Source organism: Panicum hallii, chromosome 5, assembly GCF_002211085.1.
Source record: "Panicum hallii strain FIL2 chromosome 5, PHallii_v3.1, whole genome shotgun sequence".
Classification (NCBI taxonomy): Eukaryota; Viridiplantae; Streptophyta; class Magnoliopsida; order Poales; family Poaceae; genus Panicum; species Panicum hallii.
Window position 1 is genome coordinate 64,306 of NC_038046.1, and position 135,684 is coordinate 199,989.

The window sequence follows — 135,684 nt, forward strand, 5'->3', positions numbered from 1 at the left end:
GTGACTTGGCAATGTTGGCAATATGAGCCAACTTCCTTGATGAAGCTTGTCTTGATCTCCGGAGAAGGAGTTGTAGCCATGTTTGGCTCCGGAAATGAACCAAGACCTCTCTTACCATAGTCACGGGCATTGTTAAAGAGAATCTCCTTGTAGATGTATTCTCCCCTTGAGAGTTTCTCCACACTACTCTTGAGGCTTGCCACTTGATCCATCAATTCCTTTTCCCTAGAAGAGGCAAGCTTGGGCACAACATTAGTGGCATATGCTTCAATGAGTAGGTCATCACATGAAGTAGAAGCATTGACCTTTTTATTAACAACTTTCTCAAGACTTGGGTCAATTACTTCATAAGCAAATTCAAGTTCTTGATACTTGTGAGCCAACTCCCTATGCTTTTGTTTGAGCTTTTTGTGGCTCTTTTCAACTTGCTTAGCAAGTACAAGTGACTCATTGTGCTTTTTGAGCAAGTCATTGTACTTACTAAGTAAGTCGGAGTGGGCAAGCTCTAACTTAGCATGAGTGCTCTCAAGAACTTTAACTTTGCCCTTTTCCCTCTTGATGACGGATGTATACTCATTGATGAGGTTAGTAAATTCATTTGGATCAAGCTCTTCATCACTATCATCTTCACTATCTACCTCACATACCTTGGTGTTACCTTTTGCCATGAGACACATAGGAGGCGGAGGTAGAGATGGTTCTTCATTGGTGAGGGCGATGGTGACAATGTCTTCTTCATCACTTGAGTCTTCGCTTGATGAGACATCGGTCACCCATTCTTGTTTCTCCACCAAGAAACTTTTCTTGGTATGCCCTTTCTTCTTCGGGAAGAGCTTGGTCTTCTTGTCATGGGTCTTCTTCTTCCCAAATCTCTTGTTTTTGTTCTTCCTCTCCTCTTCTTCATCATCGCTTGAATTATGGCGATGCTTACTCTTGTTGTCCTTGCTTCTTTTGTCCGGCTTGGGGCAATTTGGATGGATGTGTCCTTTTTCGCCACAATTGTAGCAAATCTTGTTCTTGATATCCATTGGCCGGAACATTCCCTTCTTGGAGTCAAAGTTGAAGCCCTTCTTATTGATCTTCTCATTCAAGCGTGTGAACTTTCTCATCATGAGAGCAAGCTCTCCATCATCTTCAACATCGGATGAGCTCTCATGATGATCATCTTCTTCATTGCTTGAGCTTGAGTCTTGTTTGACCATCTTGAGCTTGCGGGATTTGTTTGTCTTGGTCTTTAGAACAATTGACTTGCTTGAAGTTGGCTCTTCGGTCATACCAAGAATGCTCATTTCATGAGCGCGAATTTCGCCCACAAGTTCTCCAACTTCCATTGCGGCGAGATCCTCCTTTTGAAGCATAGCATTGATAATGTTATACTTGGGCTTTGGGAGTAGCATGAGGATCTTGCGGTTGATGGATGCACTGTCAATTTTGGATATTTCAAGTGCATTAATGTCCTTGACAATGACATTCAAGCGAGAATACATATCATTGCAATTTTCATGAGCTAGCATTTTGAAGGAATCATACTTAGCTCTAAACAAGTGATATTTTTGTTCACGAACTTTGGTGGAACCTTCATGTATTTCAATGAGTTCCTTCCAAATATCACTTGCTAGGTCCATGCCATTAACTCTAGCAAAGACCTCCTCACTAATAGCTTCAAAAATTGCATTTCTAGCTCTAGCATTCCATTTTAATTGGTCGGGGGTGGGATCTCCGGTGAACCCGACTTTAGTTGCCAACCATACTTCGGGGGCAATCGCATCAAGGTATGCGGCCATGCGAACTTTCCAATAGGCAAAGTTCTTGCCCTCGAAGTGAGGCGGCGAACCACCCATCTTGGCCATAGCTCTAGGCGGTGAAGCCTAATGATCCAAATGAGCAACGAGGCTCTGATATCAATTGAAAGGATCGATGGACCAAGAGGGGGGGTGAATTGGGCCTTATTCAATTTCTAAAACAAGATAAAACAACCTTAACCTATGCAAGAACTAGAAAGGCACCAATTCACCAACCGGATAACTAAACAACCTACACAAGCTAGTTAAGATAAAAGGAGATAAAGCCTAGCAAGGTAGAGCTAACTAGTGATTCCTAAATCAAGCACATGAATGAATTGCATGAAAGATAATGCTTGAAAAAGTAAAGTGGACAAGGGACAACCGGATTTTTCCCGTGGTATCGATGTGTTGGCACACACCCCTAATCCACGTTGTGACACTCACAAAGAGTATTGTCACCTCCCAAGTCACCAAGACGAGGGCGCTCACTAAGAGTCTCCGTTCACCATCCCGGTGTGGTGGAGATCAAGCCACGTACAAATCTCTTCTCCGGGCTTCCACAATCCTTGGCAAGCTCCGCGAGAATCATCTCGATCACCAAGATCGCCTAGGTGATGCCAATCACCAAGAGTAACAAGCTAAGGCCTTCACTTGAGCAAGAACCAATCACAAAGAATGGATGCACACAAGCTTCTCTCTACTCAAGTCCTTAATCTTGCTTCTTGAATGATTGAATCAACAAGTGTATGAAATGTTGAAGCTCAAGGTGGCTCTTGACTATAGTATGTGTGTTTGGATGTTGCCTGGTGTCAAGAGTAGTAGAATGACCCATTGGAGGGGTATATATGGGCAGCTCACACGAATAGAGCCGTTGGAGAAAAAGCTGCCAGAAAACTGCGTAGCGCCGGTTAATCCGACGTCCCTCCAATAGTCATCGTCGGTTTAACCGGTGAATGTAAACTGCCACTTCTGAAAACTAGCCGTTACAACTTGGGCAGATTAACCGTCGTTGCATCGGTTTAACCGGTGAGTGTAATCATCCATTGATCAACAGAAATACCAAGTCACTGGACAACTGCACCGACGTCTAATTTCAAATAGCGTCGGTTTAACCGGTGAGTGTAGTTGTCCACTGATCAACTGAAAACCGAGTCTCTGGACAACTGCACCGACGTCCCTTTTCAAATATCATCGGTTGAACCGGTGAATTGACTTGTCAAACTCTGCTGACCTTGTTTAACCGACGTATAGTAAACTTGAGGCGTCGGTTAATCCGGTGATAAGGATTTTTCTGATTTTGCCTTTTCTGACTTGAGTCTTGAATGAAATCCAAATATTCTTGAGATATAAGTTGAGAACCACTTATTTGAGCTTCTAGAAACCTGAGTGACCATTGTGTGCATCCGTTTTCAAATGACCATGTCCATGCTCAAGTTACTAAGCCTAAACCCCTCTTAATAGTGCGATCACTACAAAACTATAAAACCTATACTAACCTAAGTGTCCTTCTCAACCTTATGACACTTAGGACTAGAAAGATCCTTAGTCTTGACACATTATAGAGTTGAATGCCGAGATCGCCTTTTTGAATAATGAAAATTAGGGGCCTCTTTTGACATATAACCAAATGAGCAATAATGATCTATAAAGCTGCACAAACTCATTAGTCACAATAATGGTTGTCATTAATCACCGAAACATACCTTAAGGGCCTAGATGCTTACAATCTCCCCCTTTTTGGTGATTGATGACAACACAGACATAAATAACGAGAGAGCGAGAAAGATATGGCAAGAATAAACACAGGCAAACTCGAAAGAAAGGAACCAAAGAGCTCAAAGGCTCAAACGAAATCCATAGATATGTCTCAAAAGCTCAGCAAGCTCAAATGACAAATGTACATATCCATGAACTAAAACCAAATATAAGACAATATATAATACAATAAGAAACAACAAAGTCCTGATCGAGCTCTCTCTAGTGCTACCCTCCCCCTGTCTCTCACTCCCTCTCCCCCTTTGGCATCCAAGCCCAAAAAGGGTAGCTACTGATCCGGGTGACGAGGGACGGCGAGGAAGCGATCCGGGTCATCGTCGTCGTCGTCGTCGTCAGACGGTGGATCCTCAGTGACTGACGGTAGCTGCTGATCTGAAGGGCCTGCTGGTGCTGAGCTGACCGGAGGTGTAGCTGTCGTCGAGGCTGTCGTCGAGGCCCTGGTGCTAGCACTGCCTGGGAGAGGGTCCGTGGAAGTAGTAGCCGGCTCAGCAGAAGATGTGTCAACATCTGAAGTAGTGAGTGCTGATGCTGCCGGCTGTGACGACTGCTGAAGTAAGGACACCTCTCCGCCTCCCCCTGAAGGTAATGGCTGTGGAACGACGGGGAGGCCAACGGACTGCACTGCTGAAGGTGACTCCTGGAAGAGTGAGGTCGCAGGCAGTGGAGAGAAGAGAGGACGACTCGCAGACCCAAGTAATGCTGACAGTGAGAACATGATCTCTGGGGTCGCGGAAGAAGCTGGAGCAGTAGTGGCCGGAGCTGGTGTGACTGCAAGTGGAGGTGCTCCGGTGCCCTGAAGGCCTGACTGTCCTGGCTGCTGAGGGGCGAGTCCGGTGTGAGAATATAGCTGTGAAATCATCCCGAACATCGCCATCATGCCCTGCTGCATCTGCTGAAACTGAGCGTCCGTCCTCTGAGAGACTCTGTCAATGAGGCCGACGAAACGCTCCTCTGTAGCAGCTCGCTCTCGGGCGGCCTCCCTCTGAATCTGTGCAAGCTGGGCCTCATGGGCTCTCCTGGCCTCCTCCTGTGCCCGGCGGTCCTCCCTCTGCTGAGTGACCAGCTGCTGCAAAAGTGCGGTGAGCTCAGACGGCTGAGACACCTGAGACTCGGAAACTGTGGTAGCTGCAGCAGCTGACACTGGAACTGGCTCTCCGGAACCTCCTGCCTCGTGATCATGACTAGCTGGAGCAGGTGCAGGGAAGTATTCCTCGTCCTCGGAGGAGTCTGACTCTAGGTCTGACTCTAGGTCTGACCAATGAATCTCATCTCCCCCCGGATATATAAGGGCGGGCAGTGACCCCCTCAAAACCAAGATCACCAGATCAACATTAAGGCAATACAAACCATCATACAGGACGTAGGGCATTACGCATATTGCGGCCTGAACCTGTCTAAATCTTGTGTTGTCTGCACCTTCGAGTTCCTGATCTCGGCGCATCCCAACCCAAAAACTACAACCTTGGGTATACCACTCGGTGGGCAGCCGGATAAAACCTGACATACTACCATACGTATGTTCACATACTCATTTATCACTTTGAATACGTTCGTATACTGATTCTAATATACTAATTATACTTCAAAGGGACTTCAAATGGACATGTACGAAAATTTCAAAAGTATCCCTATCTTTTAAATATATCATGATTATAAATTAGTACTAGTATATAAAAATAAGTATATCCATATACTACATATATGGTCATACATACTTAAAGTACATATTATCACATATGGTCTAGTATAATCACATGCACCTTGTGCATATTTTTTTATTGGATCAGATACGTCCTACATCGCAAGATACACATTTAGGGAGCGTGTGTAGAATAAAATTTTCATATATATATATATATATAACTTGGTGGATATTTTGTCTTTGTGCTTTGTGTGGAATCGGCAGCTGAGTTGCGGTGGATTGCCGGGATAGCACGGGGCCAGCTAATTTACTGGTGACCGTAAATTTGCGGAGTTTTTTTTTTCAATTCCCTTCCTTCCGGACTCTATTTCCTTTTCTGGCTTCTACGTACCGCCGCACCCCGTGCCAGCTAATGCATGTGTGATCCCCCACCTCCATTCAACAGGTTTCCATCACGGTTCCATGCACAAAACTTATCCCCTCATTCCCGCTACCAGTAAAAAAATTAATGAAATAAATTATATACCGAGAAATTATAGAAATAAATTTAAATAAAAAAGCAAAAAAAATAAAAGAAAAATTAGAACACAAAAAAAAATCCAAAGAATAGTTGCAAAATGTAACAAAATTTGCCAAAAAAATTTGAAAACAAAAAATTGTGGCCAATTTTAAAACGAAGTTCTTGGAATGGTTCCAACCATTAAGAAATGAAAAATGAAGAGGTGAAGGAAGGAGAGTGAGACAGAGGAGAGAATGGAGACGGGAAAAATGAAAAGAGAGGATCCAGCAGAATATCTCCCGAGGCCCACCATGTACAGGGAGCAGGCTGGGGAGGCGGTGACAGCTGGACGCGTGCGTGTGGCCGTTCGAGCGTGAGATGGAGAACATCCGGTCGACTGTAGAGTTGGCAGCACAGCACTCTGTGTGGGATTCTGAAGAAAGGTATGCGGTTACTCCGGTCATTTTTATTCTGCAAATTTGACTGGTGTAAGGCTGTCTCAAACCGTTTGTCGGTGTTTAACCGGCTGCCCACCGAGTGATATACCCAAGGTGGTAAGTTTTGGGTGAGGAGACGCCGAGATTAGGAACTCGTAGGTGCAAGGAACACAAGACTTTTAGGCAGGTTCGGGCCGCACGGAGCGTAACACCCTACGTCCTGTATGGTGATTTGTATTTCTTTTGGTGTAGAATGACCTAATGATCTTCTCTTTTTAGGGGGGTCCCTGACCTCCCTTATATATCCGAAAGGTCAGAGTTACAAAGATGCTAACCAACCTCCCTCGAGGGATCATACCAGAACATATCTCGATTAGATCCTCTCCGTGTTGGTTAGCTCTATCTCCTATTTAAACAGGATAAACAAGAGATAAACAAAATAAATAAGAGATAAGACGGGCTTAATCTCTTAGACTACGTAACGTGCCCAGCCCGGTGGCCCCGGTTCTGACAAGCCCCCGAGCTCTTCGTAGCTGAGTACTACAGGCTTATCGAGTACTTTCGAAGCAGTCTTTGACTTCTTCTGAAGCTTCGTCTTGAAGTCCTTCTTCGAGTACTTGCTGGGCTGCATCAAAACTATGAAGTGCTCATGCCCCGAATTTTTGTTATGGTGTGCGATTTAAAAGTCGCACTCCATATGGAGTAGCCCCCGAGCCTTAGGTTGAATCGGAGAATCAGGCTGAGGGCCCTATTTGTATGTAATCCTCCTTATTCGTCAAAGAGATTTGAAAAATAAGTAGTCGATGCCACGTATCCCGCAGCCCCCGAGTCTTGAATCCAAATCCCACAAAATTTGGAAATAAGGATCCAAGAGTCGTGGCATGCAGTGTTACTTTGGAATCCCGAGAAAAACTCTTTGCCTTCTGCATAGTGAAATTGAGCCTCCCGCTGGTTTATTTAACCACGCGGTGACTTAGGGTTTCTTCTGCACTCTCAGTCTTCATATGAGTCATCTTCGAGTAGTTTTGCGGCGTCCAGCCCCCGAGCTTACGAGCCAGGAGAGCTGAAGGAGCCATGTTGAGTAGTGTGCATCGCCCAGCCCCCGAGCCTAGGAACTAGGAACTAGCGGAACTGTGATGACACGCCGTCCTGCCTGGAGGGTTGTTGCCGAAGCTTGATCTGAAAAAAGACAAGGCATACATTATGTAGCATAATGCAAAGATACCGAGTAGTACTCAGTAATAATGTGAAGACACCAAAATTTATTCGGTGTAAAAATTTCGCGTCTTGCTCTTGTTAGGCCATGTAATTTCCCTGGGCAGTTAGAGCCTGTTACGTTTAAGCACCTGATCCCTGATGGCCGTAGACCATAGCGTAGGGAGCTTAGCCGCATGCACGCGTAGGAGCATAGGCTTACAGAAGAGTTGAGGTTTCACGGATTAAGGCGTATGCTACCCGAGTACTTTAGCAACCGTTAAGAGAAGACAAAGAAGTCGTCATGTGACAAAGAGGATGCGCGGTGCGCATAAAGTAGTCGGCGATGTGTAGCTCTGGAGGGTTTCGTGCCCATCGAGAGTCATACACGGATAAGTAGTCGGCGAAGTGTAGCTCTGGAGGGTTTCATGCCCACCGAGAGGCGTACCCAAAAAGGTAGCCGATCTTGTGAAGAACAAGTCGGAAAAGGTATAAATCACTTAGCTTGATTCGTGGACGAATATCGACGAAGCCGTGGAGCTCGTTGATGAAGCTGCGATGATTTATTGATGAAGCTCGACTAGTCGGAACCGATTCCGACTAGTTTTCAAGTCGAGACGAGTAGTTGATGTAGTCGTCGGCAAGCTGCCGATCGTCCTCGCGAAGTCAAAGTAGTCGAACTTGTTGCTGCCACGCGCGGATATCGCGGCACAAGCCGAAGTTGAGCCGGGTCATCGAGGTCGACGGTCGTGGTGCATCGACGTTGCGGCGCGAGGTGAAGTCGAGCCGAGTAGTCGAGATCGATGTAGCCGTTCGCTGAAGGATCCGATCTTGAACTCGATGAATGGATCCGTCGATGCACATGCGTGAAGGTAGCAATCCGCCACCTGGCGAACTAGAAAGATGCCATCGAGTTCGCCGGTGGATCTTCAACGCGCTCCCCTACCTGGCGCGCTAGCTGTCGGTGTTTAACCGGCTGCCCACCGAGTGATATACCCAAGGTGGTAAGTTTTGGGTGAGGAGACGCCGAGATTAGGAACTCGTAGGTGCAAGGAACACAAGACTTTTAGACAGGTTCGGGCCGCACGGAGCGTAACACCCTACGTCCTGTATGGTGGTTTGTATTCTCTTTGGTGTAGAATGACCTAATGATCTTCTCTTTTTAGGGGGTCCCTGACCTCCCTTATATATCCGAGAGGTCAGAGTTACAAAGATGCTAACCAACCTCCCTCGAGGGATCATACCAGAACATATCTCGAGTAGATCCTCTCCGTGTTGGTTAGCTCTATCTCCTATTTAAACGGGATAAACAAGAGATAAATAAAATGAATAAGAGATAAGACGGGCTTAATCTCTTAGACTACATAACGTGCCCAGTCCGGTGATCCCGGGTCTGACACCGTTCTCTACCCTATATAGAGAAGATTCCGTTCTCTGTATGCTCCAGCAGCGTTCTCTAAATGGTCCTCTAAAATAGAGAACGCTACAGGTTTTCTGTATATATAGAGATTCTCTCTCCTCTTCTCTATTTTTCTTTATATTTTAAACACTGGATTAAATAAAAATAAAATATGTCCATAGCATTTGAGGTATGATAAATACGTACGTACAAAAATTTGGAACAAAATATGTTTCTAATATAGGGTTTAATGTTGTTGGAGAGAAATGAGATATAGAGGAGAGAATCTTGTAGAGAAGTTTGTAAATGATGGATATAGAGAACGATACAGAGAACTACAGTTGGAGATAGCCTAAAAGATTCGGTGAATGCCGCGCCTGTTGTGTTTTATGCTCCTATGCTTCACCTTTTTATATGGGCGACCGGATTCCACTCGAACCCTTTTTATCTTTTCTATTTTTCACATCAAGCGTCGTCCACTGAGATGAGATGGTCTGGATGGAGTATAAAATGCACTCGGCGTGTGTAGCGCAAAGTGATTTGCTGGTGGTGACTTTGTTTCGCTGTATGCATGGCTATCTACCTTTACCGCTTTACGTGATGTAGCTTTATTCGCTGCTGAATCTTAGCTTTTATTTGCATTGCAGGCTTGCTTTATTACCTTACACACATACAATCTCTTGCGGTCTGCGAATTGCTGGCGAATGTAGGCGTCAAGATCTGAACCAACTTTGCTCTTGCTTAATGTTCAAGACGCAACTAAAAATTAGCTTTCTGCAGTGGGCGGTCTGATGGTGACGGGAGCGAGAATTAGCATCGAATTCATCCAGTTTATTTTGCATTTCATCCAGCAGGCAGCAGCAGCCCATGATGGGAAACGGTTCCTCTCTGCAGAGGTGCCTGTTGGACTGGAGGGAGCCCACCCCCCACAGCTAGCTTCAGCTTTACAGTGAGAGGGTCGGTCGGTCCTCCCCTGGCTCTGGCTGGCTGGCCCGATCTGGGCGCCTTTTCCCCTTCTTTCTCTCTCTCTCTCTCTCTCTCTCTCTCTCTCTCTCTCTCTGCGTTCTCACTCTACTACCGCACTGGCGGGTGGCGGCACACTCTCTCACTGTCCAGCGGCAACTCCTGCCAGTGCCTCTCACTGTCTGTCTCTTCTAGTCTTTCTACCTCCCCGCCTCCCCTTTCCTCCTCGCTCCTAGTAGTTCGTTCTCGATCAGCCGCTAAGAAATTACTTAGCCGCTAAGAATTGCAATTTCAGTTCCATCCATGGACGACGGTTTTTAATTTAGCAGCAGCCAACCTATAGGTGGAGCCTAAGCTGGCAGCTGCAGCTCCTCCGGCATGGCCACATCTCTTCTCTTGGTCGCCCTCCTCGTCTTCTTCTTCGCCGCCGCCGCTGCGCAGATGCCAGGTGAGTTCTCTTCATCTATTCATCCATCCATGTGCCAATATGTCATGTGGTTGCGTCGCATTGGTGATTTGATGAATGGGATATCTATCATCTATCATCGACGGTAAGTATTAAGCCGGCCGGCCGCTGCAGGTTTCGTCAGCATCGACTGCGGCGGCTCCGCAAACTACACGGACGAGCTGGGCCTGCTGTGGACGGGCGACGCCGGGTGGTTCCCCTTCGGCGAGACGGCCACCATCGCCGTGCCGTCGGAGAAGCGCACGCAGTACTCCACGGTGCGCTACTTCCCCACCGCCTCGTCCTCGCCGGCGACCGCCAGCAGCACCACCAAGCACTGCTACACGCTCCCCGTCCGCACCCGCACCCGCTACCTCGTCCGCGCCACCTTCCTCTACGGCAACTTCGACAGCAGCAACGTCTTCCCGGAGTTCGACCTCTACCTGGGGGCCTCCCGCTGGTCCACCATCGTCATCTACGATGACGCCAAGGTGGTCACCCGCGAGGCCGTCGTGCTCGCCGCCGCGCCCGCCCTCAGCGTCTGCCTCTCCAACGCCACCACGGGCCAGCCCTTCATCTCCACGCTCGAGCTCCGCCAGCTCAACGGCTCCCTCTACTACACCGACTACGAGGCCGACGCCTTCCTCGGCCTGTCCGCCAGGATCAACTTCGGGGCGCCCACCGCCGAGCCGATCAGGTACCCCGACGACCCGTACGACAGGATCTGGGAGTCCGACATGGTCAGGAGGGCCAACTACCTGGTCGACGTCGCGCCCGGCACCGTCAACGTTTCCACCGACAGGCCCGTGCTCGCGGCCTCCAGCGAGAGGCCGCCGCAGAAGGTGATGCAGACGGCGGTGGTGGGCTCGCTCGGGGAGCTCACCTACCGGCTCAACCTCAACGGCTTCCCCGGCAACGGCTGGGCCTTCTCCTACTTGGCCGAGATCGAGGAGTTCGTGGTCCCTGAGACGCGCAAGTTCAAGCTCTTCATCCCCGGCCTGCCGGACGTGAGCAAGCCCACGGTGGACATCGGCGAGAACGCGCCGGGGAAGTACCGGCTGTACGAGCCGGGCTTCTTCAACATCACGCTGCCGTTCGTGCTGTCCTTCGCGTTCCGCAAGACCAACGACTCGTCCAAGGGCCCCATCCTGAACGCCTTCGAGATATACAAGTACATCCACATCGAGCTCGGCTCCCCGGATGCTCCGGTGATGGCAGGCCTGGCGTCGCGTTACCCTTTGGCCGAGTGGGCAATGGAAGGCGGCGATCCCTGCCTCCCTTCGCCGTGGTCGTGGGTGAGATGCACTTCAGAAGCACAACCCAGAGTCATTTCCATGTATGTACTGTAGCTGCTTAATTTCATGCATTTAATTCAGCTCGATTGATGGATCCATATATACTACTAACCTTGTTGCTTACTTGATTTATTATTTGCTCTGCCTGTGATCCATCCATCCGTCGATCGAGCAGAAATCTTTCAGGAAAGAACTTGACGGGCAACGTGCCGCCGGAAGTAGGGGCCTTGCCATGCTTAGCAGAGATGTAAGCTATCTACTCCTAGCTAGTAGCTCTTGCTAGCTAGCATTCAACAGTACAGTTCATCATTGACCCTTGATAGATAAGATTAATCCATCATTAATTTCCTTTCCTTGCAGCGGACTTGCTAATAACATGCTGACGGGCCCAATCCCTGACCTCAGTGGCTCGCCCAACCTATCCATCATGTGAGATGAGTTTCAGTTCGCTTCGCTCGCTTATTAGTGTACACATTACATGCATGATAGATGCATCATGACTGATGGCCTTTTCTCGCTAAAATGCAGTCATCTGGAGAACAATCAACTGACCGGAAATGTTCCTTCATACTTTGGCAGCTTGCCAAAACTGAGCGAGCTGTAAGTCCTACATACTCCTACCTGCAGTTCCGTCCGCTAGCTAAGCTGAATGAAACACTTTACTACTTACTAGTGTATATACTGTATACAATACATTCCAAAATTGCTATTCCATTTCCTTCAATTCTCACTCACCTAAAATATATACAATGCAGGTACCTTCAAAACAACAAGCTGTCTGGATCCGTACCCAGGGCTCTGCTAAGTCGAAGCATTTTTTTCAAGTGCATGTCCTTTCCTTTACTCATTTATTTATTTACCTATTTATTTATCTATCTATCTATTTATAATAGAACAGAATATGTAGTTGCTCTCCCTCCATCTGATCTAGCTAAGAGAGAAATTAAAAAAGGACTGCACATTTTCAGCTACTCCGGGAACATGCATCTTGGAATAGGGACCCAAGAGAAGACGAAGCATGTAACCATCATTGTATCTGCTCTGCTTGGAGCATCCTTGCTGCTTGCAGCCGCTCTATGTTGCTACATGCTGACGCGCAGGACGACCACTAAGAAACAACACTCCGAAGGTCAGAATTTGTAATTGCATCGTCTTTCGATCTTCGGTGTTGTTCTTTCTGAATTCTGATAGATAGACCATTACTATATATGTAATTCCTCTGCGGAGCAGGAGCAGATGACGGCCATGATTTTACAAAGAAAAACAAGAGGAACAAGTTGCAGAACAACAACCCAATAAGCTCGCAGCCCCGCGAAATCGCCACCGAGACTGCTCATCCCTACGGGTTATCTGAGCTGGAGGTGGCGACCAACAACTTCGCCAGCAGGATCGGCTCCGGGGGGTTCGGGATCGTGTACTACGGGAAGCTGAGTGATGGAAAGGAGATTGCAGTGAAGGTGCCTACCAACGACTCGTACCAGGGGAAGAAGCAGTTCAGAAACGAGGTGTCTTTGCTCTCAAGGATCCACCACAGGAACCTCGTGGCGTTCCTGGGCTATTGCCATGAGGATGGGAGAAACATTCTGGTCTACGAGTTCATGCACAACGGAACCCTCAAAGAGCACCTGCATGGACGCGACAAGCACATTAGCTGGATCAAGCGGCTTGAGATTGCAGAGGATGCGGCCAAAGGTCAGTCGGTCGATCAGTAGCCATGCATCATTATATTCAGCTTTATTTATGATTATGATTGATATATATATATATATATATATATATATATATATATATATATACGCGGCATAGATCAAACAATGCAAACTATATATGCCCCTATATACATGCAGGGATCGAGTACCTCCACACTGGATGCACGCCATCCATCATCCACAGAGACATCAAGACGAGCAACATCCTTCTTGACAAGCACATGCGAGCCAAGGTGTCCGACTTCGGGCTGTCCAAGTTCGCCGCCGAGGAGTCTCACGCGTCCACCAACGTGAGAGGGACACTAGGCTACCTGGACCCGCAGTGAGTGAACGAAGCCGACTTCTTGTATATGTATATACGTATATGTATACGATATCTGTATATACTACGCGCATCGATCATCCCCCATGCATGCAGGTACTACACCTCCCAGCAGCTGACCGAGAAGAGCGACATGTACAGCTTCGGCATCATCCTTTTGGAGCTCATCTCTGGCCGGCCTCCCATCTCCACCATCTCCTTCGGGGAGCACTTCCGCAACATCGGGCCCTGGGCCAAGTTCTACTACGAAAGCGGCGACATCGAGGCCATCATCGACCCCTCCGTCTCCGTACCCGGCGGGTACCAGGACGTGCAGTCCATCTGGAAGATCGCGGAGGCCGCGGTGCGGTGCATCGACACGGAGCCCCGGAAGCGGCCGTGCATGCCGGAGGTGGTGAAGGAGATCCAGGACGCCATGGCGCTCGAGACGTCGTCGGAGACCATGATGAGGGGAGGCGGCGGGTGCCCCTTCTCCCCTGCGGCGGCGAGCGTCAGGTCCGGCGGGACCATGAGGTCGCACGACATGGTCATGGACAACCTGCTGCTCATGGACGACGACGACGACTCCACCTCCTTCTCCGGCTCCGTCAGCAAGCTCAAGTATCCGGAGCTGCGCTAGCTAGCCTAGCTGCGTTTGCCAATTATTTCTTCTTCTTCTTCTTTTGAGCGGCACAATTTTAGTTCATTTTTTGCCTGATTGCCAGCCAGCGGTTGCTGTAATACACGACCCGACCCGACCCGACCAATGAAGCCATACATTCCTTTTTTAAAAAAAAAAACCTCGAAATCCTCTGGAGGCCCAGGCCCAGGCCCAAAACCAGCAGCAGCGAAAGCAAGGCAAGAACTGGGCCGGGGCGATTCCGAGCCCAAGTCGCCAGCCAGGGGCATTCCGGTCAATTCACACATGAGCGGACGCGGGCGTTAGGGTTCCATCCTGGCCTGCCGCCACCCCCCCGACTAAGAAGACATAGACATTATCCTGACCCGACCATCACCGCTAACTCGCGAGCTGCCTAAAACCCTTGCTCTCCCCGCCCCGCCCCGCCCAGCTTCTGCTTCTCCCGCGGAGCTCAAGCACCACGCCTCCTCCTCCTCATCCTCACGCGGCGGCGGCGGATCGTCTCGTTGGAGGATCGGATCAGCGATCGCATCGCGCCTGCTGCTTTCCATGGGGATGGGGATGGAGATGGAGACCGATCCCAATACTTCTTCCCCCTCGGCCGACGACGCCACCGCCACCGCCTCCGGCGAGACCAAGGCCTGCGCCGACTGCCACACCACCAAGACTCCGCTCTGGCGCGGAGGGCCCGAGGGACCCAAGGTCTGGCCTGGATCCATCATCAATATTGCATTCCTTGCTGTTTATTTGTAGGGGTTTAATTAGGCAAAGGCTTGATCCGATCTGTTGAATCGCAGTCCCTCTGCAACGCCTGCGGCATCCGCTACCGCAAGAGGAGGAGACAGGCCCTCGGCCTCGACGCCGCCGCCGACACGCAGCAAGATCAACAGCAGCCGAAAAGGAAGGCCGCCGATCCGCCGGAGGATCACCAGCAGCACAAGGCCGCCGATCCGCAGGAGGACCAGCAGCAGCCGAAGAAGAAGGCCGCCGCCGCCAGCAGCAGCACCACCACCACCATCACCACCAAGAAAGAGAAAGAGAGAGAGAAAGACAAGGACAAGAAGAGAAAGGATCGGCAAGTCACCGTGGAGCTCCGCGTGGTGGGTTTCGGCAAGGAGGTGATGCTCAAGCAGCGCCGCCAGATGCGCCGCAAGAAGTGCATGAGCGAGGAGGAGAGGGCGGCCGTCCTCCTCATGGCGCTGTCGTCGGGCGTCATCTACGCCTCATGATTCCATCCATCCAAATTCCAAGGGGAGAGGCGGGAGGTGGTGCCGTGCCTTTGAGTTGCAGCAGATCGTCCACCTGCTGCGTGCTATCCTTTGTGTTTTCCTGCCTCGCTCTCCTCTCTCCCCCCTCCGCAGTCACTAGTTAGTGGGAGCCGAAGCTGAACAACATCCCAATAATCCTTCCTGTACTAGCTTAGCCCATGGATCTGTAATGCTCTAGTAGCAAGCAAGTATCCCATTCATGTAACAATTGTGTTTTAGGGGAGCATGACCTGACCCAGCAGTAACAATGGTCATTGGTGTTTGTGCAGTGGACGGACACATGGCTGTTTTTGCTCACCCCTGCTGATGTTGACCTTGCATCAACTTGGCAAGTTTTGACTGAAATTGTTGCCCTGCTGGGTCAGTCAGCATCATCAAATTACATATCAGTTTCCCCTCTTCTGGAAATTGGATGGTGCCCTTCCTTTGCGATGATTCTGCTCGTGCGGTTTCCTGACAAGTGCAATCCCCCTCCTCTGCACTCGAATCGTAGCCGTAGCAAGTACTAGACTAGCTAGTTCTAGGAAGGAACTGTCTGTCACCTCCCCAGGCAAGTTATATAATGCTTGCCCAAACGGGAAGCCCTGCCTGGTTGCTGCCTTCTTTTTTCCAGCTATCATAGATGTATGCTCGTTTTCTGTGATTCTGACAGCCCAAATCAGGTAATGTTTTCTTTGATGATGAATGACATAAGAAAATCACAGAATATATAATCTGTGCTGCTAAATTTATATTTTTGCTTTATTTATTCCAGGTAAGTAGATTCCACACACGACAGCCAGCACAGCATGCACATGACTGAATCCATTGACCTCGAACGTAGAGGAAATATAATTACATTTGCTTAGCAACTGAACTGGGCGCCAAATTAGACGATGTAGAATAGCTGCTAGCTAGCTACCTTGGCAACTTGACAAGAAACTTCATCTCCGCCTGCTGCTTCTGGAGCACCGGCGTGACGCGGGCGAGCAGAGACGTCTTCTTGTTCTTGGTCGGGAAGAGGAACGACTGCAGCGGCACCGCCTTGGACTTGTTGGACGGCGGGCGCCCCATGTTGCCGCCATGGGCGGAGGAGCTCGAGTCCTCGTAGTCGTCGGCGCCGTGCGTCGGCTGCGCCGGCAAGCTGACGCTCCGGTGCAGCTTGGCCAGCGCCTGCTCCACCTCCGCCTGGAGCCCCTTGACGTGGTCCAGCCCCGCCTGCAGCTCGTCCGACACCCTGTTGTTCTCCTGCTGCATGTTGAGGACCTCCCCCTGGAACTTGCCGGCCTGGTACCACGTGAAATGGGCCGCCGCCGCGTCCGCCTCCGTCTCCAGCGCCGCCGTGATCTCCTCCTGGATGTCGCATAGCGAGGTGAACCTGCACTGGAGCTCCCCGCGCAGCATCGCGTTCTGCTCCGACCACACCTGCAGCTCCGTCTTGAAGGCCCTCAGCTGCTTCTCCGTCGAGCCGTCCTGCTTGGCTGCATCCTCGTTGTTGATCAGCTGCAGCTTCCTCTGCAGGCCCTCGTGCTTGCTCTGGAACTCCTGCACCCGCTGCAGGGACGAGCTGAACTTCATCCAGAACTCGAGGTTCTCATCCAGGAGCGTGTCAATGTCCCTCCTGAACTTCTCTTCCAGAGGCGACGCGTTCTCCGCCGCAGCAACAGCCGGCAGCCTCAGGTCCTCCAGGTTGAAGGGCGCCCCGCCGCCTTGCTGATGATCAGCTGCTGCTGGGTCGCCACCGGCCCCTTCATGCGGCTGGATGGTGGAGCTCATCCTTATCAGCCTCGAGAGGGAGGAGACGCTGGGTCGCCTCTGGTGGAGAGACGAGTAGCTCGGGGTCCTCCTGTGACCCCGGCGGGAGTAGATCCCCCTGCATGAACCCTCACTGCCTGCTCCTCCTTCCCCTGCGGAGCTCGCCATCTCCTCGCGGAGTGAGCGGATCTCCTTGAGGCACTCCTGGTTCGTCTTTTCCATTTCCGCAAGCCTTCTCTTGGCGTCCTTGTAGTCCTCCAGGAGTGAAGTGTACTCGCCTAGGAGCACCTTCTCCTTGTCTTCCAGGCTATCTGCGAGCCTCTCCTGCAGCTTCATCATGTCAGTAGCTGATGAAGACGAATCTACGACGACCTTGCTGCCCATCTCTTCCTGCGGCTGCCCATCGTAGCCGCCTCCAAGGTTGTCCGACGAAATGTGACGAAGGCGTGCCAACAATGAACCCCTCTCACGTGAGCTCTTGTCCTGTCCGACGTCTACTTGTTGCTGCTCGCTGCTGCTGTTGGTGCTACCGGATGACTCATCAGTAGTGCCCGCCACAACAAGTGCATCACCATCAGGTTCCTCCGGCTTGACATCTGGCCCGGCATTATTGTCAGCGGCGTGGGGTTCTTCGGCAATCTGCTGAGGCTTCACGTCGTCCTCACAGTGCTCACTTGATGATACTGGCTCTGTCGACTCAACTGCTGGTGGTGCTTCATGGGTCGTTTCTGCAGATGCCGAACCAGTGTGTTGCTCTTGCTCACAAACCGGCGATAGCAGCAAGTCTGATAGATCGCTGAATCTGCTTATTGCTTCTACGAAATTGGAACGGATTGTGCTTTCGTCCTTGTGGAAGGAGCTTTCAAGAGCCTGAACTCTGAAAAGGTCCTCTTCTACTTGTCTGAGCTTCTCATTCAGTTCACTTGATCCACTGTCCGCCGCTGTATTCTCGTCGTCCAGGCTCTTCAGGGAATTCTCCAGCTCAGTGTTTTCCCGACAGAGTCGATCTATCTGGGAGGTTTGTGATGAAACCATGAGCTCCAAGTCAACCACGTTGTTGACAAGCTCATCAATTCTCTCTGTGACTTCTGCCATGGAGATGTTGCAGTCCTTCTCAAAGTGTTCCTTGATCTTGTCAATAACGGCCTGCGTTTCTATAGCACCTTGTTTCAGATGGTATACATCCTCCATCTCTTCGCCGTGGCTCTTCCGTGTGTTTTTGTCAGACAGATCCAGAGGATCCGGTAGAGATTTGCCATGTTTCTTCATTATAGCCTCGAGCTTCTCTCTGAAAACCTTGACTCTTTCCGACTCTCCCACTGCTTGCTCCGCAGAGGCCATCCGCTGTTCTTGCAGTTTGATAATAGTGTCTTCACAGGACTTGAGTGCGGTTGCTGTCATCAAGGCTCTGGCTTCATCGTCTTCGATCACCGCGCTCTCGTCAAACTTATCTTGGAAGTGGCAAACCTGTTCCTGCATTTCGTTGATTTCCTTCTCAAGGTCCCAGTACTTTGCGATGCCGCTCTCGTAGGAGCTTTTGATAAATTCTTTCTCAGTCTGCATGACGAGTATAGATTTCTGTAGCCTGCTGATCTCTTCCCCTGCGTTCTCCTTGTTGATTGGAGGCGCCGAGGTACTATTCTTTGCTTCCCCACCCATTGATCCACCATGTTCTCCCTTTTTCTTCTTCATCAATCCATCAACAGTTGACTTGTGGATTTTGCGTGGATCAACTGGGGTGAATGCCTTTGGGATGTTATCATCCTCCTCTTCCAGCATTGCGTACTGGACCTGGTCAGGAAAGGCAGTGGCGATGGTGTGGTTTGCTTTGTGCAGCTCCCCTGACATGATATCATACCGGTCTGCCAGAGCCCTGTATGCCCGATATACTTCTTCCACCTGAGTGATCACCTCAGGTCGCCTCTTGTAGTACATCTCTGCTCTCTTTGAAAAGGAATCAGCCTCCTCCCCAAGGAGCAAGAGCATGCACTTAACCCTGTGTTCCATATCTGCAAATTTTTAAAGTATTTAAAGTACTGTTGTTAGGCTCATACCTGAATATACATACATATATAACTGTACAGACATTAGAAGTTGGAAACAAATGCTGGTAAATTTCATATCTGGCTCTGTGGGGGTAGGGCAGGAAAATTGCAGGAACTAGAAGTCAGCTGCATCGCATCGGGCTCATCATCTTCAAACAAGCCCTCCAGCCCTCAAATTTGCTAATATACTTATAACTCAACCACAGGCAAGGAATGGATGGCATGGATAGGAGAGTAAGTTGGCACCACCGGACGCAGATTTGCCCAGAAAGGTAAAAATGAATGCATACTAATTTGGAGATGTTCTCCATTCATTCTATTCTGAAATGACAATGTTGGCAATGCAAAAGCAACAATCACATAGATGGGAAGCTGCGTATAATTCACGGATCATGGTTGAAGAATCCACTATTCGATCTCATTTTCCTCAACATGAAAACTTAACTTGTGTAAAAAGATTGGATGGAACAACATTGAGCGCATAGGAAAGTGTCCAATACAAAAGATGAAAACAATAGATGATTACCTTGGAGGTGGTTGTCGAGCCATTTTGACTGTTTGGTGCGGATGTGGCTTGCCCACCACCATGAATACGCATTGCTCGCCGCCCGCTGCAGCATCCTGTCTCTTCCTCCTTCACCCTGTCTGAAATCCAATCTAGCAGCATTAATCTTTTCTTGACGTGATAATTACCATGCAAGAGAAGAGAGGCTGGAGACAAAGGGAGCAAGAAAGGAGGAGGGGGGAGAGGTCATTGTGAGGCTAATAGCCAAGTCCTTTCCTTGCAGATACACGACAATGGCTAAAGATAGCAAGGATGGTGAGAGGTTAAAGGAAAGGAGAACAGAACACAGCAGAGGCACAAGGAAGGTCATACAGCAGGACTTCCCTTCCTTCACCTGTCAAAGAGCTACTAGGCATCGCCCTGTGGATGAGAGCACTATGAATTGCTTAAAGTCTCACAATAGTTCGCAACCCATGCACGAGCACTTTACAAAACACGGAGCTCGCCAACGAGTAGATCTTTAGCCATCTCTTTTGAATTAAGGGATGCAGGGTCATTAGAAATTTCAAGGTGCTGCAAAAGAAGAGGAAAATCAAAACCATATTCCTAAGCAGGTGAGCATGGGATAGGGTATGCATGCATAGCACCTAATATAACTTACACTATTACAAACTCATCTTAATTCATGTCCAAGATTTAACCACAAGTGTTGTATTTAAACATTTATATATGCAAGCAATAGCAAATGCATAGAACCATCCTCGATGATATGTTTAGGTCAAGCAACACTACCTGCATGTACAAGTCACTTTAAACATCTAAGTACAGAGAACAAACTACAAGCATAACGCACCACATGGGGCACTTGGCCCCTACAAACATATTGGTGTGTTGCAAAATACTCAAAGATTACATACATGTGAATCTGAAACAATTATGTGAGACAAATGGTTTCCTGAACCAGATAGATTTCTATAAGAGAGGTCTCAATTTATTTTCCAGGATGATTTCCTACATTATACTATACCTGGAACATATATGCTAAGTTGTATATTTACCTTTGCAAAATATAAGAAATATACCGGCTGCATTTCTTTTATTTTGTCTCGAACATGCAGGAGAGCTGCGTATTATTGCATTAATAGAAATAAAAAAGACTGGCCGCATTCTTTTGCATATCTTCTTGCAATGTTTTACAGGTGGATGGTCGGACCTTATGTGCATCAAACACCATCAGTTGCTATTTTTGGATAAATAGTGTGAGCATCCCACTATTAAATGAAGCATAGACCCCGACAAAATGCAAAAGCTACAACATATCATGTAGTATATGATGAATATGTCATTCTGAATTCTCAATATAAACTCCTCAGGAACCCTTAGCATTTTGAACCTAGAAATTGGGCTCTAGCAATTAAGAGGCTTGATAGCGAAGAACGACAAAAGCAAACAAAGAAACTAAATCCGACGTGTAGCCATCACGTTGCCGCCGTTCTTCATCGTCGTCGTCGCGATCAGGGAGATCTAATAAAAGGTAAGGCAAGCAAGAGTAAGCAGCAGCAGCGACGGAACGAGCAAGCAGGTAGGTAGTAGAAGGGAGACTAGTATACTGTACTCTACTGCTGACCATCCTTCTTCGTCGATGGTTAATATCCTCCTCGTTGATGAAGGCCTGGCCTAACCCACGTTGATTTTGATCCGAGTTTATAAAAAAAAAGTACACCAACTACACATGTTATGGCGTAACATCTCACCTTAAAAATACAATTTCTTCCTGGTTACTTCATCGACAGAGGCTAAGCAAGAACTCTTGGCTTATTAATTACTGCAACATGCATGCCTTTCTGTTCAAAAGAGGAAATATGTTTCCATCTCTTCGTCTCTTGTCAACGAAACTCTAGTTTGTGGTCCTCCATTAGCCTTGATCTTGGTGCCTGCTTAATTCTGATGATGTTGAGTGTCTTTGGTTGGCCAACCCCATCCAGGAACAGGAACCCACAAAATGACCATGATTCTGACTTGCATCCTTTGGAACATATAGAAATACATGAATACAAAGTTTTCAGACATGAGGACGAAACAAACACTCCGATTTCAAGACGATACCACGATGATCTAGACATCTAGTGTTATATGGTCAAATAGATGTAGTAATCCCTTTGGACAAAGGGAAGCTGATAGATTGGAGTAATTTTTTTTCCTTTTAGCTAAGCTTCCTTGTCCTTTCAATGTTTTTTTTCCTTTTTTTAGCTGGACTTCCCTGGTTGGATACACTATCAAGATATATCATATGGTGACTTTGATGTTGTAGATATCAATATATTTCTGCATGAGCTTGTTCAAAATTAGAAAATGCTAAAATATTTTACACTTTCAAATTCAGGAAGTAAATAACTTTACCACTCACATTTGCAAGCATCCAGCTAGGTTTTATATCTGCAAAAATTAATAGGAAATATGTGATACTACTATCATGTTGCAAATCGAAAACAGAAATACTGTACTGCTATTGGATGAAATGAGCCGGGAAAAAAATAAAACTAAAACAAAAAGACGACCACAGTGGGAGTCGAACCCACGACCTTCTGATCCGAAGTCAGACGCGCTAATCCACTGCGCTATGCGGTCTCTTAGTGGAGAGATATGGTCAGTGTGGCCTACTTAATGCCTCAGCCACCCTGTTTATAATTGAGATCTGCTTTCCCAGTCTCTGCTTTGTTAGGATGAATATCCATAGCCTCCTAGTGTGTTTATTAATTACTTCCACGTAGATACATACTCCTAGGCCGCGAACAGTAATAGAAACTAGCCTGCTAACATAATATTGCCATGAACAATCCAATCTCAACAAAAATTTGCTCCATTTTTATACCTTCTAGGTACCTTTGTTTTAACTACTACTATTATGTCTTGGAAGCTCATCAATTAAATTTAGAGGAGCCATCCTTTTTTAAACATGTGTGTTGGTTCACATGAATGGACAAGACATATCGAAAGATCCATTCCTAGGAGTTTTTGTTTAAGGTCACATTGGATGGAACCTTGCCCAAATGTACTGATCCGTTAGAACAAGCATTCCTAATGTTCAATCTTTCCCCTCCCACGAATTGTCACCATTTAGAATCAACCACCAACTTTCTAAATATTACTATAATAAATTTGTAAAACTAGAATAATCATCATGATTATATCTACCACTACTAAGAACATATGCAAGCTAGTAAATATGCATAATAATAAATCAAAGCAAAGACAAGGATCATAAAATATAAGGATCGATTCACCTCATATGTACATAACCTCTGATGAAGATAAGGCTTGGCTCTTGAATACTTCCATGGCTTCGCCTCGCAAGGACGGCCATGGTGGCTAGGATCTAGTGTAAGTCATCTCTTAGACAAACGCTAAAGACGTGGAGCTATCCTTAGCTCTCTCTAGGTGTGTATCCCTTGGTTTAGGATAGATAGATTGAATGGATGGTCATTGAGGGTTCCTAGGGGTTCATGTCTATACTCTTGAGAAGGCTTGAGGATTAAGCGGAATTTGATTTTCACGAAATCTGCTTCATGGATAGTTTTCTTTTTCGAACCCTTCCTTCCTTACATCATATCTCCTGTATCTGGACTCAGCTGAGATAAATTCGGTGCCTAAATTTTAGAGCACGAAAAGATATCAACTTTGGTATTCATCAGTGTTTTATGTCTCTTTTGGTTGGCTAGTTAGAACCTTTATATCAAGTCGTCAATTGTTTCTTTCTTTTTTAGGGCCACCGATATCTTTCTTCATCCATATAGGACTTCAAATGTCCTTGATTTGCTAAAGTTGAAGATTTGTTTGGAGTGGGACCGGGGGGGGGGGAGGCCTACTAGGTTGTCTGCCTGTCAAAAAAAAACCCTGGACTAGGATAGTGTAAGTAAGTAAATAAACAAAAATTCAGAAAAAGAAAGAAAAAGGGTAAAGATCCGTCCCTCCGATGGTGGGCACAGCACAGCACAGCGCAGCAGTAAGCAGAGCACACAGGCAGGCAGGCAGGCAGGCAGGGCAGGCAGCCCCCAACGGCCTGATCAATCCGCCGCTGCCTCCTCCATTCCCAGCGACCCCCCGACCCGAATAGGAGGAGAGTGCCGCCGCCGCCGCCGCCGCCTCCTCTTCGTCTGCCGGAGGGAGCAGCTACTTGAGCAGAGCGGAGCTCCCCTTGTTGACCCACACCCACCCACCCAACGGTCCAAGCAACCTCCTCCCCAAGTCGCATGCCATTCAAATCTCGCGCCGCCGCCGCCGCAACCCACTGACCCCTCCCCGGCAGCAACCCTAGCTCAGCTCCATGGTGTCGCGGGGGCTCTTCGGCTGGTCCCCGCCCCACGTCCAGCCGCTCACGCCCGTCTCCGAGACCTCCGAGCCGCCCGAGTCGCCCTCCCCCTACGCCGCCGACCTCGGCCTCGGAGGGGACGGCGCCCCGCCTCCCGACGACGACGCCCAACCGCCCCTCGACGATGCCGACGACGATCCCGACCCGCCGCCCGCCGCCGTCCCCTTCAAGCGCCTCTTCGCCTGCGCCGACCGCCTCGACTGGGTTCTCATGGCCGCCGGCAGCCTCGCAGCCGCTTCCCACGGGGTCGCGCTCGTCGTCTACCTCCACCTCTTCGGGAGGGCCATCAACTCGCTCCATGGCCGACACACGCACGACCTCTTCCACAACATCAACCAGGCAATTGCTCTCTTCGTCCCCCGCTGCTAACTACTTTGCCTTTCCTGTCTTGCTGCTGCTACTTGCCAACAGACACACAGGTCTTACATGGCTGTTGTTCCCTCTGCAGCACGCCTTATACTTCCTCTATATAGCCATTGGCGTTTTCTTTGCTGGATGGATAGGTAAGATGAGTACCCCCAATCAACTCCCCGTACCCAGGTCGTGGGCTATAACAAGAGTGAAAACCAACCTACCCAATTCTCTCATATCTACAGAGGTTTCATGCTGGATTTTGACTGGGGAAAGACAGACGGCAGTGATTAGATCCAAGTATGTTCAAGTCCTGTTGAACCAAGACATGAGTTTCTTTGATACCTACGGCAACAACGGTGATATTGTCAGTCAAGTACTGAGTGATGTCTTACTCATTCAGTCTGCTCTAAGTGAGAAGGTGCGTTCCATCCATGCTTAATTATCTTTCTGTTGTATATATCGTACACTGATTGCTTTGTAAATTGTTGCTTTTAGGTTGGAAACTACATTCACAACATGGCTACATTTTTTGGTGGTCTTGTCATTGGTTTGGTCAACTGCTGGCAAATAGCTTTATTGACATTAGCAACCGGACCCTTCATTGTTGCTGCAGGAGGAATATCAAACATATTTCTCCACAGGCTTGCAGAAAATATTCAGGATGCTTATGGCGAGGCAGCAAGCATTGCGGAACAGGTGTGTAGCTTACCTGATTTTGTAATTTGTTGTATCCTCCATAGGATGCTCGCATACCATCTATAAATAACCTTGTTTCTTTTGACTTCCCCAAAAAACTTGAGACTTGCCCAAATCAAGTTTGAATGTTTTACTTTCCCTCAGAAAGAAAAGTTTGAATGTTGTGTCATTAAACAAGGGTAAACTTATAGGATAGACTGATTATATTTCGCCAAACTGTCGTTATTTTTAAATGAAGAGCCCATTGGAACTGAATGCAGTTCTTGCTATTATCTACTACATTTTCTATGTGATACTATTTAAGCTGGTCATGCAATGCTGGCAAGTTAAATGTATTAAAAAGCAAACCGTGCATAATTAAGTAACAGGATTTGCATAATCTAGCATGGAGATTGAACCAAATGAAGATCCTATCTAATATATATTATTAAATCATTTGCCTATGTTTGTCACAAGATGGCATCTGAATTCTTGAAGCACCACTAGGGGAATAGAAACAAATAGAAAGCATATAATTTTTTTGTTAATATAATGTCAACATGGAGCACCTAGGTCTTGAAAACCTGAACACTTGTTTTAAGTTAGGCAGTTACAATGCGCATGGCTTCAACTAGGGAAATTCAATTTGTTTGTGTTCTACTGGTTTACTGGAAGTTGGGAAATAAAACATGCGCCAATGCTTGTTTTGCAGGCAATCTTGTACATTAGGACTTTGTACTCCTTCACAAATGAGACCCTTGCAAAATATTCTTATGCTACTTCACTTCAAGCAACATTGCGCTATGGAATACTCATAAGTTTGGTGCAAGGTCTTGGTCTTGGATTTACATATGGGCTTGCCATATGTTCTTGTGCCTTACAACTTTGGGTTGGGAGGTTCCTTATCTCACATGGAAGAGCTAATGGTGGTGAAGTTGTAGTAGCCCTGTTTGCTATCATCTTGAGTGGACTGTAAGCCTATAGCTCTTAAGTGTTTTCCTTTAGTTAAATTTGAAACTTTACCCTGATATTCATCTTAGTCAAATCTATGAATTGATTGTAGTGGACTTAATCAAGCAGCAACAAACTTCTATTCCTTTGAGCAAGGACGTATTGCTGCGTACAGACTATACGAAATGATCAGCCGTTCAACATCTACTGTAAACCAGGATGGCCGTACCTTATCATCAGTGCAAGGCAACATCGAGTTCCGCAATGTCTACTTCAGTTATCTGTCCCGCCCAGAAATCCCCATCTTAAGTGGATTCTACCTTACAGTACCTGCTAGAAAGACTGTTGCTCTAGTAGGAAGAAATGGTTCAGGAAAAAGCAGCATAATTCCTCTAATGGAACGCTTCTATGACCCAACCTTAGGTATTGTAGTTGCAATCTATTACTTAATATTTAATTTTTACCTTGATTGTGGTTTATCATTACCTGTGGGGCTATGCTTATATGTTGCAGGTGAAGTGCTTTTGGATGGGGAGAATATCAAGAATTTGAAGCTAGAGTGGTTAAGAAGCCAAATTGGACTTGTGACTCAGGAACCAGCTTTGTTGAGCTTAAGCATTAGGGAAAATATTGCATACGGTAGATCTGCCACAACTGACCAAATTGAAGAGGCGGCCAAAACAGCTCATGTGCATGCTTTCATCAGTTCACTAGAAACAGGATATGAAACACAGGTTCTACACCAGCCATATCACAGTCGTCTATTGAAACTTTATTTTTTTTTATGTTGTAACATGCTTATTTGATTAAAACTAAATGTGAGATAGGTTGGTCGGGCTGGCCTTTCCCTGACAGAAGAACAAAAGATAAAGCTTTCCATTGCTCGTGCTGTGCTCTCAAATCCATCAATTCTTCTACTGGATGAGGTTACTGGTGCTCTTGATTTCGAGGCTGAGAAAGCTGTTCAGGAAGCACTAGACATTTTAATGCTTGGGAGGTCTACCATCATCATAGCTCGGCGCCTGAGTCTTATCAGGAATGCTGATTATATAGCAGTAATGGAGGAAGGTCAACTTGTTGAGATGGGGACACATGAAGAATTGTTAAACCTTGATGGTCTTTATGCAGAACTTCTTAGGTGTGAAGAAGCAGCTAAACTTCCAAAGAGGTTAGTTCATTTCAACCAGCAGTATGCTGATTCCTTAAAAGCATCTTAATTTTTTTTTGCTCAGTCTGAATGCTGCAGAACTTTCTTGGTTCTCTCTGTCAATAGTTGTTGCCTTTGCTTAGTCTAATTTTCAATGCCATTGCAGACATGAATTAGAAAATAGATCTTCTCATCACATTTTTATATAACGGATTTGCCCTATATTGGTGGTTTAAATACTTCAATTGTCTTCGTGTTTTTTACTTTATTTTTCTTCTGGTTCCTTATCATATCATGCTTGGTTTGATTGTTTTTGTATTCCGATATGGTGGCGATACTTTCCTCATTTTAGCCGTTGCTATCATTGAGTTTATGTTTACCCAGTAAACTAGTGCTACCATTTACTATTTACGCTAAACTAGATGTATGGTTTGGCATTTATAAATGTAAGGTTCACAAAGTAAATCACTTACAACAAAGCCGTTAAATTCCAAACAAGTCGGGTAGGCAGGTTAATGCAAGTCACTTGTAAACAAAAGTATTTAAAGAGAAGCAAATGCACAGATGATTAAACCATACATGGCCAGTAAAGTTTGTAAAAGTGCTGTTAGCTATATATTCGAAAATTTCACATTTAGCACTGATTTGATTATTATTATGCTATGTTATGTCGGCTTCAATTTAATTCAGCTCTTTAGAATGCACCTATTATAGACTTGTTTCTATTATTTTACCTAGCTGCAACTAGCATGAAACATTTATTCTTCAGGTCTTTGGTATATAGAAATTAATACTTTGTTTGTTGATTTACTAATGGCACCTAAGTTTATTCGTGGGCTAATTGAAGTGCTTATTTCTTCCCGAATTGTTTCAGGACACCAATCAGAAACTACAAAGAGCCGAGTTCCTTCCAAATTGAAAGGGATTCATCAGCAAGTCACAGCTTTCAAGAGTCATCTTCTCCAAACATGTCAAAATCGCCGTCACTTCAGAAAACACATGGCTTTCTCACGTTCCGAAATTCAGATGCCAATCATAACTCACATGAATCACCAAATATTCAAAGCCCCCCTTCAGAGCAAATGGCAGAAGCCAGACTTCCAATGGTTGCTTCTGAGAGAGCTCCATCCATCAAAAGGCAGGACAGTTTTGAAATGAAATTGCCTGATCTTCCCAAAATTGATGTCCCGCTGCACCGGCAGTCTTCAAATACGTCAGACCCAGAATCACCAATATCACCATTATTGACTTCTGATCCCAAAAATGAGCGGTCCCACTCGAAGACTTTCAGTCGCCCTCTTGATATCTTCGATAGTTTCCATGCTGAGGATTCCAAGAAGCCGCAAACGAAAGCACCATCTTTTTGGAGGCTTGCAGAGCTTAGTCTTGCAGAATATTTTTATGCTCTGTTAGGAAGTGCTGGCGCTGCTTGCTTTGGTTCATTTAATCCTCTTCTTGCTTATACGATATCTCTAATAGTAGTGGCGTACTACAAAATAGGTGTCCGTGATGTACATGATGAAGTGAATAAGTACTGCTCATTCATTGTTGGCATGGGTATAATCACTGTACTAGCTAACTTCTTGCAGCACTTCTATTTTGGTATAATGGGAGAGAAAATGACTGAGCGTGTAAGAAGGATGATGTTTTCAGGTATGACTTTGCCTTTTTTTTATGTTACCTGTATCCCATCATAGTATTGTTGATGGCGCAACCTACCTTTATAAACTATCTAATTCAACATCTGTACATAAAGCACATATTCATGAGTATCTGACACGAAGCATGACGCTGCTAGGTCCTATTGTGGATATTATAGTAAAGTGCTGTTGAAACATCAGACTTATCACACCCTGTTTATCTGACACAAAGCATGATGCTGCTTGGTCCTATTGTGGATGGATTATACATTATAGTAAAACTTCTGTTGAAACATCAGACTTATCACACCCTGTTTACTGTATTCCAGCAATTCTGCGCAATGAAGTTGGCTGGTTTGATGATGAAGACAATAGTGCAGACATATTATCAATGAGACTTGCAAATGATGCAACATTTGTTCGCGCTGCTTTCAGCAACAGGCTTTCTATATTCATTCAGGACACATCAGCCATTTTTGTTGCACTTCTTCTTGGTATGTTACTACAATGGCGTGTTGCTCTTGTTGCACTGGCAACTTTGCCCATCCTTATCATTTCTGCGGTTGCACAGGTTAGCTCTCTTCTATTTTCAACATTCAACATGATTTTTTATGCGGAATAATCCTTTTCTTACCTGTCTGGATGTACTTTTATCATTGCTCTATTCTCTCATCTAAATTTTGAAGTATGTATTCTATGGAACTTTATATGTAGGATAGCATCAAAACTTTTGCACAGTTACACATATTGCCAATCTAAGTCCGCTGGGACAAGTCCACCTGCAACTTTCTGTGTATCTAATAACTTAAAAGGAAAGTTCCACTTCTGGTCTCAATGGGATAGCATGAAGTTATCTTAAATGTTTGCTTTAGAAAACGTTAGAGTATACTAGGCAACTTCGGATATGGTTAGTTTTGGATTGATTGTAATCCCGGGATAACCTTCCTTATCTCTACGAGAGGCTACTTGCCCTCCAAGCCATGCACTCCTATATATTCACCCTAGAGTCTCAATGCAATATATCCCACGCATTATACCCCATCTTTCATGGTATCACGAGTCTAGTTTCAAACCCTAGGCCTCCGGCTTCCGCTGCCCTCGCGCCTCCCCCGGGGAGATCGAGCTCCGCCGGGGGCAGCGCCCTCGTAGGATCTGCGCGCAGATCCCTCTGATCCGCCGCGCCGTCGTGGTCAAGTAGCAGCAGGGGACCTACCTCTCCCATCGCTGCCAGGATCTGCCGCGAGCGCCGTTGTCTTTGTCGCCCCTGTCGTGCGTCAGGCCTGGCGCCCCCCAATCTACTCCTCCAGCGCCGCCACCACCGCTGCCCTTGAGCGCGAGTGTGCGGCTGCGGTGGTGCACCGTGGGGGCGCTGAGCCGCCGCCGCACCATTGGGGACGCCCGACGGCCGCGCACCGCCCCTCCCTCGTCGGTCCAGTTGTGCCGCCTCCGGTTGCCGTTGGAGCCGCGGGGGCAGTGCCCCGGCGACACCACCCGATGTCGTTGTCACCGGGATGCGGCGACCCGCCTAGCCCGCTCCACCATGCCGCTTCTCCACCATCGGTGGCGGGCCGCCGCACCGTGGGAGCTCCACCCTTCCCTCGCCAGCTCTCTCCTCCGCGCTGTCGGGCACCGTCCCCTTCGTCCTCAGCGCCGCTTCCGCCGCCGCCGTGTGCGCGAGGACGCGGCTGCGGGGGCGGCTCATGGGGCCACTGGCCCGCCGTGCAACTGGAAGAGGACGCTGCTCGGGCTGCACCCCGCCCGGGTCTCGTCCCTCTGCTTTGCCTCTCTCTCCCTTTGTGTCCTTTGACCGACGGGCGGTTGAGGATAAGGTTGGGGGGCATCACTAGGTGCACCCGAGATTGTACCCGCAAGCCTCCTGTTGCTGCTATTTTTTTTCCAATCAGAGATCGGATTGCGTCGCCCTGCCGTTTGTCGCATTGTCGTCGACACTCCCGAGAACGAGGTTGCTGTTGCGCGCCCTCACAGGCTGCAGCATCGACGCTCGTGGTCAAGCCATCATCGCTGGTGTCGCCGCCTTTTCAGCGGTGGCGCCACCCGCTGCCGGTCCTCGTCAAGCTGGCACTCGATCCGAGTCCGCGCTTACTGCCGTTCTCGTGCGGACACCGCTGCCGATGTTGCTGAAGGAAGACGCCCGAGCGCTTTTCAGCTGCCTCGTCTACCATCGCCATCCGCCGCTCACCGTCCTGCTGCTGTCATTGGCAAGAAGCTGCTGATTTTGTGTACTCGCATGCCTTTGTTGACGCTTCGGACCTGCGCCCTCCTCCACGGCTTAGACCACGTCCACCTCGACCTCGGCTACTTTGGCACTAAAGGGCTATCATCTGCATGAGCTACTCCAGTTGAAGCATTTGCACCGGCGTTCCGACTGCGGGGGGATATCTCCATTGTTCTCCAGTCTGTCCGTTCGTGTTGCTACTGCTACGACTGCGGGGGATGTTAGAGTATATTAGGCAACTCCGGATATGGTTAGTTTAAGATAGATTATAATCCTAGGATAACCTTCCTTATCTCTAGGAGAGGCTACTTCCCTCCAAGCCATGTACTCCTATATATTCGCCCTAGAGGCTCAATGCAATATATCCCACGCATTATACCCAATCTTACAGAAAAAATAGTAAACTTTCTCATTTATAACTGCTTAATTGGCCTCATACCTGGGTTGCTCTTTTGCAGAAAATGTGGCTTTCTGGCTTTTCCAGGGGAATCCAGGAGATGCACAGGAAAGCTTCTTTGGTTCTTGAAGATGCTGTGAGGAATATCTATACTGTGGTGGCATTCTGTGCTGGTAACAAAATAATGGAACTTTATAGATTGCAGCTTGGAGATATTCTGACGAAAAGCTTTATTCATGGAATGGGCATTGGTTTTGCCTTTGGCTTCTCTCAGTTCCTTCTTTTCGCATGCAATGCACTTCTGTTGTGGTATACAGCCGCTGCTGTGAAGGATGGACATCTTAGTTTGGTAACTGCTCTCAAAGAATATATTGTCTTCTCTTTTGCAACTTTTGCACTGGTGGAACCATTTGGCCTTGCCCCTTATATTCTGAAACGCCGGAAATCCCTGACCTCAGTATTTGAGATTATTGATCGTGTACCCAAGATTGATCCAGATGATGCCAGTGGCCTGAAACCCCCTAACGTGTATGGGAGCATTGAGTTCAGGAATGTTGATTTCTGCTATCCTACGCGCCCTGAGATGACAGTTTTGAGTAATTTTAGCCTCAGAGTCAATGGAGGACAAACTGTTGCCGTGGTAGGTGTATCAGGGTCTGGGAAGAGCACGATAGTTTCTTTGATCGAGAGGTTCTATGATCCAACTGCTGGGCAAGTTTTGTTGGATGGCCGTGATTTGAAGTTGTTCAACTTGAGATGGCTGCGGAGTCACATGGGGCTGGTTCCTCAGGACCCTGTTATATTTTCGACAACCATAAGAGAAAACATAATATATGCAAGGCACAATGCAACCGAATCTGAGATGAAAGAAGCTGCCAGAATCGCGAATGCCCATCACTTCATTAGCAGCCTGCCTCATGGTTATGACACACATGTGGGAATGCGCGGGGTGGACTTGACTCCTGGGCAGAAGCAGCGGATTGCCATTGCTCGTGTGGTGTTGAAGAATGCACCCATTTTACTGCTTGATGAGGCCAGCTCTGCTATTGAATCTGAGTCGAGTAGAGTGGTCCAGGAAGCCCTTGACACCTTGATCATGGGGAACAAGACAACGGTTCTCATCGCACACAGGGCGGCGATGATGAAACATGTGGATAACATTGTCGTGTTGAATGGTGGTAGGATCGTCGAGCAGGGCTCTCATGATTCACTGGTGCAGTTGAATGGTTTGTATGTGAAGTTGATGCAGCCTCACTTCAGCAAAGGGTTCCGTCAGCGTAGACTAATATAGCCGGTCTGGTAGATTGTGCACATTAATCCATGGGACTGAGCTAATTGGCTCTGCTTGACTGACCCCCAGGGAACATGCAAGGCAGCTTCCAGTCACACTGAGAGATGTTACAGATGATGTGAGCTAACAGAACAGGCATGGCTCTGGCTGCATGGTATTTATTATATATTGTACTACTAAAACTTGCTGCCTGGACTGCAGGACCTGTGGTTGTGGATAGCTAAGGCGCCGCATGTTGGCATGCCATTTAGATTGAGATGCTCTCTGATGCCGTATGGCTAATTTTTGTCTGATTATTACTGCTAGGTGTAGTTTTTTTTCTTTTCTTCTTTTGCGTGACCCTTTAGAATGTACCAGATTATTGGTGGTGCTGGGTGTGAGGTGTAGTTTGGGATTGGAAGTGTAATTATAATAGGAGCAGTGGAGGAAGGGGGTTTTGTTTTGCATTAACTGTCTTACTATGATGATCGGAGATGTTGCTTTTTGTTTCTGATACCCTTTTTTTTATACAATGGGTACTTGTTGAATGTAGCATCCTGCTTAGGCTTAATCCTTTTTTTTTTGCGAAGTGCCTAGGCCTAATCCTGGTTAGAGTGGTAAAGGGATTTAATTTTTACCCTAATAATCTAAGGGCCGGCCCTTAGAAAAGCCAGGCTCTAATCTTATATAATATAATTTCTATATAATATAATTTTAAGCTAATATTATTAAGAGTCTAAGTTGGATCGTGAAGATCCTGAAGAGAGCATCGGGGTTACTAAGAGCCTCCGCCAGCCAGTGGCTGTTTCTGAGCTAGTCAGGCAGTGTCTGGTATGTACTGTACCGAACCGCGCGTAGGCTGGCTGGCCTGGATCAGGTGATGCAAGCGATTCTGAGCCCCTTACCTTTCATTATCGGGCTGGGCTGGCTGGGCCGCGGCCTGGCAGCCCGGAGGAGTTTTTTTGTAAAAAGGGGATTAAAAAAAAATAAAATTCGAAAAAGGGGTGCCAGTTGGAGAAATTTAGAGAAATGGTGCCTCCCGCCCGCTGAAAGGGCGGAAAGCAGCCTCCCGCCCAACCATAGGGCGGGATGCTCAAAAAAAATTTCTAGGGACCTCTTCGCGAATAAGAAAACTTTTTTTATTCGCGAAGAGATCCCTGAAGCAGGCTTCTCGCCCGGCCAGTGGGCGGGATGCCTGCCGCCTCGGTGCACTGCTATTTCATGTGTGTGTGTTTTCTGGATTCCAAAATTCGTAACGATTCACAGAAAAATCCAAAAATAGCAAAACTAGTTTTGTTAGAAATTAGATTTCAAACTCTATAACTTTTGTTAATGGAGTTTAGTTTGAAACAAAATACTTTTACCCCTATTTTAAAATTAAGATTAAGGAAAGTTTATGCTTAACTTTAGGATTTCATGCTTTGTTGTTTATGAAGTTTGGTATGACTATTCTATAAACTCTAGGTACCTTTGTGCAAAGTTTCAAACTCAAATTTGATGTAAATTTAACTTCTTTTGTCTTGAATTTTTCAAATTTGAAATGTTAACTAAACCTAATTATAACCCTTTTCTAATTAAAATCTATTGTTATTCTCTAATGTGATATTATTTAATATCTAATATATAGTCAAAGTTCTAAAACTTATAAAGTTCTAAAACCTATAATCTTATGCTCCTGGTCCATTTTTCCAAAGAAGATTACGGTATCTAAAACTCGTACGAAGATAGTTAAACGATAACGTTTGCAACGTAGAATCTAAATATTACGATAGTACAATACATGAAGCCATTTAAAATAAAATAATATGATAATGAACATTACAAAAGCTGTGTTCTCACTCTCAATAAAAGCAAAAGCAACAGGCAGCAATTGATTGTTTCCATCCACTCCAATAGCTGTCAGCATTTGCAATCTATACTTTCCTGTGAGAAAGGTCCCGTCGATGCACAGGATAGGCCGGCAGTGATGGAATGCGTTAATGCATGGACCCAAGCTGAAAAAGACCCGCTGCAATATGTGGGGCGGACCTTCTCCTCTGTCTAGAGTTTTCAGGTCATAGTAGCTTTCAGGATTTCTCTGACATAGGACGGCCAGCATTCGAGGAACATTATCATATGCAGCCTCGAACGTACCAAACCTCATCTCCAACACCTTTTGTTTTGCACTCCACGCCTTACTGTATAAGATGGTATACTTGTACTTTTCCTGAATGTACCTGATAATAGACTTTGGTTCATATGACAAGTTCTGTACTATCGTCCCGTACATCTCATTTGCGATGTATTGCGACATGAGGTTGCGATGGCTCTTCTGCACCCCAGGCAAATGACAAGTGTGCTGAGTGACAATGGAGCATTCCCAATAATCTTTCCATTTACCCTTGTAGGCATGCACCCGCCATGGACAGCCATCCTTCGCACATACCACATCGTACTTACGAGATTTGCACTCCACTGTCTTAAACTCTCGCATAAGAGAGAGACCAGCACTTAACAGCTTCCTTCATCTCTTCAATTGAATGGTACCTTGCAGCCTAGATAATTTCATTCTCCCTGCAATCCGAATGCCAGCTAGATCCGTCATCTACGACAAGATGACTGAAGTCACTGCTTACCCAATCTTGAGGCACATCATCATCATCATCAGACGAATCGGCATTCATTGCTTCATCCAATTCACATTCTTCGTCTTGCAGCTGTTCAACAATAAAGGGTATGTTCTCCCCCTCATCAGCCACACATTGAGGTGCTTCGGTGCCACCTGCCTCAATGTTTGCCTTCTCAACTTCTTCATCAATATTTTCATCCCCGGAGCAGCTTCAATGTTTATCAAAGGGTTTTGTTGCACACTGACAAGGAGTACCAGTGGCCATTGCCAATGACTTGCATTTTGCAGATAAGTTAACCAGTCCTCGTTGCTTGCAAGTGGCATCAGCTCCCAGATCAAAGCGTGAGTGGTACGATTTATGACGCATTGAACACTCACAGTGTGTGTCTCTTGATTAATCCTTAATCCCCTCATTAACCAGTTGCATAGGGATTCAAATGTTCTCTCGTGCGGCCTGGTAATTCCTCTAATCGCACAGTTGAATTCACTTAAATCTACCCCATTCGGCCCATAAATCACATTTCCTTCTCCGTAATATATACTGAAAATACCCCTCTCGGAAGACATATCTGTCAATCATTAATAAACTAGTTATACTACATATTAATACACAACGAACGATGATCCTAAATTTCAGATTATATTTTATAGATTCTAAACTATTCAGATTATAAATTATACTAAAAATAAATGAAAATACTAAAAACTATTCAAAACATAACTACTCTAAGAAATATTTCCTAAATTATAGTCATTTTCAAGTACTTATACGGCTAGAATGAGAATATACCTCCAAATCGACGTGTGGACAGGGCTTCGCCGCTTCCTCTTCTCTCTTCCTCTCCTCTCTTTCTCTTTTTTCTAATTTTTGCTGGATAAAATGGAATTTTCGGGGCAGGTTGGGGCTTATATAGCCTATGGGGGGACCTCCCGCCCAACCAAAGGGCGGAATGCCCCTAAGCACAACATCCTTTCCTTTGGTTGGGCGGGATGCCCTCCCAGGGACTTCTCCGCGAAAAAATTATTTACGAAGAGGCCCTCGGAGGACATCCCGCCCGCTGGTTGGGCGGGAGGTCCCCGGCCCCACGCTACCCGCCCGTTCAGTGGGCGGGAAGCACCCATTTTCCTAATTTCCCCCATCCGGCTCCCCTTTTTCGAATTTTAATTTTTTTTAATCCCTTTTTTTAAAAAAGTTCCAGCCCGGAGCCGGTCAAACAAGAGCGGATATGATCTGAGCCAGCCGAGGAGGAGGGGTTTCTCAAAAAAAAAGAAGAAAAAAGCCGAGGAGGAGGGGAAGAGAACAAAGGGAGCTGGAGCGAAGGGAAAGATAGCCATGGATCCACCACCAAACCCTAACCCCAACGCCACCGACGCCCAGCCCCAAGCCGAAGCTGGAGCCAGGCTCGCCGCCCTCTCCCTTCGCGGCGGCAGGGACCTCCCCCCGGACTTCGAGATCCACGAGCACCACCTCGACGATGACGACGACGACGACGACGACGAGGGCTACCTCACCGCCGCGTCCAGAGGTGGGAGCAGCACCTGTGCCTGGAAGGGCCTCCGCGACGACGACAGGGATGGGGACGGGGACGACGTCTCCCCGCCCAGCCCCAGCAGCAGCGGTTACGCCGGCGAGCGGGGAAGCAGCCTCGACGATGACCCCGACCCCGAACCCGCCCAGGATTGGCCGCGCAACAAGAAGCATCTCGACGAGGTGAGCTCGTCAGGACGCCTGACATATCAATCCCCCATCACCTGCTCCCAGTGGACTGGATCACTGAGCCTGCCGCGCCCATTTTTCAGGACGATGCCTCATCTTCGTGGAGGAAGAGGAAAAAGCATTTCTTCATCTTGAGCAATTCTGGCAAGCCAATATATTCCAGGTGAGACCACTTGTGCACCAGGGATTCATTCCACCTCCACTACGGCTAAGCATTTTCTGAACCAAGACCATAACACTGCTAGCATTTTCACAACTTTCAGGTATGGAGACGAGCACAAGCTAGCTGGCTTTTCTGCTACACTGCAAGCAATCATTTCCTTTGTTGAGAACAGGTATACAGCATGGCATTTGTGACTTTGTTCATTTGTTCACCTTTGTCTCACCTTATTTCATCTCATTCCAGTGGTGACCATATCAAATTCGTGAGGTCTGGCAAACATCAGGTCAGAGAAGCCTATTCGATCTTATTTCAGACTGTAAAAGCCATGCTTGAAACTTGAATAATTAATGCTACTAACCCATCCTCTTATTCCAAAACGCTTTGCACGCTGTCTTTCAGATCGTTTTCCTTGTGAAGGGACCAATCTATTTAGTCTGTATAAGCTGCACGGAAGAGTCGTATGAAGGACTGAGGGGGCAATTAGAGCTCATGTATGGTCAGGTGCTTCTACTGCTGCATTCATATCTCAATACTATTATTTCTTTTTACAAACTTTCAGCTCTGACTATATTTCTGCAGATATGCCTTCTCCATCCTTATATTGACTTCTCTCTGGAAACATGATTTTGCAGTTGTTGCTTATTTTGACAAAGTCGGTCAATAGGTGCTTTGAGAAGAATCCCAAATTTGATATGGCACCATTGCTTGGTGGCACGGATGCAGTTTTCCTATCTCTTATACATGCATTCAGCTGGTCAGTTAGATTTTTTCTTTGCTTGGGATTCATTTTATGCCGAATAAATGTTTGGAAGCACTCACTGGGAATCCCATCAAATGGCTGGACAGGAATCCGGCGGCATTTCTTCATGCATATACATGCCTCCCTCTCTCGCAATCAACAAGGCAGGCAGCTAGTGCAGTTTTGCAGGACGTTGCTGATTCAGGGGTTCTATTTGCATTGTTGATGTGTGAGCACAAGGTTTGTCCAACTTCATGCCAGAACTTGCACTGTGATTCTTACTACATAAGACTTATTAGCCGTAAGTTAAGTGTTAAAGTTCACTTTGCTTTATCAAATACTGACTGTTAATAATGTGATGTAAAGTACATTCCCATATTAGTTATTTATCAGCACACACTAGGTTCCACTTGCACCTTCAAGAGGTTCACGAACATAGACTTCTTTCTGTACTGTGATACTAGTTATCCATGCACAAAGGTTCCACATGCACCTTCTGGGGATGTATACATAGGTGCACTCATTTTCTGCCAGCTGTCCATATAGCTGTCCTTCACATGTATCCATGCTAAATTTCTGGGAAGTCCTGTCTAAGACTCTACTCGTGTTACCATGGCATCTGACATCTCTAGTCTCTCCAATCAAGTTAATAACTTGTGCTATGATAATGGATATGAGGATTATGATCTTGCTCTTACTATAAGAGCCTGCTATCTTTAGGGAATTTTATTTTCCCAGTCCCTAGTCCTGCTTTTTTACGTTTCATGTATATCATTCTTGATTGTTTTCAGGTAATTAGTCTTGTGGGAGCACAAAAGGCAACTTTGCATCCTGATGATATTTTATTACTTGCGAATTTCATACTGTCCTCTGAATCTTTTAGGTAAGCATGATGTACTCTGAAATGAAGGATTGCAACCTTGAACCATTGTTCTTACAGTTTCTGTCTTTTTATGCAGAACTTCAGAGTCATTTTCACCCATATGTTTGCCAAGATACAATCCTATGGCCTTCTTGTATGCTTATGTTCACTTTTTCGATGTAAGTGAAATTTATACATCTGAATAACTGTATTGGTTTATCAGTTTTGCTGAAATTCTAGCTTGCAAATTGTCAATGATGACTGATGATGATGTATTACTCTCTATAGTTGATCACTATGGTGCTTTATCAAAGCCTTCTCCCAGTTATGCATCTGTTGAAAACCAGAGTTTGAGGGAAATTGAGTGTGCATCGTGAAACTGTCAGCGAGGAGATGAGAGTTTGAAAAGAAAAGAATACAGGGTTAATGGTGATAACTAAATCAAAATCCCTGAGGATTTGAACAAGTAGAAGATCACAAATAGGTGCACATTGAAAATTTTCTTCTCCTTTTTAGGGAAACGTGGTCTTGGAAAAAAATGTAGGTAGTAACTACGAATTTGAGCTCAGCTATGCACTGTCTGATTTTTTTTTACATAGCTGGCAATGAGGAGATAAGGGTTTGAAAAGAAACTAATACAGATGTTAAGGGAGATAATTAAAATAGAAGTCCTTGAGGATCTGAACGAATAGCAGACCACAGATAAGAGCACATCGGGACATTTCTCTTTTTTTTCTCTTTTTTTTTAGAGGAACATGGAGCTTTGACAAAATGTAGTAGTAACTAGGAATTTGACATCATGCATTTCATATGCACTATCTCACTTTTTTTCTTCTTTTGTGTGACTTGTATTGAGGGTTGATTTAGAGCTTAAATGTGAGTGCATTCTTGGCAGGAACATACATATGTGACTTTGCTTACTACGCGATCAGATGCCTTTTATGATCTCAAAGATTCCAGGTGAGTTAACAAATAAATGACTCGGCATAATTCTAATGTCACGAGGTGCCTGAGTGCGCGTTGCTTAAAATTGAACTGAGATCAACTATTCTTTTGTGAACAATGTCTTAGGTCCCTCATTCAAAATGTTCTCTTGAAGTCAAATGTCCTCATCGAAGTCCAAAGATCTTTACATGAGAGTGCGCTGCATGTTGAGGATCTCCCAATCGATCTGTCTTCTCAATCTGCATCCCAGCCTCCGCAGTCATCTCAAGACATGAGTTCCCAATCTTTATCTTCTGAAATGACAATTGGAGGACCGGCTGGACTCTGGCATTTTATATACAAAAGCATTTACCTTGACCAGTATGTATCATCTGAATTCCCCTCATCCATTAGCAATCAAAAGCAGCAGAAGAGGTATGTATATTGATGACACTACATATTCATTTCCATAGTAGTCAATCTTCTTAGTAAGGCAACTTCACATGTGCAGATTGTACAAAGCTTACCAAAAACTGTATGCCTCCATGCACGATAAAGCAACAGGTCCACACAAAACTCAATTCAAAAGAGATGAGGATTATGGTGAGTCATCTTTAGCACCCAAAAACTCAAGTCCCACTATTCGGAAGCACTAGCAACAAAATAGTTCCATAGTACAGAAAAAATGTAATTCACTGTTAGTAATTCTGGATGCTCAAGCTATTCTATAAAGCACATACATTCTAGTATCCACTCACATGACACCAGGATTGCGATATCTACCTATCAAGGTCAGATGAACTAAGTCATTATATCGTAGTGACATAACTATGGACAAAACTGTGAGAACTGTGCAGTACACATGTTTGCATTGACTTGTGTCAGTGTCTGCGTATAGAGCTGAAGCAGACTTAAGAGTTTATATTGACTGACACTGTACATAGTGCATTGTTCTAGTGGTTAGGCTTTGTGGATGTTTAGTGAAATGTTTAATTCATTCTATATGTCAGTTATGTTTCTACATAGAGGAGGAAAGTGGAGTATTATGTTCAACTTCAAGTATGTCCTTGTGGGACCCATATAGATTCTACCCACTCCCAAGTGTCTGTATCTTGCTGATATCGTGGATTGTCCTGCAAGCAGAAATATAGGGCGGGAGAACAGGGAGCCTGTGATATCTAGGGGATAGTTGCAAATAGATACCAATTTATAGGTTGCTGTTCTTTTCTGCCGTGACGCTAGTTAGTGCAAATAGTGATAAAGAATACCTGTGTATGGCATCGCAATTGTGAGATGAACATTAGCATCACATGGTTCATCCTGTGCATATTGATATCAACTACTGGTACTATGATGCGCCAGAGAAATCATACACTATCAATAGAGTACATTCCCAGCCAAAGATGTCAAATTTGCTTGCTCATAATATTTGGCTATGTAATGTAACAACTAGTTCATTTACCTTTTCACTTTTCTTGCAGTTCTATTTTGCTGGATAACTCAGGATTTCGAGCTGTATGCAGCCTTTAATCCACTGGCTGATAAGGTTGGTGCTTGTACATTCTGGTTTTTTTTTGTGGTGGGTGTGGTTTTGTGTGTGTGTGTTGGGGGGGGGGGGGGGGATTAGCGCAGGACTGCTGTCCTAGTCCTTGTTTATGGCTTAGGGCGAATTGATTAATTGCAGGTGGCATGTGCGGTTATATAGCTCATTAGTGATCTAACTTGGATTATACTTACTTGCAGACCCAAGCAATCAAGATGTGCAATAGAGTATGCCAATGGGTGAGGGATTTAGAAAATGAGATATTCGTATACGGGGAAAGCGCCCTTTCCTGGTGATATATTGTCTTGTGTGTAAGTTGATATGTCTATGTTATGTCTTTTACTGAAAGTTTTTGATGATTGATGTACTTGTACCGGCACAGGCAGTACCATCATTGTTGGGGAGGTAAATGAGGGACTGGGTTTGTCAGTCTTTGACATTTTCTCAGAAGAGGTATCCGTTTCTTTTTTTTGGCTGTGAATTGGGATCTTTTCTTTTTGATGGCTGCGCAGATTCTGTAATTTAGTTGGCAGGCCGTTGAGTTGTGTTGGCGCCTCCTAATCAGACAACTCCAGACCATGCACCATCGTCTCTCTCGCTTGAGTATAACAAAGGTTCGTCTGGAAGGAAGGAAAGAAAGAAAGCCAGACATCCATCCATCGCATTGCGATGAATGCGAATTTCTTGTAACAAAAGACGCGTTGCCAACCTAAAAATCGGAGCAGAGAAGAGAATAGAACAAAATAGATAGATTATTGTTATGATGCAAATGCTGCAGGAGGAGAAAGACAAAGCACTCCACGTCAGAGGTGGGCGCCCCCGCCAGCCGCTGGGCTGGGGTCTCCCCTGCCCATTGTTCGTCCACGTGGCCGTCCCCCACTGGCCAGGAGGCCCGCCCTATCATCTTGGTATTGTCGGGCGGCCCGCCCTGTCATTTTCTCTGTGCTGGTATTGTTGTCCGTGCTGTTGGTTGGGATGTGGGACTGTTACCACTTACGGCTGCTCCCGAGCGATCACTTATCTAATTATCTAAGGACGGAGGGAGTATACTGCAAACAACAACAGAACAGCAGTATCGGATCTTATTTAGTATTCAGGGACAAACAACAGGACATTTAGGGTATCAGATCAGATCAGCAGCATTAGCTAACAAGCTAGTATATAGGTAATTGCAGAGCAAAAATCAAGCATCCCCAATCCCAATCCTCTCTTGTGTGGCTGCCTTTGCTTTGTTCGGATTGAAGCGGTCGTGTCGCCACCGGCAGATTATCCGGCCGCTCTCTCCTGTCTTGTCTCCAGCAGCTGCTTGTATTCCATCCCATCCTTCGGCCGCGGCCAGCCTCCAATCCCGGCCTCGGGTGCCCTGGGGGTGCTATATACAGCTGCCACTGCCACTGACTTGGCCATCTTTCCTAGCAATCCACACGTACGTACACCGACCGGCTACGTCCACTCTACTACTCTCTCGCAAACCATAATGCCGGTGAGCAGGATCGCCGTGGGCGCTCCGGGCGAGCTGTCGCACCCCGACACCGCCAAGGCCGCCGTCTCCGAGTTCATCTCCATGCTCATCTTCATCTTCGCCGGCTCCGGATCCGGCATGGCCTTCAGTGAGCACATCCATCCATCCATCTCTCTTCATCTGCTTCCATCTTGCATTGTACTGCATTCTTTTTATTTATAATTATTACCACGTGCAGGCAAGCTCACCGCCGGCGGCGCCACCACTCCCGCTGGCCTCATCGCCGCATCTCTGGCGTACACCCTGGCCCTCATCGTCGCCGTCTCCGTCGGCGCCAACATCTCCGGCGGCCACGTCAACCCGGCCGTCACGTTCGGCGCCTTCGTGGGCGGCAACATCACCCTCTTCAAGGCCGTCGTCTACTGGGTGGCGCAGCTGCTCGGCTCCGTCGTGGCCTGCCTTCTCCTCAAGATTGCCACCGGCGGGGCGGCCGTGGGCGCCTTATCGCTGTCCGCCGGCGTGGGCGCCTGTAACGCCGTCGTCTTCGAGATCGTCATGACCTTCGGCCTCGTCTACACCGTGTACGCCACCGCCGTGGACCCCAAGTGTGACATCCAGGTAATAAGATTCATAAAAAAATTAAACCTTGGATATAATGGGTATAGATGTTAAGGGTGTATTGGAAAATTTTTATGTTTTATAAGTCCTTATGTGTAAAATGTGTGCTTTGATATGATTATATAAGCCCTTAAGTAAGGGTAAGGGCCTATGTGTAAAAAGTATAAGAGATAGGGTCATTTGTGTAAAAAGTTGAGAAGTAAAAGTAATTTTTATGTTTACTTAAGGACTTATTTGTAAAATTACTTATCATCATGACCTATCATGAATAATTGCAAATTTATCAAAAATTTAGTCAAGTTTCCGTTTGGTAAGGACGGGAGTAATTTAAATTTTACCTCATCTAAAATTCAACTTATAAGGTTGTAAACTTTGAGTTTTTGAATTTGAGTCTTAAAGCAAAAATGTAGAGCTTGAAAAACTCTACAACTTTTATGTTGGACTTTTTCTCAGAAAACCCCTAGATCAATGGGAATTTTTAGTTTATAAGCAGAACCCTGAACTTTTCAGATTTTGCAAATCGGTCCCTGATCTCTTTTCCCCTTCTTCTTCCTCTGCACCCCCTCTGCTCTTCCCCGCTTCCCCTCTGACGCCGGCGACAGAGCGCCCCCCCTGGTCCTTGCTCCACCTCGCCGCCGTTCAACCCTAGTTACTCCTCCCCACGTGTCCTTCCACCGCTGATCGCCGCCGTAGCCCTGCTCCGGTGTCCTCCTGTGCGTGCGCCACGGTGCCCTCGGGGTACTGCCGGCCGCCACCTCGCCGCTCGCCACCGTGGGCTCAATCGTGGCCCTTTTCTCCTCCCCTCTCTCTCCCTTCCATCAGTAGAGTGTGCTGGACTTATACGATCGATCAGAGCTTCTTCCTCCTGTGGTTCTCTCCCCTTTCCACTTCCCTGTGATTGCCAGCGCCGGTGTGCCGCCACCGTTCCCCACCCGATTCCCTCTCAACCACGCCGCCCCACTCGAATTCCTTGCACCAGAAGCTTCCCCGTCCTCTCCTCTAGCTCCTCAACCCGACACAACCCAGCTTCCGACGCCCCTCCGCCGGGATTTCACTCACCTCGAGCCGCCGCTCGTCGGAGCCGCCCGAGCTCGGTCCTCCTGTCGACAGCCCCCTCTACCCGACCCCCAGCTCCACCAGGTATACAAACAGTTTCCCTGTGATCCACTGATGCTCGTGCGCCCCTCCTTGGCCCGTGTTCACCGTCCCTTCGCCGGGAATGGCGATGTGCCGCCACGGCCGCCGCACTCTTCCGTCGGCCGCCCGGTTTTTCTTCTGCTCATCCCGCGCCTCTACGTTCTGTGTGCTTCTCTGGTCCCGTAGTTGGTGCTTGGCTTGCCCTCCTGGCCGGGTTGCTCGTCACCGGCGAGAACGCCATCAAGCCAGACGCGCCGGCCGTCGCTATGACTGAGCAAGGGCGTGTTCGTAAGAAGAAACCCTTTTTCAGGGGCTTAGACGCAAAAGTGCCGAGACCCCCCCCCCTAGATGTCTGTTATTTCATGTGATATACTTGTGCTGTCTTGTAAAATACATAACAAATCATAGGAAATTCCAAAATTAGCAAAACTTGTTTTGTTAGAAACTAGATTATGAACTCTATAATTTTTGTAAAGAGAGTTGGATATGAAATTAAATATTTTTGAATCTATTTCAAATTTGAAACAAGAGAGTGTAATATTCATAGCTCCTACATATTAACTTTGTAGATCATGATTTTTGTTATACAATTTTTATAGATTAAGTATGAATTGATGTGGAATTTTCAAACCTAATTTTGCTTTGTAACTTAAATTCTTTTAAGTTAATCAATTCCATTTGTTTATAGAAGAAATAGCTAAGCATATCCACTTAAAGCTATATTTAGTCATGTTTGCTTGTTATTGCAATGTGTTTCTTGTGCCGCTTGTTTAAATCTTAATTAGATTTTTTGTGCAACTTTAAAGCATAAGAGAGGTCTAATTCGAACATGAAATGTTTGATTTATGTTTAGCCTACTATTTGTGTGACGCTAAACTTAATTAGCTATTGGTAGTCAAAGTCCTTGCCATAGATTGACTAAAGATAAATTGTGCACCATGTCTGAGGTACTTGCTGCCCCTATGGCAGACTTTTTGTGATGATTGGTTAACCTTTATTCATACGGATGCTCATACCTTTACTCTGGCCTTGATTACAATCTTGTCAGAACCCCTTCCTATGTAAAGGTCCTAGTCTACCTCGTGTATCGACTACTTAGTTGATACACCTTTGTAACGCTTAGCAATCGGCTACTAGTTTAGCCGATTTTCTATAGACGTGACCCTATCGGCCATGAGCCTTTTTACTTCTTACCTACCGGCAAAAGCCCCTTGGCCCGATGTTAACCACCCTATCGGTCCAATCCAATGTTAGTGCCCTAATCGACCTGGTCCGATCTAGACAACCGCGTCGGCTAGACGTCAATTGGTTGTTTTGACTGATAAAATTGAACCAAACAAACACTAATTACTTCAGTTAACACTCCAGTCAAGTATTGGATAGGCACATCCAATAGAGAATGTATCTATCGGCTAAGCACAGCCGGTACAGCATAGGGAATCGACTACTTATGCCAATTCACAAATCTAACGCATGCGCACATTTTAGCTCGGTCGATGCTCGCACTCTCGACCAATTTACCAATGCGCAACCAAATAGTACCTACCCTGTTTGGCTAGCATGCTGATGTTCATAGATCAACTAGTTTGCTAAAAACACAAATCGGCTATGCCGATGCGCACAGTGATCAGCTAGCCATCCGATTTAGATAACGTATCGGCTGCACATAGTCAATGCACACACAATCTTAGGGTTCTTGTTATCAGCCGATTTATCGGCTGAGAGATCGGCTATATGCTTACCGGTTACATATCCTCAACCACATCCTCTTTAGTCTAACTCCACACTTATGATCTCACCAACCTAGTTTAATATTAGTGTTCTGTTACACCTAATTCTTGAAATAGGTCTAACTTAGATAACCCCATCGGCTGTATGACAATTGATTGTTGTACTGACGTAGTCAAGCCGATGCAACCACACCTAGTTACCTAGGATAACACTTAAGCACATCTCATTTAGGCACAGCCAGTGCAGAGTAGGACAATCAGCTACACAGCTGATATGCCCTCATATATATAGGAGAACATTAAGGATGAAAACCGGCTACACAGCTGATTCACCAATCAGCTGAATACGCTGAGACACAGACCGTACGGATACATAGTTCGACTAGTCTATCAATACACCATCGGCTAGTTACTCGCATTAATCAACTAGCTATGCCGATACATCACTCGACTAATTCTACCCGATGTTTAAATCGGCGAATGTGCCGATACACTAAATCGGCTAGAAGGTCAAATCACCGATCGACTAGTTTTGCTAAAGCATGGATCCGCTATGCTGATACACACGCGGTTAGTTAAGTACACCGATGCTAACACAAATTAGTTAGGACACAGCTGCTTTAGGAAACATCCCTCTGCTAAAGTGATCGATGTTTTCATCGATCAATTAGAAAACCAGTGCACCTGTCAACCGGCTACCCAGACCAAAGTACACAACCTTGGATCAATAAGATCGCACAGTAGACACGCCTCTGTTAGGCACGACCAAAGCACATCAGTCAGCTAAACCGGATGCATCCTCATCGGTTAAGACCAAGACCTATACACCAACCAATTAGATAATCAAGCATGCTACCTAATGAAGTTAGTATAGATGTTTAGGGTAACCCCCTGTTGCCTAACGAGACTAGTAGTTTAGTTAATACTCGATAAATGACTGCCCAGTACAGGGTAGTTAGGTTGTTTGTCGAAATGTAATGTTCCTTTATTTGGATTGCAACTTTATCGTGAATTGAAATGAAAGTGTATGCATTCATTAAACTCCATCTTGCATATCATATAGATTCGACCACTCTCGCCGACGGAGATTATCAGCTAATCCCGGAACAAGAAGGAGGTTGTTCTGAAGACCCTAAGGACTTCGTCAGGGAATTCTCGGAAGGCCCGAACCAAAGTTCGGACGTTATTAACTTGACTAACCCCAGCCCCACCAATAAAGGCAAGCCCCGGACATAAACCCTACTTTATTTACTCGACAATTTATATTATTATATCTATCTATGCATTAAGTTCTTAGGAATTGCTTGAAACCCTAGTTGCATTCTCCTAGGAACCGATGTATTGAATACTAGTATTTGAGTCCGGCTAGTTGCTATGCTAATAGGGCCGGTAGAAGTCGGGTGATTTCCTGTCACTCGCGCGACATAGGAGTTGTAATGCTTACATTTCTGTTATCACTATAAGGATGACGGACGGGAGTTTTGTGAGGTATCATGGTCGAGATGATACCCCGTCTGTATTGTTAAAATTCTGATAAGGTCGCAGCGTGTGGTGATCGGGGTTAAGCGTTTGAAAGTACTAACCACATGCCGCGAAATATGGTAAGCGGTAAGCCTAGTAGCCAATCGGCCCGAGTAGTGGACATACCTCCCACCACTTGTCTTGCTTCTTTTGGTTACTTATGTTCGACGTGTAGGCATACGTGTTGCTGGGCAACCAGGAGTACGGGTTTTGTAGTCGCGCTACAGACGTACGTCCTGCACTTTGGAAGTGCGTATGACCTGCAGTCGCTTGTGGTGGCTCTGATCCATGAGTCGGAATGAAAGGCAAACGGTTGCTTCGGAACAACCCTGTGGTATTCCAAGCGTGTGTGTTAGGTTTACCTTGCAAGGTTAAATTCGATTCGAATCGTCCGCCTCTCACGATGATTGAGACTGCTTAATTCCTTTGTCACATTGAGTAACAAGAGCAATTATTTTGATATTATCTAAAATGATGAATGATTAAAGATTATACCATGCTTGTATAGATTTAGATGCTCACCTAGAATGGATATTCAACTAGAATCTTTAAAGCTAAAAGTTGAAAATAAGGATCTACTCTTAGTTGCTTTTCAGCTGAAACTAAACCTAGAACCATTATAAGCCTTCATAAGTCTAGTTATGGGTTAAAGTATACCCAATCCCGGGTAAGCCTTGCTGAGTATTAGTATACTCAGCCTTACTAATTTTATGTTTTTTAGGTAAAGTCTTTGAATACCCTACTCTTTCCTTGTCATGGCCCTGTGCTCTTCCAGAAGGTTGGTCCGTGGAATGGAATTCGTCCTCGGCCAACATTGGTGATACCGAGTGATGTCGTGCCTGGGCTTAGCATGACATCCGTCTTGTCGACGTGCTATAGATCATCGCGTATGTTTTCCGCTGCTAAAGGTCTTAGCTTAAATAGTTTGTATTGTTTTCTCTAAGTTTGAAACTTTGTACTACTTTTATAAACTCTTGTAATGTAATCCCCTGTTATGTAAATTGTGATGGTGATTGTATCTCTGGACTCACCTTCGTGTGAGGTAACCTTATTTGATCCTGTGTATCGGTGGTTTATCGGGACGTTACCCGAAAGACCAAGGGATTATACCGTTTGAAGCACGTTGAAGCCCTCAGGAATGGACTCACGTACTTGAGCCGATATAACTCGAGCGGTCCTGCCACACCAAGAAGGGCGACCTCGGCATCATCGCGCCCATCGCCATCGGCTTCATCGTCGGAGCCAACATCCTCGCCGGCGGCGCATTCGACGGCGCCGCCATGAACCCTGCCGTGGCCTTCGGCCCGGCCGTCGTCACCGGCGTCTGGGAGAACCACTGGGTGTACTGGCTTGGCTCCTTCGTGGGCGCCGCCATCGCAGCGCTCGTCTACGATATCATCTTCATCGGACAGCGCCCGCATGACCAGCTGCTCACCACCGACTACTGATCGCCGGCCGACCACCACCATGCATTCCAATCGTTGATGATTCCCTTCCATTCAACTCCTGTCCAAATCCAAATAATAAGATCCATTCTAGTGCCTTTTTTCTCGTTCTTGTTAATTATATATATACTAAATCTATTTTCTTGGTCAAGAAAGAAAAAAAAAACATGTGGAGTATGTACAGAGTCTGCCAGTACTGTTTACAAGTTATTGCTGGGTCGAAATCTTTTCTTTTTTCAGACCAAAGCACATTTATTTTATTAAGAGAAGGAGAGTTACTATTCCATGAAGAATGATGCAATTTCGAGAGAACCGTCAGAACTCCGGACTCAGAGTTACGAACCACCACCAAGGTAGTGGAAATTAAACCAAAATTACACGCCGCAACACACAGGCGGTTAAGCACAACCAGGCAACCAGCACAGTAAAAGGCTAAAAGCCCACACCCTGCAAATGTAGCTTTTTTTTAAGTGGAAAGTAGGAATTTTATTACTTGAGTAGGATACACCCTGCAAACATACTTTTTTTTTTGAGAGAGAGGCCCTGCAAAAAACATAGCTTAGCACGCCAAGACCCCCTGAACAGAAAGCCCAGTGTGCAAAGGCCCGGCCCGCGTCACAAGGGCAAGCATGGCCCGTGGGCTGCATCTCCCCACATCGTATCCTCCTCTATGGTGGTGGTTGTGGTGGTGGTCGTCGTCGTCGAGTCCTCAACCAAGGAAGGGAAGGGAAGGCACCCAATCCCATCCGATCCCCCTCGATGGCGGCTGTGGATCTATCCAAGCTGGTGAAGGAGAAGCGCTTCTGGGTGGCCTCCTTCCTCGTCGCATGGGCAGCCGCGCTGCAGGTATCTAGCTTCCTCCTATCGGTTTGCCTTCAATTCAACCCCCCATCCGCCTCCGATTCCAAATCCAAAAATTTCCACTTCCTTGTGCATCAGGGCCACATGATGTGGATGCAGCGCCAGGAAACCTTCAAGCACAAGTTCGGCGCAGACGCCTCCGACGCCTCATCCTCCTCGGATTCCTCCTCCAACTAGCAATTTTACCACCGGATGCGCCAGATTAGGGGACATGTAGCAACTCTTGTCAGCCTGTCTGTGGATTTGTTCATACTTTGGGTCTGGGAAATGAACCTCTGCTGCCTTCCCCTATCTAGCATTCTACTAGCCATTGCCTAACATGCATTCTAGTACTGTAGTAGCTCTCACAACAGCTGCTGTTTTCTGAGTTAGTACATGCACTGGGAAAATCAATTATGACTTCCTACCTGCTAGTGCTGCTTATGATTCTCAATTATGAATTGTTACTGTCAAGAACTTAATGTTGAGGCATGAGCAGTTACCTCAAGTTAGTTATCTGCATGGATCTCGCATTGTTGAGGGTCTGAGAAGATAGGCTGTCGCTCCATGTGTTATTGGAGACACTGCAAGAAAATGCAATTCTTTTGTTTCGCTTGACTTGCATACATCCAGTACTCTAGTAATGAGCACCTATCTTTAATATGATGAATAAATTGTTTGGTTGAGCAAAAATATATGATGTTCACATGCTATATCTTTGTGTTTTAAGGAGTTGCAACTTCCGTATTGATATATTGTCCCAACACAAGTATTGTGGGTGTTAGGAAATGGTGCCTTTTGGTGCTGCCTGACCAGTAATAACCTAGTGTCACCTTCCAGTGTTGCAAATAAAATTTTCCCATCATCAGGCCTAAACTAGATCTAAGATGGGAGTATCACTCTTACATGTTCATGCAATCGTGCCAGTGAAAGAAAACGGTTTAAAGATGAGGTGGTCCTGCAATCTTTCAGATCTCAAAATAAAGTGAGGAACAACTCAGGGAACCCTGTGCTGTGCTGAGAAATCAGCAGACTGTCTATTTGTAGGCTGGACTGAACATAAGCAGTATACATTGGTGCTCACTCAATCCTACCAACAAATTCAGTAATGAATAAGCAGCAGTGGCAGATCATCCACTGTTTGAGTAGTGCACCCGAATGTGCCTCCCATCGAGCACCTGTTCAGCAATTACAGTACAAATGTGTGTTAGCTACAGAGACAAGTGCATGAAAAATCAACAGGGAGAGAGAGAGAGAGAGAGAGAGAGAGAGAGAGAGAGAGAGCAGTGAAGATAGATGACTTGCCTCACCGTTCATCTTGTGCGCTGCTGCTGCAGCTTCATCTTGTGAAGAAAACGTGACAAAGCCAAATCCTTTTGACTTGCCCGTCGTTGGATGGCATATAACCTTCACTGCCGTGCGTATTCAAGAATCAGATTACGATTCGTGATCCACGCAAAATAAACACATGAGTTGATATGAATACCTGCCTGCAATAACATCACCATGTCGAGAGAAAGCGTCCTTGAGAGCTGTTTCATTAGTATCGTAAGAAAGACCTGCACTTTGGAAGGCAGCGATCAGCAACTCGCTCCCTCCATTTCAAATTGTAGGTCGTTTCGGTAAATCTAAATACTATAACACGTACTAAAATCTGTATATCTAAAAGCGACCTCCAATTTGACACAGACGGAGCACCAGAGTCGCGCATGCAGCTAATTCTAGCTAACAAGAAATCCATCCATCCCTTCCCTCAAAAAAAAAAAAATTAGATGCCAAAACACCATATGATATGATTCAGGTGCTGGCGTGGGAAAATCATCATTTCATAGAGGATTAGAGGATCTGGCAGCAGCAAGCAATCGCAATCGGAGAAATCATCATTCATACCATAGAGGAGAGGAGAGAAGGATTTACCACCGACGAACAGTTTGGAGGTGCATCCGGATGAAGACGCGGCGGTCCGATTGAACAGCTTCCCGAACGGAGTCGCAGCACAGCGGAGGCGCAGCAGCGTCCATCCTCTCCGATTCAGTGCCATCTATCTCCGCCAAGAACGAAACCCTAATCCCCAAATCGGGAACGCTTTTGCAGTTGACACCCCGTGTAACCTCGTTATTACAGACAGCACCATGCCCCCATCCATACATGACATGCGTTGCTTCAGAGGATTTGTCTTTCTTTTTTTTGAATTAAGGATTTGTCTTTCTTGTCTGATAAATGCAATGCAATGTGACAGCAATCGGATCCTTGTTGCCATTTCCAATCCAACGGGGATTCCATTCGTTGCAATTGTGATTGTGATTGGAGGTCGGGCAACATGATCTGTCATGGGTTCCTCAATTGCATCTGGAGATGAGTTCAGTTGCAATGCAAGCCCTTCTCAATTCCTTCCCATCCTCGGCACCGGCTGCGGCTGCGGCTGCGGGGGCGCCGCTTCCGCCGCCGTCCGTCGGACTGGTGGCTCGCATTGTTATTATTATTCTGGGACTCGCTGACCCTTTTTTTTTCTAGGGTTTAAAAAATGGAAATGAGGAGGAGGAGAGCGTTCGTTGTCGCCGCCGAGCCGCTCCGTGCCGTGCTCAGATCCGCCGATGCCGGGCCTCCTCTCCACCTCGTCCAGCCTCCTGTGGCGCCGTCTCGGCCGCCGCAGCGCCGCATTCGCCCTCGCGCTCCTCGCCGCCGCCCTCCTCTTCACCTTCTTCCGCTATGCCGCGGTCCCTTCCGCATCCCCATCCCCATCCCCAACCTACGGCCATCGCCTCCCCACCCTCGTCGACCTCACGCTCGTCTACGACAGGGACGCACTGTGCTTGGATGGGACGCCGCCGGGCTACCACTTCCTGCCAGGATTCGGAGACGGATCCCACAGCTGGCTCCTTCACTTGGAGGTCCTTCTCTTTCTCTCTTTACTTTCTTTCTTTCGGAGAAACACTCAAACACAAACACAAAAAAACCTGATTCCTCCAGGGCGGGAGCTGGTGCCGCAACTTCAAATCCTGCGCTCGGCGTAAGAAAACAAATCTCGGTTCCTCTGCCCACATGGATACTCGCGTCGAATTCGTCGGCATCCTCAGTGACGATGAATCTCAGAATCCAGGTAATGCTGCCTTCCAATGTTGCTTCAACTCCAGCCACCAACAATGTATGGCTGCCTGCTACGAATGCAATGCATATTGGACTGCTCAATTCGTTGCCTACTGATTCTGCAGATTTTTACAACTGGAACAAAGTCAAAATAAGATACTGTGATGGTGCATCATTCTCTGGACATGTCCAGGATGAAGTCAAGGTGCGTGCGCCTGGCCTTATGTACTTTGCCTCTCGTCCCCCATCTAGCATTTTATTTTCTTTCCAGGTATTTTGACTAACATTCCTGTGATCCTCCCCAGAATGGCACGGGTTTCTTCTTCAGAGGCCAGCGTATCTGGGAAGCAGTCATGGCCGACCTTCTGTTAAAGGGCCTATCCAGGGCTAGACAGGTTTACCTTGGAAATAAAATACCAGTGCTTGTTGTAATCAGGCTTTTTCATACATCCAGTGACCAGTGCATTCGTCTAGCTTGTTGCCATATTGATTACCGACAGACCTGCCATGTTGTCTTGCATTGTTATCTATGCATTTGACCCTTGGTTTTTCTTCTTCCACATTTTAAGCAACTTACCACCATTCTAGCACCGCCACACGCTTTTCAACAAAATGCAATATGAACTACCTTAGCTCATGGTGAACAGGATTTTTGGGGCCTAGGAAGTAGGATGAATCAAGAACCAGTGTCATTCTACCTTTACTTTGCCATACTTTATCTCCTCTTAGGAGCTATTGAAAATTATTTGATGCCTTGTGGCAAAGGGATTCCCTATTACATTTATTCTCTTATCCTGCTGTATCTACATTGACTTGTTACCCATGCACTAGCAAGTTAGAAAAGCAAATTGCTAGGCGAATAGATTGCTATTTACTTGAATATGTTCTTGCTGGCCAGTTATCTTGGAAATTTACTTGAATATGAATTGAATAATGATAATATTGTAATGCTAATATTTTCCCTACTATTTGTAGGCTTTTCTTACTGGATGCTCGGCTGGTGGCCTCTCTACATACATTCACTGTGATGATTTCCGAGCACTTCTACCAAAGACACCTACTGTCAAGTGCCTCGCTGATGGTGGAACTTTTCTTGATGTGTATGCTACGATCTTCTTTAATATTTCCGCTCATTGCATAAATTCGCTTGCTCCGTGCCACTTGAGATTGTATTGTTTTCTGGATACTTCGGTTGAAATACAAGTAGAGTTTGAGCCTACCTTAGCGCTCGTTACAGCTTGAGTTATGGCATAATTTAATTGTGATAGATATAAAATAAGCTATAACACTTGTCTTCCTTTTATGCTTGCACTTGCAGCGTTCATGCTTCTTATATGCAAAATCGTTGTTTGCCACAGCATTGCCCCTTTGCTTGAGAATGCATAAAGCAAGTTCTATGAACAAAATATGCCATGTTGGTTGAATTTAGAATGATCTATCAACATTCATATATTTTCTGCCACCATTATGCCCTAGTTAACTTTAAAAATTTCTAGTTATACCTTATTTATCACTAAATATCGTTATCTTGATTTGTTTTGAAACTTGCTCGGGAATTGTGATGCAGCTCCAGTTTGTTATGACCTGAGTACAAAACCTGTTATTTATTTTGGTCAACTCAACTGAAACTGCGCTCACATGTTTTTATAATGAAGAGCTGACTGTAGTTTAGCTTGCTTGAAATTGACTTGGTTGCAGACCTATCTGTTGCTAGAACTAATTAGCTTATTTCCATTAACTAGTAAAATGGCATCAGAGAAGTGAATTAACGGTGATTTTATTTCTCCCTTCTTATGCATTACAGAGAAGATATTGCTGGAAGAAGGTATATGCGGGCTTTCTATAACGATGTTGCTCGGCTGCAGGTCTCTCTCCACAACTCAGCCCAAATGAATCAGTGGCATTCATATCGTATTATTCTCTATATGTTTTCTTGCAGAATCTCCCTCTCCCTCTCCACAACTCAGCCCAAATCAATCAGTGACATTTATATCATATTATTCTCTACATGTTTTCTTGCAGGATGTGCGTAAAAAGTTCCCTCATTGCAGTCCAGATATGGAGCCAGGGCAGGTTGTCCCCTGATCTGTTTTAAGTTAACATTTTCTTTCTTTAATACTCACTCTCTTCAATGTTCAAGCTGGCGTATGCTAATTAGTTCCCTCTTACTTGTTACCAGTGCTTCTTCCCGCGGGAAGTTGCAAAAAGCATCACCACACCGATGTTTATACTCAATCCGGCATATGATGTTTGGCAGGTGCCATTACTCGTACCCATTTTGATGGTCCATTAGCGCATATAAAAATCGACATGACTCTTACTGCTCTTTTCTGTCTGATTTTACTTTGCAGGTAGAGCATGTCTTGTCCCCAGAAGGTTCTGACCCTCAAAATTTATGGCGAAATTGCAGAATGGATATTACCAAGTGTAGCTCAAAACAGCTGGAAATTCTCCAAGGTTGTAATGGAATCTTATGTGGTTATTCTGGGTAAGCTTGCATCTTGGAAGTTGGTATACTGAGGATATGGAATTTTCAGGTTTTAGGAAAGCACTGCTTGATGCTATAAATGAATTCAAGAATAGAAGAGACTGGGGTATGTTCATCGACTCGTGCTTTATACACTGCCAGTCGATGAAAGCTATTACTTGGCACTCCCCATCAGCTGCTAGAATCAACAACAAGGTAAGCCCATCTCTATCTTGTTATACATGCACGTGCTGTTTGTGATTTATGGCATCGTATCTGAATCTGAAATGTGGTGAACAGACGGCCGCTGAAGCGGTGGGTGATTGGTTCTTTGATCGGAGGGAGGTGAAGGAAATAGATTGTGAATATCCCTGCAACCCGACATGCTACAATGCGGTTCTTGATGAGCCCTACCCGGAAGACTGACTGTCTTTGAGAGTTTTGGCGATTTGTTAAGCGCGATCGATTCTCCATGAATTGATATCTGTTGAGTTGAATGTGATCAGAATTCAGACTTGTACCTGAGACCTGTTAAAATATGAGAACATTAATATAGATACAACCAATGGATCAGTATGAGTAATGGTACGGTGTGGTGTGCTCTGCTCGCTCTTGATCTGTATTTGATCGTCCCATAATATGAATGAGGCAAAAGCATGGGCCTGGTGTTTGCGGCCCGCCTCAAGGAAGAAAGAAGGAGCGAGCCACGCACCACATGGGCGCCGAGGTGTTTGCGGCCCATATAAGATTTGCTTCCAGAAGAGGCCGCAGCCCAAACAAAAGCATCCTCGGGTCGGGCTGGGCCGGGCCCTGGTGAGAAGGAGGAGGAGGAGGAGGACAGGTGGCCGGCCACGTGAATGGGTCGGCCAGCCAGGCTTTGCCTTCTCCTCTCCCTTGGTTTCTTCTTCTTCTTCTTTCCAAAAATTCCCTTCTTCAATCCATCCCTGAATGAAACTGGAGGGAGACAGACAGAATCCAATCCAACATCCTCGCACCCTCCCACTCCACTTGTGATTCGTGCGTGATTCCATTTCCATCGATTCCTGCTGCCTGCTGCTACGACCACGATCGAATGCCGCCGACGGAGACCTAGGGTTTCGATCTCGTCCACCAGCACCAGATGCCGCTCCGGGAGGCGCCGCTCCCGTCCAAGCGGCTCGCCAGCGCGCGCCACTATGCCCCCGCCGCCGCCCCGCCGGTGCCGCCCCACCGCCCGCCGCCATCCGCCTCCATATCCACCGCCTCCGCCCGCAAGCCGCCCGAGCCGCTCCGGAGGGCCGTCGCCGACTGCCTCTCGCCGCCCGCGCCGCACACCCACGGTCCAGCTGCCGCCGCCGCTTCTGCCGCCGCCGAGGCCTCGCGAACGCTCCGGGTACCAATCCATCCCTGTCTTGTCTATCAGCGGTATTATGTGTACCAGCTACATTTCCATACTCTTACTTTGCGCATGCTGCCCATCCCCTGTGCTACGCCTTTGCATGTAGCTTCCGCTTGGGTGTGAATGCCAATGCTGATATGCCTGTAAATGCACTGTGCAAACTTCATTTATCTCCAAACATCGAGGACCAGAAAAAAAGGGGGTATTTCCTGATGTGTTAGTTAAATACGCAGCAGAGCAGTGACGCGCCCTTGTTTAGATGTCGACACGCCATTCGCTTTTGTAGATCGAGGGCCAGCTGGTCTCAACCTATTCGCACCTCGTGAAACGCTCGCGTGCATTGAATGGCGCAAGTTTGTATCTATGCTTGTGGTAGTTAAAAAAGGGAGAACAAACTTGTATTGAACATTGTGAGTACGAATGGCCTCACAACACCACTTATCACAAGAATTCAGATACCCTTTGCTATATCCTGGTAGTTATGGTTTCATGATCAACAAAGAATTACTGACGTGTAGGACAACATACTGTAGAACAACATAGCATGGCCTACACCATCTGGCCTGTTTAATCATTTGAAACGTCAACACATTCTCTTGTCCAGGTGTGGTTATTTTGCTTTCTAAATTTCCTGGTATATCTGTCATGACCTCATAACTGTGCAGCACACCTGGCTTCTCTGCTTTGCGTGTTATACTGCTCTTGATGATGTCAGTGTTAGTTGCAAAGGAAGTTATCTAATGCAGCACAACATTTTCTTAATTTTTGTTATCACCTCAAATCACTTCCTTCGTATTTATGCCGTTTCTAAATGGAGGTGATTATATGCTGACAGGATTATATAGCCAACCCTTCAACCATAGATATGGCTTATAATGTCCTCATTGACCATGCACTTGCAGAAAGTGATCGCAGGTATGCTTTCAGCTTTGACATCTTAATGTGGCTATCATTTTTCTGGATTACCACTCTTTCTCTGCAAGGCAACAGGGGAGACAGGAACTTTAATTTTTTTCAGCATGATGTCCTAATTTAGAATGAATCTCTTGTTTGGTCTAAAAAGAAGAAAAAACTCTTGTTTCTAAATGGCATACATCAATTAATTAAGTAGTTTTTAAATCAAAAAATGCTTAATCTTATTCATTGCTTTACTTGGTTCATTTTGAGATTCATGATGCATCTTTATGGGGTATTGACTTCTCCCATTTTCCTAATTTGGACAATCTTTTGAACCAGCCCAGCGGTCGTCCCAAGATGTGTGGCATTGTTAAAGAGATATCTTATCCGGTAACTGGATTGTTTCTTGCCACTTATTTCAGCTTGTGAAATTTGTTTGCACTAACTCTGTCGTGCATGTGGTCTTCAGGTATATTCCAAGGGTCCAGACTCTGCGTCAAATTGATCTTTTCTGTGCAAATACGATTGCAAAATGTGAACCAATGGCAAATAACAGAGCAGAATCTCTTGGCCAAGTATCAGCAGTAGCTGCACCAAATTCCTCACCAATTGCCCCGCCAATATCCAACTTTGCTTCAGCATCTCTTGTGAAGTCTTTAAACTATGTTCGCTCATTGGTTGCAAGACATATTCCAAAATTGTCATTCCAACCTATAGTCCAGTCTGTTGCGTCCAAGCAGTCACTTCCTTCACTTTCATCATTTTTGAATAGGTCCTTAGCAGAAGTTATTAGCAACAGAGAACATCTTGAATTGAAGGAATGCCATAGTTCATCCGATTTGATATCATCAGCTAGCGATAAAGTTGACGGGGGTGAGCCTGGAGATGATAGCAAATATATATCCTTTGACATTTTAAGCTGGCGATGGCATGTGTATGGCGAGGAACGGCAGGCATCAACTTCTGCCGAAGAAAGGTATATCTCTTGTACTTGTTGTTTTTTCTTATCCCCATTTTTTTTATTGTTGCCAACACTAACTATTTTTCTCATCTCCTTTACCACCAGCAGTGATTTTGTGGGTCTTCAAGATTTTCATACACATGGTTTTCTTGAGGTTGGTGCTGCAGCTCTTTTAGTTGGGGATATGGAGGCGAAAATTAATGATCAACACTGGAAATATAGTGTTATCAAGGAATTTCCAGATATTGATTTGCTGCAACCTTCAACTTCTGCCCTAAGTACTTTTGCGTCGTCGCAAAGCCATTTAAAAGCAATAACTGCCTCAAAACGCATGAAGTCAGGCCCAAATCATGTTTGGTATGCCCTACTATTTATTTATTTGTGTCGTCGTTGTGATTAATAGCATATCTTTCCTTTCATGCTCCTCTTAGTATTTCACATGAAAGTTGTTCTGAGTTTTCCAATATAATGTCTTGCATTTCCCTTTTCTTTTCTAGAGTGATTTTTCGTTCCATTGAAATCTTTGCCCTGCTGGCAAATTTCTTATTTATAGTATCCTAGGATTTTTTAGTTGTAATCTTAATCAGATTAATTTGTTCAGAAACAGTTTTCCGTATCTGGACAGCTGGCGTATCCTTAGTGTTCTAAGGATGCGTTTGGTTGGAGGAATCGGGTGGAACGGAACCGTTCCATCCCATTTTTCGGGTTGTTTGGTTGGTGGACAAAGTGGAACCGATCGGTTCCGATATGGAATATTCCAACCATATGCGGAACGGTCCGGTTCCGAAAAATCGACGGTACCTGCTCGTCCCTCTTCTTCTTCCTCCTCCTCGTGGCTTCCTCCTCCTCTTGATCCGCGGGCGGCCGGCCGCCGGGGGAGCAGGGCGCGCGCCGGCCGCGGGGGGGAGCAGGGGCGGCGCACCGTGGGGGGCAGGGGCGGCGCGCGGGGGGGGAGCAGGTCGCGGGGGGGAGCAGGGGCGGCGCGCCGTGGGGGCCTGGGCGGCGCGCGGGGGGAGCTGGGCGCGGGGGGGAGCAGGGCGCGCGCCGTCACCGGGGGGGGGGAGCAGGGGCGGCGCGCGGGGGGGAGCAGGGGAGCGCGGCGCGCGCCGGCGCCGGGGGGAGCAGGGGCGGCGCGCCGTGGGGAGCCTGGGCGGCGCGTGGGGGGAGCTAGGCGCGGGGGGGAGCAGGGGCGGCGCGCCGTGGGGGGCAGGGGCGGCGCGCGGGGGGGGGGGGGGGGGGGCGCCGGCCGCGGGGGGAGCAGGGGAGCGCGGCGCGCGCCGGCGCCGGGGGGGAGCAGGGCGCGGGGGGGAGCAGGGCGCGCGCCGGCGCCGGGGGGGAGCAGGGGCGGCGCGCCGTGGGGGGCCTGGGCGGCGCGCGGGGGGGGGAGCTGGGCGCGGGGGGGGGGGGAGCAGGGCGCGCGCTGGCGCCGGGGGGGGGGAGCAGGGGCGGCGCGCCGTGGGGGGCCTGGGCGGCGCGCGGGGGGGGGGGAGCTGGGAGCGGGGGGGGGGGGGGGAGCAGGGCGCGCGCTGGCGCCGGGGGGGGGGAGCAGGGGCGGCGCGCCGTGGGGGCCCTGGGCGGCGCGCGGGGGGAGCTGGGCGGCGCGCGAGGGAGCACGAAATGTACATCCCGTTCCACTTTAATTCTCGAACCAAACAAAAAACTAGAACGGTTCCGTTCCGCCTACCAAACAAGAAATGGAACCATTCCATTCCAAGAATCTGGAATGGAACGGTTCCGTCCTACCAGATTCTCCAACCAAACATATCCTAAGCGAATGTTAAACTGAAGGCTGGTGATACTTGCTGTCATCTAGATTCGTGCTTATTGTATAAAGCAGATGCCTACATAATTTTTGTTACTACGTACAGTTGTTTTAAGGAAAAAAGGGTCAAAATAAACTTATTTTTAATAATCTTTTTAATAATCTGTCTTTTTCTTTTTGGTAGGATGAACATACCAGCAAACACCTTCCAGCCTCGAGCACGTCCCCTTTTCCAGTATAGACACTACAGGTACTTTATCTGTTTCATTTATTTACTTGCATGGTATCGCACACCCTCATTTGTTGGAACATTTGTATTTGTTTGCAAACATACAGATCCATGTCATTGTTGCATTCCTGAACCTAAATTCCACATAGGTTAGGTTAAGATGAACTCATTATGACCCTTTGACCCTTTACCACCCCCCCCCCCCGCCCCCTCCCTGATGTACGGGAGAATATATAGTTATCAAAGGCACTTTGAATCATATACCCTCTCCTCTATATACTTCATTTAGAACTTCATGTATCTTTACGATGTGTCACAGTCATGCCTTGCTCATAATGTTACCTTCTTTTACTAGTGAGCATGTTTGCCTTGCTCATAATGTTACCTTCTTTTACTAGTGAGCAGCAACCCTTAAGATTGAATCCGGCTGAAATTTCTGAAGTCATAGCTGAAGTTTGTTCCGAAGCAACTTCAAATGCAAGTCAGTCTATTGCTCCATCAAGATTGAGCACCCAGAATCGGCAACCTTCAGCAGATGTGGCATTCAGTGTCCTTATCAAACTTGTCATTGACATGTATAATTCTATATCCCATTTCTTTCTTGTTATTTATGCACCAATATCAAACTTCGCCAATTTTCCTGGTATTTTAACTACCCTTGGCATTGTTGTCATGTATTCTCTTTCCACTAGTTTTACGACTGATATCATGGCCTGATCTAACTAAGAATATGTTTTCTCAGCCAAGGTTATACCATGTTCAATTTTTTTTTCTGATGTGATATTTTTTGTTTTCACATGAATGTATCTTGCTTATCGCTCTTCTGTATTCACGTATATTAACATGGCTCTGTTTTTATTACGTAGTACTGTCAACAGTTGTGTTGTCTTGCCTGTGTGAGTATAAATGCAGGATGTGCACATTGTAAGGAGTTATCTTCTTACAATCTCTTTTTTAAATTAGAGATTCAAATTATTAGTCACATAATACAAGAGTGCATGCATATAAAAAATGGTCAACAATAAATTTTGGAAGACAATAAAAATTCATCTTTCAAGATGGTGATATTACATTTTAAAGGGATTGGTGAATTTCATGATTGAAATGACTTTCTCAGAGTGTCGAGCTATCTTCCCCCCTAATCAGTACTACATGACAGGAAATAGTTTGTTTTACTACCCTGGGCTTTATCTGCTTAACCCCTCAATAGAATTTGATAATTCCAACTCGATTTACTCCCCCAAACTATTCAAATTGGTCCACAAACTGCTCCAGGAGTAGCAGCAATGCCTGAGGCCTAGCCGATGTAGGCATGGCGCTGCTAGGGAGGCGAGAGCGGCACTGATTGCTAAGGTCAAGAAGTAATGGCAGGAGTTGCCATTGGTGGTGGCGAAAGGAGTGAATGTATCCGTGTTGAGGGAGCTGTAGGTTTGGGCACTGCTCTGCTTCGCCGTGCCCGTGCCTAGGCATATGAGGTCTGAGTCATACGAGCCACATGTACAAAGTCACTGTAAAATGAACTAAGGAACGAGTTTTACATGGTTTGAACAGTTAGGGGCCTGGTATTGGAGTTGAGGGATGAAAATTAAACCACCGTGTTAGTTAAGGTACGAAAATTGACTATATTCTTGTGTATATTGTTGTTACTAAAGAAGTTCAGCACTATTCTTAACGATGAAGCGTTTTCACTTCTGAGCTACAGAAGATATACAACACTGATGTCTCTCGGTAATCGGTAATTATGAACATGTTTGCGATCAAAGTAGTTTAAACAGCTGCTAGCCTGTCATACCTTCTTGTCTATCATATAATGTGATTGCTTTCTCAGGGGTCTTCCTTTATTTTTTTTAATCCAGGTATATGATGGATTCCGAGACTGCTGCACCCCTGACACTTTATATGCTTGAGGTGCGTATTTTTCATGATGGTTTCCTTCAAATCAACTTTCAATTAACTTTTGCGCATTATTAACTTGTCAGGGTATGCTGAGCTCTCAAAAGACATCTGCCAGAACAAAGGCTCTTGATTTGATCCTAAATCTGGGGGTACATGCACACTTACTGGAACCTATGGTTGTTCAAGATGCACCGCTTATAGATAAAAGTGAAGCTGTTAACCATTCTTATCTAAGCAACGAATATGGATCAAGTATAGATGAACCAAGGGCAGCAGAACCCGAAGAAGAGCCGAATATCAGTCCTGCTATTGATCAGTTTGAGTCATGGCTTCTTAAAATACTTTTTGAGGTTCTCCTTCTCCTAGTACAGGTATTTATTTTTTCTAGGACATTGATTTTGAGCATGCATTTTGTTTGTTATATTTGGGTTCTAGTGTCAAGGAAATGTGTTAGCTGTTAGCAAATATACTATTTTTTTTATTAGTGTTCTCAGAAAGAGTTATCTTTCACCTTTTTGGGTTATATTTATATTTATGGAATTATTTATGTTCTTTTATGTGGCCGTGTGATGCTCCAATTTGCCCGTGTGTTTATGCTCCAATTTGTCCTTGTATTTTTTATATTATTTAATTCTAAGAATATTGTTTTTAGTACTGAAACATCATCAATGCTTAATTAATCAATTTTGTGCACTGTCTTTTTGTTTGCTGGTAAGCTCATATGTGTGATCATTTTTTTCTTGCTTCCATAGATGGAGGAACGACAGGAGATTGTGTGGGCCTCAGCTTTGAGTTGTCTATTTTACTTTGTTTGTGATGGAGGAAAAATTATCAGGAGTAGACTGGGAGGTCTGGACATAAGGGTAAACATAACTTTCTTCAAGTTCACTTTTGTTATGTTTTTGCAACATTTCTTAGTTGCCAAACATAGTTGCAACATTTCTTACTCTGGGTTGTCACGCGTTTCTGTAATACCTAAAAGATCAAAATGTTGGAGACTGTTTTATTTAATATTGGAGATAAATCATGTAGCTGCCAAGTTAGCCATTTTTATATTTCCTTCACTACTAGGCACAATATGATTTTGAACATGCATTATACTTTTTGTTTACTGAGTGGGAGTCAAAACCACTGGGGAAACTGAAAAGGCCAACTATCAGCACAACAGAATAGTTGAATCTCCGGATTTTGCTGACGTGTTTTTGAGATATGGCCACAGTACTATTCGATCATAAGATTTTTTTTTCTAATAGGCTCTGCAATGCACATGTTAGCCTTTTGACTTAAGCAGTTCAGCTAAAATGTAGAGTATATACTCTTTACTAGTTTCTGTGAATGGTTTTATTGCTGAAAATGTTCTTCAAGTCACTTGTGCATTTTTTAAATCCTGAACAGGTAATAAAGACTCTTCTTGAAATTAGTGTGGAGCACTCATGGGCAAAAGTAGTGCACAGCAAGCTCATATGCATGCTTACAAATATGCTGTACCAAGTATCAGATGTAACTCAGAATGGTGTTCGTGATACTCATTTTGTTCCTGAACGGATTGATCTTCTTGGTGGAATTGACTATATTTGTCTTGAGGTTTGGTCTTGCTCTTAATTTGACGCCTGGCCTTTCTTTATGTGGACTGGAATGGTTTTTTAATACCCCTGTTTTAAGAAGTCAAAAGCAAGACCATAGGAAAATGTATCATATTTCCTGTTGACAAAGGAACTTGTTATTGCTATGTAGGATATCCATGTTTTAAGAGTTACCGAATTCCTTCTTTGTTAGGACTGGATGTCCTATAGGGCAAGCTCAATAAATCATACATTATTATTAGAGAACTTCGCACTTGATCTGTGCTCCTCCCAATGATCCAATTTTTGGGCACCTTCTCCTTTAATCATAGATATGAAAATTGGTGAAATAGAAATTCATTTTGAAACCCAACTTTGCTTGAAGGCCTAAAAGCATTTCTTATAATCCTGAATTTGAAGAAAACTCAGCAAGACACAGTATTTGCTCTTTTTTCAACCCTCCGACCATTATATTTCATACTGATTTAAGTACTACTAAAAATAGTATGACTTGCTTTCTAAATAATATTTATTTCATCATTATGTACGATGTGTTAATAGCCTCTTCCAAAATGAGATATATTATTAAAAAATCAATATTTTTATTAATGAATACTAAAAAAATGCAGTGAACGTTGGCTTCCACGATAACTTCTATAGCTTTTTCTGGGAACATGCTGTGAAAATCGCTAATTAAAAAGTTGTTTATGAGATAACAGATTGCCCTTGGTAGTTCATAACCAGCGATCAGTTCCATTTTGAATCTTCATCTGTTATGACATAACACATTGCCCTTATCATAGTGTTTTGATATTTCTGATTTCGTTGGAGGTTTCCTGGTTAATAATATACTTAATTATGTCATCTTTTATCTCTATGTTAATGAAATTTATCTATCACCTTTACAGTATTCACGAGCCAACTCCAGGGAAGAGAAGCGAGATTTATTTTTTGTCATTTTTGATTACGTAGTGCATCAAATAAATGAAGCTTGCCTGGCTGGTGGTATTTCAACCTATACTTATGATGATGCCCAGCCCCTTGCTTCCCTTCTTGCATTCGCTGATGCTCCTGAGGCCTTTTATATATCTGTGAAGCATGGTGTTGAAGGCGTCGGTGACATGCTGAGGAAAGCTATATCGGCGGCATTATCGCAGTCTGCACACTATGACCAATTGAATGTGGTACTGTGTGTTGGTATTATTATTTACTAAGATATGTGCATATGACTCTTTCTTTTGGCTCTTTGCCTCCAATGTTAAGACAATATGGTGCTACTTGATGCAGGTGTAGAACCTTCGTTGAATAGTTAGCCCCTTTATCTCTTATAGGAATGCAAATATATCATTATTACTCAGTATGCAGAGTGCATAAGCTACCTGTATGCACAACCATAATGACTTCTCTAATCAACTGTTTAATCTGGTATCACTAATGATGGTCCATACATGTACACATAGAAACAGCCAGTAAATATTGAATATTCGCTCACTAATTTTCATAATTACCTATATACACTAATTTTCATAATTATCTATATAGATCAAAGGCTTATGTATCCCTTGTTCTATTTTACAATTAAATGTATGTTATAGATCTTTTGTAATAGGAACTAGGTAGTGTGTGGATGATCTGTAACCCACACGAAATTTGTTTTTGAGAAGCACTTTTCTCATTCTGATCAAAATGTCTATTTATGTAGCTTCTGGACAAGGTTATGAGAAAACTTGATGGAACTGTCAGCACGTTTTCCAGGATTGACAATGAGTTTGCTTATATGATCCAAGTAACAAAATCATGCAAGTGCTTTAGCAGCATTAAAGAAGGATGTGATGATGCTGATGTCGCGCTTAGAGCCAGGCTTTGCTGGGCGACTTTGCACTCGCTTCTTCACTCACAGATTTCATCATATAGACACCATGGTTATATTTGGTTAGTTGAATTGCTCCTTTCAGAAATCAGTGAAGAAACAGATGGTTCTATATGGTCTAAAATAAAAAAGCTTCAAGCAGAAATTGAAGTTGCTGGTAGCCAGGATCTATCATGTTCAGAAGTTTCTCTGCCTGTTTGTATGCTCTGTGGGCTTCTGAAGTCAAAACACAACTTCATTAGGTGGGGATTCCTGTATGTGCTGGACAAATTTCTGATGCGTTGCAAATTATTATTGGATGACAGTGATATGCAAGTCCAAACAACTGCTGATCATAGCAAAAACTGTCTTGATAAAGCTTTTGCAGTTATAGATATTATGAATAGTGCTCTGTTACTAGTAGTTCAAAACAATGAGACAGACCATATCAACATCTTAAAGGTAATTCCTTGATGTATTTCAATTTTGGTGCGTGCATATGTCATACATACAAGCCAGCACCATTTGCATATGGCACCAGTTGCATTATAACTGTCTGTTACAAAAAGAAAGATGTTGCATCAGCTACATTTTAAAATAGAAGTAATATCGTATTCTTTCTTGATTATGGGAATTTGGAATAGTTCAAGCTATGAGTTGATTCTGCTCTCAGTTACTAGTTTCTTGCCTTTAACTTTAGACTGCGCTTTCCTCTTACCAATTGAAAATTAGAGAACATTGTTTGGAGTCCATTGAACTTATTCAAATCAGTCTAACCTCCGGATCTCCTACATAATGAGGTGATGAAGTTTACGTAATACTATAAATTTGATTATTTTGTGATTTGGTCCTTCCTCTTTCAGATGTGTGACATGCTGTTCTCTCAATTATGCCTGAGAATTCCTTCCACAAATGCGATGCATGCCGGGGGCCTTCAGTCCCTTGGTCAACTTTTTGGTTGTACAACCAAGAACATTGATAGTCATTTGGAAACCCTTGCATCACACCAAAGTGTTGCAAACAAGAATCTTTGCCGGAGTGAGACATTGCAAGATATTGGCATGAATCAATCTGCTCAATCCACTTTACTCTGTGAAGCATCAATGGCGGCACTACTTCTGAGAGGGCTCGCAATAGCCCCCATGCAACTTGTAGCCCGTGTGCCGACTTCTTTGTTTTTCTGGCCATTGATTCAGCTTGAAGGGGCAGCCAGTGATGACATTGCATTAGGTATTGCTGTTGGTAGCACAGGAAGAGGCAATCTTCCTGGTGCTACATCAGATATTCGAGCAGCACTTCTATTACTATTGATTGGTAAATGCACAGCTGATCAGGAGGCACTGAAGGAGGTAGAAGGCAATGAGTTCTTTAGGTATCCTCCTTTTATAGTCCATTATCTTGGTAGGTTAAGTTGTAATGTCTAATGTGCATCCAATGATTGATATTCATCCATTCAACCAACAGGGGTCTTCTGGATGATACGGATTCAAGGGTAGCATATTATTCTGCTGCTTTTCTTCTGAAGGTACGTCTGAGGCAACTGCTGATTGAGTGCTGATAGTTCTACTCTGGTTTGCCTTAACACAGTTTGTATGAACAGAGAATGATGACAGAGGAACCAGAGATCTACCAGCGGATGCTTCAGAGCCTCATTTCGAAAGCTCAACAGGTTAAGGTCTTCTGCCCTATGTATCTCGTAGGGATGAAATCTGAAACATTTACAGGAACAGTGCTATGCATCTTGTACCCAATAGCTCCTGCTGACATGTTGAGGCAGTTCAAGCCTCTTAAGAAATTTCATTCCGTGTCTATCCTGTCACTGAATTATGTGGATGCTGACATGTTGTTTGTGTTGTCACCAGTGTAACAATGAGAAACTTCTGGAGAACCCATACCTTCAAATGCGTGGAATATTGCAGTTATCAAATGACCTAGGAGTGCAATGATAAGGCTGTGATGGCATTTCAATGGATAAAGCTATAGGTTAGAATCTGTAGTACTTTAGGCTGTGTTTATTGCAGAAGAATCTGAAACTGCCTTCCTCTGCTCCAAATTAAGAAAAGGTGTGTCCTCCTGAACTAATTCGCTGTCATACCATTGCGGTATGTTGGATTTGCCTGTTAGTCTAGAATTAGTCTACTTGACATGGTGTACTTCATACTTTTAATGCTGGCTTCTAGAAAAAGAGATGTGCCGTGCAGTGCCCTCTTCTCTATCTGTAGATTCAGCCATTCAGGAGCAACGTGATTCTCCACATGTGGTATTTGCCCATTAGTCTAGAATATGCCAGGCTGCCAGAATAGTACTCGATGTGTGCTTTATTATGGGTTCATTAATATTTCTTTTTAATATTTTTACAGATGCAATGCAAATCATGTAAATTACTGGGTTGGCCGGATTCATGTACAGGCCTCTGAATTTCTTCGTTCTTTGTTCGACTTGGTGAATATCGTTCCGTGGGAGCCACTGTGATTGACAGGATAATTTGGAGATCATCCTGTGATATGGACACCGTGCCATCATGGTTTACCTACCTGGATGAATTGACAAAGGTTAAAGACCCTACAATTTTGTAATCCTGACCATTGAGATCGAGGCAGCACAACTTTTTTTTGAGGCATGCTCGGTTCAATAAGTAGTAGGTCTCTTCCTTACCTGTGTGTTTGGTCTCCTTTACCTTTCCATATATGGCAACTGACCAAAAGGAGTGTAGATTTGTATTGCCGAGTGATAACAATGTAAATTTGTAGGTTGGTGGTGATTAATTTGGAGATGATGTATCCCTCTGTCTTAGCTATCATGTTGGGGAAGAGGTTCCTCTGACGTACTGCCGCGTCACAGCGCAGTGACACGCACAGTACGTCAAGAATCCTCTGAATTTTGAAAAATCCCCAAACACCCTCGTACCAACTGAATGAGTAGTAGGGCCAACATACATGAGCTATAAATAATGCCTTGGGCCAAAAAATACCGAAATTTTGGAGTTATTCCAGTGATCCCGAATTGACTACCACCTTATGCCTCATGCTTTACGCCAATAATCCTTTGAAATCCAAAACTTCACGAACTCACCCACTAGGCCAAAAGTCTGTCAAAAGACCAAATCTAATCCACCGACATATCTAATGGACTATAGTAACGTAGTAATAGGTTGTCAATGCCCCATATGCAAACAATTGATAAACCACAATCACATGCATCTTTTCCTCGACATCCAGAGAGCCAATAAAATCAGCAAAGGAAAACTCTTATTTCTTACGTTTTGGAATAGTTGTAAGATTCCTTGCCCTTAGTTCTATAAAGGAGAAAGTTTGGAAATGATGCGTAGCGACCAAGTGTTGGGGTACACACAATTACAGTTCTCGAGTTCCTTGCCAAAACACTCGCAAGCTTGCTCAAATATAGAACAAACTTTGGTCTTGAGTGAATCCCACATGTGTCTGCGAGAGGGTAAGCGCATGTATTTGTCGACTGCGAACTCTGGAAAAACTCTTATCATGGCACCTTTGAAGAACGAGGAGACCATTGGCTGCCACGAACGCTTGCTCCTCCGTTAGAGTAAGCAATCCTTGAGGCTCGCTCTATGCCATATAAAAACGTTCATGGTCACTAATCACACTATACTTTGGTGCGCTGTTTCTTATAGTTCATACGGTTGAACGCGTTGGGCAGCAAAAACCAATGACAGAAAATTGCCCATAATCAGGTTTCTGAATTGTTGGACAATTTTTATTTTTATTTTAATCCAAATATATTTAGAGGTATGCGTGGATAAGGAAATGGAAAAGAAGATTTTATTCCTGTCCATATTATGAATGTAGAGACTGCATTTAACAAACAGAATGAGTGGATGAAAAACGATGGATGGATACATCTCTTGCCGGTCTTTGGATGCATGCATGGCGTGCTATGGTAGGGATCGGATGGATGATCATGAGCTGAGGTGGGTGAGCAACTCCGCGGCGGTTGCGATAGCTCCTCCGGTGATGGCGTTCTTCACCACCTTGTGCCGCTGGTGGTTGTTCACGGCAGAGATCAAGGCTCCCGTCACCGCTCCTCCAAGCATTGCATTCTTCTGCACGCGTGCAACATTAATTTTATATATATATATATATATATATATATATATATATATATATTAACACACACACACATACCATCCGTCTCAAATTAATATAATTCATTTGCATTTATTTCCAACTACAAATCCATATTAAACTATTAGTTGTTTTGGCTTTTAAAGATACATAGCATTTGCTACGCACCTACAGATGCTATGCACCTAGATATATAATATATTTACGTATATAAAAAACTATGTATCTAGAAAAGTTAAAACGATATATATAATTTGAATTTGAAAGGAGGGAGTAGAAGACTCTAGAATACCCACCCAGTCCCTGTGACCACGGATCTTGTCGATTCCGTACTCCACGCCCACGTATACACCAGCAATAGTACCTGATCGATGAACAACGGACTTCATTATTCAGTTAATAACGGCGCAATATGCATGCAGATTGATTAGTAACTAAAATAAAAATGATGCATTACAATACCCCAATACGCGCCTTCCTTGCACATTTTCTTCAGCTGCAAGCATGTATATATAGACCACATTAACCATCATATGCATAATACCTTACAGATAGAATATAATTAACTATATTTATATCAACTTACTGCATGCTCGACTTTGTGCTTGGAGACGTCCCCTGGATGCATATATGCAGAACGAATTCGAATGAATCAACAACTTTGTGCTTATATATGGAGAAGTTTCTAGATCGAAAAGAGAAACTAAAATCCTAGCGATCGATCGATACCTTTGTGGAGACACTCGAAGGTCTCCTCGGCGGCGACCTTGCAAGCACCAACCTGCAAGAGAATCAATCAACAGATGAATGAATTGCATTGCATTGCAGACATGATGGAAGGAAGAGGCTGACTATCTATCTATCTACTTACGGTGCCGATCTTGATGAAGCCGTCGACGGTGCGGTTGAGGAAGGGATGGCCCATGTCCACGGCCAAGTCCAATGTCGGCGACGTCAGGTTGCCGGAGAAGCCACCGTGAGGCATTGCTTGCCTTCTCGATCGATACCTGATTGCTTGCCTTTAGATAGATAGATAGATATTTATATAATATATGTATACAATGTAGTAAGGGTCAACCTGAACGAGCGGTGATATCGGTCGATCCATCTGTATCGGATCGATTGAGTATGCCTGGGCGACCGGTCCAACAATATCGGATCACTGCATGCCAGCTTTGGCACCATTCCCGGCCTCATGGCAACAAACTCCAATCAATCATAAACAGCGAGACAAACACAAGGTAGCAACAACTCTGTGCACTTCACTTGTTACACGCTTGCTCAGCCAACAAGGAACATCAGCCGAGTCAATACCAAAAAAGATGTGCCTATTACATTATACGAATGACTGAAGATAACAGAGCTCGGCAAGTAGGGAGTAATTACCCCTCATGCTTGCTCTCCTTTTCTTTTGCTCGGTTGGAAGACCGATCGAATTTAGACTGTTCGGAAAACTTGCAACAAAAAACCACCAAAACCTTGCGGAACAATAATTAGCTATTCCTTCTCATCCTACCTCAGTGTCAACAAGACAGACAGCCGCCCTACTCTACCAACATCAATTCCAGCAATCATCATCCACAACCAATCACAACAGCCTGCTAAGAGACTTGATCAGAAGCTTGATGTCCCGCCGTGTCGTCTCGTCACCCGTGAAGCCAGAGATGTCCGAGCTGATACTCTGTATTTCAACCAAGGTAACGGGGCTTGTCAACCTCTTGTTCAGTTTGAGAAACACATACAGCAAAAGTGCAGGGTGTGTGAAAAGTACAAACCTCAATGTTCTTAAGGGTAAATATAAGGGTGAAAATAGACTGCTTAATCAGATCCGTGTTCTCTGCGGTAAGCATGGATGACTTGAGCCTTCTGCAGGGCAGCACCAACAAAGAAAAGAAATCAAGTGCCCCATTCTACCATTAAAGGAAAATAGGATTCGTTACATCATAGTGCTGTACCTCAAGTCACCAGACGCATCAGCCAGGCCTTTAGTTATAGTCTCTACATCCTTCAGTAGATCGCTATCACGAACCTCAGAGAGCATAGGCTGAATTTCCTCTGCTAAGGCTTCAATCTGTTCCACAAGGACCACAGCTACCATTTAATTCCATGTATAACAAATTTAACAGCAAAAGTAGCTTCTAACACAACTCGATCCGTATTTCGCAGACAGAATAAATTTGCAAAGTATCTGGAATAAGCACCACGATCCACCCACTTTTCCAAAAGCATGCAACATATAGAAGAATAAACCTAACACCACTAAGTGCCTAAGTGGAGGTCCCCTCCTCTTCACCATTACTCATAAAGCAGAGGCAAGTAAACATACTATACCAACCGGGGAAGGCATGCTGCATAGTGAACCTGATCTGCAACATTTCAGCAGTCCAGCTCAAGTCTAGCTGAAGTCTACCTGAGCCCCATTGCTGAATGCAGAACTGGTATTTGGGATATCTAGTAGTGTGCCAAGGCGAATAAGTGCTTTCGATGAACAATCAATAAGAAGGTGATTTTGCGCATTGGCAGATGCAGTGACGTGTTAGGAAAGCTGTGCAGAAGCAGAATGAAGTCCAATTGATAGCAGCTTAGACTGAAATAATTGGTTCCAACAGGATTCCATCAACAAGATACATAACTCGCAAACAGTTCCGGACGTACCCGTGTAAGAAGAGGTTGTGCTTCTTCCATTATAGATGCAACCTTTTCAGCCAACTTATAGCTTTTGGTAACACCGATTTGCTCCATGTCTCTTCCTAGACGGGTAAATATTCCAACCAATGCATCTAAGCTCACTCCTTGTTGTCCTTTCATCCTCTCTTTGTCACAGAGAATCAAACCTTCTTTGGTACAATCAGGGTGTAGTGGTCCTAGTGAAGGTGCAGGGAGTGGATCTTTTGGTGTGATATCAATGAGTGTCTCCATTAGAAGACCAGACTGGTTCACCTCAACCACTGAATTACGTGGTATAATGATTTTATCATCCTCAACCTGGCACGTCAAAGATTGTTAGCACTGGCATTTGGCAGGCCAGCAGGCAGGCAGGCAGGCAGGAGTATATGGATACTACAGCAGTAGACGAATGAATGAACGAATGAATGAACGAATGAATGCATTGTTAGGAAAAGGGGGAACCTCGACGAACGCATCGATGCTCCTGAGGGATGAGTCGACGCGGACGACGGATCCGACGGTGACCCCTCGTATCCGGACGGGCGTGCCGACGCAGATCCCGCATGCCTGCGTGAACTCAAAGATGGTGTTGTACTTGCGGAACCTGGAGCGGAGCTGGAAGCCCCTGAGCCAGGCGAGGGCGAGGGCGAGGAGCGCGGCCCCGGAGACCATGAAGAGGCCGACGCCGCCCTCCCAGACGCTGCGGGTGCCGAAGCCGTAGTCCCCGAGGGGGTGGAGGGTGCGGCGCCAGAGCGTGCGGGGCACCTGGAGGAGCACGGCGAAGGGGTTGGTGGCGGCGTCCGGTGCGGGCGTGGCGTCCGGGGCGGGCGTGGCGAGCAGCGAGGCGCGGCGGGGTCTGAGGGCGAGGCTGGGGGAGAGGAAGGCGGCGCGGGGCTGCGGGCGGGAAGAGGCGGTGGGGGACGGGGGAGATTTGGCGGCGGCGGCGGCGGCGGCCATCATCATCATCTGGTTTCTCGTCCACCTACCGGGGGAAAGGGGCGCGCATCCTGCGGCAAAATCAATCAATCAATCTATCTATCTGTCCATTGTTATTGGGGTAGAGGCGAGAATTGCTTACTTTTACTGTAGCAAGCAGGAGCGGAAAGGAATCCAAACGAAGATGGGCAGGAGGAAGACGACGACGAGGAGGAGGGAGGGAGGGAGATCAGATGAGACCTTCCTTTTGCCCACCAAGCACAAGCGATTCCGCACGTTTTACGTTAATTAATTAATTAATATCCAAAACAAAAACAAAACCTGAACCATTTGGCTTCGCCCGGACTCGAACCGGAGACCTTCAGTGTGTTAGACTGACGTGATAACCAACTACACCACGAAACCATCTTGGGCATAAATATAAATAACTACTATGAAACTGACAACCCAGATTAAAATCACTGTAATAGTAGCGAGTCACCCTGAGGTCGAGAGTTCGAGCCTCTCTCACCCCATGTATTATTATTTTTTCTTTATTTTTGTTCTGCAGCATCCATCAATTAAATCAGCTGGATTAATGTCCTGTCTGTCAGTTGTTAATTGAGGAATCCTCCAGCAGACTCTTTGCTTCATTTCTTTTATGTTTAACCAAAGAGGCAAAGACACCCAAAAAGTTTCACATCATGGGATGATTGACAGCTGGCGAATTCAAAGGGGGCAAGTTATCACTTTGTCCATTGTCTTGCATGGCCCACAGCAGCATGCTTTACACATGCTTATGTTCCTTTCTATCCTTGCAAAAAACACTGCCAGACCATACACTCTCATCTTCAAATATTACCACTAGTCTGGAAAGACAAGACAATGAGATGGACGCACAAACGAAAAGGGCTCAAGATACATATCCTCTCCACATCACACCATAAATCAAAATCAATACACAAACACACTTACACACAGATGGAGCCTTCTGTAGCGCAAAACAATATATTCCCTATAACCAAATGAACAGAAACATATACTTTTCAACAAGCCCAACTCAACTTGTACATCCCACAATTACAGTGTGGGAAAGAAACAAAAGTGTGCTCCAAAGAGAGCAAGGGAACAGCTGTATCGCTCGGAAATCAATAACAAAGGGGAAAATTTTGATTTTGTAGTAACTCTAAATTGTACATGGTATGCAGCAGATTTCACCGCTTGCATATCCATCCTCGCCGAATGAATGAAAACCAAAACCAGAAAACAATTCTTGTAGTGTTTTTTCTTTTCCTTATGTGCCTTCAAAAAACCTGGCACTAACATTGCCTGTTAGTATCCATCTCCTATCTCACCTTATCTGTAAACTCCAAAACTTGTAAAAAGGGCCTTGTTTCTCCCTTTTCCCGGGAAAACAAAAATGTCCAGCAGCAAGCTACTGCTCATTTTCCTCGGTGTTCTTCTGTATGCAGGGAACAAAAATCTGTATCAACAACTGAGAAGGGAACGCCGCCACCGCCTCCCAAACTTTGACATCCTCTTCTTGTCAGCCTTCATTGGCATCATCAGCAATCTTCCGGTTTCGAGCTCTGACTGGAGGGAAGTTTTCAGTCTCTTCAGGTGTCCAATGCACACCGGGTGATCCGAAGCTGTGCCGTGGAAACCCTGCTCAGTAATCAAGTCTTTCCTCTCATACTTGGACTGCCATTTGGCTTGGAGATAAGGCAAGGATCTCCAAGGAGGAAGCGGCATAGAGTTCTGCTCCAGGGACCATTTTGCAGCGTCTACCATCACATGCAGGAACTGCTTCAGGCATGGAAGGGTGCCAACGTAGACCACCGGGAGCAAATTCAACAGAGTGCCATAAGAGTCAACTGCCCTGGCAATTTCAAAGTGGCTCCTGAAGTCAATGTCAACTATCAGACGCTCTGGGTCGGTAGTATCACCATGCACTATGACATCAATGTACTCGTGGTCACCTGATTGGGAAAAAGACAAACAGTTTAGCCACACAGCTGGATTTGTAGGGCAGATTCTCAGTATGGAGCATAGGTAGGCAGGCTGCCATCTCAGGTACCTCCAGGTATCTTGTCAAAGCCCTGCCATTTGGATGTGCAGACTGCTGCATCATATCCCGAGTATCTCAAGAGCTTGACAAGTAGACGGCGGATGCAACCGCCACTGCATTGACCTCTTTTGAAAGCCTGAAGCTCGGACCCATGGATAGAGAAGAGTAGCGAGTGGACCATGGAGAGAAGCTCATTTTGTTTCTCATCTCCGAGTTGCTTGAGCATCTAAAAGAGGGTGCACGGAATGTAAGTTGTGGTCTATGCAGCATCCGACAGTACTTTTTTCAGAACATTTGTGTACACTACACTACACTAGTATATAATAAATAGGTCATAAATGGAAGCATACTAGCAGTTTGGTGGAATTGTAACATAACATAAACCTGTTGTAAACATGGTGCCAGCAAAATCCGACAGGTTGATGTAATTAACAAAATTGATATCACTAATAATAATTGATAGGACTAATAATAATTTATTTATATTTCCTGTTTTGGATGAACGAAGCAGCAAAACCAATCCCTAAATTAATTAATTACTACTCCTGGGGAGAAGGGGAAAGCCGGTTTGATGGGGGACATCCAGGGGTGGTACCGTACCGTGATGTTGTCTGCGAGGTGGGCGAGGTCGGAGAGGGCGGACTCGTTGTCGCTGGTGGCGCGCGAGTCCCCGGCGCCGTTCTCGAGGAAGTCGGTGACGAGCATGGCCAAATCCGTGTCGCTGTCGTGGCTATGACTCCCGAAGGCGGGGGGAGCGGCGGTCCGCAGCCAGAGGTCAGGGACCGGCGGACCCCCTCCGGTGGTGGGCGCGACCCTGGCGGAGGCCCTCCGGCGCGGCGCGGCCGCTGCGGGCGGCGAGAGGGCGAACTCCTTGGCGACGAGCATCATCTTCGGAATCGAATCGGGGCGGGGCGGCGAGAGGAGAAATCTCGAGGGAGGACCAGAGGAGGGGTTGGGTGGGGAATGGAATGGAGGAGGAGAACGGAGCCGCAAGCCAGCCAACCAACCGGAGACCAACCAACCAAAAGGGAGAAAAGCCAACGCAACGCAACCCAACGCAACGCGGAGAAGAAGAAAGAAAGAAGAGAGAGAAGCCCCTCGGAAAGCCCGTGGCTCTAATTATAAATTAGATTATTTTAGCAAATTTAGATATACATATAATTTTTCTGATTCTACAAAATATTTGCTGAAACCACTACGGATGGAGTAATATAATATAATAATATATTATTGTTTGAATTCCGTGCGCTCGATATTCTCGATGCTTCTAGAGGTTATGGTTAAGGATTAAAGTTAACGGATGGATCCAGCTCGAGCGTGCTTTCTTGGGGCTCAAGATACTGTATTAGTAAGATTTTTTTTTCCCTGAAGGAACGAAATGCCATTGCCCGAGGAGGCGGTGTCACATGCACGCATGTAATGGCATCCAGATACTAAGTACTATAGTACCACCAAATAATTGAACCAATTCACCTTAATTATTAGCAAGCTATCAAGCCGGGGATCCAATAACAAAAAGAATCTCCCTCGATATTTTAAATAGCGGGCTATAGCGGTGCTATAGTGATTTTGCAGAACTGCCGCTATGACCACAGCATTACAAAATAGTGCGCTGTAGCGGGCAATAGCAAGCTATAGCGGTGATAATTGCGTTTTGAGAATCCTACCGCTAAATAGTCCGCTATTTAAAACATTAATCTCACTCCACACAGCCACAGGGAACGACACGAAATGGATAGCGGCCCAACTTATTTCACTTGTTCGATGGGGCGGACGTGGGCCATGGTGGGCCGAGAGAGCTGCTACTTCCACGCACTTTTTTTAAAAAAGGGATAACAAAAATTAAATTTGAAAAAGGTACCCTTTTGAAAATTTTCGAAAAATGGGTGCCTCCCGCCCGATCAACGCGTTGAGGCGACTGAAAATTTTTCCCAGACCCCTCCTGAGGGTCTCTTCGCGAATAAGAAAAGTTTCTTATTCGCGAAGAGACCCCTGAGGCATCCCGCCCGTCCGTCGGGCGGGAGGCATCCCGCTCGCCCAACGGGCGGCAAGTTCCCATTTTCTCATTTTCTTATTTTCTGTTCGAATTCTTGTTTTACATACTATTTTAAATTCATACTTTTTTCAAATACAAGATTTATTCGCCATACTCTTTTGTATACATATTAAATTTTAATTCAATTTTACGAAGAAGATTACTGTATCTAAAACTTATATGAAGATGGTTAAACGATAACGTTTTGCAACGTAGAATACAAATATTACGATAGTACGATACATCAACCAACCCACTAAAAATAAAATAGTATCATACAAAAACAACAAAAACAGTTTAAATATATAGAGTCCATCGAATTAGGAGTATCTACCCCGCCTGTTCCGGACCTCGCGCTCTTTTCGTCCTCCCCCCTAGTCCTGGGCCGAGTATGTGGCCCTCCAAGTACGTGAATGCATCTGGAGCACTGGCCCTCCGAGTACGTGAATGCATCTGGAGCACGGTAAGGACGAGGCGGAGGAGGTGCTGGCGTGAACGGGTCATCCTGGGACTGTGCACCTGGAGCGTCATACGTCTGAGAGGGACCAATGATGTCAGGCCCGGCGCCGCCGCCCACCAACTCCGACCAAGTGACGGAGCCGCCCTCCCAGTCATCCCAGTCCGGCACACCGAATAGACCACCGTATGCAAAAGCTCCCATCGACCATGCATGCTGAGTATAGCCCTGAGAGTACGGAGCAGCTGGCGTCAAACCCGACGGGAGAGACGTTCCTGGAGCATATGCGCCAAACGTTTGAGGCTCCATTCTTGCAGGAGGAGGTCCCATTGCCATCGAGTGCATGACTATAAAAACAAATGAAATTAGTCGTGTAAATCAAAATTGATCGAAATGGCAATTATAAAGGACTTACAGCTAGAACTGGCGGTAGTACCGCTGGACGCTGCGTGCGGTGCAGCAGAGGTCGACGGGCCAACTGTGTACATGTGGGCGGACGCATAAGATGAACTGGAGGCCCCCACGTCGTCTCTGCCGCGACACGTCAGTGCACGTAACGCTCGCGTCAAGTTGTCTTGAATCTTACGAAAGCTGTCTTTGTACTGTGCGTCCGGTACACGTACTCCACGTTCAAATAACGTGATCTGAGATGTAGCTCCTCCGCGCAGTTGATCAAATCGATCTGCATACGTAATGGGAAGCAGAGTAATATTGTTATCGATCTTTTATAAAAAAAGATTTAATAATTGAAGTTGCGAAAGACGTACCGCGCCACGCTGCGACTGATCACGGTACAAGGGATACGTGTCCGAGATGGTCGGCTGGTGCTGATGCTCCGCGTCATCAATACGTGAAAGAGTGACGTACGGACGCGTGCGAGTGAGGTACCAGCGGAGGTATGCGCCGTAAGACGCCTCCGTGTGTGGCTACGGCTCGTGCCACACATTGTCAGGTGCGTCTAGCCACCCTCCTACGTACTCCTGCAGCTTGACAACCTAGTTGACCTCGTTGGCATGATATCCCCTGCGCGAATATTTGTTGCAAACATTTGAAAGACAACATTATTTCATGATAACGATTATATAATTAATACAAAATAAGTTATCACAAACATACTCGTGTACGGTGCGCGGCACCGCCTGGAACGCTCGAGGTAGGAGAGAAAAGTGCTGTCATCGCTCGAACTGCCTCATCACTCGCTCGACGCAGTACGGCTCCACGACAATATCGAACACTAGGTTCGCCTTTGTGAGCCAGTACGCCTCGTCACGCGTGCAGAGGGAGGACAACCCGTGCGGCGCACGTGTCTGGACAGCCGCAGCGGTGTACGGGGTCCAGATGACATCCTATGGCCGCATCCGATCAAATTCGGACACGAACTGCGGGTATGCTTTTCGGACCTGCCGATGTGCCCAGCTCATCTGCAAAATTACACAACTGCGTCGGTACTTTGCATATACAGAAACGTACAACAGTAAATTAAAGAGCTTACCCGTTGATCGGTCCAAAGCGAACCTATCGTGAGGCTATCCTCGTGCCACATCCCATACATCTCGGGCGGATAAGGCTCCTCGCTGATTAGGGGCGTGCTATGGCGAATTGCTCGTACGACCATAGCTGCAGCAGAAGTGGACAGCCTGTGATGACGGCGGTCCTCTCCGTCTTGAAACAGGCCTGGCAAAGACCTCGGTACGTGGCAGCAAGCAATGCCGATCCCCAGCTCCACCCAGGTTCCTGGCCCGGCTCCGCATCGGCAATCGCGCGAGCATACTGGATGAGAACCTTGTCCACATAATTGCCGCTAGAGTTGCAGAAAAGAGTCCAGCCGAACAACCACAACAGATATGCCTCCAGACAGCGCGACACCTCGTACTACCCAGCCAGAGGGTGAAGATCCTGAGCCTGAAATATATTTCTTCAATGCTTAGAGGTAGTCACATATGATTCAATTAAATTAATTAAAAATAAATGTACGTACCCCATATTGTATTACCCAACCCTTGGCGGGGCCGGACGCGTCAGGTACATCCACAAAATGTGGCGGGTTCACTGGAGCAAACCGCTCCTGAAACTCCGCCCTCCAGGTAGGTGGCACGGCAACCGAGCCAACAGCTTCACCTGCAATGGGAAGCCCGAGCAGGTACGACACGTCCTGCAACATGGGGGCGATCTCCCCGCACGGCAAGTGGAACGTGTGCGTCTCCGGATGCCACTTGTCCGCCAACGCCGCAAGTAGAGAGCGGTTCAGCTGCATCCGCTTCTTGGCGCCACCATCTCGGCTGTCACCGGCCTAAAGCATACGTGCGAGTAGTAGCAAACCAGCCTCACGTAACCTGTATATTTTGCATTGTGGTTACAATTATCGTACAAGCTATACATTCATTCCGTACAAAAATACAAAGTATCACCTGTCAAGCTAGCGGTCGTCCAGGTGCAACAACTCCTTTGCTACACGAGGGCGCAACTCGTGAAGCTGCTGCCCCTCCACCGCTGCCAGGTACGACCTGTGCCGTTCATCGGTGTTCGCGTCAAAGAGCTCCGGTGTCTGCGCCATATCTGCATGAAAAATACAACTACCCTAAGACATATTCCTACAAACAATGAAAAATACTAAAAACTATTCAAAATATAACTACCCTAAGAAATATTTCTAACAACTATTGAAAATACTAAAAACTCCTCAAAATATAACTACCCTAAAAAATATTTCTAACAACTACTAAAAATACTAAAAACTCCTCAAAATATAACTACCCTAAGAAATATTCCTAAAAACTATTGAAAATACTAAAAACTATTCAAAATATAACTACCCTAAGAAATATTTCTAAAAACAATTGAAAATACTAAAAACTCCTCAAAATATAACTACCCTAAGAAATATTCCTAAAAACTATTAAAAATATTAAAAAGTATTCAAAATATAACTGCCCTAAGAAATATTTTTAAAAACTATTAAAAATGCTAAAAACTCCTCAAAATATAACTACCCTAATAAATATTTCTAAAAACTATTGAAAATACTAAAAACTCCTCAAAATATAACTACCCTAATAAATATTCCTAAAAACTATTGAAAATACTGAAAACTATTCAAAATATAACTATCCTAACAAATATGCCTAAAAACAGTTGATAATTATACGACTAGAACGAGAATATACCTCCAAACGACGTGTGAACAGGGCTTCGCCGCTTCCTCTTCTCTCTTCCTCTCCTCCCTTTCTTTTTTTCTTGATTTTTACTGAATAATATGAGAATTTGGGGGTGGTTGGGGGCTTAAATAGTTGGGGGGGGGGGAACGTCCCGCCCGTTGGGAGGGCGGGATGCCCCGACCTCCCGCCCATTGGATGGGCGGGATGGATGAGGATGGTCACCATCGTCGTCCGTCAACGGCTGGCTCCCTTTGGCTTGTGGATGGAACCAAAGTCAATAGGGTCCACATAACGGACAGCGTTCACACACACACACCCCCTAGCTAGCTAGTGGCGGGACAGCGAGGCCAACAAATTACAAATGGTCGGCTGCTGCTGTGCTTTAGTACAATGCAAGTTGGCCTGATTACCTGCCTCATCGTGCACTCTGAAACTGATGGCTTATCGACCCCTTCCTTTTTCGTTTTCCTCCTCCTCATACATACTAGCTTACGCTTCGTCTGGGAATTGGGAGAGCTCCGGGATGCTCCCACTACATTCTTTGTAGGCTACTGTAGCACCCTGGAACCGGAGCTGGTGGAGCTATTTTTAGCTCCACCGGCTTTCACCTCTTTCCTAGTTTGTTTTAGATCTCAATTTGCGTTCCAGCTCCTCGCTACATTGCAAAATAGTATAGCTGCAGTACCATCTACTGTAGCAGCATGGAGCTGAAGCAGCCTACCGTAGCAGCATGGAGCTGAAGCAGTTTTCCGTGGAGCCATGCCAAAGGAGCTCTTAGTTGCTTGCTTTGTCATGGACTGTAATTCACCTTCATCTTCATCTTCTGCTTTGCTTGTCTCTCCAGCTAGCTATGCTCTACCTCCTCACCCTGCTTGAATTGTGCTGGCAGCTGGCCAACCTACCTAACCTGCTTAATTATAATTACCTTGTAGCTAGGGGAGCGGCGGCGGCCTGAAACCCGTGACTGGAGTGGACTCCTCACCATGGAGCGAGCTTTAATTTAGTTAATTTATTAGGCGTCACCTCCTCCTCCTCCTCAGCATTATATTATATTCCGATAGCCTAACAAGAAGTAGAAGAAGAAACAACCCGGGCGGCTGCTAGATAGTAGCAATCAAGCAGCCAAACATTATGGGGAACTGCTGGGGCACCAACCAGCAGCAGACGTCCAGCAGCAGCCGCCGTGTCTCCGCCGCGGCATCCATCATCGCGGCGGTGGCGCCTCGCAGCGAGGGCGACATCCTCCAGTCCGCCAACGTCAGGAGCTTCACCTTCAACGAGCTGAGGACCTCCACCAGGAACTTCCGTCCCGACAGCGTCCTCGGCGAGGGGGGCTTCGGCTTCGTCTTCAAGGGATGGATCGATGAGAAGACCTTCGCCCCTGCCAGGCCCGGCACCGGCATGGTCATCGCCGTCAAGAAGCTCAACCAAGAAGGCTTCCAGGGCCACAGGGAATGGCTGGTACGGTGATTATTCTTCATCCATTCATTCTTGATTCTTCCTCCTCCTTCTCGATCTCATTTCCATCTCATTCAATTGAATCATGCATGTTTTGCAGGCTGAAGTGAATTACCTTGGCCAACTGTCGCACCCCAATCTTGTGAGGCTCGTAGGCTACTGCCTTGAAGATGAGCAGCGGCTTCTGGTCTACGAGTTCATGCCACGAGGAAGCTTGGAGAACCATCTCTTCAGGAGTAAGCAAGCAACAGCTAACCAAGATCGATCGAGTCAATCATCAGATTTAATTTTATTTTATTTGTGGAATTAATCATACAGTAATTGCTACTTACTGATCGACTTGCATGCAGGAGGTTCACATTTCCAGCCGCTCTCCTGGAATCTTCGAATGAAAGTCGCCCTAGGAGCCGCAAAGGGGCTTGCGTTTCTGCACGGCGAAAAGGCCAAAGTTATCTACCGAGATTTCAAGACATCCAATGTCCTTCTAGATTCGGTAAGCACGTATTTTTACTTATATACTCTCTCCATTTTAAATTGTAGTTCGTTTTAATAAATTAAGATATATAAATTTTGCTATGTATATAAATATAATGTATATATAATATATAAATGCATAATAAAATTTATGTATCTAGATTTGCTATATATATATATATATATATATGGAACGGAGGGAGCAAAGGGAGTATATGCACACACTATTCTTAATTAATAGTAATAATAATCTCATGCACTACTATATCTGCATGCATGCAGAAGTACAATGCGAAGCTGTCCGATTTCGGTTTGGCCAAGGACGGGCCAACCGGCGACAAGAGCCATGTGTCCACCAGAGTCATGGGGACCTATGGGTATGCTGCTCCTGAATATCTTGCAACAGGTGAGGTGGTTCTCGATCGTCCTGCGTGCCCTAATTATTAATAAAGTAAAGCGCTGGGAAGAAGGGGGATATAGTAGCTAATAGCGCAGACAAGGAGCTAGTCCAATGCATGACAATGAACTAATGACAATGCATGGTTTCAGACCTATATAACTAATGGCCGGTAGTATGAACTGAACCCCTTTAATTTACTTGCTAATGCTTGAGCAGATGGATCAGCACATGCATGTATGCATCTCCTATTAATTTAATTAAGCAAGGGAACACCCACCCTAACCAGAGGAATATTAATTACGACAGGCCATCTGACTGCCAAGAGCGACGTGTACAGCTTCGGTGTGGTGCTCCTGGAGCTGCTGTCCGGGCGGCGCGCCCTGGACAAGAACCGGCCGTCCAGCGAGCACAACCTGGTGGAGTGGGCGCGGCCGTTCCTGCGCAACAAGCGCCGCATCTTCCGCATCCTGGACGCGCGGCTGGGCGGGCAGTACTCGCTGCCCGGCTCCCAGAAGGCGGCGGCGCTGGCGCTGCAGTGCCTCTCCGGCGACTCGAAGAACAGGCCCACCATGGACCAGGTGGTGGCGGCGCTGCAGCAGCTCCAGCAACATGATGATGAGGATGACGATGACGATGCCGCCGCCGCCGCCAAGGACACCATGGAACAGCAAAGAGGACGACTGATGTAGATAGATTATTTGATTGCATCATTCAACATCTATGTATCGTTCCTCTTCTCTTAATGAAAATGTGCCCAGATACGGTAGTGAAAAAATCATCTATATATCATTCCCGTGTAAAGTAAAAGATATCTACAAATTCTTTCTAGCGCTTTTGATGAATCAAATTCGGTCGTTTTGCCAATTCAATCCAAGTTTTATTTTCTTTAATTAATTTCGCCTTCTCCTTCTCCCTCTCCTCCTCCTCCTCCTTGTGTGCTGTGGGCCTGTGGCAAACAGCACCACAGCCAACAATAGATAAGAGAAACATAGGCCCAGCCCAGAATAGCATGGTAAAAAGCCCGACTCGGCCCGTTCCAAAGTGGATAGATAGGGAGAGCGCCAAAGACAGCCGTGAGCAAGCAAAGGAAATGGCCGCCGCGCCGCCGCACGTCCGCGCAGCCCCTCTCGCCCGCGCCCTCCGCGCGCGCGCCTCCGCCGCCGCTGCCGCCGCGCCACCCAAGCCTCAGTCTCAGGCGAATTCCCGCCGCGCGCTGCTCGGCCTCTCCGAGCCTGACCTCCGCCAGCTCGCCCTCGACCTCGGCCAGGTACTTCTCCACCACCTACTGACCTACTACCTTAAAACTCATTACTGAGTGAGTTTGACTTGCTTGCTCATCGTCCACTTGCGCACGCAGCAAAGCTACAGGGGGAGGCAGCTGCACGACCTCCTCTACAAGTCCAGGGCCAAGCAAATCCAAGAATTCAACCACGGTCAGGCTCTGCCATTCCTGCATGCCACCTGTTTGTTATTTTGCTTCCCTCAAACAACTCAAGGTCCTTGCGCAGTGCCCAAGGCGTTCCGGGAGGCTTTGCTCGGCGCTGGCTGGACCGTCGGCCGCTCGCCAGTGCACCATGCCGTGACCGCCTCGGATGGCACCACCAAGGTGACATTATGATGCATTGCTATACGCCTCTGCACTGCCATTGGCATCCGACGCTCGCTGCTAACAAGCATCACTTTTCTCGTCGTCCTTGCAGATACTTCTCAAGTTGGAGGATAACCGGTTGATCGAGACAGTAGGGATTCCTCTCGATGACGACAACAAAGGATCTTCTAGGCTCACTGCCTGTGTTTCATCGCAGGTGCCGTGGACACTGGAACCTCTACTATTGGAGACATTAATGTGTTTCTTGCTTTTTACACCTCTAGTGCATATGTATACAGGTCGGCTGCCCCCTGCGTTGCTCATTTTGTGCCACGGGCAAGGGAGGGTTTGCGAGGAACCTTCAACCACATGAGATTGTTGAACAGGTTCCCTCTCACCTGCTTTGTCCCTCTTTTATCTCCGATTGTGACGTTGCTGTATAAAACATCAATGCTCCGCCATTGCAGGTGTTGGTCATCGAGGAGATGTTCAAACACAGGGTCACAAATGTTGTGTTCATGGGGATGGGTGAGCCCATGTTGAACCTCAAGTCAGTTCTGGAAGCACACCGATGTTTCAATAAGGTCTGCTGACAAGTAACTAGGCTATCTTCCTTCTGCTCGGTCCAACGTCATAATGCAGCTTACCATAAACCATTTTCAATACATAAATAACTAGCTGATATTTTGTCTACATTGTCAACATGAATTTTCTACTCCCAGGAACTGAAAATTGGGCAAAGGATGATGACAATCTCCACAGTAGGTGTTCCAAACACAATAAAAATGCTAGCATCTCACAAGCTTCAGTCAACACTGGCAGTGAGGTACCTCACTAATAATCTAAATCTGGCTTAAGTTTCTGCTTGCATTCACCACACTTCATTGTTAATGAACAATTTTTCCTTGAAAAACACTTCCCAGCTAACATTTTCTAAACTCTGAAGCCAATCGTATTTGACACAAAGTTTTAGCTGAACAATGTTTTCTCAGATGCATAGGACTAGGAAATGCATGCAACACTGTTTCTGCAATTTCTTGCTGATCAGTCTGTCGTATTGTAAATCAGCCTGCATGCCCCAAATCAGAAGCTACGGGAAACAATTGTTCCTAGCGCAAAGTCTTACCCCTTGGGAGCACTAATGGATGACTGCAAGAGTTACTTCCTCGAAACTGGACGCAGGGTATCCTTCGAGTACACTCTGCTAGGTACTCTGACCGTGCCTTCACACTGCATCAATATGTTTTTGGACAAAATGTCCTTGAACTGCGTTTATTATATATATATTCTATACCTTATTCCATACTAATATGGGTGAAGTGAAATTTGTGGCCAGCTGGGATCAATGATGAAAAGGAGCATGCTGAAGAACTTGCAGACCTGCTTCGTACATGTGGAGGTGGTTATCATGTGAACCTAATTCCCTATAACCCAATTGAAGGTTCTGAATACAAGAGGCCATACAGAAAAGTGGTATGTTTCCTCAATCTTAGCGCAACACCTTTTGAAAGAAACTTTTTCCCGAAGCGAATGCTGAGGTTCATGTTGGCAAACTGCATAGGTTCAAGCGTTTGTTGATGCATTAGAAGCAAGGAAGATAACTGTCAGTGTTAGACAGACCCGGGGGCTAGATGCTAATGCAGCCTGTGGTCAGCTGAGAAATAAATTCCAGAAGAATCCGCTGCTTGAATCTTCAACCTCAGAGCCCAATCTCGTACCTGTATGATGGAAGGGCTGGAGTGCGTGTAGATTATAACATTTTAAGCCTTTTCAGGCATGAGGTTTCTGTTTTTCTGAGAAAATAGGTGTTGTAACTAGTAAAGTCAAGCAAATTATGTAGACATAAATCTAAGGAATTTTGGAACATTCTGTTGTGCCCCACCAAATCATGTAGACAGAGCTTACATTGGATACCATGAACTGCAATTCAGAAGTCATGCTTGTCTCAGATCTTACAAAAACAGATCTTTTTTCACAAGAGAATGGTGTATCGCCTCCCTGGAAGATAGATACTCATTCACAACGAATGTCTTCATTAATGATTTGTGGTGCTACTCTATACCCTTGGTATTTGCAGATAATATATAACATCCTACTGTACCGACACTGGTATTTAAAATTGAAAGCTCAAAAAGCTAAAAGTTAACACATCACTCCATGATTGCCACAATTCTGTTCAGGAGGTTCAAGGCAAACACTGTATCTTCAGAATTCACCTTAGCAGTAAGATACAGTGGCCCCGAGGCATGCCCTTCCGCAAGGATCGTAAGTAGGCAAGGTTTTGAAGTGCTCGGGATTTCACTGCTGAATCTCCAGCATAAGCCAGATGCATCGTCAACATTGAAAGTAACTGGCATATCCATTGAAACAAGTTGCACGTTGGCATTGCTCAGTATTTTTGATGCAACACTCTGGGCTACTTGAAGGTTCTTATCACTGTGCTCTAGCTTCTCAAGATGATCTTTCAATGTGCACCTGTTGCAAATTCATCAGATTAGTTTCAGCACATGTTACCGACCGGAGGGAACCTAATTCCATATTAAACGAGGTGGAACTTCACTGACCTCCTAGCATACTCGAACATTCCCCTCAACTGGTTTTCCTTGCAAAGGAAAGCATTTAGGTCCATAGGTAGTGGCCGAACAAAATAAGCAATGTCTGGGTGAAGTTTTGCTGGATGTGTTTTCCCATTGCAAAGCACATACAGCTTTAGAGGCAAGAGATGGTGATGGAAATGAACCTCAAGAACCATCTTTGCTGTTTGTTGCGGAGCCAATGAATGAATTCCTTCCACAGGAACAATAGTGGGTACACTACAGGTGAAAATAATTGCCATAAATGGGCTGAGAATTAATATAAGTCTAGCTGTTTTGTATACATGTGTTGGTTGCCGATGATTGTTCAATATACAAGTAACGGAAAACCATTTTCCATTAAAAAAAAGTTAAACAAATGAATACAACAATGTCACCATAACATATGAATGCTGCCACAGAAATAATTGAATTACAGATCAAGATGATGCATACCTCACAGATCCTTCTGATGTTTGGCCTATAGAATCCATGCTGTTAGAAGCCTCCTCAGATTTAATGGTTATATCTGTTAGTTGTTGTGTACTAACATTCTCCAAATATAAGTCTACACATACTAGAAAGCGTGATCTGGGCGAAACCTCAGATGAGAAGGCATATAGAACACTTAAGCCATTACTGTCAGATGAGTCCAACAGTGTATGCCATTTAGGTTTTCGCTCAAAGCTGAGATTGGTAAAAGCAACTCTAGCAGATGATGCCTGCGACGAACTCTGAGCAAGTGGCTCAGCAGGAGCCTCATCAAGCCATGATTCCAAGGCTGACTTAGACATCAACTCAGTCAAATCAGTGGAGATGAGATCTGCCAAATTTTCATCAGCATTTTGACATGTCTGGCCTTCCTGTATACTAGCATCATATATGTGTACCAGTGGAGCATCCTGGTTATCTTGATGATGAAGGGATCCATTGGTATCCCCATCCGATAAGCCATCGCCTTCACCATCTGAATCATAAACAGAGCTGCTCTCATATGTTGAATATCCAGATTCAGCATCAGAGTTATTACTTCCAGAAGGTTTGGCTATGCCTCTGGTTGGTTCCATGATCTTATTATGGCTTAATTCCATACTCTGAGGCTTTGGAAGCGGTTCATAACCAGGAGCTGCATGAAGAACAACCTGTGAAAGGGAACCTGGAAGATAAATGCGATAGTTGCTTGCTGAAGGAGATGTTGGCTGCAACTTTCCACCAAATATGTGGTCGGCAAGCTCTTTATAAATATCACCATTCTGAGGTTGATATGAGGAGCCTAGGTGAGTCGTGTAGCACGGCAAAAGTCTTGAAAGTAAACGAGCACGATCACGGACATCATAATTCAAGTCATATGTAGCCAACTCAATGACATATGCAATTATCCTTTTGAATTCTTCTGTGTTTTCTTCCAGACAATGCACTACAACCTGAAAAAAGTAAACTATTACCAATCTCCAGACAAGAGCTGGAACCTAATTTAGGATATAGACACGAGCTGGAACCTTAATTTAGGATATACCTTGGCAAAAGCATTTAGGATTTGAAGCTTTGTTTCGACCACGTCAGCAGTGAAGGACCATGCAAGATACTTGAGAACAGCAGGAACAATCTTTGGAATGAGATCTCCCATGAAGTTATACTCTCCAAACATCCAAATAATCAAGGATTGTGCTGCAGGCTCCTTAATTTTGTCCATACTGCGCACCAAGCGGACAATTACCTGCATAGAAGTAATTCAGGGAAGATGCAAGATCGCAACATCATCAATTTAAAAAATAACGGATATCCTCTGTAAAAGAATTAGTGAGGGTACTGGATTAATTGTCAAGTTGGGAAGAAATGCATTCAAACAATAGCAGATAGTGTGATATATATTATGTATTTATTCTCACATACAATTCTAACAATGTTTCAATACTACAGCATGCCTCTAAAATGTGATTATTAAACCAACTAAAGAAAAAGAAAACAGTTCTTCTTTAGAACATTTGTAGGTCCTTCACACTTTAGACAAGTTATCGATTATCACTGATAGATGATTATGACTAAAAGCAATTCTTGATTGTTGACTTGTTGTTCACACAAGGTGATCTAGGAACTGAAGCATAAGTTGTACGGTGCAACCAAGACAATAGACACACCTGAGAATGTTTTATTCAATGAGCATTACAAGGTCAGCTAAAATGCAGTTGTCAAATGGACACGATAGGGGATAAGTTCCAGAGCCCCTATGATGGACGGTAAATTAAAAAAGAAATAGAAGTCAAGAGGCTAAAAGAACCAGGATAAGCTCTCATGAACAAAAAAGAACATCAGGTGCTTGTTTCCTAAAATGGAAAGCAAAAAGGATAGGCAGCCTGGGTAAACTTGGGTTTAGCAGAGGAGTGGGGGAAGAAAAACTCTTGGTCAAAAGAAAAGAAAAAAAGAACAAGAAAAGGCCAAATAGTACCTTTTCATGGGATACTGGGTCCATTTTCACTATTGCTTTGATTGACAAGATTGCTTGAACCAGAACAGCATCTTCTCCATCAATGTGAACTGAGTTACTAATAGATGATTCTGTAATATGATCAAAATAGAATATTAATTACAGATAGAATGTTTTATCCCAAAATATTCATAGATGAAAATTATTACCATAAAATACAAGTGCCAAAAGTCCCTCAAGGCAAGCAGTGGCAATAGAGGGAAGCTTCTGGGCGCACAACGCAATAGCTGCAACAGTATCTGCCACAAATTTCCTATCTGGATCTTTAATGTAATCCTGGCAGCGAAAACGAAGCACCAGAAACATGCATTAACTGAATGACAAATAAGTATCACTAATTTGTTTAAAGGGTGCATTTTTGTGAACTTGACATCAAGGAAAGCACAGAGCAGCAAATAATTTCCAGAACCATGCATGAACAATGGCCACAACGAAACAAACAAAACTAATATGTCTTCAAAAAAGATGTAGCAAATATGTATTACCATTACGTGGCCTTAAGATTTAGCAAAAGTTCAACTATAAATTTCATGTGAGGGTGTAAATACATCATTGCAAGTTCCAAAGAGAACCCAAGAGATATATTGTTCATTGCAGCTACAAGAATTTACCTGAAATTCTTCAAAAATGGCTGGAATGGATGGCTCTGTGGCAATAGTTGTCAGTATTTCAAGCTTCAAAGCCTTAGTCTGGTATGGGTCTGAAGCGTTTATAAAGAAGTCCTCGTAAAATGGGGCAAACAATGATGGCATCGTCTTGGCAAAAACTAGTATGTTGCCAAGCATCTGCAGGAGCAGAAAGAATAGGGAAGCTCGGGTCAAAGTAAGAAGCTGCATGATGAAAACTATCAGACTCCAATTTACAAATTTCTACTGTCACCTAATGCAAAGTTGTATATTGTTGTCTTTGCTGAGTTAAAAAAATATACAGAAACAGAAATTTGCCACTAAAAAAGAATCATGGAGAAATTATAGGTAGCCTTTAGACTTTTGGGGAAATTCTAACTCAAGTTCATAGATTGACTTAGAACAGAATCTCTTTGCTATACAAAACCAAGACTAAGACCTCTCCGAATGATCTGATCAAGTGAAAAAATTGAGATGGACACTAACACAAAAAGAAGTATCTATGAAGTACCACATATGCTGCATCAGGAGATGACCGCAGAGTAGACAAAATCGGGCCAACGACTCTCTTGACATCCCCGACAGGAGCCATGATCCAATGCACACTTGCTGCTGCAAGTATTACTCCACTATTTCGACTCCATAGAAGAGGCGACGTACACTTCAAAAGAATTGCAACATTATCGTTGCTGTTGGTGGTGACAGATGAAAATCTCGAGCTATTGCCTTCTTTATCAGCAAAACCTGAATATTCTTCGATGTAGTGCCGGAACAGCATGATGTTTGATATAGAGCCGCCACCAGAACCCCCATTGGCAATAGAATCAGTAGGTTGGGTGGCCATGCTAGTAATAGGGTCCGAACCCATGATGCCCTGAATCTCCATAGAAAGTAAAGAATCCTTGACCAAGCCATGTCTAGCTATTACATACCGCAAGAGGATCTCAATAAGAATAATCTGTGTCCATTCCTCAATATCAGGGAGTGTCTCACATAGCCTCTGGAAATGCTTTGACAGCAATGCTAAACAATTTGGACAGGCAGACTTAAATGCAACAGCGGCAGCTCCCACTACTCCAGGTGAGCTGTCGTTGAACAAGGTGTCTACAATCTGCAACAACAGTAGCAGAGCATGCTTTAGGTGCATGTGGTATGTAGAGTTTAAGATGCAGAAAGAAGAAGAGGGGTTATGGTAGACGAACCTCCTCTAAAGCCATAGCTTGATCCGGAAGCAAGTCATACAGCTTACAGAGCGCATAGGCAGCACATTTTCTAACATATGCGGATGGATCCCTGGAGCATTTCTTGACAGCAACCAGCACGAGCGGAGCAACGACATGTAGCCTAATGCCAGCCATGGTGCGCAGCGCCCAAGCCCTGACTAATGGGTTTATATCTGACAAGTCCTTCTGGAAAATGTTGATGGAAAGAAGGGCTTCGTTTTGGCGCCTGCAGGCACAGCGGGGAAAAGTAGTAGTGAGAATTACATTACATACATACCATACTGATGTGCAGTGGTGGTTCAGTGGCTGATGCACGCATGGCATGGCATTGGTTACATACTTGTCGGCGTAGTGGAGGAGGTAGAGGTAGACGAGCTTCTTGACCTCGAGCGACTGCGAGGCGACGTTCTTGACGACCTGGCCGCCGGGATGCGTTTGTTTGTGGTTATGTTATTTTTTTTAGAGGAGGGTGAATTGAATTGAGTAGTGAGAGCAGGAGGGAAGAGGAAACTGCCTGCGGGAAGAGGTTGGCGACGTCGACTCCCTGCGCGATGAGGGCGAGGAGTCGCTTGAGGGCGTCGACCTTGTCGGCGTCGAAGCGGGAGTCGAGGAGCGCGGGGATGGAGGCGTCGTCGGGGTCATCGTAGAGGTGCGCATCCGTGCCCATCCGGCCGACGACCCACGAGGCGGCCGCGCCGCTTGCCTGGAGGCCGAACATGCTGGGGCGGAGATGGGCGGGTGGATCTCGCGCCGGGTTGGGGGGGTTGTGGCCGGGAGGCCGGAGGAGGGGAAGAAAACCACCACCCAACCCAACTGGGGAGAGAGAGAGAGAGAGAGAGGGTGGAGGGAGGAGTGGGCCAAGAGCTTCCCAGGCTTTGGACTGCTGGTTTTGTTGTTCGTGGGCTTACGTTAATGGGCCATCTTTATTTTTCTTTGAGAAACCACCACCCATTATAGTTCGCTGGTGGTGCAAGGGGTCGCCAGTGCCAGCAGATGGATGGGCCACGCGCGGTCCGTAGCGGACTTTTTTTTAAAAGAGGGTTTAAAAAAATAAAATTTGAAAAGGGTGCCGATTGGTAAAAATTCGGAAAATGGTTACCTCCCACCCGATCAACGGGCGGGAGGCGTCGGGCCGGGGACCTCCCGCCCATCCAGCGGGCGGCCTCTTCGCGAATAAGAAACTTTTCTTATTCGCGAAGAGACCCCCGAGGCATCACGCCCGCCTAACGGGCGGGAGGTGCTCTATTTTTTGTTATTTTTTTTGAAATTTATGTTTTATAAACTATTTAAAATTCATAGTTTTTTCAAATACAAGATTTATTCGCCATACTCTTTTGTATACATAAAAAAAATTAGTTCAATTTTATGAAGAAGATTACGTATCTAAAACTCGTATAAAGATGGTTAAGCGATAACATTTTGCAACGTAGAATTCAAATATTACGATAGTACAATACATCAAGCCATTAGAAATAAAATAGTACGATAACAAACAAGTTTAAATATACAAATGCCAAGTTACAGTTACAATTACAAACACACATAATGATCTGTTAAAAGTCAATGCGGCAAATATTACAAATACACATAATGGTCTATTAAAATTACAAATACACATCCAGGTCTGATACAAATTCAATGCGGCAAATATTACACATGAGCAAACAACGTTCAAATAAAATTACAACTAAACGATGCCTGATGTCGTAGTAGCACTCGATCGGCGACGTCTCCCACTTGTTGATGCAACTGGAGGTCTTCCATCTGTAGCATCACTTGTAGGACTAGCTTCAACAGAACTAGGCCCAGCATCATTGTTTGGACAACGTTTATACGTGTGTCCACTCTGATTACATGCACTGCAGCGCTGTATCCTCGGACGGAGCTCTGATCATTCATGTCATTACGAATACGCCGTGTCTGACGGCGCCCTCTTTTAACCCGAGATGTTCTCGGGTTTGGAATATATATCACAGGATTCGCTGTCTCAGTGAACGATCCAACCATACGGAACCCATAGATCTCATACTGCCAGGTGATGGCCTCCTTTCTTAAGTAATGGGAAACATATATATCGACAGGATGTCCAATATCCGCACAAGAAGCCATTACATGAGAATAAGATATGTGCAGCAACTTTGGTCTCATGCATGAGCAACAACAAGTTCCATCAAACTTAAGGATGCACTCCTTTACAGGAGTTTGACGTCTCATGCCACGTCGTGCTCTGTCTTTGGGAGCTACCTCAAACTTGAGCTCTTGCGTACCACATTGCCGTACGTGGTGTAGCTGGACGCTAGCTGCCTTCTTCGTTATATAATCTGTCATCATTCTCCCAAAATATCTGTCAGGATCTTGCATGTATACCTGATTTTTAGTGAACCGATCCCTAAAGTAATCGGTACACCCGCGGATGATGAATTCCACAATTGCAACCAGTGGAAGCCCATGAACACCTCGCATCACCCAATTGTAAACCTTAGCGAAGTTGGTGGTCATTTTGCCGTACCTTGCACCATCGGTATCGTAAAGCAACGCCCACTTCTCCTTCGGTTCATTCTCAATCCATTCAAAAAAGGTTTTTACCACTGACCCAGACTTTTTGCGAGTACGTGCAGTATTTGTTGGCAAAGGACACAAAGCCTCTGCTTCATCCTGTGTAGTTCTGGTTTTTGCTGCGTCCTCGCTTCTTTTCTTCCCGGTCAGTTCATCAAGTTTCTTCCACTGGTTGTTAAATTTTTGTTGATTTGTTTCCTTGCATAGCCTCTTAAACATATCCATAAGGTGCTTGTTCTTGAATTGCCTGAAAAAGTTTGCACCGATGTGTCTCATGCACCACCTACTGCGAACATCACGCCACTTAGGCAGCTCTCCGGTCTCCACACACCCCTCCTGCAAATCTAGTATTGCCGGCGTGACGATCATGAGTCAGGCAGACATCTTCCCTATCTCGAACGACTGCAAGCTTAACCCGTTCCAGGAACCAGTACCAACTGTCTGTGTTCTCACTCTCAACAAAAGCAAAAGCAACAGGAAGCAATTGATTGTTTCCATCCACTCCAATAGCTGTCAGCATTTGCAATCTATACTTTCCTGTGAGAAAGGTCCCATCGATGCACAGGATAGGCCGGCAGTGTTGGAATACGTTAATGCATGGACCCAAGCTGAAAAAGGCCCGCTGCAATATGAATGGCGGACCTTCTCCTCTGTCTAGACTTTTCAGGTCATAATAGCTTCCAGGATTTCTCTGACAAAGAACGGCCATCAATCGAGAAATATTATCATATGCAGCCTCGAACGTACCAAACCTCATCTCCAACACCTTCTGTTTTGCACTCCACGCCTTGCTGTACGAGATGGTATACTTGTACTTCTCCTGAATATGCTTGATAATATACTTTGATTCAAATGACAGGTTATTTACTATCATCCCGTACATCTCATTTGCGATGTATTGCGATGTAAGGTTGCGATGGGACTTCTGCACGCCCGGCAAATGACAAGTGTGCTGAGTGATAATTGAGCATTCCCAATAATCCTTCCGTTTACCCTTATAGGCATGCACCCGCCATGGACAGCCCTCCTTCACACATACCACATCGTACTTACATGATTTGCACTCGACTGTTTTGAACTCTCGCATAAGAGAGAGATACCAATACTTAACAGTTTTCTTCACCTCATCAATTGAGTGGTACCTCGCACCCTGGACAATTTCGTTCTCCCTGCAATCCCAAGGCACGCTGGATCCCTCATCTATGACAAGATGCCTTAAGTCGCTGCTTACCCGTTCTTCAGGCACATCCTCGTCATCATCAGACGAATCGGCATTCATTGCTTCATCCTATTTACGTTCTTCGTCTTGCAGCTGTTCAACAATAAAGGGTATGTTCTCCCCCTCATCAGCCACGCATTGAGGTGCTGCGGTGCCACCTGCCTCAATGTTTGGCTCATCAACTTCTTCATCAACATTTTCATCCTCCGGAGCAGCTTCAATATTTATCAAAGAGATCTGGTGCACACTAACAAGGAGTACCAGTGGCCATTGCCAATGACTTGCATTTTGCAGATAAGTTAACCAGTCCTCGTTGCTTGCAAGTGGCATCAGCTCCCAGATCAAAGCGTGAGTGGTACGATTTATGACGCACTAAACACTCATAGTGTATGTCTTCTGATTAATCCTTAATCCCCTCATTAACCAGTTGCATAGGGATTCAAATGTTCTCTCGTGCGATCTGGTAATTCCTCTGACCGCACAGTTGAATTCACTTAAATCTACCCCATTCGGCCCATAAATCACATTTCCTTCTCCGTAATATATACTGAAAATACCCTTCTCGGAAGACATATCTGTCAATCATTAATAAACTAGTTATACTTCATATTAATACACAACGACCCTAAGTTTCAGCGATTCCCCGATTATATTTTCCAGATTCTAAACTATTCAGAATATAAATTATACTAAAAATAATTGAAAATACTAAAAACTATTCAAAACATAACTACCCTAAGAAATATTTTCTAGATTATAGTTATTTTCAAGTAATTATACGACTAGAATGAGAATATACCTCCAAACCGACGTGTGAACAGGGCTTTGCCGCTTCCTCTTCTCTCTTCCTCTCCTCCCTTTCTTTTTTCTTTCTGATTTTTGCTGAATAAAATGGGAATTTAGGGGCAGGTGGGGGGCTTATATAGCAGGGGGGGACTGATGCCCCTCGGCACTACCTCCTGCCTGTTGGGAGGGTGGGACGCCCCCGCAGGGGCCTCTTCGCGAATAAGAAAAGTTTTTTATTCGCGAAGAGGCCCTCGGGAGGGGCCTGGAGTTTTGGAACCTCCCGCCCGCTCATTTTTCAAATTTTTGCCAATCGGCATCCCTTTTTCGAATTTTATTTTTTAAACCTTTTTTAAAAAAAGTCAACCTGAATTGTACCGGCTTAAGTGCGCTGATCCTTTCTCAGAAGGCATTAAAGGCTCAACCGCACTTCAAGCGGTATAATCCCGTGGTCTGTCGGGTAAAGTCCTGATAAAACCACCTAACTCAGGATCAAAATAAGGTACCTCGTACGAAGGCGAGTCCAGAGATACAGGCGCCGATAATTTTTACATCACAAGCATAATATTACATTAGTATTCTGACATATAAAGTAGTGAAACCTAACTAGTACGAATTTATACAAACTGTTCAAAGTTTGAGTATCTGCAGCGGAAATTAAAACGCGGCACTACTAAACGTCGCGAAACGGACATTGAGCTAAGCCCAAGCTCAATATCACTCGAAGGGTCCGGGGACGGATCCCACTCCACGGTCCAACCATCATGAAGTTCATAGGGCCATGGTACAGGCAGATCAGAGTCTTCAGGGGGATTACCTGGAACAAAAATTATATTGCAAGGCTGAGTATTCTAATACTCAGCAAGGCTTATCCGTTTCGTGGTATACTTAGCCATGTAACTAAACGATGGGGCTTGTACTAGTTCTGGGTATAGTTTTAGCTGAAAAGCAACAAAGAGTAGATCTTTAATTTTAACTTTTAGCTTTTAGGTTCTAGTTGGTTATCCATTCTAAGTCAACAACTATAGCTACTCAAGCATGGTAGAACTTTTAAAGCAATCATCATCTTTGATCACCATCAGGTTGCTTTTATTACTCTATGTGGCAAAGGGATCAAGCAGTCTCAATCTCCGCGAGAAACGGATGATTCCAAATTGAATTTCAAAACCTTGCAAGGGTAAACCGAACTCACACGCTTGGAACATCCAAAAATCATTCCGAAGCAACCGTTTGCCTTTCATTCCGACTTGTGGATCAGGGCCACCACAAATGACTGTAGGACCATACGCACATCCAATGTGCAGGACGTACGTCTGTGGCGCGACTACATGACCGTACTTCTGTCCGATGTGCGGAACGTACTCCCGCACGTCGGTGCGTGTGCGAAAAACCAAATTACGAGTGGTGGGGGGTATGTCCACTCCTCGAGCCGATCGGTTACTAGGCTTACCCCTTACCATATTTCGCGGCATGAGGCTACTTTTTTCAAACGCTTAACCACCGCTACCACACATTGTTAGACCCGGGGCCACGGGACTGGGTACATAATGTAGTTTAAAGAGGTCTAAGAGATTAAGTCTGTCTTATCTCTTATTCATCTTGTTTATCTCTTATTTATTCCGTTTAAATAGGAGACAAGGCTAACCGATACAGGGGGAATCTACTCGAGATATGTTCTGGTACGGTTCCTTTGCTGGTGTTGGTTAGTATCTTTGTAACCCTAGCCTCTCGGATATATAAGGGAGGACAGGGACCTCTCTCAAAATACGATCTCTAGGTCATTCTATACAAAAGGCAATACAAACCACCATACAGGACGTAGGGTGTTACGCGTCTTGCGGCCCGAACCTGTCTAAGTTCTGTGTTCCTTACACCTTCGAGTTCCTGATCTCGGCGTCTCCTCACCTAAAACTTACCACCTTGGGTATATCCCTCGGTGGGCAGCCGGTTAAACACCGACAGCTGGCGCGTCAGGTAGGGGGGCGCGTCGAAGATCCACCGGCGAGCTCGATGGCATCTTTCAATTTCATCAGGTCAGTTCCCTCTCAGGGTACGACATTCATTTTTGGCTCGTGGGTCTGCATCGCAGATGGTGTGGGCAACTTTTGGCGATTCCTTGTCGACATGAGGCCGAAGACCTTCGCTGCCGATCTTCGCAGCGACCTCGACAAGTTCATCGACGGGCTCGACAACTTGCCGCTTCATGCCTCTGCAGCACAGATCGAGATGGAGTCTGCTGCAGGCTCGACTTCTTCTGGTGTTGCGACAACTTCCCCTGGTTTGGACTTGTTCCAATCTAGGGATCTGCATAGCTGATCTCCACTCGGCTCATGCAAACCGGCCACTGATCTTCAGGAGGCCAATGTCTCTGGGTCCCTCTCCATGTTAGAGAAGGACCTGGACTTGCTGCTCCAGGGCGGAAAGCCGGAAGCCACCGCGTGTCGGGGGGCTTCGGGTTGTTTTGGTACCGGTGATCTGGTGATCACCTCTTTGCCGGAGGGGCGCATTGTGCTTTAGAGGGGCATGATGCTCTCCGATCTACTCGAGGCAGAGGGTCGACTTGTGGCTCACCTCGAGCCCTTGCCTTTTCAAGAGGGCAGGGCATTGGCTACCGCGGCGGAGGGGTCGACTGAACTAGTCGACGAAAACTCCCATGAGCTTTCCTCCCGCCAGGTGATGATGGCCGAAGAAGGCAAGGGTTATGGGGATCTTCCCATCGTCAACTTTGAAGCGGTCTCCGAAGATGAGATCACGGCCAACGCAGGCGACAAGAACGACGCCGACCGTGAGGCGCGGAGGGCCAGGAACAGGGCCCGCACAATCTGGCGGAGGAGGGCCAACGAGCATAGGCGATCTAAGCATCGCGAGCTTGACCCTGAGTTTATCGCCGTAAGCGAGCGGGGTTTCAGGACTCCGGTGGCCAACATCGCCAGGGTAACGGCCATCCTCGAGCGCAGCCATGATCCGGAAGTGCGTCAAGCACTTCTTTACGCGCAGAGGGCTTGGATCCAGCTGGATCAGCACAACTCGGCGTCCACCATCAGGGAGGAGCGCGTGGGTGAGAGTCGAAGTCAGGCTCACAGCCGAACGGCTGGCGGCCGTCCTCGACACCAGCTCAGCAACGACAACGCTCGCGGGAGCCAGGCTCCTGGCGGGAGGCAGCTGCCACCGCAAGGGGGTCATCCGCAGCAGGCCAATCATCGACCTTCTCCAGAGGACCTGCGCCAGCACATCAATGAAGGTCGCGACGCGCGGATAGTGATCTCCTCCAGGCGCAAGGTCCGCGAAGAAGTCGAAACTGAAGGTACTGACTGTAGCGACCGATTCCTTGCTTTTTCTGCTCGTTTTAGCAGCTACAAGCATCCGGAGGGCTTCAAACCGATCGACATTACCAAGTACAACGGCAAGTAAGCTCCTCAGCAGTGGCTCCGTTGTTACTCCACGGCCATTGAGGTCGCAGGGGGGTCGAATATCACCAAAGTCGTCTACTTCCCGATGGCTTTGGACCCTGCACCGCTTACTTGGTTGGAAAGCCTCAGCAACAACTCAATCGACTCCTGGGAGCGCCTCAAGAAGGTCTTCATCGACAACTTCCAAGGAGCGATTGCTCGTGCAGGTACTCATCACGATCTTGCTCAGTGTAAGCAGGAACGTAATGAGCTCCTGCAGTCCTACACACGTCGCTTCTTCGATGTTCGCGCCACCATCGCCAACATCTCGGAGGATGACATCATCGATTGTTTCTACAACGGCATCACCGACCCGGGCATCTACAGGGATTTCGGGCGGAACAGGCCGAAGACTGTTGCGGGCCTTTGTGATATGATGCACAATTGGTCCGAACAGGAGGAGAAGATGCGGGAGCGGTTCCCGCGGCGTCAAGATAGCAATCTGCGGCGCCCAAACGACAACCGCAACGACAAAGGCCAGCGGGACTTTTCGGGTCCGACCCGGAAACGAAAGCCAGATGATGTCATCGCGGCTATCGATCGTCCTTCGCGGGGCAAGAAGTTGGCGACGCAGGAGGAGTTTGAGAAGCTCCTGCAAAAGAAGTGCCCTTGGCACCCAGGTGCCAATCATGCCGCCATTGACTGCTACCACCTTCGGAGGATGTTCAGCAACTCCGGTGATGGCAAGAAGAACAAGAAGCCTGCGGACAAAGAACCCGAGGATGACGAGGATCACGGGCGCAACTCGAAGTTTCAAGACGCCTCGAAGGTCGTCAACGTCATCTTCGGTGGAGATGAGGAATTTGGTTCCAGGCGGGACCAGAAGTTGCTTCTCCGAGAGATTTTGTCTATTGAGCCGGCGGTACCACGACCACTCTGTTGGTCGGAGGTCCCCATCTCATTCTCTCGCGACGACTAGTGGACGAGCTTTTTGGAGCCCAGTAAATTCCCCTTGGTCCTGGATCCTGTGGTGGCAGAGGTTAAGCTCACCAAGGTCCTCATCGATAGCGGGAGCGGGCTCAATCTCATTTTCGTCAGCACTCTGAAGAAAATGGGCCTGCATTTCAAGGACATGCTGGTTCCCAGCAAGTCCCCCTTTTACGGCATTGTCCCAGGTAACGCAGCACACCCGCTTGGTATGGTGGTCCTCCCAGTCACCTTCGGCATGCGGGAGAACTATCGTACCGAATTCATCAAATTCGAAGCGGCTAACTTCGAATCTTCTTACCATGCCATATTGGGTCGTCCGGCACTCGCCAAGTTCATGGCAGTGCCGCATTACATCTATCTGCTTCTTAAGATGCCAGGACTCAGTGGAGTACTCACCCTCCGTGGCAACTTGAAGAAGTCATATGATTGCAATCAGGAGGCGATCCAGTATGCTTCGACTACTCGCGTGCCAGATGCTTCGGGAGAAGTACTCGCGGCTGCGCAGCAACTTTCCCAATCTGGGCTGGAGATTTCTTCCAAGAAGGCCAGCAAGTCGAGCATCCAGTCGACTGATGTCGTGGCCCTCAAGATGATCCAGCTTCAGGAGGGAGATTCATCTAAGACCGCTATCATCGGTGCGGGCTTAGGTGACAAATAGGAACTCGCGCTCGTCAGCTTCCTACGGGCTAACCGAGACATATTCGCGTGGAAACTAGCGGATATGCCAGGGGTGCCCAGGGAGTTGATCGAGCATGCTTTGAATGTACACCCGAAGGCTACGCCTAAAAAGCAACGCCTGCGAAGGTTTGCCCACGATAAGCGTGAGGCCATTAAACGGGAGATTGCTAAACTTCTCGCGACTGGATTCATTAAAGAAGTAATCCATCCAGAGTGGGTAGCGAATCCCGTTCTTGTAAAGAAAAAGAATAATGAATGGAGAATATGTGTCGACTACACTGATCTCAACAAGCACTGCCCAAAGGACCATTTTGGGCTACCGCGCATTGACCAAGTTGTCGATTCGACGGCTAGTTGTGTCCTTCTCTATTTTCTTGCTTGTTATTCAGGTTATCATCAGATCTCGCTTAAAGAGGAGGACCAAATCAAGACTGCATTCATCACCCCGTACGGGACTTACGCCTACAAAACAATGTCGTTCGGGTTGAAGAACGCAGGAGCAACCTATCAGCGTGCGATCCAGATGTGTTTCGCGGATCAGCTGCACCGGAATGTTGAGGCTTATGTGGACGACGTTGTCATCAAGACCAAGGTGTCCAACGACTTGATAGCAGATTTGGAGGAAACATTTAGCAGTCTGCGCAGATTTTGGTGGAAATTCAATCCCACCAAGTGCGTTTTTGGAGTACCTTTGTAACATTCCTGTAATTAGAATATAGACACTAGGTATTAGTATGTTGTATTAGGGTTTGTACAGAGAACTAGGGGTGTATTTGTAAATTATGAATTTTATAAGTCCTTATGTACAATTGTGTGAAAATATTCTTAAATGTCAAATTCAAATGACTATAGAAAAGAAAAGTACAAATACTAGGTTAAAACCTAAAAGAAATAGACTTTGTATGAAACTAAGGGTCTATGTGTAATTAACACAAATATAAGGGTTACATATGAAATGGTTGGAATATAAAAGTCAAATTCATCTTTACTTAAGGACTAATGTATAAAAACACAAGCAATCATGACATTCCAGGAAAATGTGTAAATATACCCAAAGTTTGATCAAATTAATTGAATAAAGACAAAAGTAATTTAAATTCCACCCTTATTCATAAACTTAACTTAAAGAGTTGTAAACCTTGAGTTTCTGAACCCAAGCCCTAAAGCAATATTGTAGAGTTTGAAAAACTCTACAACTTTCATGTTGAGCACTTTTTCATTTGACCTTTGTAGCAGTGAGAATTTTTAGTTTACTGAGAGGTCCCTGAACTTTTTGGAAATCACGAACAAGTCCTTCTGACCCCTGCCTGCTTCTTCTACCTCTGCCACCGCCGCTTCCCCCTCTGCTCCGCTCTGCCTCCGCCGCTGACCGCTGGCACAGGACCCCGAGCTCCACATCCAGCTTCTACATGTGCCCATGTGTCGCCCCTTGCTTTCCCCGCCGCTGTCCCCTCCCTTCCTAGCCTCGCGCGCGCGCGCCACGACGACCCAGAGCCTTCGCCGGCCGCCACCTCCTCGTCACCGTGGACAGCCCACCGCCGCGCCTTAACTTCCTCTCTCTCACGCGCAGCAGCATTACCATCACCCCTACGTTCTATTCCTCCCGTTCCAGAGCCCAATTCCGAGTGCTCGACCCACGTTCCTCCGCCGCCGTCTCCTCTAACTCCGGCCGTGCTCGGCACCGCCGTGGGCAGCCCATCCCAAGCCGTTTCACGCCACCACCGTGCTCTAGCCTGCACCACATCACCCCTACAACGCTCCCCGACCTATCAATTGGGTTCCTAAGGCCTTACATTGGCTTCCCGACGAGCTCCCCAAGCTTTCCCGTCGCCGCCGTGTCTGTCCACCGTGGAGCTCCCTCTTACGGCCTCTCCTAACCCCTGTTGACCCCGGCCTGAGCTCCACCACATTCCCAGGCAGCTCCCCGACCGCTCCACCGTCCTCCAAAGGCACTGAAGTACTGCCCCACCAATCCGCCTCGCCGCCGGCCGCAGGCCTCCGTCGCACCACCGCCCCAAGCCATCTCCCTTCAATCCCGAGCTCGCACAGGTGCGCAAGGGACCCTAGTTGCTTCCCCACCCCTCTGCCCTCACCACCGGCGCTCGCCGTCGCCGGAGCAAGCCGGTCAACACCGGGTTTCTACCTTGACCGGGGGGGAATTGGGGGAAGGACTTCGGGTTAGAAGAATAAAAAATCCAGGGGGTTATGTGCATAGCTTTAGACTCAGAGGAATAGTAACCAAAGGACCTCTTGTGTAATTTATGCTGCCAACTTAGAAATGCTATAACTATTAGAGGAAAATTCATAAAAATGCAAACCAAATTTTGTTGGAATCCTTAGATAAAGATCTACAATATCACTTAAGGGATCAACTTCAGTTTCAGAATGTTTGATAATCTAATTTAATTGTTAAGTTTAGTTACTTGTAAGCTTAGTAAATGCATAGTAATTCATAGAAAAATGATAAAATGGTAAAACCAGTGATGTTAATTTTCTTTTAACATGTAGAATTGAAGAAAAATAATTATCCTAGTATTTCAGTATTATTTCCTTAATGTACAAATATTAATTAGAAATAATGTGTAGTTCACTTTGTATATTTAATAATTACACATTTAAATGCTCAAAAATCATGGAAATATTTTAGGGTACTGTTCCTTAATAGTATAACATGTGATTAAATTTCCAACCAAAGGTTAGGTGTCAAACAAATTAGACATAGTTTATATAGTCCATAATATAATAGTAACTTAAAGTTCATATAAACAATTAGTGTAATCAATGAATAAGGCCATTTAATCTAGTTGTTAAGAACCACCCCAACCAGTTGCCCCATGCCACTAGTTAGATACTTAACGTAGTTGAATTTGCTGTTTAATGTGTCTAAGTAAGATAGTTAGTACTCGATAAATGACTGCCCAGTGCAGGATAGTCAGGTTATTTGTCTCAATGTAATGTTCTTTTGTTTGGATTGCAACTTTATTGTGAAATAACATAAAAGTATATGCATTCCATAACTTGTACCTTTGCATCTCATATAGACTCGACCGCTCTCGCTGACAGAGATTATCAGCTGATTCCGGAACAAGAAGGAGATTATTCTGAAGACCCCGGGAATCTCGTCGCGGATTTCTCTGAAGCCCCGAACCAAGGTTCGGAAGAAAATAATTTGACTAACCCCAGCCCCACCAGCGAAGGCAAGCCCCGGACATAACCCCTATTTTATTATACTGCAAACTATACTGTTTGTATATGTCTTTATGCATTACGTTCTTAGGAATTGTTTGGAAACCTTAGTTGCATAATTCTAGAAACCAATGTATTGAACACTAGAACTAAGTCCGAATAGCTGCTTTGCTTATAGGACCGGTAGAAGTCGAGTGACTTCCTGTCACTCGCGCGATATATAGGAGTTGTAATGTTTACATTCCTGTTATCATTATAAGGATGACGGACGGGAGTTCTATGAGGTATCATGGTTGAGATGATACCCCGTCTGTGTTGTTGAACTGGATAAGGCCGCAGTGTGTGGTAGCGGTGGTTAAGCGTTTGAAAGTACTAGCCACATGCCGTGAAATATGGTAAGCGGTAAGCCTAGTAACCGATCGGCCCGAGCAGTGGACATAACCCCCACCACATGTATTTGCTTCTTTTGGTTACTTAGTTCGACGTGCAGGAATATGTGTTGCTGGGCAACCAGGAGTACGAGTTTTGTAGTCGCGCTACAGACGTACATCCTGCACTTTGGAAGTGCGTATGGTCCTGCAGTCGCTTGTGGTGGCACTGATCCACGAGTCGGAATGAAAGGCAAACGGTTGCTTCGGAACGACCCTTTGGTGTTCCAAGCGTGTGTGTTAGGTTTACCCTTGCAAGGTTTGAAATTCGATTCAGAATCGTCCGTTTCTCGCGGAGATTGAGACTTCTTAATCCCTTTATCACATAGAGTAATAAGAGTAACTTTGTAATTATGAAAGATGATGTTTGATTAAAGATTCTACCCTGTTTGAGTAGTTATAGGTGCTTATCTAGAATGGTTAATCAACTAGAACCTGAAAACTAAAAGTTGAAAATAAGGATCTACTCTTTGTTGCTTTTCAGCTAAAAACTCTACCCAAAACCTGAAAAGCCTGCATAAGTCTAGTTATGGGCTAAAGTATACCCAATCCCGGGTAAGCCTTGCTGAGTATTAGTATACTCAGCCTTGCTTTTGTTGATCTACTTCAGGTAATCCCCCTGATGAGCCAGCTTTCATTACACCGTGGCCCTACCCCTTGCCTGATGGTTGGTCCGTGGAGTGGGATCCGTCCCCGGCCAACACAGATTCCGCCGAGTGATATTATGACAGGGCTATCATAATATCTGTAATAACGACGTGTACAATGTTTACGCTTTTCAAACTCCGCTGCTTTGACTTATAACTTAAACCTATTTTGTAATAATCTCCCCTCAGTGGGAGCTACTGATGCTTTGTATAATTTTTGTAATATATCTACCTGTGGTGTAAAATGTATTGGCATTTATATCTCTGGACTCACCTTCGTGTGAGGTACCTTGTTGGATCCTGCGTTCGGTGGTTTATCGGGACGTTACCCGACAGGCCAATAGGATTATACTGTTTGAAGCACGAGGTAGCCCTCCAAAGAGGACACGCGTACTTGAGCTAGTGTAATTCAGGTTGGTTCTGCCACAACCTTCAGGGAAATTGCTCGGGTTCATCGTCAGCAACCGGGGCATCGAAGCCAACCCTGTAAAGATCACGGCCATCACTGATATGGAGGCTCCGGCCACAATCAAGGATGTGCAGAAGTTAACAGGTTGTATGGCGGCCCTGAATAGGTTCATATCCCGACTCGGGGAGAGAGGACTACCTTTCTTCAAGCTCTTGAAACGCCAAGATAAGTTCCAATGGACGGAGGAGGCCGAGCGGGCCTTGCAGGGTCTGAAACATCATCTTCAGTCACCTCCGATCCTTACTGCACCGTTGCCAGGGGAGGATCTACTACTTTACATTGCGGCAACAACTCATGTTGTCAGCAGTGCCATTGTAGTTGAGCGAGGCGAGGAAGGCTATGCATTTGGGGTGCAGAGGCCTGTCTACTTCGTCAGCGAGGTACTCTCCGAATCCAAGGTACGGTATTCAGCTGTTCAAAAGCTTTTATATGCAATCTTAATCACATCAAGAAAGCTACGCCATTACTTCGACGAATACAAGATTACTGTGATCACGGATTTCCCGTTGGGGGATATTCTTCGTAATCAAGATGCCACGGGGTGCATATCCAAGTGGGCAGTGGAACTGGGCGCTTTGTCAATCGACTTCAAGCCACGCACTGCAATCAAGTCACAGGCTCTAGTCGACTTCATGGCTGAATAGAGGGAGAATCAAGTCCCTACTCCAGTAGACAAGTCAGAGCACTGGACCATGTACTTTGATGGGTCCCTCAAGCTCGACGGCGGCGGCGTTGGTGTTCTGCTTATTTCTCCACGAGGTGAACAATTGAAATATGTCCTTCAGATCCTGTGGGCGGTATCCAACAATGAAGCCGAGTATGACGCCTTGCTTCACGGGCTTTGTTTGGCGCTATCACTAGGGATCAAGCGACTACTTGTATATGGCGATTCCCTTCATGTTGTTCAATAGGTCAACAAGGAACGGGACTGCAACAAGGAGACGATGGATGCTTATGTACAGGAAGTGCACAAGTTGGAAAGCAACTTCTCCGGCTTGGAGGTTCACCATGTATTGCGGGAGCACAATGTTGGCGTGGATATCCTGTCCAAACTGGGGTCCACACGTGCTCAGGTCCCGCCGGGAGTCTTCATCCAGGAGCTCAAGAAGCCATCCATCAAGTCTTCTCCGCAGGTAACCATCGACGCGGGTCCCCAACAACCTGGTCGAGAGGTTATGGTGCTAGGGGAGGACTGGCGAGAGGCTTTTATCGACTTCATTCGAGATCAAAGGCTTCCAGCAGGAATTGACGCCAAGAGCACGGAGGCGGCACGCGTCCTGCGAAGGAGCAAGGGTTTCGTCTTGGTCGATGGCAAGCTTTATCGGCGTGGCGCTCAGTCAGGAGTTCTCATGAAGTGCATCACAAAGAAAGATGGTTACGACATACTGCGGGAGATCCACGAGGGCGTCTGCGGAAACCATGCGGCTTCAAGAACGGTGGTGGGGAAAGCATACAAGGCCGATTTCTGGTGGCCCACTGCATTGACCAACGCGAAAGATCTTGTGTGCAGGTACCAAAATTGTCAATTCTTCGGCAAACAGACTCATGTTCCAGCCCATAGCCTCATCACTATACCGCCATCCTGGCCTTTTGCTTGTTGGAGCCTCGACATGATTGGCCCCCTCACGACGGCGCCAGGCGGTTTCACCCACGTTCTGGTGGCTATCGACAAGTTTACTAAGTGGATTGAGTACAAGCCGATAGCCAAGCTCACGCCAGATCGGGTCGTCGACTTCATCTCAGATATTTTGCATCGTTCCGGCTTCCCCAACACCATCATCACGGACTTAGGATCAAACTTCACGGCAAACCAATTCTGGGAGTTCTACGAGAATGCTTGCATTGAAGTTAAATATGTCTCGGTCGCACACCCAAGGGCCAATGGACAAGTCGAAAGGGCGAACGGCTTGATAATTGACGGCCTCAAGAACAGACTTTATGATGAAAATAGCAAGAAGGGAGGCAAATGGGTGCATGAGCTGCCACATGTCGTCTGGGGGCTTCGGACTCAGCCGTCCAAAGCCACAGGACAAACACCTTTCTTCCTCGTATATGGATCTGAAGCTATTTTGCCAGCCGATATCATGTGGAAGTCTCCAAGGGTCGAACTGTACAATGAAGGCGAGGCGGACGAGGCGAGGCAGTTCGAGCTCGATTCCGTGGAAGAAGCTCGCTGCACCGCTCTTGTTCAGTCAGCTCGGTACCTGCAGGGGATCCAGCGATATCATGATCGCAATGTCAGGGGGCGGTCATTCAGTGTTGGTGATTTGGTCTTGCGCCGCGTTCAGGACGAATCTGGCCTACACATGCTCAACTCAAGGTGGGAGGGCCCGTTCGTCGTCAAGCAAGTTACAAGGCCAGGGTCTTATCGGCTACAATATCCTGAGGGTCAGGATGTCCCGAACTCCTGGAACATTCAGAACCTGCGCAAGTTCTACCCATAAGACGAGGCCCGGTGATAGCTGAATCCCTGGGGGCTTAGAAGATTTTGTTTCCTCGAATCAATTTGGAAGCTATGAGCCACAAGATTTGGGTTGTACATTCCCTCTTACGCGCACGATGGCCACGGTCACGTGCAAACACCTATATAAATCGACTTCTTGTCGTGAATATTGCGGGGGCTATGACCACATTCATATCCTTTCGACTTCATTCTCTAACGGAACCCTCGGCTCCGTCTAACTCCTCTACATATCGATTTCCGCCGCGACCTTGGATGGTCGCACGTGACAACAGTCGCATTTTTTTCCCAACATAACCGACCCGTTCGATTGGTTTATTCCCAGTTTGTTGGATGAGCTCGTGCAAAGAGCTGCTTCGACAACATCCTGCGTGGTTGCACCCAGAGTAGTCTCATCCCGGCCAAGAGCACGGCATACCAACGGCGACGCCCACATTCGCTTCCAGCAAGTCTGATCCATTCGTCCGGGTCCTATATAACTTGCGGAGCGCGCTCCTATGAGGAGCAACCCCGACTACGTCCAGAGTCGATGCACTCGGGGTAGTTTTGCCTTAAAACCTGGCAATTGCGCGACGATGCTCGCGTTCTTTCCTAACAGTTTTAGACCTACGAGTTCGGGTCGTGGTCAACTTGTTAGATAAGTTCCTACATGGAGCTATGGCTACCTTTAGGGTCGTTGCACCCAGGGTAGTGTCTGCCAGACCCGGGGCCACCGGGCTGGGCACATAACGTAGTTTAAAGAGGTCTAAGAGATTAAGTCCGTCTTATGTCTTATTCATCTTGTTTATCTCTTATTTATTCTGTTTAAATAGGAGATAAGGCTAACCGATACAAGAGGAATCTACTCGGGATATGTTCTGGTACGATTCCTTAGCTGGTATTGGTTGGTATCTTTGTAACTCTGGCCTCTCGGATATATAAGGGAGGTTAGGGATCCCTCTCAAAACAGAGGATCATTAGGTCATTCTACACTTAAGGCAATACAAACCACCATACAGGACGTAGGGTATTACGCGCTTTCCGGCCCGAACCTGTGTAAGCTTTGTGTTCCTTGCACCTTCGAGTTCCTGATCTCGGCGTCCCCTCACCCAAAACTTACCACCTTGGACATATCCCTCGGTGGGCAGCCGGTTAAACACCGACAGTGTCTACTACTTACGCCTTGTAAGCCTGGATACCAATTCAGCCTAGGCACATACACAAGTAGAGACATCAAAAGAAACCATATATATATATATAAGGAAGCGAATACTTGTTTTCAGTACCCTAATCCTGCATTACACTTTGAACTATGCGTTCTGATACAGGTTGGGCCTCTAGGAGGTATCTGTCGAATTGCTCCTCGGTGCAGTGCGCCGCCATGCCTTGAGCAAATATCTCCAGCTTCGCGCTCGACAGGAAGGACTTCACAATTGCGAGGGCGTTGTTGACGCACGTGACAGGTGCCTCGGAAAGGAACTCCATCACTTTCTTTGGGGCCTCGCGGAGACACTCTAGCAGGGGCCGGGGGCTTGCTTCGCCTTCTTCTGGTGGATCCACCACGTCCACCAGCTCCCGGGCGGCCCCCCTGATGCTCTCGAGTTCTTCGCCTAGCGTATTGATTCGCTGAAGGTTGTTGATGAACTGTTGCTCAGTGTCGCCGATCACCTTCTGCAGCTTCTCGACGTCATCTGTACGGTGATAGAGCAGGTTCTTCACGTCAGTAAGTAGCTCTTCTTTACTGGTTAAGATTCTCCTAAGCTCTATGGTGGAAAGCTTTTCAGAACCCAAGTTGAGTCATACATTGCAAGTACCCGAGGGGAGCAATGGTTTACCTTGGTGCGCCCTCTTTTGCTCCCTGAGCTGCTCCTTATGTGCCTCGAGCTCCTTCTTCTGCTCCTCGAGTTGTTGCTGGAGCTCGGCGTTGACCTTCTCAAGATGTATGTTTTCCGTCTTCTCGTCGTCAAGGCGCTTCCTCAGGGCAGCGAGTTCCTTGCGGTCGCGGGTAAGGGTCTTCAATTCCTCTGCCTGCTTCCGGGAGTGGGTGATCACACTCTGCATAAAAAAGGGAAATCCAGATTAGCAAACTCGATATAGCCACTGGCAGAAAGGCTCTCAAGTCTTACCATGGTAAAGTCATGCGCCTTCTTGAGGTTCTCTACATTGCCGTCTGTCAGCAGCAGGTCATCTGCCGGGTCGGTGGCGACGGCATCTTGGCCACCAGACCCGGCTAGCAGCAACTGAGCAGGTCTCCCGGAGGCTCCTGCAACTTCTTCAGTACTCAGCCGCTGCGCACCTGCAATCACATATGTTCTCAGCATACAGCATGCAGATCCCGGTAACTAGCCGGGGTGCTCAGTTGCTCACCTGCGCCATCCGTGGGAGCGGTGCTAGGGGTCTCGACTTGTTTCACACCACTGGCCCCGACCTCGACTTGTCGGAGCTCAGGCGGCGGCAGGTCGGGCAGCGTTGCGTCTATCCCAGGGGTTGGCTCCGCGGGCGCTGACCCTTCTGGTGCCGATGCCTCGGGGGCTGACGTAGCGGCAACTGGCCCAGCACATGATGATTCCTCCCGGGTCGAGGACACGGGGACGGGGGTAGCCGAAGCTGGCGTCAGCTGGAGGTCCGCGGCACTTGCAGCACTAACGAAGTCGAAGTTAGTCAACACATAGGTCGAAAGATCAAATCATTTGCTGTGCAACCAGAGGCAGACTTACAGTACATATTTCTTCTTAATAGCTTTCTTCATCCGCACGGCCTGACGCGGCGTCCCCGTTGCTGGCGGCGGGGTTTCACTAGCTTGTGGCACGGTCCCCGGCACGGCGATGGTGCCGGCGGCGGCGGCCGCGGGGCTCGTCCTTTCTTCTTCGGGCTCGGCCCGGGCGAAGGATGCGGAAGGACTACAGGAGGATGTCATAAGTACAACTCAGCATTAAGGTACCGCAATACAACAAACCAGTAGGCTTTTACCCGGTGGTTTCGAGTTCCTGCGCCTTGCGTTTGCGCACCAGTCGACGGCCTTGCGGCACCAGTGGCAAAGCGCCGGTCAACTCCACGCTTTGCTCGGAGGAGTCGTCCCGGCACGCTTCTCCTTCGGCTCCTTCCCCCGCCTGCGAGCTCACGCCCTCGGTGGACTCGCTGCTGCGTTGAGCTGCAGCAAGGCGAGCCCTCTTGGCTTCAACGGCGGCAGTGGGGAGGAGGTGGTCTGGTCGGGGGATGTCAGGTCGCGGCGGGTAGCTGCGGTACAGCTCCGTGCGTCCCTGCAGGAGGTTCTTCAGTTAAGTAACGGCATAACAGAGGTTATCCTCAGCAAAAAAAGAAGTCGAATACTTACTGGTTTGGGTGGATTTCGTGCGGAAAACAATGTGGGCACGTACGGCACGGCGTCCACGTCTAGCAGCACCCGCTGAACTCGTTGGAGCGCGACTTCATCTGGCAAATCCTCTGCGCACATGCGAGAAGGATCAGCGGGGCCTGTGTACTCGAATCCCAGGCGATGGCGCTGCTGGATGGGTTGGACGCGGCGTTTGTAAAATGTGAACATGACGGAGGCGCCGGTCACTCCCTTCTTCTTCTGTGCCTCTATGACATCCAGCAGCTCCTTGACCTGATCCATCTCCCCGCCGGAGGGTTCGAGATTCCACTCTCCCCTCACTACAGGTGGTCTGTTTGACTTCGTCGGGAGATGGGGAGCATGGTTCTCGATGTAAAACCAATGGTTCTTCCATCCAGGAAGGTTGGAGGGGAATTTGTATGTGAGATATTTATCGCCGGCCTACTGACGCAGTTGGATGCCGGCGCCCCCCGCAACGGAAAGATTCTTGGAGGTGGGCTGTGGTTTGAGGCGGAAGAGGAAGCGGAAATGGTCCCAGTGGGGTTCGATTCCAAGAAAAGCCTCGCAGTAATAGATGAAAATTGAAATGTGGCAAATAGAATTTGGGTTGAGATGATGAAGCTCAAGCCCGTAGTAATACAGAAGGCCTCGGAAGAAGGAACAAGAGGGGAGGGCCAACCCCCGTTCGGCAAATGGAGAAATGTGACGATTTCGTCAACATTTTCATGGGAAAAGGTTCACGGTAAGAGGGGCGCCAGTTGACAAAGTTCTTTTCTTGCAGCAACCCCTCGAAAACTAGGTTCTTAAGATGGTTGAGGGAGCACTTACTGTGTGTCCACTCCGCGGTCGAAGGCTGCGCCTCCTTCTTCTTCCCCTCGATCTCTGCTTTCTTGGGCGCCATCTCCTATTCGCTGGCCACGAGATGCTCGGGGGCTGCGGGGAGAGTGGCGGGGAGGTTGGAAGGGGAGGATTTCTGCGGAGAGGTGGCGGTGGCGTTTGGCTCTGTTTGGGGATTTTGGCGGTTCTTGGCAAAATGCAGATTGAAAGCATAGTTTGTTCCCACTGTTGTCACGGGGTTAAATAACTAGCGGGGTGGGGAAAAGTTACAGTTCTGAAGTTCAAGTGTTATTTTTTTTTTGGAATATTCTGAAGATGAGAGGTCATTTGGTGGACTGTTTGGATTAAAAATCCGATTAATCATTTTTTCAGGGCTAGTTAGCCCGAAAAAAGGGGTTTTTTCGGGTTGATGGTGTAGTTTCCATCATTTGTATCATCACTTTGGTAATTTTTCGAGTCATCATTTTTAGTCTGCATGCTACGGTTTTTAGATCCTTATCTCCATCTTTGTGGGATTTGGATTTAAGGCTCGGGGGCTGCAGGGTACGTGGCATCGACTACTTATTTTTCAAATTTCTTTGACGGATAAGGAGGATTACAGACAAATGGGACCCTCAGCCTGATTCTCCGATTCAACCTAAGGCTCGGGGGCTACTCCATATGGAGTGCGATTTTTCAAATCGCACGCTATGTCAAAAATAAAAATTCGGGGCATGAGCACCTCATAGCTTCGACACAGCCAAGCAAGTACTCGAAGAAGAATTTCAAGACAAAGCTTCAGAAGAAGTCGAAGACGGCTTCAAAAGTACTCGATAAGCCTGCAATACTCAGCTACGAAGAGTTCGGGGGCTTGTCAGACCCGGGGCCACGGGACTGGGTACATAACGTAGTTTAAAGATGTCTAAGAGATTAAGTCTGTCTTATTTCTTATTCATCTTGTTTATCTCTTATTTATTCCGTTTAAATAGGAGACAAGGCTAACCCATACAGGAGGAATCTACTCGAGATATGTTCTGGTACAATTTCTTAGCTGGTGTTGGTTAGTATCTTTGTAACCCTGGCCTCTCGGATATATAAGGGAGGACAGGGACCCCTCTCAAAACACGATCTCTAGGTTATTCTACACAAAAGGCAATACAAACCACCATACAGGACGTAGGGTGTTATGCGTCTTGCGGCCCGAACCTGTCTAAATTCTGTGTTCCTTGCACCTTCGAGTTCCTGATCTCGGTGTCTCCTCACCCAAAACTTACCACCTTGGGTATATCCCTCGGTGGGCAGCCGGTTAAACACCGACACACATTGCAACCTTATCAATTTTTATCAACACAGACGGGGTAACCTTTCAAGTCATGATACTGCACATGACCCCGTCCATCATTTTTATAGTGATTGCAGAATAGTAAACATCCAACTCCTATATCGCGCGAGTGACAGGAAATCACTCGACTTCTGCCGGTCCTATTAGCAGAGCATCTATTCGATAAGGACTCAGGCACAATACATAGGTTCCTAGGATCCATGCATCTAGGATTCCATTTCAACTCCTAGACTTAATGCATAATATAGATACATAAGTGTAAAACTGTATAAGTGTAGTAATTTAAAATACTGGGTTATGCATCGGGGCTTGCCTTCTTGAGCGGGGCTAGGGTCAGGGATGTCAAAGACTTCCGAACCTTGGTTTGGGGCTTCAGTTAAATCCTCGGCGACGTTCACCCGATTTTCAGAAAACCCTTGCTCGGGCTCCTGGATTAGCGCGTGGACTCCGTCATCGAGTGTCGCTGACTCTACATGATATCTAATAATTTGAATTAGGTGGTTCTTGAGTTAAGAATTTTACTTCACGATAAAGTTGCAATCTAACAAATTGATAACACAACTTCATAAAACAAGAAATTTGAATTCAAACCTACTATTTGTGTCTTAATTTAATTATCATAATTAATGGGATTAATTGAATTAGGTTAACAAGTTTGATTTTTATTTTGAAATCCACAAAGGCTATAGCCTTGAATTTTTGTGGTAAGTTTACTTCTAACAGATGAGCTTACTATGAATTTTTCATAAATTCCTTAAAATAGAACTAAAGCATTTGAATGAAGTTCAAATTTCAAGTTTAAATTCAAACCTTAGGTAAAACAGTAATCTTAATTGCTTGAAAATTTATTATAAGTTATTTAATATCAAAACTACATATGATAAAAGGACCTAAGCAAGAAAGCATCAGCATCATACTTGTTTTGCACAAAATTTAAATGAGTTCAAGTTACAGTGTAGTACTGAAGGTGAAATTTGCACACCAGTTTACTTACACCTTAAATAGGTTGCATACCAAAAATCACATGAAATATAGCTAGCATGCAAAAGTTATAAACAAAAATACCCTTTTGCTAAACTTTAAAATAACTGTAAAAGAATTTAGTTTCAAACTAAACTCTAGTAACAAATTGTAGAATTTACTTCAAGGATTCAAACAAAATTTGTTTGATATTTTTTTGAATTTCTTACGAATTTCTACAAATTTCTAAAGATCACTGGTTTTGAATTGAGTGGAGGGACTGAAATCTTGCAGTCAGACCCTTAGAAAGATTTAGATCAAAGAAATTGGATCCTTGGCTCATCGGGACAGAGAAGCCGAAACTCGCCGGCCAAATTCCGGCGACGGTGGTCGCCGGCGGCGAGGGGAAACGGGCCAGCGAGGACCAGGGGACTAGTGCGGGCCCTGCTGGAGGTGATGTGATGGTCGGGGTCAATCGGAGGGGGTAGAACGGCGACGACCCGAGACAGCGGCGGTGGAGTTTGATCACGGCGGCAGTGTTCCGGTGTGGCGGCTCACCGACGGTGGATCGAAGGTAGGGGAAAAGCTCCAGGGAAGTAAGACGGTTTGATTGATCACCTTGGCGAGGGTCGAGGTGGTCGGGAGGATAGATCTCCACAGCAGACCGAGGCAGCGACGGAGAGGTTGACGACGATGGTGTTGCTCCGGTGGTCAACGGCGGCAAAGGTCCTGCGGACGAGCATCAGTGAGCCATGGGTGATGCACTGCTGCAATCAATTGAGGCTAACAGCTACGGGGAGGGGGTGACCGACGGTGACCGTGACGACGACGGAGAAGATGAACACCGGCGAGCATCAGGGAGGCCAAATTGAAGCTTAAAAGTAGTCAAGTGAAGGACGGTGAGCTTTGCAGGGTTGAGGTGAGGCTACGGGAGGGGTTGTCGTGGGTTGGGAGGGGCTGCGGTGGTCTGCCCATGGTGGACAGGGGGCTCGTCGGAGAAGAACTCGAGCGGCGACGGCGGATCCGGGGCTTGAGGTGAAATGTGAGTGCGAGAGAGAGCGAAATGGAGGGAGAGGGAGATGCTGAATGCCTTAGACCAGCAAAGAAGGGTAAGGGAGGCACGCGTGGCATTAGCCACGACGGCGGCGAGGTGGCAGCCGGGCAAAGCTCGGGCAGAGGCGGGGTGACGTGGAGCGCGCGGGAGAAAGCCAGAGGAGAGGAGCTAGGTCAGCGGCTAGCTTAGAGACGACGCGTGGGAGCTACTAGAGCAGGAGGTGGCGCCGGTAGAGCTGCAGCAGCGGTGAGCGGCGGCGGCGGCCTGCGGCGGCAGAGGGCACCTCAGGCGGGCGGCAGAGCAGCGTTGCGTGGTCGGGGAAAGCCAGCGGGAAGGAGGTGAGGCGGTGGGCTGGCGCGGGGGCGACGCATGGAGGCTAGGAGAGGCAGGGGGAGGCCTTGGGCGGCCCGGCACGACGGCCTGCGGCGGCACTGCTGCGCGCCAGAGGGGGGGGCAAAGGAAGAAGAAGGGGGGGTTCCAGGGGCTGAATTGCGAGCTTTAAAAACTTCAGAGACCTCACTGTAAAACCAAATTTTCCACTGTTCTAAAGCTCAAATGAGAATATGATCAAAATAAAGGTTGTAGAACTTTTCAAACCCTACAACTTCTATTTAGGGTTTAAAACCAAAAACTCAAAGGATAGAACTTTACTTTAAAACCTTGGGCTAATTTCAAACTTTCTAAAGTCTTTGTCCTTATTAGGGTAAATTTCATGTAACCTTGGACTTAATTGCAAGTTTTATATAATGTAATGATGACTAACACTTTTACACTTTGACCCCTAGTCAAAATTGAAAGTTACATTTGTAATTCAAATATTTTGCATAAAAGGACTCATATTTTTGAAAGATTGCACCTAGGTCCTTATTTCCACACATTCACTCAATTCATCACAATTCAATACATACATTACACATTCTCTCCTAGTATTTTAAAATTTTGACACCTAGGGTGTCAAAACCTTCCCTCCTAAAAGGAATCTCGTCCCGAGATTACAATAATGATACATTGGAAGGTAGTTACCTAAGGATTCTTAAGGAATTCGGGAAAATTTTTCTGCAGATAATCTTCAGTTTCCCAGGTAGCTTCATCAATGGTATGGTGGTCCCATAAGATCTTATACATCTTAAGCTTCTTTCTTCTAGTGATTCTCTCTTTGGTATCTAGAATTTGAAGGGCTTGTTCGACATAAGACAGATCAGGCTCGATCTCGATGGCTTGTTGTTCAATGATCTCAGTAGGCACTTTGATGCATTTCTTGAGTTGAGATATATGAAAGAAATCATGAATGGCGGTCAACCAAGAAGGAAGATGAAGTCTGTAAGCCACTGGGCCACAGGATTCGGTGATTTCAAAAGGTTCGACATATCGGGGTGCTAATTTTCCCTTTATGCCGAAACGTTGAACACCCTTAGTAGGAGATACTCGAAGATAGACATAATCTCCTACTTGGAATTGTAATGGTTTTCTTCTTTGGTCTACATAACTTTTCTGTCTAGACTGGACTGTCTTAAGGTTGGCTTGGATAAGCTTAACCTTATCTTCGGCTTTGGTAACTAAGTCTGGTCCGAAGATTTGGTGTTCTTCGATCTCAGACCAACTCAAAGGAGTTCGACATTTTCGACCGTACAACGCCTCAAAGGGGGCTATTTGAAGACTGGATTGATAGCTATTGTTATACGAAAATTCGGCCAAGGCTAGATATTTGTCCCAGTTCGTACCATAATGAATGATACACGCTCGGAGCATATCTTCAAGGATCTGATTAACTCGTTCAGTCTGTCCATCAGTTTGTGGATGGTATGCAGAGCTTCGAATCAGCTTGGTTCCGAGAGAAGACTGCAATTTGAAAGGACCTCAAGATGCCTGGGGGGGGGGGTGAATAGGCGAATCTGAAAATTAAAAACACTTCGAAAACGGTTAGTAACACAGATGTCCGGAAACTCCGGATATCGAGTCCGGAGTTTCCGGAGATAATGTCCGGACTATCCGGGTATGAAACAAGCTACACAAAAATAAAGATAATGGTGCTATAAATTAGATCCAGTAAATTTAGAGAGACTAGTGGTACCCTTGGAGTGTTTCTCACCAGTTGTCTTACTCTAGCGACTTGTGTAATAGTAGATCATTCTCAAACCCTAGAAAGTTAGTCTCTGTAAGGATCGATGGACCAAGAGGGGGTGAATTGGGCCTTTTTCAATTTCTAAAACAAAGTAAAGCAACCTTAACCTATGCAATACTAGTAAGGCGCCAATTCACCAACCGGATGACTAAGCTACCTACACAAGCTAAGAGAGATAAAAAGAGGAGTAAAGCCTAGCAAGGTAGAACAAAGTTATGATCTCTAAGTCAAGCACATGAATAAATTGCGTGAAAGAAAATGCTTGAATAAAGAGAGTGGACAAGAGACGACCGGATTTTTTTCCCGTGGTATCGATGTGTTGGCACACACCCCTAATCCACGTTGTGACACTCACAAAGAGTCTTGTCACCTCCCAAGTCACCGAGACGAGGGCGCTCACTAAGAGTCTCCGTTCACCATCCTGGCGTGGTGGAGATCAAGCCACGTACAATCTTCTTCTCCGGGCTCCCACAATCCTTGGCAAGCTCCGCGAGAAACACCTCAATCACCAAGATCGCCTAGGTGATGCCAATCACCAAGAGTAACAAGCTAAAGCCTTCACTTGAGCAAGAACCGATCACCAAGAACGGATGCACACAAGCTTCTCTCTACTCAAGTCCTTAATCTTGCTTCTTGATTGATTAAATGAATAAGTATGTGAAATGATGAAGCTCAAGGTGGCTCTTGACTATAGTATGAGTGTTTGGATGTTGCCTGGTGTCAAGAAGTGCAAAATGACCCATTGGAGGGGTATATATAGGCAGCTCACACGAATAGAGCCGTTGGAAAAAAAGCTGCCAGAAAGCTGCGTAGCGCCGGTTAATCCGACGTACCTCCAATAGTCATCGTCGGTTTAACCGATGAATGTAAGCTGCCCCTTCTGAAAACTAGCCGTTACAACTTGGGCAGATTAACCGACGTAACATCGGTTTAACTGGTGAGAGTAGTTGTCCACTGATCAACTGAAAAACTAAGTCTCTGGACAACTGCACCGACGTTAACTCAAACCTATCGTCGGTTTAACCGGTGAGTACAATTTCTGAAATCCTTGGAAAAACCATCTTACTGGTCAATTGCACCGACATCCCATTTCAAACACGTCGGTTTAACCGGTGTATTGACTTGTCCAGACATTGCTGACTTCGTTTAACCGACGTATAGAAAATTGAGAGCGTCGGTTAAACCGGTGTTAAAGATTTTTCTGATTTTGCCTTTTCTGATTTGTGTCTTGAATGAAATCCAAATATTCTTGAGATATAAGTTGAGAACCACTTATTTGAACTTCTAGAAACCTGAGTGACCATCGTGTGCATCCATTTTCAAATGACCATGTCCATGCTCAAGTTACTTAGCCTTAACCCCTCTTAATAGTGCGATCACTATAAAACTATAAAATCTATACTAACCTAAGTGTCCTTCTCAACCTTATGACACTTAGGACTAGAAAGATCCTTAGTCTTGACATATAATTGAGTTGAATGCCGAGATCGCCTTTTTGAATAACGAAAATTAGGGGCCTCTTTTGACATATGACCAAATGAGCGATAATGATCTATTAAGCTGCACAAACTCATTAGTCACAATATTGGTTGTCATTAATCACCGAAACATACCTTGAGGGTCTAGATGCTTACAATCTCCCCCTTTTTGGTGATTGATGACAACACAAACATAAATAACGAGAGAGCGAGAAAGATAAAGCAAGAATAAACACAAGCAAACGAAATCCATAGATATGTCTCAAACCACAGCATACTCAAGCGATAAATGTACATATCCATGAACTAACACCAAATGTGATACAAAACATCAAAGTCCTGATAACTATGAGCTCTCTCTAACTCTACCCTCCCCCTGACTCCAACTCCCTCTCCCCCTTTGGCAACAAAGCACCAAAAGAGGCGAGCTACTGATCCGGCTGTCGCGGTACGGCGAGGAAACGGTCCGGGTCGTCGTCGTCGTCGTCGGACGGTGTATCCTCGGTGACGGACGGGAGCTGCTGGTCAGAACTGCCTGCTGGATCTGAACTGACTAGGGGTGTAGCTGTCGTCGAGGCTCTCGTGCTGGCACTGCCTGGAAGAGGGTCCGTGGAAGTAGTAACCGGCTCAGTAGAAGATGTGTCAACATCTGAAGTAGTAAGTGCTGAAGCTGCCGGCTGTGTCAACTGCTGAAGCAAGGAACCCTCTCCTCCTCCCCCTGAAGGTAGTGTCTGTGGTACGACAGGGAGGACGGCTGACTGCACTGCTGAAGGAGACTCCTGGAAGAGTGAAGTCGCTGGCAGTGGTGAGAAGAGTGGACGACCCGCAGACCCAAGTAGTGCGGACATCGAGAACGTGGTCTCCGGTGTCGCTGAGGTAGCTGGAGCTGCAGTAGGGGATGGAGCTGGTGTAACGGCAAGCTGAGGTGCTCCAACACCCTGAAGGCCTGGCTGTCCTGGCTGCTGCGGGGCGAGTCCGGTGTGACAGTAAAGCTGTGAGATCATCCCGAACATCGCCATCATGCCCTGCTGCATCTGCTGGAACTGAGCGTCTATCCTCTGAGAGACTCTATCAATAAGCCCGACAAAACGCTCCTCGGTCGCAGCCCGCTCTCGGGCGGCCTCCCTCTGTATAGCAGCAAGTTGAGCCTCATGGGCTCTCCTGGCCTCCTCCTGTGCAAGCCGGTCCTCTTTCTGCTGAGTCACGAGCTGCTGTAGAAGTGCGGTGAGCTCAGACGGCTGAGACACCTGGGACTCAGAGACTGTAGCAGCGACGGCTGACTCTGGGGCTGGCTCTCTGGACCCCCCTGCCTCGTGGTCGTGACTAGCTGGGGCTGCTGCAGGGAAGTACTCCACGTCCTCGGAGGAGTCTGACTCAGGCTCAGACCAGTGTATCTCATCCTCTCCTCCGGGAAGCTGTGCCTCGGCGGCTAGCAGTGCCTCGTCCTCCTGTGCCACACGAGCCTGTGCCTCTGGTGTCAACTGTGCCATGGCAGCTCTATCGGCCTGTCTGCCTCTCCTCCGGTCTTGTGGTGCTGTCGGACGGTAAACTGGGAATCGGGGAGCCTCGTCCTGACGGTAGACTGCACTGACGGGTGACTCAGCTGGCACGATCATAGAACAGATATAGCTGATCCAGTGAGCATATGGAAACTGACGCACAACACCCATCCCGTCAGTGATAACATCCTCGATCTCAGCCAAGATGAAGTCAACTATATCAAACGGCTTGTGAGTGAGGATGTGTAGAAGCAGGAGCTGCTGCAGTCCTGTAAACCCTTCTGGGTAGCCACTCCTCGGTAGCAAAGTCCTCCGGAGTGCCATGTGTACTGCGTATGCCTCTGGGGTCAACAAGCTGGGAACTCTGGCGTAGGAGGCAGGGAACGGCTGGCGGAAACACTGAGAGATCGCCTCGTGAGAAGGTGCAATCCCGCCAATCATGGCTCTGCGCGGTGGATCTGCATCTCCGTAAACCATCTCGTGCAGGGAGACGTCAACCAAGTCAACTCCGAGAATCCCTGCTAATGTCGCCCTGGACAGACCAAAGACCTGGCCTCCAAACACAAAGTGTACTGCTCTGCGCTCTGGGGCTATCCAAGCTGTGGTATAGAAAACTCTAACCCAGTCCTCGATGTATCTGTTCTGCTCAATCTGGAGTAACCTGGGCAGGCCCCTGAAGTGAGCGAAGTGCTCTCTGACGTCTGCTCCCCCTGCGGCTGTCCTCAGAGAAACCCAGTCAAGCACTCTGTGCGGGAAGATCCTGTGGCCCCGCCTCTGGTAGGTCTCGTAGAAACTGGCCTGAAGAAGCGTCCAGAACCTACGGTCGACCCTGCTGTCACGGGTCACGGGGAACCAGTCCTCCTCCTGAACACTCCACCTGAGCCTCTTGACCTTCGCCGCATTGGCCTTGGTCAAGTTCTGGAGCAGCACACCTGGCTCCAGACGCACAACAGTGTCCATGCAAAAAACTGCGCGCTCGGCCTCTAGGGCCTCGGCTCTACGAGCTGCTGCTGCTGCTGCTGCGGACCTACAAGGCTCCTGTGGCTGGTGACCTCCTCGCGTCCTCGGTCCAGTGCGACGCTCGGTCGCTGGCGAAGTGTCTCCTGCTGGGGACGTCTGCCGAGTGCGGCCAGAACATCGTAGAGTCGGTGACTCCTGTGTGCCCTGCCCCTGTGACTGCTCAGACTGCTCAGCCTCTGTATCTGCATCTGACTATGCAGCTGCTGCCTCAGTCGTGGCTCTGGTGGCCCTGGCACCTCTGACTCTACCCATACCTCGACCTCTGCCCCTGCCCCTGGCTGGCGGATCCCTGATCGCGAACGGGCGAGCACGGCCTGATGCCTGCTCCTCGGCAGCCTTGGCCACCATCTCGGCCCTCTCGGCCTCTCTCTCTGCGCGAGTCTGCTTGCGAACGGGCTCCTCGACCACAACCTCCTTCCCCTTCCTCTTCTCACGACCCATCCGACAACTGGGAGTGACAAGGACGCGGCGCTGCGAGCTAGGGCAAGCGCGATGGTTCGGGCAAAACACCGAACGCTTGGCGTGCGAGGCGTGGATGCGCGAGTAGGGTTTCGCGTGTGGCGAACTTGCACTGTGTGGGCGATGTGGCTTGATTTGCTTGGCTTGGGTGCGGAGAGGCGGAGCTGCGCGTTGGTGACGGCAATGGCGGGGCGCAGGCGGCGGCGGCGCGGTGGCGGTTGTGCGCCCGAGGCGGCGCAGAAGGCGCGAGGGCGGCACAAGGCGGCGGCGCGGGGGCAAGAGAGATATATGACAGGTGGACCCCGTGGATTTTCTTATCGCCGGTTGATCCGACGCTTAGGGTCCGAACGCCGGTTGATTGCGTCGGTGTAGTTTACCCGAGACTCCACCAGATCTGCATCTGAACGCCGGTTGAACCAATGCTCCGATAAATGAACTCGCAGGTAAAACGACACAAACGCCGGTTGATTACTAGGTCAGATTTGTGATACGTTCACCGGTTGATCCGATGCTCCGTAATTTGTATACACCGGTTGAACTCCTGGATTGTCTGAGCTGAAGCTGAAACTTAGTAACGCCGGTTAAACCGATGGGTAAAGATCCATTGAGCGTCGGTTTAACCGGTGAAGCCAAAAACCCTCACTCAGCTCACTCTTCTATGCTAAGTCCAATAAACTTATAAAATTCAAATAAACTCAAGTTAATGGACTTGCATAGGCGACTTTACCCCTCAAAGCAAATAGGATAGCTCACCAGCTTAGATAATTTTTCTTTTCAAACACATGGAAAAACCGCAAGAGACAAAGCGCCAAATAAAATGTATGAGCCATGTCATAGGAATATTGAAGAAAGAAAGCTTCAAACTCATCATGACATTGCTCACTAGGCAATAGCGCACCTAACACTTTACTCTTTTCACTTTTCATGAATTAAGATCTTGTATATGAAACAAGTCTCATTTTCATCAAGTGATCTCCTTTGTGACCCTTACACATGCAATGATAATGCAAGCTACAACCACAGGCGAAAGTAAGGTAAACATGAAGTGCTCATCTATATGACAAGAAATGCATAGCAAGAATTTAAATTCTACTTGTCAAGTTTGAACCCACGGGAAGCTTCTTCATGATGAGCCTTTCTACAAGCCTAGAGGAAACCAAGTGGACCACCACCTCTAGCTAAACCCTTGCTCATCACTATCTTACCATGGTTAGACAAGTGTCCTATATGTATGCATTTTTCTATATGACATGGCAACTTACATGACGTTTGCCGCATCTAACACATTAAGCTCATTCCTTAGCCTAACAAAAGTACTCTCGTCTAAAGGTTTTGTGAAAATATCCGCCAATTGCTCCTCGAATCTCACACCTTGAAGGGAAATGTCCCCCTTGGCTTCGTGATCACGCAAGAAGTGATGGCGAATATCAATGTGCTTTGTGCGAGAGTGTTGAACCAGATTCTTGGCAATTTTTACGGCACTTTCATTGTCACAAAGGAGTGGTATCCTATCTAGTTTCACACCAAAGTCCAAAAGGGTTTGCTTCATATATAGGATTTGGGCACAAGATGCACCGGCCGCTATATATTCCACTTTCGCGGTGGACAAAGCCACGGAATTTTGGTTCTTACTCGACCAAGAAACTAGAGAACGCCCAAGCAAGTGGCAACCCCCGGAGGTACTCTTGCGATCCACACAGCTTCTGGCAAAATCCGAATCCGAGTATCCCAAGAGATCTAAGCTAGCGCCTTTGGGGTACCACAAGCCTATGCTAGGGGTGTGCTTGAGATACCGAAGGATCCTATTCACAGCCGAAAGGTGTGATTCCTTTGGGTTAGCTTGAAAGCGGGCACACAAGCACACACTAAACATTATATCGGGCCTAGATGCGGTAAGGTAAAGCAAAGACCCTATCATAGAACGATAGAGGGATTGATCAACTGGTTTACCGTCCACATCCAAGTCGAGATGCCCATTGGTTGCCATGGGTGTCTTGATTGGCTTGCACTCATTCATCTTGAACTTCTTCAAGATATCTTTAGTATACTTTTCTTGATGGATGAATGTCCCTTCCTTCATTTGTTTGACTTGAAAACCAAGGAAGAAGGTCAATTCGCCAATCATGGACATCTCGAATTCGCTAGATATCATGGTAGCAAACTCATGGCTTAGTAAATCATTAGTTGAGCCAAAGATAATATCGTCAATATAAATTTGACAAATGAAAAGATCCCCGTTGACGTCTTTTATGAACAAAGTGGTGTCCACCCTCCCGATCTTGAAGCCTTGCATGATTAGGAAGTCACGAAGCCTCTCATACCAAGCCCTTGGAGCTTGTTTGAGCCCATAGAGTGCCTTGTACAACCTATAAACATGGTTAGGATTTCTCAGATCTTCAAACCTGGGAGGTTGCTCAACATAAACAAGTTCGTTAATAAAGCCATTTAAGAATGCACTTTTCACATCCATTTGATATAACTTAATATTATGATGTGAAGAGTAAGCAAGAAGGATACGGATAGCTTCAAGTCTTGCGACCGGAGCAAAAGTTTCACCAAAATCCAAACCTTCGACTTGAGAAAACCCTTTTGCCACAAGTCTTGCTTTGTTGCGTATCACCACCCCATGTTCATCTTGCTTGTTTCGAAAGACCCACTTTGTGCCGATGATGTTCTTGTCTTTCGGAGGAGCTTCGAGGACCCAAACTTCATTGCGGGTGAAATTGTTCAATTCTTCTTGCATGGCCATCACCCAATCCGAGTCCTCAAGCGCTTCCTCTATGCTAGTGGGTTCAATACAAGAAACAAACGAGTGATGTTCGCAAAATGAAGCATGCTTAGAGCGAGTTCTTACTCCTTTGGAAGGACTACCAATGATTTGACCAATTGGATGATCCTTGGAGATGCGACCATGCTTCACTAGCGGTACTTGCGTGGATGCTTGTTGGGGTGGATCATGGGTGACTTGTGCTTGTGGTGGAACATTTTGCTCTTCTTGTTCTTGGACTTGGGGTGTTGGCGTTGACACATTTTCTTGAGGTAGTGGATCATCTTTTTCTTGATCTTCATCCACTTGGGGTGCCGTGGAGGTGCTTGGTGTAGATGAGGAAGATCCCCCCCTTGATCATTGCCTTCATGCACCTCTTCCGGCTTGATATCCCCAATGGATATATTCTTCAAAGCTTCATCAATCTCTTCATCACCTACATTTTCATAGCCAACAACCTTCTCTTGGGAGCCATTAGATTCATCAAACTCCACATCACATGTTTCTTCAACTAACCCGGAGGTTTGATTGAATACTCTATATGCTTTGGAGTTTGATGCATAACCAAGAAAAAAACCTTCATCGCATCTACTCTCAAACTTACCGAGCCTTTTCTTCTTATAGATGAAGCATTTGCAACCAAAGACTCAAAAGTAGGATATATTTGGTTTCCTCCCGGTGATGAGCTCATATGGAGTTTTCTTGAGGAGTCGGTGAGGATACACTCGGTTGGATGCATGACACGCCGTGTTGATTGCTTCTGCCCAAAACTTCTCGGACGTGCCATAATCATCCAACATTGCTCTTGCTAAGGTGATGAGTGTCTTGTTCTTTCTTTCCACCACTCCATTTCGTTGAGGCGTGTAGGTGGCGGAAAACTCATGCTTGATTCCCTCTTCATCGCACCATTGTCACCGGATCTTCACAATTGGGGAGTTGTACTCCCTCTGAGCTTTTCTTGCAAATGTCTTGAAGATCTCTGGAGTTTCACCCTTATCGCCTAGAAACATGACCCAAGTGTAACGTGAAAAATCATCAACGATTACTAGGCAATAGAGGTTACCACCAATGCTCTTGTATGTAGTTGGACCAAAGAGATCCATGTGTAGTAGCTCGAGCGGCTTGGAGGTAGACAACATCGTCTTGATGGGATGATGTGTTGCAACTTGCTTCCCAGCTTGACATGCTTTGCATAACTTGTTCTTGTCAAAAGTGACATCCTTCACGCCGGTGATCATCCCTATCTTGTGGGCTTTCTTGAGGTTGCTCATGCCAATATGAGCAATTCTTCTATGCCAAAGCCACCCAAGTGACGACTTGGTGAAGAGGCATGTCATGGTGCTTGTTTGCTTTGAAGAGAAATTGACTAAATAGATGTTGCCATGCCTAAACCCCGTGAATACCAATGACTTGTCTTTTTCATGAGTTACTACAACACCATTCTTGTCAAAGGCACACGTTAGTCCAAGATCACATAATTGAGCAATAGAAATAAGATTAAAACTAAGTGCTTCTACAAACAAGACATTTGAAATAGCTAAATCTTTTGAAATTGCTATTCTACCCAAACCTAAGACTTTCCCCCTTGAGTTATCACCATAGGTGACATATTCATTATCGCCGGGGTCTTCAGGAGAGGTGAACATGCTATCATTGCCGGTCATGTGTTGAGAGCAACCGCTATCAAGTACCCAATGTTTTACACCGGCTTTGTAGTTCACCTACACATGGGAATTCAATTTTGAGTTTTAGAAACCCAAACAAGCTTTGGGCCTTGCACATATGTGACAAGAGCTTTTGGGACCCAAAGTTGCTTGGGGAGCTTCTTCTTTGACTCCTTAGCAATTTTGCCAATGAACTTGGCCTTCACCTTGCCCTTCACTTTACTCAAGAGAAAATGGTTATTTTGAAACATTGATGAGTAATTCTTGGGTAAATTAGGGAGAGAACGTGATGGTAAAGTGCACTCTCTAGTGTGGCGTCCGGTGACTTGGCAATGTTGGCAATATGATCCAACTTCCTTGATGAAGCTAATCTTGATCTCCGGAGAAGGAGTAGTAGCTATGTTTGGCTCCGGAAATGAACCAAGACCTCTCTTGCCATAGTCACGGGCATTGTTGAAGAGAATCTCCTTGTGGATATATTCTCCTCTTGAGAGTTTCTCCACACTACTCTTGAGGCTTGCCACTTGATCCATCAATTCCTTTTCCCTAGAAGGAGCAAGCTCGGCCACAATATTAGTGGCATTAGCATTAATGAGTAGGTCATCACATGAAGTAGAAGCATTGACCTTTTCAAAAGTTTCATGAGCAAATTTCTCAAGACTTGGGTCAATAGCTTCATAGGCAAATTCAAGTTCTTGATACTTGTGGGCCAACTCCCTATGCTCTTGATTGAGCTTTTTGTGGCTCTCTTCAACTTACTTAGCAAGTACAAGTGACTCATTGTACTTTTTGAGCAAGTCATTGTACTTACCAAGCAAGTCGGAGTGGGCAAGCTCTAACTTGGCATGAGTGCTCTCAAGAATTTTGACTTTGCCCTTTTCCCTCTTGATGACGGATGTATACTCATTAATGAGATTAGTGAATTCATAAGGATCAAGCTCTTCATCACTATCATCTTCACTATCTACCTCACATACCTTGGTGTTACCTTTTGCCATGAGGCACATAGGAGGCGGAGGTAGTGGTGGTTCTTCATTGGTGAGGGCGATGGTGACGATGTCTTCTTCATCACTTGAATCTTCGCTTGATGAGACATCGGTCACCCACTCTTGTTTTTCCACCAAGAAGCTTTTCTTGGAGTGCCCTTTCTTCTTTGGGAAGAGCTTGGTCTTCTTGTCATGGATCTTCTTCTTCCCAAGTCTCTTGTTTTTGTTCTTTCTTTCTTCTTCTTCTTCATCATCGCTTGAATCATGGCGATGCTTGCTCTTGTTATCCTTGTTTCTTTTGTCCGGCTTGGGGCAATTTGGACGGATGTGACCTTTTTCTCCACAATTGTAGCAAATTTTGTTCTTGACATCCATTGGCCGGAACATACCCTTTTTAGAGTCAAAGTTGAAACCCTTCTTATTGATCTTGTCATTCAAGCGTGTGAACTTTCTCATCATGAGAGCAAGTTCTCCATCATCTTCAACATTGAATGAGCTTTCATGATGATCATCTTCTTCATTGCTTGAGCTTGAATCTTGCTTGATCATCTTGAGCTTGCGGGATTTATTTGCCTTGGCTTTAGAGCAATTGATTTGCTTGAAGTTGGCTCTTCGGACATACCAAGAATACTCATTTCATGAGCGTGAATTTCCCCACAAGTTCTCCCACTTCCATTGTGTCAAGATTCTCCTTTTGAAGCATAGCATTGATGATGTTATACTTGGGCTTCGGGAGGAGCATGAGAATCTTGCGATTGATGGAGGCACTGTCAATTTTGGATATTTCAAGTGCATTAATGTCCTTGACAATGACATTCAAGCGAGAATACATATCATTGCAATTTTCATGAACTAGCATTTTAAAGGAATCATACTTAGCTCTAAACAGGTGATATTTTTGCTCACGAACTTTAGTGGAACCTTCATGAATTTCAATGAGCTCCTTCCAAATATCACTTGCTAAGTCCATACCATTAACTCTAGCAAAGACTTCCTCACTAATGGCTTCGAAAATTGCATTTCTAGCCTTGGAATTCCATTTTAATTGTTCGGTGGTGGGAGTTTCGGTGAACCCGGTCTTAGTTGCCAACCACACTTCGGGGGCAATCGCATCAAAGTATGCGGCCATGCGAACTTTCCAATAAGCAAAGTTCTTGCCCTCGAAGTGAGGTGACGAACCACCCATCTTGGCCATAGCTCTAGGCGGTGAGGCCTAATGATCCAAAAGAGCAACGAGGCTTTGATACCAATTGTAAGGATCGATGGACCAAGAGGGGGGGTGAATTGGGCCTTTTTCAATTTCTAAAACAAAGTAAAGCAACCTTAACCTATGCAATGCTAGTAAGACACCAATTCACCAACCGGATGACTAAGCTATCTACACAAGCTAAGAGAGATAAAAAGAGGAGTAAAGCCTAGCAAGGTAGAGCAAAGTTATGATCTCTAAGTCAAGCACATGAATAAATTGCATGAAAGAAAATGCTTGAATAAAGAGAGTGGACAAGAGACGACCGGATTTTTTCCCGTGGTATCGATGTGTTGGCACACATCCCTAATCCACGTTGTGACACTCACAAAGAGTCTTGTCACCTCCCAAGTCACCGAGACGAGGGCGCTCACTAAGAGTCTCCGTTCACCATTTCGGCGTGGTGTAGATCAAGCCACGTACAATCTTCTTCTTCGGGCTCCCACAATCCTTGGCAAGCTCCGCGAGAAACACCTCGATCACCAAGATCGCCTAGGTGATGCCAATCACCAAGAGTAACAAGCTAAAGCCTTCACTTGAGCAAGAACCGATCACCAAGAATGGATGCACACAAGCTTCTCTCTACTCAAGTCCTTAATCTTGCTTCTTGATTGATTGAATGAACAAGTATGTGAAATGATGAAGCTCAAGGTGGCTCTTGACTATAGTATGAGTGTTTGGATGTTGCCTGGTGTCAAGAAGTGCAAAATGACCCATTGGAGGGGTATATATAGGCAGCTCACACGAATAGAGCCGTTGGAAAAAAAAGCTGCCAGAAAGCTGCGTAGCGCCGGTTAATCCGACGTACCTCCAATAGTCATCGTCGGTTTAACCGATGAATGTAAGCTGCCCCTTCTGAAAACTAGCCGTTACAACTTGGGCAGATTAACCGACGTAACATCGGTTTAACCGGTGAGAGTAGTTGTCCACTGATCAACTGAAAAACCAAGTCTCTGGACAACTGCACCGACGTTAACTCAAACCTATCGTCGGTTTAACCGGTGAGTACAATTTCTGAAATCCTTGGAAAAACCATCTTACTGGTCAATTGCACTGACGTCCCATTTCAAACACGTCGGTTTAACCGGTGTATTGACTTGTCCAGACTCTGCTGACTTCGTTTAACCGACGTATAGAAAATTGAGAGCGTCGGTTAAACCGGTGTTAAAGATTTTTCTGATTTTGCCTTTTCTGATTTGAGTCTTGAATGAAATCCAAATATTCTTGAGATATAAGTTGAGAACCACTTATTTGAACTTCTAGAAACCTGAGTGACCATCGTGTGCATCCATTTTCAAATGACCATGTCCATGCTCAAGTTACTTAGCCTTAACCCCTCTTAATAGTGCGATCACTACAAAACTATAAAATCTATACTAACCTAAGTGCCCTTCTCAACCTTATGACACTTAAGACTAGAAAGATCCTTAGTCTTGACATATAATTGAGTTGAATGCCGAGATCGCCTTTTTGAATAACGAAAATTAGGGGCCTCTTTTGACATATGACCAAATGAGCGATAATGATCTATTAAGCTGCACAAACTCATTAGTCACAATAATGGTTGTCATTAATCACCGAAACATACCTTGAGGGCCTAGATGCTTGCAGTCTCACAAACAAACAACCACAAAGACAAGCTAGAATTGCAAGAGTGAGACAGAATTTGTTTCCCGAAGTTCACTCCCAAAGGAGCTACATCTCCGTTGAGGAAGGATTCAAGAGACGGTGCTCAAGAACCCTTATGCTCCTCTCCCAAGGGTGAGACCAACGCTCAAACCCAAGGTCACTTACTATGAATTCCTCAGAGAGGAAAGATGATTACAAACTTGCTGTGATGCTCACAACTCAATTTCGCATTCACAAGTGACATCTAGCCGTCTAGGAGCTTGAAGCTCCAAGAGTAACAAACTAGAATCCACCGGCTACACTTGGATGATGTGCTCAAAAGATGGAATCGAGGCTTACTTGCATAAATCTTAGCTCTTGCAACAATCTCACTTTAATCCCCTAAGAAAATCACTCAAGAATGGAGCAAATGGGAAGTGAGAGGGCTCTCTTTTGCTTGTAGGCAGTTCTGGTCGAAATGAGCAAAAGAGAGGTAAATGAAGGGGTATGGGGGAGTATTTATACCCCCTCTCACAGAAACTAGCCGTTGGGAGAAGGGTACCCGGATACTCTGGGTATATGTCCGGATACTCCGGACACTTGGGTCCGGAGACTCCGGACCAGAGAGTTTTGCGGACAGGTAACAGTAACTCGGAGACTCCGGGTGTATGTCCAGATACTCCGGACTCTCTGTCCAGACATTCCGGACAGTAACCCGGACACTCCGGGTTTGACAGTGAATTTTACAAGAAGTCCCTTTTTAGTGGTAGGATTGTCTCTCATGGTTTTTTGTAGATTCTCTTGAGCACAACTACCACGTCCACGCTTGTGGATTAAAGTTCCTTTTGATAGTACGGTGTTCCTATACTCAAATTCAAAAATAAAATCTAGTCTTTTAGTACACTTGAGAACACCGCTTTTCATATCCTTTTTGAGAGTTCATGCTTCGTTATATGCTTTGCTCAGTCACTCTTAGCACCTGCACATATGCTTAGTAACACGATTAAATATACATATGCTTTGTCATCTATCACCAAAACCCACTAAGGGGCCTAGATATCTTTCACAATTGCTCCCAGAAGCGTGCAATGAATTGTGCCCCTCGATCAGAAATGATTGTCTTCGGGACACCATGTAAACGAAAAATCTGATCCAGATAGACTTCGGCATACTTCTTGGCAGTATAAGTTGTATGCACAAGAAGAAAGTGGGTAGTTTTGGTGAGTCTATCAATGATTACCCAGATGGAGTCATGTTTCTGAGATGTGTTGGGAAGACCAACGATGAAATCCATACTGATATCTTCCCACTTCCACGATGGAATAGGCAGTGGTTGGAGTGTACCAGATACCTTCAGATGACTGGCTTTGATCTTTGGCATGTATCACATTCAGATACATACTTAGAAATTTCCCTTTTCATCTTGGTCCACCAAAAGTTTCACCTAAGGTCTTGGTACAGTTTAGTACTACCAGGATGAATAGAAAATTTAGATAGATGTGCTTCATCAAGGATTTGTTTACGAAGCTGATGATTCTTAGGTACAACAATACGATTCTTGAACCATAGAACTCCTTGATGATTAATGTGGAAATATCTATATTTTGCTTCTCCCTGAAATAGTTTCTGTTTGATAATTTTGATACCTTCATCATGTAATTACGACATGATGATATTATCTTGAAGAGTAGATTCGATAGATATGAGATTCAGGTTACCTTGAGGAATAATTTCCAGATTGAGTTTCCTCATCTGATAGCAAAGAGCTTCACTGAAGATTTCTACGGATAAGTAATGACAATTTGCCTTGCGGCTAAGTGCGTCCGCAACCACATTGGTCTTGCTGGGATGGTAGTGTACCTCAAGATCATAGTCCTTGATCAGTTCTAACCAACGCCTTTGCCTCATATTTAGGTCAGCTTGAGTAAAGATATATTTGAGGCTCTTATGGTCAGTGTAAATATTAAACTTGGCGCCCATAAGATGATGTTTCCAAATCTTGAGAGCGTGAATAACAGCTATTAACTCAAGATCATGGGTTGGACATTTTGTTGGAAATCTCGCCGAAGAGACCCTCAAGACAGTGATCAGGTATATGAATGCTCAGTATCGTTTCCAGTCACTTAAGCAAAGGTGTATGGACGACATGGTGAATTTGGCCCAGGATTTTCATAGGTTTCGTGGGCAACCTCGATGACTTCCAATCCATCCTTGTCATCGATATCCTAGATGTGTTTAGTGTAGAATGGTGTGACATAGGAAGTGTGTAATCTAGCTTGACCTAAGGGCCACTTGTTGTATTATATGTGGCAAGAGTAGGTATGGTTCAATGGCAATTGGTAGATTACCAGAATGTAATATACAGACCACCAGTTATGATCTATAACTCAAGTTTCTGTTCAGTCATATATTGATCTGTGTTATCGCCATAATTTGACTAGACCAAAGGATGGGCCGAGAGCAACATGGGCTGAAGGAAATCATCGTAATGGTCTGCGAATCGGCCTCTGTGCAAATGTGTCGAGGGCCAGGATGGCCATAAGGATAGTTTAAATATAGTAAGTTAGAGATTGAATCATAACCAGCTAGGGTTAGTTAATATCAAAGTCTCCGGACTATAAATATGTATCGTGAGAATCAATAAAAACAATCAATCATCCACAACAAACTCTCGGCGCATCGCCACCCCTGTCCAAGGGCTTTTTCTAGGTAATCGGCATGCTGCTTCGATCATGTCCTGCATGGTCGGAGCAGCGTCCCGTTTATCTGTTTATCCTTGTGTTGCTCGTACTGAAGCATTTTTGATGGCGAGTAGCACTAGTTATCATAAACGATTATGATGTTGCAATGATTCTGAGTAATAAATCTATGCTTTGCTTGCTGCTTGTAATCGTTTTGCTGTCCTTGTGTTCGATCTCGGGCGCAGGGGCTGCGCCTTGCTCTGTTATTACTTAGTAGATCTAATCTGTTATGGTAGTTCTTTGTCTTATGAAGAATTGGTTTAATATCTGTATGATTAGGCCCTTCAAACGGGTTAAATGTTCCGGCTGCATGTTTGGTGCTTTTTGATAACCTAACGAGGGATTGTTCCGGGAATCGACTTGTTAGTTGGTTTTTAGGCCTCTTTTTGGGTTAGCGTATGGTAATCTTTCATGTACGTTAGGCTTAACCACATGTAGGATGTTCCGGTTATACAGTGAAAGCTTTTACCGTCGTAGATTTAATTAGCTTGGTAATTGCAGAGCATGTTTCTATTTTTTCCATCGGATTCGTGCAAATGATCTTATGTTTAGTAGATCCGATCTGTTAAACGTGGCAATCGGCTTTTTCTAGCCGATTCTGATAAGTACTCGGAGGTTCGACTTGTTGTCGAAATAGGTCCGACCTAGTACAATGACTCCATCGGCTTCTTTAGCTGATCCTGGGAGTCGTTGTAAGAGCCGATCACGGCTCGGACAAATGTTTAACGTGTCTGTGCATGCAGGAAGATACCTGATAAATGACTTCTACACCTTCCTGATCAGGTATAGGTCACGTGGCACGCCTAGCACTTCACCAAGCCAGGGCGTGTGCCGGACTCTTGGGCCGTTGACCGAGGGACCGGGGCCCACCAGCAGTCCCGGAAGCCTCCTGGCTCCTCGTGTTGCCTGTCGCTGCTCGCCGGTGGGTTTTGACCGACAACACATTATGGCACGCCCAGTGGGACCACATCGACAACTGCGTTGACATATCGACGACATCGACTACTGCGTTGACGCATCAACCATATCGACTACTGCGTCGACTTCATCGGTTACTTCAGTGACTACTTCGACTACGACTGCAGTCGGCTACATCATCTTCTTCGGTTTCATCAACTTCCATTGACAAGATGCCGAATGAGAACCCGATCACTTATGAGGAGTTGTCTGAAGAACATAAACAAAAGTATGATGAAATAAAGGCTGCTTTTGAGGCCGATCTCCTCGGCTCGTTTGAGAGGACTCGTCACCATGGCATCAGATGGAAGGGGTTTTCATCTGAAGGGGCACTCGATGAAGTGGATCTATCTACCCCTACAGAAGAACGTACTCGGGCTCTCTGTCAAGAGGTCAATTACATGGTGGCTCACTCATTGCATCGACATTCTGAGAGTCTGGTGAATATACTTGAGCGCGTTGCGCTGCGCGTGGTGCAGGAAATTATGAAGCACCAGTACTCTCCAACAGGACCTGCTTTAGGGAGTCACAGAGGGGAGTTGCCTTCTCAAAT

At 46.2% G+C, this 135,684-nt stretch overlaps 16 protein-coding genes and 2 non-coding genes across 35 annotated transcripts; 10 read left to right on the plus strand and 8 right to left on the minus strand.

Moving 5' to 3' along the window:
* The first annotated feature begins 9,794 nt into the window (after nt 1-9,794).
* LOC112894562 (probable LRR receptor-like serine/threonine-protein kinase At1g67720) lies at nt 9,795-14,185 on the plus strand. 2 transcript variants are annotated; one of them, XM_025962312.1, is made up of 10 exons: nt 9,795-10,142; nt 10,275-11,475; nt 11,610-11,681; nt 11,795-11,863; nt 11,963-12,034; nt 12,190-12,258; nt 12,403-12,563; nt 12,671-13,126; nt 13,282-13,465; nt 13,562-14,185. In XM_025962312.1, exons 1-10 carry the CDS (start codon nt 10,073-10,075, stop codon nt 14,082-14,084), a joined length of 2,877 nt encoding a protein of 958 aa, XP_025818097.1. In that variant the 5' UTR covers nt 9,795-10,072; the 3' UTR covers nt 14,085-14,185. The 2 variants fall into 2 exon arrangements, with proteins under 2 accessions (XP_025818097.1, XP_025818096.1); XM_025962311.1 differs by having other exon boundaries at nt 9,799-10,142; nt 12,665-13,126.
* Nucleotides 14,186-14,323: 138 nt separating this feature from the next.
* On the plus strand, nt 14,324-15,649 carry LOC112894563 (GATA transcription factor 15-like). The gene is made up of 2 exons (XM_025962313.1): nt 14,324-14,786; nt 14,882-15,649. Exons 1-2 carry the CDS (start codon nt 14,634-14,636, stop codon nt 15,311-15,313), a joined length of 585 nt encoding a protein of 194 aa, XP_025818098.1. The 5' UTR covers nt 14,324-14,633; the 3' UTR covers nt 15,314-15,649.
* A 600-nt stretch (nt 15,650-16,249) lies between these two features.
* Nucleotides 16,250-19,751, minus strand: LOC112892181 (protein NETWORKED 2D-like). Its single transcript, XM_025959297.1, has 3 exons — nt 19,658-19,751; nt 17,830-19,095; nt 16,250-17,790 (listed from the first exon to the last, which is right to left on the minus strand). Exons 1-3 carry the CDS (start codon nt 19,749-19,751, stop codon nt 16,250-16,252), a joined length of 2,901 nt encoding a protein of 966 aa, XP_025815082.1.
* Nucleotides 19,752-22,190: 2,439 nt separating this feature from the next.
* Nucleotides 22,191-22,264, minus strand: TRNAR-UCG. Its single transcript has one exon. It is a non-coding gene; the product is annotated as a tRNA-Arg (tRNA).
* Nucleotides 22,265-23,960: 1,696 nt separating this feature from the next.
* On the plus strand, nt 23,961-32,696 carry LOC112893050 (ABC transporter B family member 20-like). Its single transcript, XM_025960204.1, has 11 exons — nt 23,961-24,344; nt 24,454-24,508; nt 24,602-24,777; nt 24,855-25,055; nt 25,747-26,006; nt 26,098-26,408; nt 26,499-26,719; nt 26,813-27,153; nt 28,007-28,785; nt 29,102-29,343; nt 31,467-32,696. The coding sequence occupies exons 1-11, from the start codon at nt 23,961-23,963 to the stop codon at nt 32,694-32,696; spliced, it is 4,200 nt and encodes a 1,399-aa protein (XP_025815989.1).
* Nucleotides 32,697-36,522: 3,826 nt separating this feature from the next.
* On the plus strand, nt 36,523-41,858 carry LOC112894455 (vacuolar fusion protein MON1 homolog). 3 transcript variants are annotated; one of them, XM_025962179.1, is made up of 15 exons: nt 36,523-36,994; nt 37,084-37,163; nt 37,264-37,335; nt 37,407-37,446; nt 37,563-37,664; nt 37,796-37,917; nt 38,010-38,142; nt 38,694-38,785; nt 38,862-38,943; nt 39,660-39,724; nt 39,836-40,123; nt 40,200-40,291; nt 41,170-41,234; nt 41,432-41,542; nt 41,614-41,858. In XM_025962179.1, the coding sequence occupies exons 1-14, from the start codon at nt 36,617-36,619 to the stop codon at nt 41,525-41,527; spliced, it is 1,707 nt and encodes a 568-aa protein (XP_025817964.1). In that variant the 5' UTR covers nt 36,523-36,616; the 3' UTR covers nt 41,528-41,542; nt 41,614-41,858. The 3 variants fall into 3 exon arrangements, with proteins under 3 accessions (XP_025817964.1, XP_025817962.1, XP_025817963.1); XM_025962177.1 differs by having other exon boundaries at nt 41,432-41,523; XM_025962178.1 differs by having other exon boundaries at nt 41,432-41,700.
* A 144-nt stretch (nt 41,859-42,002) lies between these two features.
* On the plus strand, nt 42,003-49,434 carry LOC112894457 (probable aquaporin TIP1-2). The gene is made up of 3 exons (XM_025962183.1): nt 42,003-42,841; nt 42,932-43,298; nt 48,889-49,434. The coding sequence occupies exons 1-3, from the start codon at nt 42,709-42,711 to the stop codon at nt 49,145-49,147; spliced, it is 759 nt and encodes a 252-aa protein (XP_025817968.1). The 5' UTR covers nt 42,003-42,708; the 3' UTR covers nt 49,148-49,434.
* A 391-nt stretch (nt 49,435-49,825) lies between these two features.
* LOC112894460 lies at nt 49,826-50,610 on the plus strand. The gene is made up of 2 exons (XM_025962186.1): nt 49,826-49,990; nt 50,084-50,610. Exons 1-2 carry the CDS (start codon nt 49,904-49,906, stop codon nt 50,180-50,182), a joined length of 186 nt encoding a protein of 61 aa, XP_025817971.1. The 5' UTR covers nt 49,826-49,903; the 3' UTR covers nt 50,183-50,610.
* Nucleotides 50,611-50,824: 214 nt separating this feature from the next.
* Nucleotides 50,825-52,082, minus strand: LOC112894459 (glycine-rich RNA-binding protein 2, mitochondrial-like). 2 transcript variants are annotated; one of them, XM_025962184.1, is made up of 4 exons: nt 51,902-52,082; nt 51,475-51,543; nt 51,295-51,396; nt 50,825-51,162 (listed from the first exon to the last, which is right to left on the minus strand). In XM_025962184.1, exons 1-4 carry the CDS (start codon nt 52,023-52,025, stop codon nt 51,065-51,067), a joined length of 393 nt encoding a protein of 130 aa, XP_025817969.1. In that variant the 5' UTR covers nt 52,026-52,082; the 3' UTR covers nt 50,825-51,064. The 2 variants fall into 2 exon arrangements, with proteins under 2 accessions (XP_025817969.1, XP_025817970.1); XM_025962185.1 differs by having other exon boundaries at nt 51,290-51,396.
* LOC112894456 (pectin acetylesterase 5-like) lies at nt 52,080-56,121 on the plus strand. Of its 3 annotated transcripts, none has more exons than XM_025962182.1 (12): nt 52,080-52,701; nt 52,785-52,875; nt 52,955-53,084; nt 53,197-53,276; nt 53,377-53,466; nt 54,047-54,171; nt 54,876-54,936; nt 55,094-55,144; nt 55,251-55,328; nt 55,423-55,528; nt 55,609-55,754; nt 55,839-56,121. In XM_025962182.1, the coding sequence occupies exons 1-12, from the start codon at nt 52,694-52,696 to the stop codon at nt 55,962-55,964; spliced, it is 1,092 nt and encodes a 363-aa protein (XP_025817967.1). In that variant the 5' UTR covers nt 52,080-52,693; the 3' UTR covers nt 55,965-56,121. The 3 variants fall into 3 exon arrangements, with proteins under 3 accessions (XP_025817967.1, XP_025817965.1, XP_025817966.1); XM_025962180.1 differs by having other exon boundaries at nt 52,080-52,343; nt 52,499-52,875; XM_025962181.1 differs by having other exon boundaries at nt 52,080-52,294; nt 52,499-52,875.
* A 282-nt stretch (nt 56,122-56,403) lies between these two features.
* On the plus strand, nt 56,404-68,852 carry LOC112892171. Of its 3 annotated transcripts, none has more exons than XM_025959283.1 (18): nt 56,404-56,910; nt 57,752-57,831; nt 58,153-58,203; nt 58,283-58,789; nt 58,880-59,131; nt 60,721-60,786; nt 61,164-61,340; nt 62,622-62,673; nt 62,745-63,032; nt 63,414-63,524; nt 64,057-64,245; nt 65,132-65,407; nt 65,926-66,534; nt 66,936-67,444; nt 67,537-67,597; nt 67,673-67,741; nt 67,935-68,135; nt 68,433-68,852. In XM_025959283.1, exons 1-17 carry the CDS (start codon nt 56,659-56,661, stop codon nt 68,016-68,018), a joined length of 3,633 nt encoding a protein of 1,210 aa, XP_025815068.1. In that variant the 5' UTR covers nt 56,404-56,658; the 3' UTR covers nt 68,019-68,135; nt 68,433-68,852. The 3 variants fall into 3 exon arrangements, with proteins under 3 accessions (XP_025815068.1, XP_025815069.1, XP_025815070.1); XM_025959284.1 differs by having other exon boundaries at nt 58,883-59,131; XM_025959285.1 differs by having other exon boundaries at nt 56,888-56,910; nt 58,158-58,203.
* A 992-nt stretch (nt 68,853-69,844) lies between these two features.
* On the minus strand, nt 69,845-71,389 carry LOC112893261 (outer envelope pore protein 16, chloroplastic-like). Of its 8 annotated transcripts, none has more exons than XM_025960489.1 (7): nt 71,248-71,389; nt 71,041-71,161; nt 70,899-70,950; nt 70,756-70,799; nt 70,632-70,665; nt 70,466-70,533; nt 69,845-70,147 (listed from the first exon to the last, which is right to left on the minus strand). In XM_025960489.1, the coding sequence occupies exons 1-7, from the start codon at nt 71,364-71,366 to the stop codon at nt 70,004-70,006; spliced, it is 582 nt and encodes a 193-aa protein (XP_025816274.1). In that variant the 5' UTR covers nt 71,367-71,389; the 3' UTR covers nt 69,845-70,003. The 8 variants fall into 8 exon arrangements, with proteins under 8 accessions (XP_025816274.1, XP_025816272.1, XP_025816271.1 ...); XM_025960487.1 differs by having other exon boundaries at nt 71,041-71,176; XM_025960486.1 differs by having other exon boundaries at nt 70,756-70,787; nt 71,041-71,188.
* A 22-nt stretch (nt 71,390-71,411) lies between these two features.
* On the minus strand, nt 71,412-74,064 carry LOC112893258 (protein TRIGALACTOSYLDIACYLGLYCEROL 2, chloroplastic). Of its 2 annotated transcripts, none has more exons than XM_025960480.1 (6): nt 73,915-74,064; nt 73,299-73,843; nt 72,825-73,154; nt 72,125-72,240; nt 71,945-72,035; nt 71,412-71,850 (listed from the first exon to the last, which is right to left on the minus strand). In XM_025960480.1, the coding sequence occupies exons 2-6, from the start codon at nt 73,800-73,802 to the stop codon at nt 71,758-71,760; spliced, it is 1,134 nt and encodes a 377-aa protein (XP_025816265.1). In that variant the 5' UTR covers nt 73,803-73,843; nt 73,915-74,064; the 3' UTR covers nt 71,412-71,757. The 2 variants fall into 2 exon arrangements, with proteins under 2 accessions (XP_025816265.1, XP_025816266.1); XM_025960481.1 differs by having other exon boundaries at nt 71,481-71,850; nt 71,945-72,032.
* A 39-nt stretch (nt 74,065-74,103) lies between these two features.
* Nucleotides 74,104-74,177, minus strand: TRNAV-AAC. Its single transcript has one exon. It is a non-coding gene; the product is annotated as a tRNA-Val (tRNA).
* A 467-nt stretch (nt 74,178-74,644) lies between these two features.
* On the minus strand, nt 74,645-76,863 carry LOC112893260. The gene is made up of 3 exons (XM_025960484.1): nt 76,420-76,863; nt 75,829-76,045; nt 74,645-75,730 (listed from the first exon to the last, which is right to left on the minus strand). The coding sequence occupies exons 1-3, from the start codon at nt 76,705-76,707 to the stop codon at nt 75,240-75,242; spliced, it is 996 nt and encodes a 331-aa protein (XP_025816269.1). The 5' UTR covers nt 76,708-76,863; the 3' UTR covers nt 74,645-75,239.
* A 5,097-nt stretch (nt 76,864-81,960) lies between these two features.
* LOC112893259 (receptor-like cytoplasmic kinase 176) lies at nt 81,961-84,654 on the plus strand. Of its 2 annotated transcripts, none has more exons than XM_025960483.1 (5): nt 81,961-82,927; nt 83,025-83,160; nt 83,275-83,417; nt 83,681-83,804; nt 84,136-84,654. In XM_025960483.1, the coding sequence occupies exons 1-5, from the start codon at nt 82,598-82,600 to the stop codon at nt 84,480-84,482; spliced, it is 1,080 nt and encodes a 359-aa protein (XP_025816268.1). In that variant the 5' UTR covers nt 81,961-82,597; the 3' UTR covers nt 84,483-84,654. The 2 variants fall into 2 exon arrangements, with proteins under 2 accessions (XP_025816268.1, XP_025816267.1); XM_025960482.1 differs by having other exon boundaries at nt 81,962-82,927; nt 84,105-84,654.
* Nucleotides 84,655-84,860: 206 nt separating this feature from the next.
* LOC112893257 (probable dual-specificity RNA methyltransferase RlmN) lies at nt 84,861-87,319 on the plus strand. Its single transcript, XM_025960478.1, has 10 exons — nt 84,861-85,065; nt 85,156-85,231; nt 85,307-85,404; nt 85,499-85,603; nt 85,686-85,772; nt 85,854-85,970; nt 86,109-86,212; nt 86,455-86,594; nt 86,723-86,859; nt 86,948-87,319. The coding sequence occupies exons 1-10, from the start codon at nt 84,889-84,891 to the stop codon at nt 87,110-87,112; spliced, it is 1,206 nt and encodes a 401-aa protein (XP_025816263.1). The 5' UTR covers nt 84,861-84,888; the 3' UTR covers nt 87,113-87,319.
* Nucleotides 87,253-93,011, minus strand: LOC112893256 (AP3-complex subunit beta-A). The gene is made up of 11 exons (XM_025960477.1): nt 92,808-93,011; nt 92,634-92,710; nt 92,273-92,519; nt 91,582-92,181; nt 91,056-91,229; nt 90,594-90,720; nt 90,406-90,515; nt 89,476-89,676; nt 88,416-89,383; nt 87,951-88,199; nt 87,253-87,861 (listed from the first exon to the last, which is right to left on the minus strand). Exons 1-11 carry the CDS (start codon nt 93,009-93,011, stop codon nt 87,537-87,539), a joined length of 3,282 nt encoding a protein of 1,093 aa, XP_025816262.1. The 3' UTR covers nt 87,253-87,536.
* Nucleotides 93,012-135,684: the final 42,673 nt, after the last annotated feature.

Bases quoted from the DNA above. Each gene is read 5' to 3' on its own strand.
- LOC112894456 (XM_025962180.1), top strand. From the start codon at position 52,579: ATGCCGGGCCTCCTCTCCACCTCGTCCAGCCTCCTGTGGCGCCGTCTC. The intron at 53,085-53,196 runs GTAATGCTGCCT...CTGATTCTGCAG, and splicing joins CGATGAATCTCAGAATCCAG to ATTTTTACAACTGGAACAAA. The intron at 55,329-55,422 runs GTGCCATTACTC...TTTACTTTGCAG, and splicing joins CGGCATATGATGTTTGGCAG to GTAGAGCATGTCTTGTCCCC.
- LOC112894460 (XM_025962186.1), top strand. From the start codon at position 49,904: ATGGCGGCTGTGGATCTATCCAAGCTGGTGAAGGAGAAGCGCTTCTGG. The intron at 49,991-50,083 runs GTATCTAGCTTC...CTTGTGCATCAG, and splicing joins CATGGGCAGCCGCGCTGCAG to GGCCACATGATGTGGATGCA.
- LOC112893259 (XM_025960482.1), top strand. From the start codon at position 82,598: ATGGGGAACTGCTGGGGCACCAACCAGCAGCAGACGTCCAGCAGCAGC. The intron at 82,928-83,024 runs GTACGGTGATTA...CATGTTTTGCAG, and splicing joins AGGGCCACAGGGAATGGCTG to GCTGAAGTGAATTACCTTGG. The intron at 83,418-83,680 runs GTAAGCACGTAT...GCATGCATGCAG, and splicing joins CCAATGTCCTTCTAGATTCG to AAGTACAATGCGAAGCTGTC.
- LOC112893260 (XM_025960484.1), bottom strand. From the start codon at position 76,707: ATGATGCTCGTCGCCAAGGAGTTCGCCCTCTCGCCGCCCGCAGCGGCC. The intron at 76,046-76,419 runs GTACGGTACCAC...ACCCTCTTTTAG, and splicing joins ACCTCGCAGACAACATCACG to ATGCTCAAGCAACTCGGAGA. The intron at 75,731-75,828 runs GTACCTGAGATG...TTTCCCAATCAG, and splicing joins CTTTGACAAGATACCTGGAG to GTGACCACGAGTACATTGAT.
- LOC112894457 (XM_025962183.1), top strand. From the start codon at position 42,709: ATGCCGGTGAGCAGGATCGCCGTGGGCGCTCCGGGCGAGCTGTCGCAC. The intron at 42,842-42,931 runs GTGAGCACATCC...TACCACGTGCAG, and splicing joins CGGATCCGGCATGGCCTTCA to GCAAGCTCACCGCCGGCGGC. The intron at 43,299-48,888 runs GTGTGACATCCA...CTGCCACACCAA, and splicing joins GCCACCGCCGTGGACCCCAA to GAAGGGCGACCTCGGCATCA.
- LOC112893258 (XM_025960480.1), bottom strand. From the start codon at position 73,802: ATGATGATGATGGCCGCCGCCGCCGCCGCCGCCAAATCTCCCCCGTCC. The intron at 72,241-72,824 runs GTACGTCCGGAA...CTTGTGGAACAG, and splicing joins CACAACCTCTTCTTACACGG to ATTGAAGCCTTAGCAGAGGA. The intron at 72,036-72,124 runs GTACAGCACTAT...GCTGCCCTGCAG, and splicing joins GATGCGTCTGGTGACTTGAG to AAGGCTCAAGTCATCCATGC.
- LOC112893257 (XM_025960478.1), top strand. From the start codon at position 84,889: ATGGCCGCCGCGCCGCCGCACGTCCGCGCAGCCCCTCTCGCCCGCGCC. The intron at 85,604-85,685 runs GTGCCGTGGACA...ATATGTATACAG, and splicing joins CTGCCTGTGTTTCATCGCAG to GTCGGCTGCCCCCTGCGTTG. The intron at 85,971-86,108 runs GTCTGCTGACAA...TTCTACTCCCAG, and splicing joins CACACCGATGTTTCAATAAG to GAACTGAAAATTGGGCAAAG.
- LOC112894563 (XM_025962313.1), top strand. From the start codon at position 14,634: ATGGGGATGGGGATGGAGATGGAGACCGATCCCAATACTTCTTCCCCC. The intron at 14,787-14,881 runs GTCTGGCCTGGA...GTTGAATCGCAG, and splicing joins GAGGGCCCGAGGGACCCAAG to TCCCTCTGCAACGCCTGCGG.
- LOC112893050 (XM_025960204.1), top strand. From the start codon at position 23,961: ATGGTGTCGCGGGGGCTCTTCGGCTGGTCCCCGCCCCACGTCCAGCCG. The intron at 24,345-24,453 runs GCAATTGCTCTC...TTCCCTCTGCAG, and splicing joins TCTTCCACAACATCAACCAG to CACGCCTTATACTTCCTCTA. The intron at 28,786-29,101 runs GTATGACTTTGC...ACTGTATTCCAG, and splicing joins AAGAAGGATGATGTTTTCAG to CAATTCTGCGCAATGAAGTT.
- LOC112894459 (XM_025962184.1), bottom strand. From the start codon at position 52,025: ATGGCACTGAATCGGAGAGGATGGACGCTGCTGCGCCTCCGCTGTGCT. The intron at 51,544-51,901 runs GTAAATCCTTCT...TCCAAAGTGCAG, and splicing joins CTCCAAACTGTTCGTCGGTG to GTCTTTCTTACGATACTAAT. The intron at 51,163-51,294 runs GTGAGGCAAGTC...ATTGCTGAACAG, and splicing joins AGCAGCGCACAAGATGAACG to GTGCTCGATGGGAGGCACAT.
- LOC112894562 (XM_025962311.1), top strand. From the start codon at position 10,073: ATGGCCACATCTCTTCTCTTGGTCGCCCTCCTCGTCTTCTTCTTCGCC. The intron at 10,143-10,274 runs GTGAGTTCTCTT...CGGCCGCTGCAG, and splicing joins CGCCGCTGCGCAGATGCCAG to GTTTCGTCAGCATCGACTGC. The intron at 12,259-12,402 runs GTGCATGTCCTT...GCACATTTTCAG, and splicing joins AGTCGAAGCATTTTTTTCAA to CTACTCCGGGAACATGCATC.
- LOC112893256 (XM_025960477.1), bottom strand. From the start codon at position 93,011: ATGTTCGGCCTCCAGGCAAGCGGCGCGGCCGCCTCGTGGGTCGTCGGC. The intron at 92,711-92,807 runs GCAGTTTCCTCT...CCCGGCGGCCAG, and splicing joins TCGCCAACCTCTTCCCGCAG to GTCGTCAAGAACGTCGCCTC. The intron at 90,721-91,055 runs GTAAATTCTTGT...TTTCGCTGCCAG, and splicing joins CCATTTTTGAAGAATTTCAG to GATTACATTAAAGATCCAGA.
- LOC112892171 (XM_025959283.1), top strand. From the start codon at position 56,659: ATGCCGCTCCGGGAGGCGCCGCTCCCGTCCAAGCGGCTCGCCAGCGCG. The intron at 57,832-58,152 runs GTATGCTTTCAG...CTTTTGAACCAG, and splicing joins CTTGCAGAAAGTGATCGCAG to CCCAGCGGTCGTCCCAAGAT. The intron at 59,132-60,720 runs GTATGCCCTACT...TCTTTTTGGTAG, and splicing joins TCAGGCCCAAATCATGTTTG to GATGAACATACCAGCAAACA.
- LOC112894455 (XM_025962177.1), top strand. From the start codon at position 36,617: ATGGATCCACCACCAAACCCTAACCCCAACGCCACCGACGCCCAGCCC. The intron at 37,336-37,406 runs GTATACAGCATG...ATCTCATTCCAG, and splicing joins ATTTCCTTTGTTGAGAACAG to TGGTGACCATATCAAATTCG. The intron at 38,143-38,693 runs GTTTGTCCAACT...GATTGTTTTCAG, and splicing joins TGTTGATGTGTGAGCACAAG to GTAATTAGTCTTGTGGGAGC.
- LOC112892181 (XM_025959297.1), bottom strand. From the start codon at position 19,751: ATGCTGCAGCGGGCGGCGAGCAATGCGTATTCATGGTGGTGGGCAAGC. The intron at 19,096-19,657 runs GTAATCATCTAT...AAAAATTTGCAG, and splicing joins GCTCGACAACCACCTCCAAG to ATATGGAACACAGGGTTAAG. The intron at 17,791-17,829 runs GTTCGGCATCTG...AAGCACCACCAG, and splicing joins TGAGCAAGAGCAACACACTG to CAGTTGAGTCGACAGAGCCA.
- LOC112893261 (XM_025960485.1), bottom strand. From the start codon at position 71,366: ATGAGGCCGGGAATGGTGCCAAAGCTGGCATGCAGTGATCCGATATTG. The intron at 70,951-71,040 runs GTAAGTAGATAG...ATTCTCTTGCAG, and splicing joins GCTTCATCAAGATCGGCACC to GTTGGTGCTTGCAAGGTCGC. The intron at 70,800-70,898 runs GTATCGATCGAT...TTCGTTCTGCAT, and splicing joins CTTCGAGTGTCTCCACAAAG to ATATGCATCCAGGGGACGTC.